This window comes from Andrena cerasifolii, chromosome 11, assembly GCF_050908995.1.
Source record: "Andrena cerasifolii isolate SP2316 chromosome 11, iyAndCera1_principal, whole genome shotgun sequence".
In the NCBI taxonomy this organism is placed as follows: domain Eukaryota; kingdom Metazoa; phylum Arthropoda; class Insecta; order Hymenoptera; family Andrenidae; genus Andrena; species Andrena cerasifolii.
Window position 1 is genome coordinate 8,236,415 of NC_135128.1, and position 121,896 is coordinate 8,358,310.

General features: G+C 46.0%; 10 protein-coding genes and 1 long non-coding RNA gene across 15 annotated transcripts; 7 read left to right on the plus strand and 4 right to left on the minus strand.

The window, feature by feature from the left end:
* Nucleotides 1-37,387: 37,387 nt before the first annotated feature.
* On the plus strand, nt 37,388-48,664 carry LOC143374913 (adenylate kinase 9). Its single transcript, XM_076823464.1, has 10 exons — nt 37,388-43,107; nt 43,276-43,339; nt 44,602-44,729; nt 45,075-45,250; nt 46,054-46,131; nt 46,210-46,307; nt 46,394-46,534; nt 47,645-47,741; nt 47,803-47,925; nt 48,003-48,664. Exons 1-10 carry the CDS (start codon nt 37,494-37,496, stop codon nt 48,111-48,113), a joined length of 6,630 nt encoding a protein of 2,209 aa, XP_076679579.1. The 5' UTR covers nt 37,388-37,493; the 3' UTR covers nt 48,114-48,664.
* Nucleotides 48,665-49,281: 617 nt separating this feature from the next.
* On the minus strand, nt 49,282-52,339 carry LOC143374858 (uronyl 2-sulfotransferase). The gene is made up of 6 exons (XM_076823403.1): nt 52,057-52,339; nt 51,398-51,607; nt 50,620-50,780; nt 50,434-50,508; nt 50,191-50,351; nt 49,282-50,111 (listed from the first exon to the last, which is right to left on the minus strand). Exons 1-6 carry the CDS (start codon nt 52,324-52,326, stop codon nt 49,957-49,959), a joined length of 1,032 nt encoding a protein of 343 aa, XP_076679518.1. The 5' UTR covers nt 52,327-52,339; the 3' UTR covers nt 49,282-49,956.
* Nucleotides 52,340-53,075: 736 nt separating this feature from the next.
* Nucleotides 53,076-56,789, plus strand: Nop17l (PIH1 domain-containing protein Nop17-like). Of its 2 annotated transcripts, none has more exons than XM_076823372.1 (4): nt 53,076-53,687; nt 53,761-54,978; nt 55,042-55,285; nt 55,547-55,766. In XM_076823372.1, exons 1-4 carry the CDS (start codon nt 53,163-53,165, stop codon nt 55,627-55,629), a joined length of 2,070 nt encoding a protein of 689 aa, XP_076679487.1. In that variant the 5' UTR covers nt 53,076-53,162; the 3' UTR covers nt 55,630-55,766. The 2 variants fall into 2 exon arrangements, with proteins under 2 accessions (XP_076679487.1, XP_076679486.1); XM_076823371.1 differs by having other exon boundaries at nt 53,078-53,687; nt 55,042-55,478; nt 55,547-56,789.
* Nucleotides 56,790-62,311: 5,522 nt separating this feature from the next.
* Nucleotides 62,312-87,137, plus strand: Elk (Eag-like K[+] channel). Of its 4 annotated transcripts, none has more exons than XM_076823365.1 (16): nt 62,312-62,537; nt 64,502-64,612; nt 75,031-75,264; nt 76,473-76,604; nt 77,222-77,349; nt 77,547-77,775; nt 78,798-78,961; nt 79,543-79,756; nt 80,498-80,677; nt 80,915-81,114; nt 81,245-81,494; nt 81,574-81,836; nt 81,916-82,064; nt 82,129-82,297; nt 82,373-82,745; nt 82,819-87,137. In XM_076823365.1, exons 2-16 carry the CDS (start codon nt 64,537-64,539, stop codon nt 83,031-83,033), a joined length of 2,976 nt encoding a protein of 991 aa, XP_076679480.1. In that variant the 5' UTR covers nt 62,312-62,537; nt 64,502-64,536; the 3' UTR covers nt 83,034-87,137. The 4 variants fall into 4 exon arrangements, with proteins under 4 accessions (XP_076679480.1, XP_076679481.1, XP_076679483.1 ...); XM_076823366.1 differs by having other exon boundaries at nt 82,141-82,297; XM_076823368.1 differs by having other exon boundaries at nt 81,269-81,494.
* Nucleotides 87,138-88,181: 1,044 nt separating this feature from the next.
* LOC143374862 (mitochondrial 2-oxoglutarate/malate carrier protein) lies at nt 88,182-90,535 on the plus strand. Its single transcript, XM_076823407.1, has 6 exons — nt 88,182-88,474; nt 88,842-89,057; nt 89,140-89,270; nt 89,337-89,507; nt 89,585-89,684; nt 89,754-90,535. Exons 1-6 carry the CDS (start codon nt 88,416-88,418, stop codon nt 89,953-89,955), a joined length of 879 nt encoding a protein of 292 aa, XP_076679522.1. The 5' UTR covers nt 88,182-88,415; the 3' UTR covers nt 89,956-90,535.
* Nucleotides 90,536-90,687: 152 nt separating this feature from the next.
* On the plus strand, nt 90,688-94,881 carry Rev1 (Rev1 DNA directed polymerase). Its single transcript, XM_076823364.1, has 6 exons — nt 90,688-91,034; nt 91,103-92,534; nt 92,613-93,054; nt 93,126-94,305; nt 94,409-94,551; nt 94,686-94,881. The coding sequence occupies exons 1-6, from the start codon at nt 90,981-90,983 to the stop codon at nt 94,837-94,839; spliced, it is 3,405 nt and encodes a 1,134-aa protein (XP_076679479.1). The 5' UTR covers nt 90,688-90,980; the 3' UTR covers nt 94,840-94,881.
* Nucleotides 94,841-98,670, minus strand: Bur (GMP synthase burgundy). The gene is made up of 9 exons (XM_076823383.1): nt 98,512-98,670; nt 97,764-98,017; nt 97,452-97,664; nt 97,078-97,375; nt 96,448-96,925; nt 96,126-96,367; nt 95,884-96,054; nt 95,364-95,795; nt 94,841-95,274 (listed from the first exon to the last, which is right to left on the minus strand). Exons 2-9 carry the CDS (start codon nt 97,979-97,981, stop codon nt 95,173-95,175), a joined length of 2,154 nt encoding a protein of 717 aa, XP_076679498.1. The 5' UTR covers nt 97,982-98,017; nt 98,512-98,670; the 3' UTR covers nt 94,841-95,172.
* A 206-nt stretch (nt 98,671-98,876) lies between these two features.
* Nucleotides 98,877-100,234, plus strand: LOC143374864 (cytochrome b5 domain-containing protein 1). The gene is made up of 2 exons (XM_076823415.1): nt 98,877-99,787; nt 99,859-100,234. The coding sequence occupies exons 1-2, from the start codon at nt 99,323-99,325 to the stop codon at nt 100,075-100,077; spliced, it is 684 nt and encodes a 227-aa protein (XP_076679530.1). The 5' UTR covers nt 98,877-99,322; the 3' UTR covers nt 100,078-100,234.
* On the plus strand, nt 100,168-103,220 carry LOC143374914 (malate dehydrogenase, mitochondrial). The gene is made up of 7 exons (XM_076823465.1): nt 100,168-100,173; nt 101,014-101,092; nt 101,169-101,464; nt 102,309-102,566; nt 102,652-102,784; nt 102,856-103,058; nt 103,131-103,220. The coding sequence occupies exons 1-7, from the start codon at nt 100,168-100,170 to the stop codon at nt 103,218-103,220; spliced, it is 1,065 nt and encodes a 354-aa protein (XP_076679580.1).
* Nucleotides 103,221-106,077: 2,857 nt separating this feature from the next.
* Nucleotides 106,078-116,864, minus strand: LOC143374719 (uncharacterized). Its single transcript, XR_013086734.1, has 3 exons — nt 115,272-116,864; nt 115,062-115,215; nt 106,078-106,196 (listed from the first exon to the last, which is right to left on the minus strand). It is a non-coding gene; the product is annotated as an uncharacterized LOC143374719 (long non-coding RNA).
* A 25-nt stretch (nt 116,865-116,889) lies between these two features.
* LOC143374718 (uncharacterized) lies at nt 116,890-120,850 on the minus strand. Its single transcript, XM_076823088.1, has 5 exons — nt 118,946-120,850; nt 118,634-118,868; nt 117,528-117,684; nt 117,297-117,458; nt 116,890-117,158 (listed from the first exon to the last, which is right to left on the minus strand). Exons 1-5 carry the CDS (start codon nt 119,247-119,249, stop codon nt 117,003-117,005), a joined length of 1,014 nt encoding a protein of 337 aa, XP_076679203.1. The 5' UTR covers nt 119,250-120,850; the 3' UTR covers nt 116,890-117,002.
* Between the last annotated feature and the right edge of the window lie 1,046 nt (nt 120,851-121,896).

A 121,896-nucleotide genomic window follows, 5' to 3' on the forward strand; every position in this document is an offset into this window, starting at 1 on the left:
GACTTGCCGTGAAGCGATCATTTGTCAGATCAGCGAGCGTACGCGTCCCAGCCAGTCGGTTTCGTTCACAAGAACGATTTATGAGACGACGAGTCGACCATGCGAGTCAACCGGAAGTCCATCGGTGCCCTTTGTTCCCTCCGCTCCTTCTTATGTGCGCCGTCGTCCCAGGCTCTCCGTTTATCGCATTTACATTCTCCGCGGCCCGGCTCCTCGCCCACTCGTCGCGTTCAGATTATTGAATTAGATATACCGGCCGGAATTGAATTGATTTCTGACAGTCATCCCACGATCCGGCACGCTCGCAGGTATAACGTTCCTGGCGATATCGGCCGAAGAACAATCGGCCAGGATGAGAGGGTGGATATATCTCGGCTCTCTGGGATCGTTCGTTACTCGCTGAACCCTCGCACTCGCGTCCTCGCGTGTATATAATTTCTCGTCTCTTCCTGTTTCGCTTACTTCGATGCACGTGAATCGAACAGTTCACGTACTGCTCATCCGCTTTTTTTTAGATTCATTTTAAACATATTTTCGACTTTATCCTTTGAGAAGTCACGACCTTCTTATCTTCGCATATACCTACCTAAACCACACAGTTTTCAGAGATCTGTATACGTATACAAGGTATTTGGTGAAGAATGATCTCGGATCTTAGTTACTGGATAAGTAACTGAGACGTTGCACCAATTTCATCCACTAAAGCCAGCTATGGGAGTTATTAGAAGACTGGTCAGCCAATGGAATATAGCACCGTACCCCTCGAACATTCTACAGGATATTGCAGATCCCGCCAAGCCGACATTTATTTCCTCCGTTTTTTAACATGCATGCGCGAGTACACGCAGACGTATCAGTGCATCTGCCAGACGACCCCGGGTGCGACACGGGGCACGACACGAGTGAATATTAGGGCACGCAGATCGGGGCGTGTCCGATGGTGTCGTTTCCTACGTGGCATTGTACGTCCCAGGACGAGACACACCTGGGAGTGAACCTACCACGCCTCTGAACCATGGGCATGTAAGAGGTCCCCGTGGATGTACCCGTGGAAGGTACATGCAGGGACGTATGCCCTGTGCACGGGTGCGTGTACGTGAACCTAGCACGCATTCAGCGTGCACGATTCTCTCTAGACGCGGTTTCGGCGTGAGCGGTCACACATCTGACGAAGCGAGTATGACATACGGGATGGTGGCGAGAGCTGCGCGAGGAGACACAATAAGGGCCGGTCATTACTCGTCTATAGGCATTGTTCGAGGCATATACGCTGGATATGCGAGACCCAGTAAAACTAATGGCGCCTCGAACTGTCTATATGCGTGGTAGATGTAGAAGGTGTCATGGATGGAAAGTATGTCACCCTAAACTTGGAACTGGGATCCAGCTTCGTTGAAGTCGTCTCTATTTTTTTGTATGCGGTGTTACTTGTCCCTTCCATTATATAGCAGCTCGAATAAGATTGTTCATCTTGATGAAATCGCGACCAGTTACCAGGTGATGAGGTATAAAAGAGAATGGTTCGTTTGGGAGGATGGCATCACGATGCATCGTCATGTCTCACTGTTAAGTGAGTCGAACGATATTCTGCGGTAACGTGCAGCATTCGCGCGACCCGAATACGCCCGGGGGCGGCCAGGGCGGAGGCGATTCCGCCCCCAGGTGGGTCAGGGTGGTGCCCGCATATCTCATTCTACGCGTGCATAAATAACGCGCCGGAAAGGATACCGGCCGACGCCTCCTAAATCGTGAAAACAAGGAAATACTAATCTTGATTGTAAAAGGTGTTTCTGGTAATCTCAGACTAGGTAGCCTTAAATTAGAATAGTTGAAGTGTGAGGTGGATTTAATTGTCTGAACAGAAGTACTGACACTCCCTAGACTTGAATTAAGATCATCCGAAGGCTCTCTAAACTCTCTAACATTCTCTGTACCTACTTCACTGAAACCTCTATAAATTTGTTACCCTCCCTGTGTTCTCTTCCTGCAAGTAAAGACAATTTTCTGAATTTTAGGAACGGTTGCGTCTTCAGAAGGGTGAAAACAGAATCCTGGAATTCTCGAATAAAGGAGAGAAGGTTGAAAGGTCTGGGACGATGGCAGATGACGCCAGGAAGAGCTGGAAATAATTTCGCGACAACAATGCGCTCTCGATATCGCGTGTCAGCACGATATATCGCCAGAGCGAGTGTACTCTGGTACGGTCAGCTCGAAGAGGGCATCGTATGCTCTGTCTCGTGCATCTCGCCAGAAGGTTTTTGTCGGCTAACAATAAGGTAACTGTAATTCCTGGAGGCCAATGCGAGCGGTGTAATGGCAACAGATGGAGATCCTCGTCGGCCCGTCAATGTCTTCGGAAGCTTTTCGTTTCAATGGCTGTCCCACATATGCCTGAAGGAATAATAGCGATCGGTCGCAGAGTACACGCATGCAACCGCAGATACGTCCTCTGCGCTCGGGGTGTACCTACTTCTTCCGCTCTCCATCGACGTGTCGCACGAATCCTCGTGGACGAATCAAGAAATCCCTTGACAGGTATAAAGAGTACAATACGCGACCCCAGCGTTTAAGCACTCCTCATATTCAATAATCGTCCGGGGAACATAAAAATCTATAAGTCGATCTGTGATGCCACAGCATTAATGATCAAAGCAAAAGTGGTCGCAGAGTATCCTTGTAATTGAACGGTGTATTTCATTAAGCGATCCGTAAACGCAAATAATTTCTCGGTAGTAAATGTGAAATATGTGGAGCGCGCGCCTAGACGTATAATTTGCTGACGCTAGATATGTGCACATATGTATCGATACGAAGGTAAGCTAGCCACGGAACGAAACGTATTACCAGCACGCCACTCGATCGTTTTTACGCGCAATTAATCGCCGTCGTTTCGTACGGGATTAAAGGATGCTCGCGGACCGAACGATCCACGAGAGCGCGAGCGGATCGTCTCGGCGCGGCTCGTTGCACGTGCTGCAACGCGGCAGCGCGGCGTTTAACAGGCGGATCATAAACTCCTGTTTACAAGAGACACAACACACCGATAATAGATGACAAATATTGGCAGATGCTCGAACGTCGGAGGCGCGCGGACGTGCCCCGTAACGTCTAACCACGCCGGCCTTTTATTGCCGTGCTTTAGGGGCGCGCAAGGGGAGGCAGAGGGAGCTCCGTAACTCCGCGACCCCAAAATAGAGGATGACATTTCTGTGTGGTTTCTTTTTCGGTTGTATTGTCGGGGCGCCTGGCATCTCCCTGGTCGGGCCGAAATGCATAAATCAAGCCAGGATTCGGTGCGAAGCCGGGCAACAACAATGTTCGACGTGGATCGTTCCATCCCTTCGGAGAGGACAGGGATCCTTGGTCGGCGGTGGTATTTTCGTGGCACACAGAGGCGCGACCCATAATGCCGTGCACGATGACAAATGGTGTATCCGCGATCATTCACAGTGAACTAGAAAACCTGCGTGTCGCCCTCGATCGTCCGACGTTTGCGTCCACGCTACGAAGAAGCCGCAACAACCCCGCGATCCCATTGACGATTCGAGAAATCTTTCGAGTAGCCAGACAATACTCTTTTCACGCGGCTAAACCGTATCCCTCGTGCACGCCACTGCGGGGAATGTAGAACACCGGTGAATGCCACCGAAGACGGAATCAAAGGGAGCGGAGCATCGTTCGATGCTTGTGCGTTTTATTGCCCGTTTCATCAGGGGTGTCTCTCAAATCCGAGCTAGCAGAACCGTGCAAAAGTTCCTTCGACGTCCACAATCGCGCGTTTAACGGCACGTAGCTTCACGCAGTGTGCTGGAACTAGGAGCGCGTTGCTGTGTTTCCGAAAATAACCAATCGGGCGTCTCCGAAATCACGTAAAAATGTCCCGAAAGGAGTACCGGAGCCGGGCACAGTGTCAGCCGTGTGAAGAACTGCTCGCAAGAGTTACGAGTTCACCGGGCGATAAAGTTGGCCCTCCGTAACGCCTCGCGCAGACCCAACCAACAGATTTCTCTGTCGACGTTGGATTTGTTTTATGGGACCGTCGCGAGATCGTCAGGAGGAAGTGCGCCCTTTCTTTCTGGCCCATCTGAGCTTTATGGTCCCTTAAGGAATTCGACGTGGAAAAGAATGATGGACAGTTTGGTACACAAAGCGTCTTCTTTCAGAATCCAATCGATCGAACGTTGTATAATCATCGATAATCATACGCAACTCCGAAAAGAGTACGAAGAATGAATAGAAAAACGCAGAGTACAAAGAACTAGCGCGCACGGAACTCGCTTCTGATGATTCGCCAGCCCGTTGCGCTACGAGTGCAAGGCGGAGGTCGAGGCCGCTTTTTAAGGATCGTTCCAGCCGACGGGGATGGGCGTCGTCGCGGAAAGAAACGCACGACGCCCGAGGTCAGGTGTCAAACAGCTCGACAGCGTCGAGAATTCGTCGGACAAGCTTCGAGGCGAGCACGATGGATACGATGGATTTCTGGCGATCCGAGAACGGGGTTTACGGCCTCGCCGTGGACCAAGAAGAAGCTTAAGAAGAGTGCTGCAGGAGAAGAGGGGCCGTAGGTGTCTCCGACAGCATGTGCTCGGGGCGTGGACCAACGCGAAAGAGATATACTGCTTCGCCCGAGTATTTATGGCATATCCGCACTTCGTCCGATATATATACATCGGGGACAGCGCGGAATGCGCGAGCAGCCATCCCGAATAATTGTTTCTGGAAGTGCGAATGGTGTACTTATTAACAGCCCCGATGCTTTTTTCACAGCCGTTCTTGGCCCCGGTCGATGAAACGACGAACTCGGTGTAGGCCTCGAGATAGCCGCGGTCAATTGGCCAGAGACAAACGACGGGATTACAAGCGAGAGAGACTATCCGTGACTCCTTTCACCTCGATCTACGATATAAGGATGCACCTTTCCTCGACGCTGGCGCAAGTGCGCACGTGTTTCGAGCGAGGACAGAATGCAATTAACGGTAGAGGCGGAGTAAAGATAAACGCGTATTATGATTCTTCAAAGTGACTCTGCAGTATATGCTTTCTGCGTTCCACGTTCTCCGTTCGTTCCACCTCCGACGTTCCGTCCAGCTTGTATTTTTTCCCCCATTCCGTCTTTCCCTCGCGCTCTGTCACCTGACTTCTTCATCCGCACGGCGATAAATCATCGGCCTACGTGTGTACACGCTTCTTCACACGCGAGCCCTGTACACATCGTGCACGTAACAAATAACGCTGGGGCATGCATCCAGCGATCGTGTGCTTTCGACTCGGTCGACGTGCACCCGGTCTGTGTGCTTTATCGGCCGCCTTATCTGCGAAATGATCATTAAGTCGCGCCACCGCGACAGAGGAATCGCCGAAGGATGCGTTCCTTCGAGAATTCTTATTCCAAGGTAGTCCATGTACGTAGGAAGCTTGTAGGGGGAAAATAGTGTAGTCTTCGGGCCTTCCATAGTGGAGTAAATGCAGATTTCGTGTTGGATCGATGGGTACAGTACTGGCACAAAGAAAGTTTAATGGTGACTACTTAGTAAGCTGGACTTTGCTTACTGCTTGCACTGGAGAATCGATTTGCGAGTATTATATCCATGAACAGTCAGTACCATGCACCTACGATCACAGCAGAATCTACCGGTGCGACACATTCATTAGCGGGAGTTGAATAGACCCCTTTGGTTCAGCCCTTTCGTGTAACCACGCTTCTTGCTGGAATATGTGTGACACCCATCCGTGCAAACTTCATATGGCAGGTTGCAGCCCTTCATAAAATAATCATGACTCGAGCAATGAACGTTCGTGGAGGAGTTTGAAGTGAACCAGGTTATGCTTCCTATACAAAATCGATCAATTCGAAAGTTCCTGAGAGGGAAAAGTAAGTTTCGGAGGCTTGAAGGGATAAAAGGTTGATATCGAGCAGAGAAGGGCAATTAGTATCGAATGTCGATAGGCCTGTATATAGCAACCTGTACGAATCAGGGCTACGAGCTTCTCAGCAGGGCGCAACCTGTGCGACTCGTAAGGATCGAAAAAGGGCGACCATTCATTCATCTGGCCAAGCAGGACACTAATAGCTCACCTTCGGTTCATTCAGAACGAAACCGTCGGGGATCCGATTCATGGGAAACCAAACGGATTAAGTCCGCGTTCTTGTGGCCGTTCAGAATCATCTTCCACCGGAGACGCAGGATTCCATGGTTGTAAATAAAAATTGGGTAACCTTTCATTTTTTTTCTGTTCAAACCAGCAGAGCTTCAGGGCCGAGCAACTACCCCATGGAAAGTCTTTCCATGGTCATAAAAAAATCATGGGTCATCGCGATACGTTAACAAAAATTCCCCGCGGTTTTCCTCACGGATAAACGTCCGCACTATTTTCACTTTATGACCACTCGATGGGCGTTATTTATCGGGGAGCACGGACGTAAGGACCACCCTTGGGATTTGAGTAGACTTCAGATTTGCCCGGTCAATAAATATCATTCGTTCCGATACTCGAGAACCCCCCCGGGCCACGGTCGAGTTCTGCGTGTAACTAAACAGAAGGGCTGTTTGCCACCATGTGTTTCCCTCCCTCGATTGTGGACGCGTTCGTTACTTTTCCGGGCGAATTCTAAACTCGCATATGGATTGAAAAGATGGGGAACGACTTGGGAATCTGACAACCTACCTAGCAAAAGGAAACATTTGTGAACAATATAAAATCTGAAATCTTATACAAGACTTTTCACGTCTTTACCGACCCCGTGCTCACCCCTTTCCTTTCAGAAGAAAGTATCCTTTAGTCAGGATAAACGTAACGATTGTCGAAGTCGGAGGGTCGAAACCCTCCTGCTTGGTGGACCCTCGGGAACTCGTTTCCATCATTAGGGAGCGGCTAAGTGGCCACTACTGCCCAAGGCCGTAGCAACCGGGTACTTGACGTGGACGCTCCTGAAAATGGCTGACGATAAACTGGACATTCGGAACCAACCCCGATCTCTGCAAGCTCCAAGCTATTTCCTGTTTGCTTCGGGCCCAACCACGGCGTACCTTTCGACCATAAAGCTAATACATCCGCAGGGGTAAGGACTAGTGTGTCGCGCGGACTACGCAATTCTCTTGCCCCCCCTGGCCACCTTTATCCAACGCAGCCCCACGTCGTTTCGTCCATTGTCGAAGCCGTATCGGATATCGTTGAAACTTTCTGACAAATCGGTCACGTGTCGAAGATGCGTGCACGTCCACCCATGAATGATTCTTAAAACGGAAGGAAGCTGTAACCAGGATACAAGTAGAGTCCGGATGAATTGCACGGTGAAAATTCACATGGAACAACGAGATAATTCCTGGAAACGGTCGAGACGAGAGGACGGCTGTTTAACGACCATTTCGACCACGGTGTCCGACGATCCGCGGAAATTTTCAACGAATCCCGTGGCAGGAGCCTGGAGGAGCACTGGGCCCGTTGTTCGGCAGGTCATAAAGATAAATAGTTAGCCAGCAAATTTACACAATTTGTAGCGAACGACGGCCGACGTTGATCGTCGAGAAAAAAAGCTGCATGGCGAGGTAAGATTCTGAGAGAAAGAGAGGGAGGTAGAGGCGGACAGTAATCTACGGAAATTGGCAAGAACGACGAACCAATTTCCGAAAGAGGGCCGCAAACACTGGCCCAGGGGTCAGTCGGGCTGAGGGTTAATCGTCGATAAAACGACCCTCGTTAACGCGCTCGACCGATACGCAACGAGCCAGTAAAATGGTACATCGCCTTTGCCACAATCTCGGATATTTCTCGCTACTGTGCTGATATTGCGACACAGGAGTTCTAGCAGCAAATGAAGTCCATGAATCGTGGATCGAAGGATCAATGGATGGAGGATTTAACGGAACGAGGTGACGGTTGACGAGCAAGGAAGGCATACCCAGTTTTTGCAGAGTAGGAGAAACGAAAAACGGAACAAGTTCAATGGACGGACTTTCACGAATGGGGCGACCTTAATGTGGCTTGCATTCGTCGGGACCGAAAACGTAATTTTAGTCTCGTGGACCACCGACCGGCGGCTCGTCCCAACGATTAACATTCCCAAAGCAATTGCACCCACGGCGACCAGCCCCAGGAGAGCTAATTCCTTCTCTCCGACTCTCCTGGCAGCTCGAACGCGTGGCTTCGAGAGGGCAGCACCGCTCGAAAGACTACACCTGCTCGCCAGATCACCCCTGAAGATACTGTAGGGTTTCGTCGTCGAGAAGCTGAATTGAGAAGCAATGATTGTTTGGAATTCCAACATTGTTTTTTTTTTCTATTTCGACTGAGGTTAGAATAAAACATTTAATTTAAAGTTTCTATCTGCCACTTCTAGTGAAAAACAGGGAAACATAATTGTGCTCGAGGATGGAAGGAACGGGAAGAGTTATCTACGTCGTTTCTGCTCGGGAGGACGCGGTCGTTTGCCAAGCCTTGATCCTTGATTCGCGCAGACAATTTTGTCCTCGAGTGTCGCGATCGGGCGGCCTCATCACGCGGATTACAGGCTTCGCTCGTGGTTCGTGGGTGCCTTCGAGAGTCGCGTGGATAGGCGGAGAAGCCTGAGAGTACAACTGCCTCGGATGAATTGGCAGGCAACCTCTGAGATCCTCCAGTTGGAGTACTTTCCAGTGAGTGTCGTGTTTTACACACGGGCGCGCATTTCAACTATGCGTCTCAGTTCACTTTGACTTCAATTACACTATCTTATCCTGTTCCTGACTTACTGGCCTACTACCTAGCCATGCATTAGCCATTTCTTGCACTACTGTATGCGCATACTTGCTCCCATATCTTTGATAGCCTATCCAGCTGCATGTATTATAAAAAATACGTAATAGTTGCCTCGATTAAAGCGATACGATAGAAGTAAATCGAAGCATGCGGGCCAAAGGATGCTGCCGCCTGTGTCAGGCATCCTGGGCGAACGAGGACGTAGAATCGCGTCGTGTCGGCGGCACGTCGCATGAAATGAGGAGCGGCAATGGCAAATAAATCGCTCCGCTCGCGTCACGTCCCGATCCGAGGCGAGACCGAAGGCTCACGAAAGCTTATGATGGACCCGCACGAATCGTTCCCCGCGGTCTTTGATGTTGCCGCTCCGCTCGATGAGCCACCTCGGGTGACAGAATCCGATCTTTCCACCCACGTCAGGCTGTCCCGCGCACCGAAACGTTCACCCAACATCGAGCAGGGATCGTTTCTTCGGCCTCAGCCGGATGCATTCTGATGAGCGATAAACCGAGGATCCTGCCAGCGATTCGTTTTCCTGTTTTGCATGGATTAGCCGCTCGTTGCACAACTCCTCGTAATCATTTTCCATCACGCAACGTCTCGGGGCATAAAATTCGCGCAACTGCATCATGCGAGGTGCTTCAGAACGAGTTCTCCGGCGACTGACTCGTCGTCACCATCGTGTAATCGCTTTCCCTGTTGCCTTTGCATACGTTTCGACAAGTCCTCGTCGGGCATAGTTTATAGGGGGTTCTCCTCTGGTCTAGGTCCCGCAATTATTTTGCAATTAAGGGACCTTAACGATGCCTCGCCGGTCATTAACCCTACCTTTATCGCGTCTCCAGCGAGCAGGGGTCTGACTAACGGTGTTCCCCTTGCATCTTGACGAACGTTCGCCTGGAAAATCTGGTAAAATCGTGTTACGACATCGTCGCGTGTTGTCGCAGAAGCGCAATTGACTGTGATCCGTTCTTTTCCGCGCACGCCGATTTCCCCTCGCTCTCCTGCATCATCATTACGCCCTCCCGCTGCAAAATTATCGAGTTGTTATTACTCCACAGGCGAATCTAATAAAAGGCCATCCTCGGGTTCTAATTCATGTGATACGCGTATCCGCTGGAACGCTGGGAACGCTTGTCGTTCCGCATCCTCCTGGACGACGTTACTAGTCGCAATAGCGGTTGTGAAAGCAGTGCAGCACACTGAAATTCCTTCAGAAATCGAAGCCCATATCACCCTCTGCTAACTAACTGCAAGTCCATTCTCGGGGTATCAAAGCGCAGAATGCTTTTAAAATCAATTCGCTTTCGATCATCCACTGGATACATGCCCATGATTCACGCTCTGGGACTCGTGACGCCGCGTAACGCCTGCAATTCATGGTGAGAAAGTATCCAAGTTGAACAGACTTCCCAATGTAATGGTAGAGAAGCGTGAGTAGAAACGCAGCGCCTATGCAGGCGGATATAGGTACATTTTTGGCATTTCGCCTCAGCCTGCCTCTCCCAAGGAATTCAACCTTTTTTCCTCTCCTCCGTTCAGTCTTCCGCGGCCTATAATCGTGTATGCAAATCGTCACACGGCGGCGGGGTGAAGCAATCGTCCCGCAATCGTGCCTTATTAAGTCGTTCCGCTGATTTTCTGTATTCGATCGAGGGGAACCCATTGGCGAAGGCCTACCTTGACCCCGAAGCAGCAGGTCGTCGGAGATCATCCGTGATGCGGAGCCACCGATGCATCCAGCCCAACGATACGCGCAAAAATCTCCTATGCAAGGTGGATCGCTCGCTGCATCACTCGAAATCACTGAGAATCGAGTGCCAGCGAGTATCCTCTCGAACTGATTTCGTCTACCTTGCAAACGATGCACCTGTTTCCTCAAATTACTGCTAATGCCTCGAATTGGCTGCGCGGGAAACACTAGTACAACTAGATACGAAAAAAATTCAGTTCCTAGGTGTAGTCTCAAAGCTACTACCTGTTCTTTCACCGTGCGTTGCTGGGGCTTAACGGCCTGGCTCCCACCATGAAACGTTAATTATCCTTAATCACGCGCGGAGCTGCCGCGACTGCTTTCGAGAGGACTAAATCTACGCGCTAATCTAGCAAACGTGACGCTAACGATGTAACATTATTACGTTAACGCGACACATACAGATCACTGTGCTTGCACGCCTCGTCTTTTGCTCCCATTAATAATACTTTGCTTTCGCGACAGGATGGTCCGTCGAGTAGGTCTCCGCGAATGCTGCCTCGCTTTTTCGATAGGGCTAATTTACTTCCACAGAACGTGGAATCAGAGTAGGCGATTTTTTGTTCGGAAATCGAACGCCCGTTTGTTGGATTGGCCCGATGCAACTCAACACCGTCCTTTCTTTCACTCCATAGAAATCACGGAACGGAAAAACCCACGTCGGAAAAGCTCACCTAATAAGCTGTAATCGGAGAAACTCGTAACCACCGTGTCGGAACGGTGTGTCCTTTCTGTACGAGGCTTGGTGAAAAAATTCGTAGCTCCGCGAACTTCAGGAGAATTACAAAGTTATGACAATTTCCTTCGACTTTTTCCCCTGTCGAATTTCCACGCGCGTTTGGCGCAGAGGCAGGGACGTCAGTTTTAGCGACGGATTCGCTCGTGAATTAAAGGAGACGGGGTGTTTATTGTGACGTTGCACCCTTCCGACGTGGGAACCAGGGAAAAGCTGCCAAAAGGGGGCTGGACCCATGAATCGGGCACCCCCGAGCTAATCGCTCGATCGCCTCTCGGCGTTGACAAATTCGTGAGACGATGATGGATGTTATTGACTACTGAGCGTCGTATACACGGCGCTCGGTGGATCATCGAGCGATCGAACGCCACCGATAACTTCCTATTGAAGAACTTCAATCCCTCTGCGATCCCCCACTGTAGATTTCAGATATCACTGTCGAGTCTCTTGATTAGTAAGTACTTGAATCGAAGCGTTTGAAAAGTCACGTGCCTTAAGTGGCACGATTCTGGTCAGGATCAACGGACTCGAACAGGACAGCGATTGTAGTTGAACTCTCAAGGCTCTGACACTAAAAACACTAACGGATCTCGAATACGTGGAAGCAATAATGACGATTCGCGAGTCTGAAACGATTTTCTAGACGAGCCCAGTGTCTACCAGTGGGGATCTCGCTGTAGGGTGCGAGACACCGTCACTTTGATATGTAAATATCACGCACTGCAGGGTGTGTACCACCGAATGTGTACCATCCGTTACACACAGGCAAATGCGTGCACGTAGACACCAGCGAGGCCAAGTATAGAGGCTTACGTATGGACGCGGCAGCCCCGTCGAAAAGCAGCCCGATGTGCATTTGCTTCATCGAACATGCCACAATGGGGCTCTGACTATAAAGGCAAATCTATTGAAAAGGGGGGTAAAAGACGAGGGGCGAAGAGGCTCGTCCCGTTCCTCGAATCCACGAGGAACATCCAATATCTCCGTTATCTCTATTCTGACTGCGACAATATTGACTGCTACGAGTTCCTCCAGACTTGAAACACTTCTATCTTCCAACGAACACTAGAAAAAGGGAGATCATCTTGTAAAACGTCTGGAACGACGTTTGCCCTATCGAGGGAGCTGGAGAGCCACTTAAAGTGCCTGCGATCGCAGGGAAACGCAATCAATGGTGAAAATTCCGTAACACCGATCGGAAATCGAGTGGCACGAGGGAAGGTGGGTGGTCTCTAAGAAAACGATCGCTAAGTAATACGCGAAGCCAGGTCGAGTCTCGCCTCCGCGCTGTATATTAGGCGAAACCACGGTGGCGATGGCGTATAATTGCCGTACGCGGTCTGGCGCACGCACCGTGAAAGGATAAGTGACTTAATGGCGACGTATTGTGCGGTAATCTCAAAGTAACCGGGCTCTCGTTTTCTTTTTTCAAATTACAGCCCGAGTCACACCCTTTTCGAATGGAACAGCTCGAAATGATAGCGCGGCCCGGCGACTTCTATCGTCGCATGCCAAACAGCAATGACGCGGAGTGAGACGACGCGACGTGGTGCTCGCCGCGGAGATGGCGACGTAGCCTACGTGCGTTTCCCTGCTCGCAGCCACCCCTGGGAGTCGTAAGCTGGCTTGTTGCACATGCACGCCGCTGTTGATCCGTGTGTGTGTGTGTGTGTCGTGCATAATGCTGCCCATTTAATGTTAACGACGCCATTTTCTGAATATGGATATCAACCGCCTTTGACTTCAGGCGCTCATGAATTTTCATACACGGGTTAGGGCTCAGCGCGTTCCTCCGCGCCATGGTGTGCCACCGTTGAATCAACACCCACTGCCTTCGTTCCGACTCTGCCCTTCGACTTTCCTCCTCCCTCTGTCAGAAACGAGAACGTTTCTTTTGAGGATGCTCGCGGTACTCCTCGTTGGAAACGTCCAATGCATTACTAAGAACTTAGCCATGCAAAGAGAATATTTGAAGGGGGTCTGTGGCTTTCTAGGTCTGACGACCACTTGTCGTTCAAATTACGTGAAAACGTTGGATAAGATTTAGGGATACATGACGAATAAGTGTCACTAGAGGAGGTAGCCCCTGTTAGTATTTACCTGGCAGCGGCAGGAGTAGCGTGACTTCGGTGACGTCAGCGTCAGGTAAGTCTTATCCCCACCATGGAATGCGTTTAGTTGCAGGTGAGCAGGCGTGGTCTTTCCTCGACCAATGGTGTTCACGGGGCAGGACGATACCTGAACAACCTGATAGCTCACCTGAGACGCGCGCACTTCTCGCGCGTATTGAATCGCGTTCACGATTAACCGCGACATGCGACTCCGCCGTGAATTATATTAATTACCGTAATAGTAACTGGCGGGCGAGTCGCAGCGCCGTAATTGGCCCGCGGGCAAACAGCTCTAAATTCGATTCCTGGCGGCTAGGAATGCGGTCAGTGCTTTGAAAATGTCTCCATAAGGCAGGCCACGCTGCACAGAGGGGAATTTTTGCGATTTTATGGCCAAAACTATAAAAATGAAAATTTTTAATTTTACAAATTTAATACAAATGTCAATTGAAGAACTATATCCATTTTCGTGGTCAGAACCTGAAAATTTATTTTTAATATATAAAATTCGGCACTTTTACGTTCTAATATATGAGAAACTAAATTATCCGAAAAGCAGCACTTACAAAAATTACGAACGATAAAGATTTTTTTATTATTTACATTTATACACTTTTTTCTTTGTTAGAGCATGCCTCTGCTACAGTGCAGCAGGGCATAACAGAAGGGTTATCGCTTCTGACGACAAACAAACATACATAATACAAACAATTAAACAGAGGATCGAAGCTGAATAAAATCGTTTAAAAAGAATAAAAAAGATTGTAATGTATAACATGTGAACCAGTCTCCGTCACAGTTATGTCGTATGTTAGACAAGACACACTGGATCGTGTTTAAAAAAATGCATATAATTACAAGATTAGCAACTATTAGCAATTAATAATTGCATTTACAGAATCAAAATAGTCCAACGTAAAATAGGAATGAAAATCATTGCAGGATATTATGGGATTGATAACTATTTTATGTATTGAAAATTGATTCTTATATGAAAAGGTTATTTCTAAAACACTACTTTAAAAGTTGTATAAATTACGTATTAAAAACTGAAACATAATTTTTTTGAGGACAAAAAGATATCTTACGCACCACCAGAAATTGAATCCATGCCTTGAAATTATTTTCAGATCTTTGAATAACACAACATAAGTGTTTGAAGCAACTTGAAAATCTGAATTAATTCTTTGCGATCGGTCTAACCTCACATGAACATAAACATTTGCAAGTCTATACGAGCTTTGTATTAAAACATTCAACAGTAAAATTGGTGGCATTTAATACTCACATTAGTTCTTCAATTGACATTTGCATTTATTTTGTCCAATTAAAAAATTTATTTTTGTGGTTTTGGCCATAAAATCGCGAAATTTCCCCACTGTGCGCTAGTAGAAATTTATAGACGAGAAGGAAAAATAACGTCAGGGATTCATCGATATTTGGCAGCAGGCATTACGACCGACATATTGTTTCCATGATGGCACAAGTATATATCGTCGCAATGTAAGTGGCCGTAATAGGAAAATGATAAGGTAAAGAGGGTATAGCCAATGTACAATCATTCTGAGGATATCTTCGAGAGTATGCAATCGTACGGTAAACACGTGAAAAACAAGGTAACGTATAAAATGCCATTCGCGTGTAAAGTCGTCATCAATGGATGCGCGGAGTCGGCAAGAAATATTTTCATCGTCCCATATGCGTGACAAGTTTTTATTCCGGCGAATGACAATGATTACGTGTTAGCGGAATGACGTAAACACACCCGGACGTTCGTTTAAGGGATACGAGGCGTGACAACGGCGTCTTCTCCGCGTTCACGACGTAATCTCAATTATAGGCGACTTAAATAATAATACAAATTAGAGGAATGGACCTCCTGAGAAGATAATTCCGCGGTAGCGTCCGATACGGCCGAGGTGAGGAGAGTAGCAGGACCTCCCAGCTGTCCTCCCACTGCGCGGAGATTACAATAATTACCATTCTTATTTGCCTTCTCTACCTCTCTCTGCGGGCCCCCACGGCCTTCCCCGGCATCAATTACACCCGTCAAAGTTTCTCACTTTAATCTCGAGATTAATCGCGGCCCCCAAACTGCGGGCAATTGCAGTTTCGGCGCGTGGATACTCATCGTACCTGTGAAATTGTTTCCGACGCTGCCATTAGCGTGAACGGGACGGGCGCCCTCTCGCGCTCAAGTTATACCAAGTATTCGCCTTTGGGTATAACGGACATCCTGATTCGGGATACACAAAAGCTGTCTTGCAACTGAACAATAGCTAAGTGGGACACTCTGTACTCAAAATTCTATGCGAATAGAAGACAAAATGGATGAAATTATACGAAAGGTAGCAAGGGAGACGAAGTACACATCTCACCGTTCCTTATAGGACGACTCAAGATAAAGTACCACGCGTATGGTCCAGCGAGGCGAGGTGTGAATGGAGTACTAGTAAACCGAGCAAACAACGAAGACAATAAGTTAGCAAATCTCACGGCGGGACGTTAGCAGGCGGTCGCACGTGCTGAGAGGAAACTCGAGACAGCAGCAATCATCGCGGCGTCCATCGGTAAGAGAAGAGAGCCGAGGAGAAACGTCGAGTGGGGACGTAGAAGGCACGGTGCGGCACCTCCTGGGACGATAATTCGATGTAGGGGCACCCTCAAGCACCCGTCGTGCCCCATCGGCAGGAGGCCACCGGTTACGCCCCTGAGATATGCGCAACAACGCATGCACGGCCACCCTTTGCCGGTTTTCGCCGCGTACGCAAGCTTTTTCTCCCAGCTTTCTGCCCGCCACTCTTTTCCCTTTCTCTTTGTGCCATTCCTCTTTATTTTTTTTTTCTTCTCCTCCGCCAAGCTACCATAGTACGCCTGCAACGACGCAGCGGAGGGCTAGCTCGTTGCATTTCGGCCAGTAGTCAAAGAATCGCGAACCCGTTTTCACGTGAACGCCCACCGGAAGCAGCTGAACCGGCGCCTGAATGGTCCGTCGATAGAAGATATAAGAGCACTGGGATCCGATTACGAGGACACGCGGTACGTTGGGTGACCGTTTCTCATTGAACGCACGTCAAATCCTTTTGAGACATTCCTACCCGCCCCGTTCATTAATCGAGCCACGATAGCCGATCGACTGCGCCCTTGGACCCCAGCGATCGGAAGTCGGAAGCCTTCTTTTAAAATAATATTTGCTTTCCATCGTTTCGAGCGCACCGCGAGAATTTAGTGGAAATCAGCCGATTGGTTGCACTGTCTAACGAATGGAAGATTTATGGGACTGCGGAAGGTTCCCTTTTTTGGAGCACATTTCGGCTGCGCCCTGATGCTGGAAGAACAAAAGAAAATCGTTCCTGTTCCACGCGGTTATCCTGGCTGGATGAAACTCCGCCCACTTCACCCTTATTACGACTCCTTTTCCGCCGCTTTTGTCGGCTGAATCGGAATTTCTGAAGAAACCAGCGCGTTTCTGAAAACGATAGATGCTCGGAATCTCTTCATCGGGGACGCCGATGTTCGCGTATAATGGGAGCGATTTTCAAGGAATGACCATAGTCGAGTACTGTGGATATCCAAGTGAAAGCAATGGAAAGGTGCTAGGCTAACGAATGTCTGACCACATGGTGTCTCGATTTCCCGTGTCACGTCGACAGACTGCAAAAGGATCGATCCTCCAGATGTCGGAGATACGCGTTCAACTCGTTACACTTCCACTGGAAGACGTGTCTCGTCATCTGGGCCCGAGCGACACCAGTTGGCCACAAAGGCTGAGAAACTGGATTCCTTACGAAAAGGTCCATAATTTCCAAGTGCATATCGATCGATATCTGGTCGATGCAACGGCAGAGCGACTGGGTATTTCAACGACCTTGTTGCTTCCTAACGATCACGTTAATTCATGCACAAAGAAGGGGTAAAAAATGGGTGGGAGGAAGATGTATCGACCTATATTCGAGCGCATACGTTTTGGAGAATGGTACGGGAGAACGCGTGTCGCAGAGCTTTTTCTCCACGGGACTGCCAGTCCGTTGTATTTCGGGGGGCTGTCCAGGGGCACGCCCTCGCCCCTACGAGCATAATTCCGATTCTGGTACATGTGCTCCGCAGAGCAACGGGCGCAATCTTTATCCATGAGTAAATAACGCGTGCGTTGCTACCAGCTCTGGGGAAGTTCTTGCAGCACGCGCAGGGGCGTATCAAGGACGCCTCGTACCAACGCCCCAGTCGACCCCTAGGTGGTCCAGGGCGTCACTGGGTGGTACACTTTAATTCCAGACCAGTGGGTCCTTCGTTACGACTCGATGCGGGCCTGGAATCTCATCGATTCCAATCGATGCAAATGTCCGCCGCGCTTGTCGTAAATATCATTTCGGCCCAACAGAGATACGAAGCGGTCCCGATAATTATCCGCGGTATTAATCGCAATTCGTTAGCCAACCGTCACGCAGATCAAGCGCGTCCCTTTGATGCGACGTTTCGGGGAATGCGCTTGAATCAAGTGGCATTTAATAAATTCCAATTAACGATGGGGCATGGACCACCGGGACACGGTAGTCGAATCGCAAGTCGCATAAACACACACGGCTCATTAGCCACCGAGGGGCAGGATCGGTCGCCTTTTATAGTCGAAGGTGGCAGGAGCTACCGCCCTCTCCGATGCAGAGAAAGGACGCCGGTTTACGACAGGGTATAAAGTCTATAGATATTGCCAACCTATACCTTCCCTCTGGCCCCTAACCTTCCTTCCTCCCCCTTTTTTTCATCCGCCACGATTTTCACGCCGGCATATCACACGTGGTTTCCTTATCATCCTTTCTGGCTCCAAATTCCCCTTGTCTGTCTTGAGAACTCTGTGTTTTCTTCTAGTTTCTAGGAATAATTAGTGTTTAATTTGTGGAGGGTGCAAACTCATAAGGCTATTCTCCTAAATGAGCTGCTAGGGGTTGAAAGATGAAATGAAGACGCTTCTAGCGATCGTCTTCAGGTTTGTATATTCTACAATTTAGTTGTAATACGAGGATAAGCAAGTATAACATCAGAAGTGGACGGATGTAAAAGGAAATGTGCGTGAAACAGTTGAGAGGGATGACGATATCGACGCTAATGAGGGTAATCGTGGGTTTGGATTTTCTACCCTTCAGACGGCGATAAATTATGACACCGGGATAATTTTAGTTTTCGGTACAGACGAGATTGTGACCGTAGCTCGACGACATCCCTGCGTACGCTTGATAGTCTACAATTCGAAAGGGCTGATTGATGGGAAAACTGAATGTGGCCTGGGCGTACCTTCGCGGCGATAATGATACGCTTACATTTACAACTCCTCGTGGAGGGATGCTACCACTTCCTCCTATATATGATTCGTAAGCCTTCACCCTTAAGTAATGACAGACCAAAGGAGTATCGACAAAATGCGTACGGATACTCAACCGGGACTTCCTCCTTCTACTCGATTGGCCACTTATCAACACGAAAGAAAGATTGTTCTTTTTTTCCACACTCGGTATTACGTAGAAAAAAGGCCGTGAAGTATGCCGTAACGAGCTTTTAATCCCTTGTTTCTTTTTCCCCGTCGAATCAACTTGCAATTTTCCCTGATTTCAGAGCAGATGCATTACACATAGGCGGCAGAGGCAACTGGCGCGTACAGAAAAGCCGCCATGTTTCGACTTATATCGATCCCAAGGCGGTGGGTACCGACAGGCAACACTGTCGGGCATACATTATCCACGATGCATCCAACAAGAGGCAATTGTCTGCCAGGTATTCCGTATAGCATTAGGTAGTGAAACGGTTCAGAGTAAATTGTCACGGAAAATACAGCGCGGGACATTGGGAATGTCATTGCAAAGAAGAAACGAGACAGTAATGCTCTCGACTTCCGTATACACGAAATGCGATGGTGCATCGGTGAAAAATGGCTGGGTATACGATGATCGTTTGCATAACAACGAATGCACCTTGTTACGTCGAATTCAGCAGGTCCATTCGATAACTGGCGGGAGCACGCGAAGGAAATCGGGGATAATGCAACGAGAGCAAACGCGATCTAGATAATTGGCGATGCGCGCAACGCTCGTTTCGTTTTCGACTTGCATCCTCTGCGATTGGCGCACGGTCGAATGCTGGTTCCAGTCTTCGAACACGCGCGTGCAATTTTCTACGGACGGCCAGCGAATCACGAGCGGGGCGCAGGGGTAGCCGGTGGAAAGACAGAAACGGTAACGGCGGTTCAGAAATCGAGGAACGGGTTGTAATTAGGTGGCGCAGAGCGGGAGAGAATCGGAGGGCGAGCCGGGGCTCCAACGCTCTGGCGTAGCGGCGAATGCGCGTTTGTAATTAATTAAATAACGATATAATTGGCCCATAGACCAATTAGTTGATTGATACGCGAGACCCTGATGAACGAAGGAAGAGGGACGATGGGCGAGAGCCGCGGAACAGGGAAAGAGAGAGGGAGCACCGCGATGCGAAGCCAGAGGGAAATCGTTTCACAGAAGTTGCATGCCGCTCGAACCGTGGTTAGGGGTGCAATTTATTTGTAATTTGCATTCGATTTACCAGCGAGAATTTATCGCGATTCAGTCTGCTCCGTGCGATAAATTAATCGGATTAAACGGGCGCCGCAACAAAAAAGGGAAACACTGCCCGTATGCGATTCAACGTTCCAAGAATTCCGTGAGGAACTGAAAGTGATTAGCGATTTAATAATCAGTCATTGTTCCCTGGATAGCAGTAGTCTGTGAAGGAACGATTAAGCGAGATCACCGATAAGCCCGTAAGGCTGTGAGAGGCTTGCACTGTGGTAACATCGCAACGTTCGTACAAGAAGAATCCTATCTAGGCAACCAATTTGTCGCGGATGAGATCGACGCGTCGATACACGACAACAACTGTTTCACAGTTTTTACCGGTTCGTGTCGTGTCTTATCTCGCCGTCGGACGAAATTTCCAGTGTAAAAGAAAGGAACAGCGTCGTGTAAAGTCCGGTGTAAGCGGTGGTGTAAGACGTCGACGTGGTTCTTTGGTGAACGCAGGCGGCGCCAACGAATCCTTTGATGCTTCGCCGCATGGTCGCTTTTTCAGGTAGCCACAGACGCATTAGTCACTCTTCTCGTTCTCTTCGCTTGTCCCTCTTCAACGGCGAGGATGCTGAAGGCGCAGGTATCTAAATGAGCTGCTCAGAATCGTTAATAGGCGCTGCAGCCGCGAACAACGCGTGTCTCGCCGACACGGGTCATCTTCCCTACGTCTTCGACTTCTATGATCGTTCCTTTAATTAAACCTCGCGTCTAATGCTCTTTGAGACCTGGAAATATCGGGTTCTTCGGGTGTCTAGTTGGTTGTCGCCGAGCGGAGTACATCGTGAACGATTTTCGGCGTCAGATTCGCAAGGGTAGAGAAGCGCGACGGCTTGCTTTATTTTCCCTTGAAAAAAGTGGTTCATCCAAGGTCCGCGTCTCTTTGTTCTTTATGAAATCAAGTATAAAGCCATCAAGCTGCCAGCATAAACCGCGTTGCCCCGGCAGCCTCTGTTTTTCTGCGCCTCCAATCTCGGCGCCAGTCGGAGAGGCAAATCATGGCCTCATTATAAAGTAATTAAAACCCATTACTAGTGCTATCCTTTATCGGTGGAGGCAAAGGGCAGAAGCCGACACAATGAAGAGGCAGTCAGACCCTCGTCTTCCCTGGCTCGAATCTAAAACCTCGATTCTAGCTGCATAATCCAATAGTGATACAAGAGATACAAGAGGACACTTCAAAGCTCGGACCCTTCGATCCGTCAATATCCGTCCTGCGATGAGCTGCAAATGGAATTGTCGCATGTTTTAATTGAATTCCCTGTGACGTTGTCAATGGAGGATCGTGTACGCCAAACGGGCAACATCCTCGATGACCATTTTCCTCGTGTGCTTGAGAATATATTCGATTCCCGAGGGGAGAGAAAATAGTGGACAGAGGAACCGAATGCTTTGGTACGGGAGGAACTTTTTGTACCCGCACCGCGGGCGTAATTACAAAAATCTAACAATCAGCCTTCTGAAAGAGACGGCGACAAAAAGCGGCCTTAACGAAATAAGGCTATGACGAAGCCACTGGCGCCAGGACTGCTCCAACTCATTATCCGATTCTCCTCGCTAAACCTGCGTCAGACTTCGGGACTGGGTTTCAAAATTTACTCGACGTAACGTCCGAGTGTTTCTCAACCGTACGCGAAAGGGTACGTTCCTCGTGGTACTTTAATTATAACTTCAAGCGCCGTGGATAGAAGCGACTTGGAACAAGTGAAAAGTGAACGGCGTTACTAATTCGGTCCCGATACGTTGGAGAAAGCCTTCGTTCTGAATCGGTAGAGACCCGCGTTTAACCGTAGAAAAGGGAACGAAAAGAAGGATAAACAAACAGGATAGTTCATCGATCACGTTAATGGCGGGAACGAATCCTTGGCGCCCAAGGGTCGGTCAAGGTTCAAGCAAACGAATTCCAAGCCCTCGGATATTCCACGGGGCTGATAATTCGCAGGCCACGATCGCTCGGCGCGCCTAATTTTTCACCTGTAAAATGGAACGTTGATTCTCCCCTCGTGAAGCCCTCGGTGATTAGAGAGGTGCGACATTTTCGCGATGTTATCGGCGAGTTAAGCATCGCTTTTTCGCATTCCGACAAAGCCGGCTTGCCAAAGGTACCCCGTGATGATGGGGGAAAGATACAAATTGGGGTCGAGAGAGTAAAGGTCCAATCAACCTGCAAGAGATCTTATCCACCTAATGGACAGAAGCCACTGCAGGCAAAATCCAGAGTCACTTATTTCGGGATCTTCTCGCGAGCCTTCTAGAATTTTTATAATGCTACAAAAGTCAATGGCGGAGAGTAAAGACAAGAGGAGGAATGCACAAATGGCGCGATGGATAAAAGAAAAGTAAAAGACGGTTAATCTATTCCCGTCCCTTTTCCTTCTCAAACCCTCGTTAATTCGTAAGAAGAAATAGAATTCGTCGATGAACACAATGGCTCCACGAACGAAACGGTGACTCGTCGAAACTCCTGTCGACGGATATTTCAGCCGTCTAATAGAGGCGTGGAATAATTTAATTAGGTGCCTCGTTGCCCGTGGCGCGATACCTTCTCGAATCTCATCGCCAAACTCAGAGGATCGCTGACCACTTGTATGAAGTACAATTCCATTCGGTGCTACTAATCCTAGTCGAAAGGTTTCCTTTCTACCTGTGGCAGGTGTGAAACGTAATCTTTCTGACTAGCCGATTTTCAGCAGAACGCAAGAGAATCCGGGTCAGTCGGTGGTGTTCATTTTTTAAGAAAAAAAAAATACCACAGGTGAAATCCTCTCGGTCCTTTATAGATTTACTCACGCCCCCGGATCCTTGTTTACGTGGCCGTAACCATCCGTCGCTAAACATTTATCGTCTCCGTGAACAAAACCTCGATAACGTTATTATTACCATTACGCCGTACCCGAGGCGTTCCCTAAGTGCTTTTCGCTCTGAAGTATCGAAAGTGCTTTTTAAGATGAGATCGCGCCTGGATCGAGAAGCATCTCCCGTTGCATCCGGGATCGTCCGAAGCGGTAATGTTGCAACCGTAAATTGATGGACGTTCACCGGGCACAGTAATTGAAACTCTCCAACTTAGCAAATGAAATCTCGGGCCCCGGTGATTGGTATTATTATTATACCCCGGACAAACGTTATCGCGAGATTACAAGTCTGGCGGGTGGGTAACTTTATGGAAACGCGCCGGTGAAATTCTGCCGTCGGTGGACCGCGCATATGTAATTGCGCGAGTATTTGTTCCTCATTATGCATGGCCCCTCTTCCTCTGCGCTCGCGCTTAATAAAGGCGTATTCTATAAGGCGATGGTTGGTCCGAGCGGATCGTAAAGCTGGCACCAGCCGTAATCCCTCGTCGCCGGCTATTGCCGGTCATTCACGAGGTGCTAAGAGAAGTCAACGTCTCGTGGCTATTTCACGTTTGCCCGTGATTTACAGCGTTGCATTCACGGATCCAGTCGAGCCAGATGGTATTGATAGAGAGCGGAAAGTTCGTACCATCTTCGAGTTCCAAAGTCTTTTTCCCTATCCCCCATCGAGCACGACGGAATTCCACTTTCAACTCGCGCGGTCTGATCTTTTATAGGGCGAGAGAGAGAGGATCGATGCCGCTGGACTCTCGTAAATTGTACGCAGGCTGGCGCGTATTGTGTCCGGTGATTTACCGGTGCAAGTCCATTAGTCGTAAAGCAATGCTCCTCTCGCCATTGCTAGATGACGGACGATAAGACAAACTGCGTTTCCAGCGAGTATAATACCAGGGCAGAGCGGAGGCTGCGCGAACCGCGGCGATCTCTGGTCCCAGCAACGTGCTTCCACCAACTTCCCTTTCATCGACAGTCGGAGCTTGCTCTCTTTCTCGTCGGATCTCCGTTCCACTCGCAGACGTAATTTACGATCTTGGCCTCGTCATTACGAGCCGAATGCCCCCGACCTTCGTTACCGCTCCCGGGAGAGGCAAGGGTAAAACAGATGAACTTCCCTGCCTGGTAATGCGCATTATACCCCTCTCTGTAATGAGCCATTGTCGACTACGAACCGCCGAAAGATTCCGATCCTCTGCTCATTTCCGATCGAACTGTCCTTCCATTCCTCGATGAGTTCCATGCCTGAGCAAATATAAAAAATGACTAGTTTGAGCTAATAGCTGGACGTGTGTCTCATTAGGGAATGATATACGAAGCTTCGGAGTTGAAAAGGAACTTGTCCTCGAAGAATGTTCATTGGATGCTGAATGGGTACAGTGGACTTGTAAAAGAAACCTTCGCAATTCCCGCTAATAGAGACAGCGTGGCTAAAAAAAAACACCCTGACATTCTCGAGGGGAGAATTACCAACGTAGAGGATTATATACACTCTTATTCGACAATTTCTTGCGTAAAAGGGGATTTTAATTGAGCCCCGGCCTCTTTCGTCGGCCAGGGGCAGTGCGCAATGAAAATTTACAACGCCCCGTTTGTTTGCCATTTCGAGCCACCGGTGTCTATAATTATCCTCTACAGGAGGAGGGGGTAAGACGTTGATTTTAATGATAGTTCGCGATAGACCATTTCGTCGCGGGATTTAAGCACATTTTACAACATGACGCGGCAAGAAAACGCCCGAGTTCTTTCCACTTGTCCGCCAAACCCTTGTGCACGGCGACCATCCGTACGATGGTGCAGATTCAACCGTGCGTACGCGCCGGTAGACTCGATACAAGATCCTCATTACCCTCGGTAGAACTCTATTTTTGTACGACAAATAATGGTGATTACCCACGGCCTGAGCGATTAAAGACGCAAATGAGGCAGGATCGAGGGCGAGCTTCCCGAGTGTTGCGAGGGCAAGCCGCGGCGAGATCGCGGCCACGGAAAAACTGGACGACAGAGGAGGCCCGTCATGTACGCGTTAATAATTGCCGCCTCAGAAGAAACCTAACGAGTCGGGTATTAACGTACTCGTTGCACGCGCGTACAGAGGATGCCCGCGATTTTATGGGATTCTGCACGCACCGCGAAATCGCGGCCGACGCCGCGATGGAACGGAGCGTGGTCGCGATATCAGCCAACATAACACGAAATACACGAATGCCGGTGATCGTGGGCGGTCCTCTACATAATAAGACTATGATAGACCATGTCCCGGCAAATGAGCGACAGAGATCTATTCGCGGGCGTTATACATCCTTCCTGTGCGCGGCTAATTATACGATTTGCGTCGCGGCCATAGGGAAACAATGACTGCCACGAAACCACGGTTTTATTATTCAGAGAGGATACTCGTTTACGTGTATCTGCTGGCGGAGTATCGCGAACCTCTGATATTAATTGGATACTCTCGGCGCGCACTTGCAGGAAATGCTGTCGAATCGGGCCCGCCATACTTTTTTGCGCCAACAGTCGCGAGTATCTTTATCTTTTTGCGCGAGATCGTTCGCCGCCGCGGTACGTTTGAATGCATTGAAATCGGTGTCTCAGAGATCGCCAGTGGAAATGGTAATAGCAATAGTAGCATTGAATCGAGGCTGGCGAGTACGCTTCGCAGGGACCCTTTGTGATTCTGTATTTCCGTGACAAGAGTACGGTCTTGCCGTCATTGTGGCGGATTTCCTCGGTTTCCTTCTTTGAAAAGAATCGTAACAGGGTCGCAACACAGGGCTCCGACTCGCCGGTATAATGAAATTGTAAGGGTACGTCGGGAAAGCCGTCTTCGTGGGCGTGTTAAATTTTTATCCCGCGGGAAGTATATATCACCTTACGACGCAGCGGGAATTGTCCTAAATCGAACAGATTTCACGGCAAATTTTTAACTGGTTTCCCGATTGTGCCACGAACGCGCAGCCGCCCACATCGAAATCGTCCGGGTTGCAAGAACGAATCGCTTTCTACGACTATTAACGTTACACGTGGCTTCCTCGAGACACCATCTGTCGATTGGAACGATGGCGAGTGCTACGATGGTTTGGAAAACAACGTGCCTATTTCGCGATTCGATCAGATACTATTGTATCGTCCCCGATGATTGTAGTCATTACACTCCCCATTCAACGCATTAGAATTTCTGCTGTTATAAACCGACTATATTTTCTATATCGTATACAAACTTCTATAGGGGCTTAGATGAGGTGTATGTGTAAATGTACTCAGCCCAAAGCGATACAGATATTGGGCTCTATGTAGGTACAGCATGAATTTGTTTTTACTTCAGGGCAATTCATTCACAGAACTATGGAGTGTTCCTCGAATCGAGCGCAAACTTCAAAGACGGCTAGGTGTCCTTACAGGAGCCGGAAGTCTCCTGAAAATCGAGCGCACGCTTTCTCGTTTGGCTCTTCCTGTCACTCGAGACCCTTTTACTAGCACCCTAAAAACCCGCTCCTCCCTCCGTGGCACGCTAATAGGTGATTCTTTATCTAATGGGGTGGCTGCCGTTGGGCATTCGTTATTCTTCTTTCGGGGCTCATTGTTGGATGGGAGCGTTTATTATTTAGCAACAGGACCATCGGCCTCGGTGGGCGTCGTCGGCCATGCCCATCGCACACGTCCCGATATTCTTGCGCAGAAGTTGACGGTCCATGTGTTCTACACTGCACCGTCAACCACGTGCATCCTCGCACATGCACGCGTATGCGTGTCACTGCCAGAGGAACATCGATCGTAGCGCAAATGCAATTAGTGAAAACTGAATAGTTTCATGGCAAACTATCAGTGCGTCGTGGATCCACGCGAAGCTTCATTCGCCCGGGGACAAATTAATAGATATTTCTATGCGCACACTTCTGTCCCACACACCGACACGCGTGTACAAACGATTCCACGAGCGACACACAAGACGCGTGCAGACCGCGAGTGCAGCTGCAACTCTCACGCCCCCGACACACCCCTAAGGATGCAGGGGGTAGCACGCGTTTTTGAGTAACGGTGCATTCACGTCAACGCGTGCACTTCTGTCACTGCCTCGATTTCAATACAGACGGGACACGTACGCATCACTTTTGAATTCCAAGCACAGACTGATCGAAAATTTCATAAACACGAGTATGCCCGAGGCGAGAACTGGAAACTCGAGATCCCTGATTCGGCTATGGCGAAAACGGAAACAAAGTCACTTATCGGTGAAATAGCCTGGGTGTTCGAATGTACAGATAGCAAACAATTTAGTCGATTCTGTTTACCTGAGCATCTTTCAACCCCTACCACCTCGTGTCCCCGTATGTTATTGTTTTTATCAATGGAGGATACACCGAACGGTTTACATATTCATCTCGACTATTTACCTACATTAGACCCTCTAAAACAAACTCCGCTTTGCTTCAGTGACAAGGGAAACAGTCAGGGTTGATCAATTTCGTGGTTTTCTACTAAGAATCAGTGTCCGGCCAACGCATGACTTCTGTGGTACCATAAGATGGTTAATTAGCGAACCATAGGGAGTGCTGCATCGGTAAGGATTGCTGGAAGACAATCCTATCGCCATTGACAATGGTAATGGTTTTCTAGGCGATGACGTCAGTCTGTTCTATCCACCACTCTGTTAGATTATGAATGGGAGGGGAGCCCTAAGGGTCCGCCTTTCGAGTAAACTGCTACAACTACCAATATCGGAACAAGCACTACCACCTCCACCGGTGCCGTCGCTGCCACCCCCGGGGGCAGTAATCTCGCATGGAGATCCGGCTTAAACGATAGGCCCTGTTTCCAGCGCCGCCCTCGTACGCGAGACTCTTAATTTCCAAGCAAAACGAGTATACCGCAGCCACCACCCGGTCGCTTGGTTTCCACGAAAATACTTTGCGTCCAGTTCCTTCGTCGCCGTTTACCAAAAGAACCGCTCGATGCCATGTTATTATACGTGGCTTGGATATTTCCATATCGCGCGACTAGGCGAGGTTAATGCTACCATCAGAGCCGAGCCAACCCCTTTCGCGAAGATGGCGCGCTATTAAAGAGATTCCCTTCTTCTTCCTCCCTTTTTCAGAGAACGATCTCCTCTGGTCTTAGGACCATCCTCCTCGAGTACACCCATCGTGTGCTTTGCTTCTTAATGTACTGCTTAATCGTCGATCTCGCGAGCATACATTCCAGATGCTTAATCCCTGGGCACGCGGTATGCGATACAACCGCGCACCCCTCTTCTTCGGTAATTACTTGGGCACAGGGGTGTAGAAAGTATGCGCAGAAGTGGGAATGGGTCGGAATGTGTCGCAAGCGAGGAATGAAACGGGGCATCTGTTTTGCCGAGGTGAAGCACGAAACTAAGACTAAGATCGGGCGAAGGAAAGGCAGAAAGGGAGGCAGAAAAGTAGACGGTCTCGATGGGTTGATGTAGCCTGGAGGAATATAAAACGAGGAGAGATATCATCGCGCCGGTGAGTCGGAATAAAACTATAAACCGGAGGAAACAATTACCCTGACTGCTCGGTAGAAGATGCGGCTAATGATAAGTGGTTGGCTGCTCTCGAAGCCTTCCACAGTCCCCGCGTTGCCTTCGGTCGTCTCAGCGCCATTTTCGCCGCGCGGATAGAAACCTTTTTCATCCTTCATTCCTTCCTCCTCTCTCTTTTTTTTTTTTTTTGATTCTCGTAATCGTTGCGCAAGATCACTGAAACTACGCGACCAATTATGGCCCCAGTACGTCCGGATGACTATTCCGCCGAAAGCCACCGACGATTTTTCCGCCCTGTACGCGTCGATCGCGGACCGATGCCAGTTATAGTCATTTTCCAGATTATACCGGTCGGTGACACGTACCTGGCCACGGGAAAAGTAAGTACAAGGCGGCTGCATGAAAAATTCATGCCCACATCCGAGATGGAAAGTAATTTTCGAACCGCGACTAAGTTGTAAAACGGCATTATCCGCAATTATATCGATCACGATACGCTGCAGGGTTTACGATTAGATAGTCAACTGCCGCGGAGGTGATCCACTTCATCCACACGATTTTGCAATTCATGCAACGATTCACTCGGAGGTGGATCATTTACGTGGAAACTTGTTTAGTCGCATTGCTGTGCCTTAGTCTCTCGATTGATCGCGCCAACTGCCCAAAGGAAGGAAGTTGACGCGAGAAACGGGAGAAGCACGGTGGTTAGGGAACACGAGCAAAGCGAATTTCGTATTTCAATTTCCTCGGCTGGACGAGTAAGAGTGCATCCTCTAAAGAGACTCTCGGCCAAGCTTTGCACACGGTCGTTTTCTTTCGCGTGGCGAAGATCACAGTGTTCACAGAAGGCATCTAATTGCCAACCTCTCGCATCTCGCGCTCCCCCATAAACTTAACGACCGCCTTAACGGTTGGCCCTGCCGGTATGCTAAAGAGCGTTTCTTCGGCTATTTCGCGAAGTACCCTGTTAAAGACTCCGATGGGCCGTGGCAACGTTTAAACGGCGCAAAAGACCGCGTTTCTACGCGAAGACGCTCGTTCATTTCGACTATCTGCGAGCGTAAAATTGTCAAATTGATACGTAACGCACTCGTTTGCGAAGCGACTTCTCGTTTAACTCGAGGATCACCAAAAACGATCTCTCTTCAATTCTGATTTCGAGGCGTAAAGTGTGTAGGGGTAGCAAACACAAGGGTCGAGATATTATAGAGTGTCAAAGGTAGAGCAGATTCTATCCCAGTTCTGGTTGCTTTATACACCCTAAAAGTTCATTCGCTAAAACCGGAAGGCACCCTGTACATGCCGACAGTCTGCTGCGTGTCCCGACGATGCTGACGTTACCCGATTTTTGCATCGGTTTGCATGATTCTGATTGGAGTGATTGAGAAAAAGTGTAGGGTTTGGCGGGGTGCAGACGGCGGAGGGTCCGTGATTGGTGGGACATTAGTGTAATGAGAGTCTTGAGTTAAGGGGTAAAACGTGGTAGCAGCTACCGCGCGGCGTGTATCCGCCATGATTAGAGCCTCGGCTGCATTTTCGCCGATATCGTGAGTTCGCGAAATCGCTCCTGCAATTTTAATCCGGTCCCGAGACTCTTCCTTCCAAGGGAAAAGGGAATGCCGGTGGAACGATCGATTGGCTAGAAATCGACCCACAGTAAGGAGGATGCCTGACAGAGCCGTGTGTCGAATGGAACCAACTTGCCGATCGACAGGTATACATCTGTGGGATATTCGTACAGCCTCCTATCAGTCCGCGCTGATCACAGACACAATCGGGCGACGCAACGTGCGTGAAACGATGAAAACGTTGTAGGACGCTATCGATATGATTTATGACTGGACGTAACGATGCACTTCTGGCCGTCGCAACACGTGCAACGCATTCGCTGCCGTGTCACGTTGACGGAGAGCTTGCAATTTCTGTCCCAATGTGTCCTTTCATGCCTGTTTCGCCGTAAATATTCTACAACGTCCCAACGACGGGACGTTTTCGAGTTCTGATGCATCGCGATCCTGCGACCGCCGAGCGATTCACGCTTGCCGCCGAGGCTCAATACGGCGATCTCTATACACCGGTGCCTCTTGGGTTGCCTGCATTCAGGTGCACATGGGACTAATAAGGTCCTTATCTGACTGCCGCGACTATGTACTTGAACGGTATCGTGTTTCTGTGTGTAAATTATGTGATGGGCTAATGAAACGTTCCAGAAATTTCAACTCGTTATCGTTTTTAATCGCTGTATTAATGAAGGCGAGGGCGATAATACGTTGCAAGTTTCGCAACAATGTTCCTTACTACAAGAAGGCTGCACCTAGGTACAAGAGTGGATGTAAGCTGCAGAGTTACCCTCTAATCATAACTGCGAGTCTGACTGCAGTCCGGATGCGAGGAAGCACGTGTTGTGCCGGTTCCGCCAGCAGGTCGGCCAGTCTCGTCCATGGACATTACGTATTCAGTGGCCAGCGCCATTTTGCCTCGACCATTTTTGCCGATCAAATCTTAATTGTTGGCTGGCGGCTGTCTAAGGAGGCGTGGCCACCGGTTGGTTCAGTTTCTGCCACGCGATGCACGAACGCATTGGTTTTCTTCTTCGTCTTCTTCTTCTTCTTCTTCTGCTTCTACTACTACTACCACGGCTTCTCCTTTCTCGTCTTTTTCTTACAGCTCTGCAAGGAGCACGATACATCGCGACTTTCGAGTCGTTTTTGATTCGCTGCTCGATCGCCGGTTAAGCTATGCAACGTGCACTCCAATCATGCCGCGCCATCGAAGCTACATACAAGATCAAAGATCGGTGCTTCATCTACCTTCTCGCGCAACCTCCGCGAAAGGTATGATCGCGTGTAAAAACGGCAAGATTGCAAACGGGTAGGATGCCTATCAATGCTGATGGAGGCATACATGAAACAAAGATGTCCAAGCCCTGACGCGAGACAAGAAGCTTCGGATAAATATCGTCGCTGCAATTAATTCAAACGGTGCAAAACGGCAATTATCGATTATCCAGCGAATGATCTCTGCTGCAGCTTGCCGCACTTTGTAATAAAACTACCCTCATGGGTGGCTGGCGAATGTAATCCTAGTGATACGCCGGTAGGATGAAAGGCGGGAGCTAAGTCCACCGGATTTCTGGACTGTAAAGTTACGCCATTAGACGCGGCGTGTTAATTTCAATCAAATCACTTTGTTGCGCAGCGACAGTTAAAGGCGTGTCGAAAATCGAATTCCCTCTGTTTGTCTCAGTAATTAATCTGCGCCCATGTCCGCAGATAATCGTAGATTTACGCGGCGTTACATTTGGAAATTACAATGGCGTGGCGCTATTAATACGCATTAATTAACAACGGATAATCTTGACAAACTATTAACGTTCAAACGATCACGAAGGTGTGGGACGTAATTAATGTTTCGTGTGTTACGTTAATACGCCCCGTGAATTGAAACGTCCGCGGAAAGTGGTTGCCCGCAGCGAGCTGTTACTGAAAAACCAGCCGGCCAAATTATAAAATATATTAATCTGAAGTGGCGCGCGTGTCCACCGTACACCGGGCAATTATCGTGAAATTAATATTATTGCGCGAGGTGTAATCAGATCGGCATACGGCGGAGCTGTGCGCACTGCTGCTAACCTTCACGTCGTAATGACACGTATTACTCTGATTGGTAACAATTGGTAACAATTGACGGGCGGAACCGAGCCACGGAGGTTCCGCTACTTTGCCCGCGTTGTTTACGACCAGAACTTCGAAACGTTACACCTTAATTGCGCGGCTACATGCTCGAGGAATTATCAAGGCTTCTTTACGTCCCTACGCAATTAGTCATTAGAGACGTACCGCGGTCTATCCCGACACGCTGCTACAATCTGGTTCATCCTGAATGCATGCAATTTCAAGCTTTCAAAGAATAGGGGAGCTGCGACTCTCGTATTAACATCCTCGAGCTGATCTCCACTCACTGCGCTTCGCAGTTCCTTCTTCTTCGAAAATATGAAGGAACAGCTTCTTTCCAATCGAAATAACGACGAAGAGATGTCAATCATTGAAGAAGATCAAGAGCACTGATATTTCATCCAACTCCCACGCTAACTATTCTCAGTTGCTTCAAGATTTTGAAGACAGAGGGAGGCCAAGGAGCCCTGGCACCCTCCAAAGAAAAAGGAAAAAGGAGATTAATGTAACCACAACTGAAGTAATTTAGGAGCTTTGTAAAAATCTGGATTTTATTCTTTAAATACATTTTTATAATCACCTAACATTTTTTTTTTAATTTGCATTAAAAATATTTTTGTCCGTTCAACTCGGCTCCTCCAAAATTAAATCCTGAGTGCGCCACTGCTCAACATGCTCCCTTATATGGATATACAGGAGAGGAAAGGAAGTACAAAGGTATAATGTTTCTAAACGATGGACCAACAGCTGAGGAAAGAGAACGGTCATCCTATAATCCTTCATTTGCCTCGTAAACGCACGAAACAGCGGATGTAACGTAGAAACAGCATCAGATTTTATGAGCGCGTAATGCAGACAATGGACCATTTCTAGCCGTGTATCCAACTCGTCGGGAAGTCATTACAAGGTCGTTATGTCCTAACGATTCCACCAGTTCCTTCTTCAATTCCTTAACTCGCCCTAGCAGGCACTAAACTTGCACCTTCATACCGGCTTATTGATTCCATCGATACACGTAACTGTACTGGTTAACAATCCCTGCTCCATTATCCGCGTTAGTCCCAAGATCCGTAATAAAATTTTCACCGTTGCTTTCCCTCGCTTCTAGATCGAACAGAAGGTACCTATATTGAAGTCCATGTTAATTGCCAGCCTGGTGGAGAACTTTTCTAATTCCAAACGGGCTGAATATAGGGTTATCAATTAGCGCCGATTAAGTCATCTCCAACGATGATTGCAGTGCGTGCATCTCGGCAAAAACACAAATAAACATTTCATGCGCCGTCTAATTGGCCCACACTCGATAGTCCAGATGTTAGTTGCTCGTAAAGCCGAGTCCCGCGAGTTTGCTCATTAAACAATCGTTTCTACATTGATTATCCGCGGATGCCAGCTCCGGTCTTATTTCTTCTACCCTGTTATTCGGCGCTCCATTTACGATCCGTCTTCTATTTCTTTTTCGTAGCTACAAAACCACACGGCGGATTCGAAAACACCGCTTGCAATTGCCTTCTAAGCAAACGAGAGCCCCCGAGGAGGTGTGTAATATCTAGGCAAAAAGTTAATGCGCTTTCTTTGTTGGCTCAGCTTTCTACCTTGATCGTTACGACAAATGGAAGGTTACTTTTTGTTCGGTAACTAACACGTTCTAGCAATTATTTTCCTTAGATTTACATATCTGGAGGCACGAATCGATGTGAAATAAATTCGAACATAAGTTTGTTACGCAAGGATTAGAGAATGTAGAGAAACCCACGTTGCTGCATGGACGAGGCCCGTCAATGGCGCCGTACACAAATAAATCTCGATGTAACGAACGGCGCGTCGGCGTTTCGCTGGAATTAGTAACGCAATCCTTCAATTCAGCGCATATCTAATCTGCCGAAATTCCTATAATTCGTCGGCCGTTAATATGCTTTTCATCGAAATTGTCGGGCAATAAGAAGACGACAAGGGGAATCGACCGTGCACGCCGCGCTGGCAAGATGCTCCAGTGCACCAGTGACGTCAGCGAGTTTGCGGTCTCCAAATTACAATATCACGAAAACGACCGACTTGAGATGGACCTATGGACCGAGGGGGTGCAGAGGAAAGGTCCTTTCCGCCGGCCGTGCGCTCGTCGAATAATAGCCTTTTGATTATATGCATTATATGGGCCGAGATTGATACGGTTCGTAATAAAATAATTGAAATAATCACACGCCACAACGACGACTTCACGTTAGAAATCTGTTGACTGAAATGCAGTTAACGCAATACCTTAGCAAATGCTTCCTGAGAGTTGCAAGCCTAATGCAAATTTCTTTGCAACTTCTGCGATCGATCATAAGAATACACTTCCTCGAATAAGTCGAGAATATGACGTTGCAGTTGGAAGACCATGAATGCTGACAAGAAAAGGTGCAACTTTTCTCCAGCGCGGTGATTCGATTTTCCTTAGGAACGAAATTAAATAAATTTCCCATTTAGACGAGAAATAGCCGCTCCCTTTCCTGTTCAGATCTCACGGCGCCACCAGGGCAGACATTAGGGCACACACACACGCGCGGACGTGTTCGATTCTTTTTTTTTGTTTCATTCTACGGCAATTTTAATATTATCCTTCGAATTACGGGCCCTCCGGTGATCCACGACGTGCGTTCCCATCACATGCGCACACCATCGAACAGGACTGGAATAATCGCATACAGATTTCGGGGTGGACCACTTTTCTTCGCAAAGATTCGCATTATCAATACGAATCTTCGGTTGCATCGCGAATTACGTGGAGCGAAGAGGTCGTACATCTGTTCCGTTCGAATTGAAGTACAATTTTCACAGCGATAGGGGCGCAATTTGAATTACGAGTGCTTTTCTTGCGACCTCGGAAGGGTTTTAAGTTTGTTTCAAGGCAATGTGCGTATTTACGGTTTCTGCGAAAGCATCGCAATCAGCGCTGCGTGATGGCCCCTTTTTCTACGAGATATTAGCGTTAGTGTTTCATTTTGTAGAGCTATTCCTAGAATTTCAATGAACTCGCTCGTAAATAGACGCTTCTAGGAGATAGAATGATTAGGATTAACTAAAGGCTCATTTTACGCAGATTACAGACTGATGAATACCGAAATGTCAATGTGCATAATTAGTTCACAAATAAATGTCACAGAATTGGTCACTGGTGTAACGAAACATTACAGGTCAAAAGTGGTAAAGACGAATAAAATACACCTAGTGGTAAAACTTATGTCTGACCTCTAGTAAGGTCATCAAAAGCTACATTTCATGAACATGTCTAATCTTCTGACATCAGAAGTTCTGGTTCAATAATTTGAGTGGCCCTAACTGAAAAATTTAATACCACCAAATGCTGTGGTTTCTACTACTTCGACTGTGTGATGGCTTAAGAAAAGCTTCGTTCGTTGAACAACATCATAATCGAATCTTTCCTGAGTATTTTTTATCGAATTTGAAGAGATTCTCTGTCGGTAATGCTGTTGCCTGTTTCCAGCCAGAAGGCCGGTTGAACGTGTGACCTCACAGTGGTGCTGTGTTCCTTTCTGTGCCACGCGTTGTGCAGTGATATTTACTTGGTGAAAGTAGCGAGAATCTACAAGGTATTTGACCAAAATTTACCCGCTGATCACACTGTACAGTGAGTGAAAATGATCTGATTTTCATACATGTTACCGTAACTTTCGTGGAAGTCAGGTAACGTACGTGCATGCAAAACTGACTCGATGCTAGTCCCTCCTGTAGGATGGTACACGCTAGGTTTGCGTACGAGCGAAAAACTCATGCCCCTCACGATAACGTCGGGAGAAATGAAATTCAAAATGATTAAAGATGACTATAAAACTGTTCCATTCCCTGATAAAAGTAAGGTTAAGTTCCAGTGTGCATCTTGCTCGTGGTTCCAGAACCAAGTGCTACGTGGCAGCACCGCGCAAGGCCGCACGAGCGTGCAAGCTCCCCCAATAACCATACGCCAGTACTACAAATGCGCGGTCCATTCAAAAGCTTGAAGCCCGTATTCGGTGCTACGTGCAAATAATCGCAAACCTTTGAACTAATTACTCTCCATTTCACGTTAATTGTATCGCATTCCATCGATCAATGGTTCGCGGAGCTTGTTCACTCACAGCAATGGAGGATCTCAAAAGGGGGGAGCGACGGTGATACCGCGGCGCCAAAGAGGCTCTGGAGTAGCATCGCGGGTGGATACTTTCCTCTCCTCCATTATCGTAATTTGCAAATTTCCAGGGGACCGCGATGAAGGCCGACGAGAGGTGCCGCGCTTACGGTTTCGCGTTAAACCGTGCTGGGGAACTCGATAGTTTCGGGGATAGACGGTGAGGGTGAAAGGGAGGAAGGTCGACGATGGTTAGAAGACGGAACAGGGAAAAGGGAAAAAGGGGAAGGGCGACGGAGAGTTGAAAGAGGAGAAAGGGGGGAAGAAGAACCGCGAAGTCGGTGGCGGATTGGCGGCCTGAGGCACGGTTGCAGATTCCCGGCGTGATGCCGGTGATTCGCGGCTTTGGTGCCCAGTAATCGTCGGTCCCCTTGGCCAGCGTATTCCTCCTCCCTCGCATCTTTGCTCGGTGAATCCACCTCGTCCCTTCTTCCTTCTCGAATTCGCTTCTCCGCGCTTTCCTTCACCTCCCGTAGGCGTCTGGTACCTGTTTCGTCCTTTGATATGGCGCGGGCCGTTGTACACCGGAGGACGGGGGGAAGAACGGGGGGCAATCTCGCGGTAAATACAGCAATCGCTTGATGTGCCGTCCGCATTAATATAATTAGTCACCCGGAGCGCTCGAAAGCGTCCCGATGCTCGAGAAGCCGACTCGACTGGACTCCACTCCACTCCACCCCGACTCGACTTGATTCCATTCGAAGCATCGCGAGGCCGGGGGCATTACACGTACACGTGAAACATGGTGGACTCTTAAAGATTCCGAGGGTTGGCGAAACAGGGGCGTGGCTGATCCATGTTGGATCATTTTCATTTCTATCCATGCAAACCGATATCCCTCCTCCGGTGTATCCATACTGGCTTCATTTTTGCATGCCGGTACGTTAGTCCGTGGGCTGTAGACAAAGAGATATCGGTGTCTATGGTCATCCTGGACCAATGACGGTGTGAACACGTGCTGGGTAGTTATCGGATAACAGTGAACCCGTGTTGCAGGATTCGTTTCTACTTGGTATTGAGTTTGTTGGCGTAGATGGAATAACACTGCATCCATATTCTGTCCTAGAATGGCGCCAAAAAAAATCGAGGAGCCCGAACGGAAACCACTTATCGGCCGTGTGGGTACCAATTTAAAAGTTGGCATAGTAGGCATACCGAATGTAGGGAAATCGACGTTCTTCAATGTTCTCACCAAAAGCCAGGCGGCTGCCGAGAACTTCCCCTTCTGCACCATCGATCCCAATGAAAATAAGTATCTCAATTCACTATGCATGCTTACTTTTTCATCCTAGTAGTTGTTAGTTACTTGAGCTTCGATTTACCTCGCATCTCCTTGAAAAACCCTTTTGTAAATTGCTAACCTCCTGCTAACCTGTATGTCATTTGTCTGCGATGTATTACGGCGTAACCTCCAAAGGAATCATTCAAGGAAAGGCTTTGTTAAGCGATGTAATATATATTCAACAATGTGTGACAAAGTATCCATTCGCGAAAAGCGCGATGCAGATCGTGGCGACGACGAAGAGTTTTACGCAGATGCATCGTTTATCGTGAAAAAGAGTTTCTTTCGCTACATTAAGGGATACCCTCGCGAAAAGTATGTTCATGCATGGCCTGAACCTCATACATGCGTGTATCCAAAAGCTAACGCTTACTATGCTTTCCTCGAGGATACGAATCCATTTACCAGATTCTCCGTGGAGTGTGAATCGAGAAAATATGGAACCGTCAAACCACACTTCAAACCACCGGAACATCCTTACGAAACTCGGGATCCCTATCGCGAGGCCGAAGCAAGAGAGAAATATCTCAAAAGAAAGCCAATCTGCTTCGCTATCTTCAGTAAACCTGGTCTCAACACCACCGATCTTGCAAGCATGATTGCCGACACGTGGAACTGCGTTCTTATCTGTCCAATATACCTCTTAAATGAAGAAATCGACAAGGGAACAGAAAAGGGTAAAGCCATTAGAAATATTTTAAAGATGGGCGAATGTTTAAGGCCTGATGTTATCATGAATCTAATAGAAGCCAGAATTAATAAAAGGGACGTTTTTTACAAGGGGTACATCGTGGTTGATTTACCACTGATTTCAAATGAGACGCTCGATTATTCCTCTTATCCGTGTTATCCGAAACAGCAGTCGGATGTTCAGAATCTTTCCAACAATTTCATGAAAATTTTCGACTCGTCATTTCATAGAATATGCGGCACAATGGCTGTTCTCGAAGAAAGTCACGTACTTTCGAGCGACGCCCAGGAGCTTCAAATTTCTTCTGATGAAAAATTCAAGAACGAAGCGTGTGCGATTACGCCTAATTACGAGAATTTTATTGCCAGTCAAATAGAAAATATCTTCACAACGTGGCCTATAAAACCATCCATAATTATCCAAGTCATGTGTCCCGATACAGACGTCGTGAGAAAGCGTGAACATTTTCGCATAGATTCAGCAACAGGTCGCATCGTGGACTCCGGTTTCAGTGGGATCATTGAAAATATCGAAATGCTGTTTTCTGAGAATAAAACGGACAACGAAACGAACGTTGCCTTCGAGTCGTATGAAGAACTGCTGACGGAGGAGCAAATTTTAGACCGGTACCTGAGGAAGTACCTACTAAAACGTCCTTCTGACAGAAAATCGAACGTGGAGACGCAGTGCGAACTGTACAAATGTTTTGCAATACCAGTCATCGACAAATGGCTTCGGCTACATAAAACAGAAAACGTGATACGCGTGGACGGTCGGCCGTCAGTGTCTCGAATGCTTCAAATCGTGATAGCGCGTCTACGTACACTGCCTGCTCCACGAGTGATTCTCGCGAAAAGATTCATAGATCTTGCTGCAGTAACCGTCGGAGACGAATCGCCAACGGCACCACCCGTGGACGCGTTCGCGGGCGAATCGCAAGAAGAAGTATTTCAAAATCTGACCAACAGGGAAACCGTGTCACCTTTATATCCATGGAGGCTATCGTCTTGGAACTTCCTTTGCCCAGTTGAACTAACCAAAGGAAGAACCACGGAAGGATTGTCGAAGTATGCTGTCGGATTCATGAACAAACTGTTCTTCCTCTCGTCACTCGAGGCAGCTGACATATTCATAGAGAATCCAAGAACGTTCCTAGTCCCTTTTTACCCCAGGCCAACGTGTAAAATGGTTGTGTTCGGCCCTAAATATTCTGGGAAGTCTGATCTGTGCAAAAAGTTGGCACATACGTTTGGGGGTACGATAATAAACGTGAACGAAGCTGTGAAATCTCTCGTGGACGGTGATTCTGATATGTTCTTCGACTCACCCACTCGTACAAGCCTTGAAGACAGGGCTAACATCATTGTAAAAAAGGTACAAGACATACCGACAGAAGAAATAGATATCAACGTGTGGAGAGATGGAGGTTACATCGTGGATGGCATGTGTCCTGATATCGATACTTGGAAAACGGTTGTCGAAGACTCAAAGATCATCTTTGAAGATGTGATCCTCTTATTTGACGAGGAGCCATATGAATATTTGTTATCCAAGTGGCACAGCATTCATAACGCTAAGGAGGATTCTCGAGCGAATCTTGAGGGAGGGATGGAATACTTGGAAGGTATGAATACGTACGAAGACAATGGAGAAGAAGAAGAGGAATCTCGAGGATTGATAGAATACCTCGAGCACATTCAACAGTTCCAACTAGATTGGGAAGAAATAATGGGGAAAGTGGAAGATGCTTGCAAAAATCTGGTCACCTGTGACATTAGCAAAGTCAAAGACGTCTCCAAGTACGTAATCGAGAGCATCAAAGATCGTTACACGGATAAAGCGAAGGTTATGAGCGACGATGAGAAGGAAAGGGAAAAGGATATTGCGGAATACATCGCCATGACCGACGATACGGAAAATTTCGCAGAAGAGGAAGAAGAGGATGAAAAGCAAACTCTGGAATTGGATGATAAAGAGGACAATCGTCGCTTGGGTGACACTAATCACTACTGTCCAGTGGCGAAATTAAAATATAATGTTCTCTGGAAAGGTAAAGAGGATTTCAGCGCAATTTTTATGGATAAAATTTATCTTCTCTCCAGCGAAGCTGCTCTTGAAGAATTCATACGTGGTCCGCAAAAGATGTCTCTTCCACTTCGGAAACCACTATCTTTAATTCCGCCCCCTCGTATTAGTGTCATTGGCCCACTGGGCTGTGGAAAAAGTGCGCTGGCTGATGCGATATCCCGAGAATACGGTCTCGCGCATATCGATTACTTTGAAGGTTTCACTAGGTTCATGAAACATCGAGGGATGCTACCAGTTTCACGTAGAGATGTCCTGACTTCGCCAGAGGATCTCCTAGAGGAAGTAGAATTGCCGGAAGATCTACACGACGAAAAGTATACCAGCAACGAAGCCACGGTGCAAACTTTTGTCCGACGCTACTGGGGCACTGGTGGTGATCTTCCTGAGAGGATGCTTCGCGAATGTTTGTTAGACTTTTTCGATGGGCTTTATAATTTTCACGGTGTCGTGCTCGATCATTTTCCAAGTTGCCCAGAGGACGTGGAAATTGCACGGGAGTATTACACAGTGCCTGAGGTGATAATAGAACTTCATTGCGGTAGAGACACATCCTACGAAAGGATAATGCCTGAACTACTACAGTCCTGGAAGAAGAATTTGGAAGAGAAGAAACACGCTGAAGAGGTGCGGTACATGGACGAACTTAACGAGTACGAAAGAAATCGAGAAGCATGGATCGATAAGATGTTGTGTGAAGCATTCGATCCACGAACTATGTTGAAGGGCGAGGAAACTTCTTTTCATTCAGTCAGTACTCTTGAAAATGATACACTTACCGACGACTATTCATTTCTCGATTATGTTGATTCAGAAATCCTGGAACTGAAGCGGTTTGAATTGGTGGAGACTTGGCACCAAGAGAATCCTGAACCTGTACTTTTCACCGACTGGGAAGAATTCGAGACAGCGCGAGAAAAAATCGAGCAACAGTTCGGAAAAACTTACGAGAGCGATTCTCAGAAGTTAGATGCTACGCGAAGCGCTCTGGAAAATGAATCGATACCGTACATACACGTGGACGCAGAAAAAAGTTCGAGGGATGTCCTCTTCCAAGTTATGAGGCTCCTCGATCCTTTCACCAGTCGAGACATTTCCACTCTCGAGAAAGTGTACACGATGGATCTCGAAACAGCCGAGCTACTCCTCGATTATGGTTACTATCTTCTAAGTTCCTTCGGTCGCTGGTGCCCTGTACAGTTGTACAAAAATAGAACACCCCTGCAAATGTTTCTGCCACTGGAGGCTCAGCAGGAAATTTATCCAGTGGTGCATCGACAATTCATGTACTTTGTCGGTGGTAAAGATGCTCATTCCGCATTTTCCAAGAATCCATTGAAGTACCTCGAGCAAGATTGTCGTGCACCTATTATCCCTTTCCGATTCTCCATTATAGGCCCACCTAAATGTGGAAAAACGACACTCGCTCGTCGATTCGCGGCGAAGTACGGTCTGAAGGTAGTAACTCGAGGCACTGCTCTGCGTCACGTCCTGAAGTATTTTCCTTGGACGGAGTCGGCACAATCCGCGGAACCTCGTCTTCGAGAGGGCCACGTGGTCCCTGAGAAGTCTTTGTATCGCGCCATCGAAATGTACTCCATCGATCCTCGTTCGACTTCCCAGGGTTTTGTGCTGGATGGTTTCCCCTCGAACCTCCGCGAGTACGAGGAGCTGACGTTTCTTGGTATTCAACCGATGGTCATACTCGATTTGAAAGCGAGTCTGACGTTTTGTACGGAGTGTTTGTTAAATGAAGCTGACGAAACGAGGAAACCAGTGAATTTTTCTGAGAAATTCTTGGCACATCGCTACTCGAATTGGGCAGTAGACCAGGAGGCTTTTCGCGACTGGCTGAAAAGATTCACTCAGAACGTGATCGAACTCGATGCAACTAGGAGCATGTGGCATGTGTGGCTTCGAGCTGATAAAGAAGCGTGTCTCAGATACACCAACATCAGACAGTATTTCCGTGAATGTGATTATGATAAAGTCCACAGCTTAAAATTTATGAGTGTCTCGCCTTACGAATTCAGGAGGCGACAGAGTCTATTCGAAGCGTATTGCCCTTTGTGCTTATTTTACGAGAACACTATGAACACTTCTGGACCTCCGCCTGACCATCGAGGAATGGTTCAGTTCCGGAGGCACTTCTACTGGATCTGTACGCGACATATGAATGATTTCATTAAAAATCCAGAGAAACACCTTCCACCTACGAACACGGCACGTCTACCAGAAGATCGTCCTCGTGTTCTGACCGAAGTAGTTGATAAAGAACACTCTTGTTGGGCTAAACGTCTACAAGCCGGAGGTTTTTGCTTGGTGACATACGTGGAGGGCTTACCACTTCGCAACTTAGTACCCGGAAAGTCGAGTATAGGGGTTTTGTACAAGGACAACGTGTACCTGTTTTGTACAGAAGACTGTCGCGATAAATTTCTGGCGCAGTGTGATAAATACGCGAGCGTGGACGTGAACTTTTTACGGACAATACCACCCATTGACGTGAAGAATCTACCAGACCTTGGTTTCTTAGAGCAGACTGTGGCGAAGGTGATAATCGAAGCTATAGATCAGATCAGCATAATTCGACCAAAGTTTCCTGGCTTATCACCTTCTGCTACAGCTGCGATTTTCATCGGCGTGTACCTGAAGACACATAACGTCTCGTGCGCTATGAAAGAGACGGAGATCTACGATGCAGTTAGCAGGCGAATTATTGGTCGCGACAGGATCCTCAAGGTGGCAACACGTGCGATCAAGAAGAAGTTGAACCCTTTCGTGAACCTCCGTGCTTATAAAGATAGCAGGTACAGTCAGTATAGTGTGGGTGGAGAACTGTCTCTGATGTCACATCTATTCGCAAGACCGTCACATTTTATCACATTCCGTCGGACATCACCGACGCAGATTATGGTTGATCCAGACTCGGGCGATTGAATCCATACTTTTTCTGCAGGATCTATATTGTAGAAACCTTGTAATCTCAGTATAATAAACGAGTTTTGAATAAGCAAGAAGCCTTGAATTATTGCATACTCTGTGGTTAGACGTAAAGTACGTTCTTCGTTCGAAGCCTAACAATCCTATTTCCTTTCAGCACGTCGCGTACCTGTACCCGACACGAGGTTCGATTATTTGTGCGAGTATTTCAAGCCTGCTAGGTAAGTAGCATCGCAAATATTGTTCGATCGTGACGCGACAAATACCCAGTACGCGTTGCCGTTGTGTTATCGAAGGGAAGCAGCTAGAGCTCTATCTGGAAATGCACCCTCGCGATGGGAAACGAGTCGGAATAACCATCGACATTTCCATACTTCTTCGCTTTTATTTCCGCGAGCCGGGGACGGGACAGGAGTAGGGAAAACGGCACGTGATCTGCAATGCAGATTGAACTAAATTCGTCTACGCGACACGGAGTCCATGTTGAACGTCTGCCGACTTTACACGTACCCTTTCTCTGCTTGCTTTCGCGATGTGCGTTCGAGACTTCATTCATCGGGTAGAATCGTTCCTGTTCAACTACATTTCGAACAGGCGTGACCATCCTTCAATTAGAGTGTACATACACACAGCGACGAAAAGATCGATCCAAGAGGAGTTAATGAAAATCCTCCACGCATATTCGAAGTTGGTCAGCCGTGATAATGGCTGTTTCGCTGGAACACGTGGAAACCGCTATACGTGCTGCGGTATGCATCAGCCCGGTAACCATCGATGAAAGCCGTGTTTACCGTGCCGCGCGTCATCACGCTGGCTCGTTGACACGATGAGATTGAATGTACAAAGAGGAGGAGTCACGGGAGAGACGGGGGTTGCAAAGCGTACGTTCGATTAACGGTTAAAAAATATTCCTCGGCGGTGTAGCGACAAGTAAACAGCCGGTGACTAATAAAAGAAAAACAGGGGGGGGGAATCGATAAAGTGTAAACCGTGCATAGAGGGAGTAATGGTAAATAATTATCAAATGGAAGGCCGATAGGAACGGAGAGTTTGCTTTGCAGGACACGTGCTCGTTCACAATTGCGTTAATTCAGAGAGATTAAAATGCGAAACGGCGGTAGATCAAAGAGGCGCCCGTTCAGCCTGGCCTCCCACGATCTAACGCTAGAATGCTTCTTGCCAACGACATCGCGTGGTCCGACTACTGGCACGTGTCGGATGATTCAACGATCCCTAATGAAAGCCACCTAACACGGCATCATCCCTGTGCTTCTTGTTCATTTCACCGACGCCTCTCTTCAAAGGCTAATTGTTTAATGAGGCTACTCCCATTAGCATTTAAATGCGGCTCGTTGTCACTGCGACACCCTCGTCTCGATTCCAGACACGCGCCTGTCACTAAGCGCCGTAATCCTTCCATCACTTTTCTATAACACACGGATCAAACCACTAGACTGCGAATATTTTTACGCCGTGATTTCAGCAAGGTTCCAGCTTTCCTGAACGTAGTGGACATCGCCGGGTTGGTGAAAGGAGCTGCCGAGGGGCAGGGTTTGGGGAACAGTTTCCTCTCACACATCAACGCATGCGATGGCATTTTTCATCTCTGTCGTAAGTTTCTTTGATACACACGTATTGTTCGTTTATCTGTCGCTCGCATAAACGAGTATGTTATTGTCCTGGACAAACGAAGTCTGATAAAATCATTTACGTTAAGGGGGAGGGTAATGCACCGCCGATGAGATCGCCAGATTAGTTTGTCACTGTGTTTACCTCTTCCGTGTGCTGGACATGCAATCGTGGATTCTAACTTATCTCCGGCATGCACGCGTGGTTTACGAGTATGGAGGGTGCGCGTTAAAACTTTCGTTAACTAGCTTCGCGGAAGAAAGATAGTCATTAAACGAATCCTTAAAAAAGGGTGTTGATCCTGTATTCTCGACGATCTGAATGCAGGAGCGTTCGACGACGACGATGTTACTCACATAGAAGGAGACGTGAATCCCGTGAGGGATCTGGAGATTATTAGCGAGGAATTACGGCTGAAGGACATCGAGTTCCTCAACGGACACCTCGAGAAGCTGGAAAAACTCGTTGTCCGAGGAAACGATAAGAAACTCAAGCCTGAATATGTAAGTAACAACCCCGTTGAATATTTTATACATCGTGTGGACACCTGAATGCAATGTCACGATTCACGATAGCGGAGCACAGTAGACCCATAAAGCGATCCTGATCTGTTGTTGCGCTGGATCTTTCGATCTACCCTCTATTACCGTGCACGTACGTGTAATTGAGGCTCGATTATCAAGTGCAATGCGTCGATACTGGCGGTTGCAGAAAACACATCGAAATGTTCGCAGGATGGGCTGAAAGAAGGCACTGTTTATTTCAACAGAAAATCGTATTAATAATTGTAGGATCGGTCTAAGTGGTTCCCTTTGTTCTGGCATTCGCGTCGAGGAGCGAAGGAAAGTAGTAAATGCAAGCTTATTGAGGAGACCGAACGAAATCACCGAGGAAATTAAGAGAGCGTGGTCGGTACGCTGCTTCCTAGAACGAATCAATCGAATTACCCTCTTTCCGTGGATTGACCCACGGCAATTTCCGATCTCTCCCTCGTTCTAGACTTTGCAATTTACTAAAACTTTTCGAGAGCTCGAAGCTACCTCTTCGTCCTCTCGGCCAAACTAATGGAGCGACGTTTCGCGAGCGTACAGTCCTCTAATCACGGCTCGATCACGGAATCATTCCACCCAATGGCGCGTACTCGTGCTGCTAAATACCAAGTGGAACGTTAGTTTCTTCCAATTGGTAGCGAAGGAAATTTGCATAGCGGGGAAGTTTGAAAAAGAACGAAAGTCGGCGGGCAGCACGACAGACACAAACGCGTAAAAGTTTCTTAACCAATCTCTCAAATGTCTTTTCATCGTAGGACACGCTGCTGAAAGTGAAAGGCGTGATGGTGGACGAAAAGAGGCATATTAGGTTCGCCGATTGGAACGCTACTGACGTAAGTAGATCATCGCTAATTTCATCGGCCTTGCAAATTTGCATATCGAACCAGAATCTTATTGTGCGTCTGTTACAGATCGAAGTTCTCAATAAATATTTATTCCTCACGTCGAAGCCCGTTATTTATTTAGTTAATCTTTCTGAGAAGGATTATATACGTAAGAAGAACAAATGGTATGTATATGTGGACTATACTAATGCACTACACAAAAATGTGTCGTGGGAGACGTTCACTGAACTCTGTGTCTTATGATGCACAGGTTAGTCAAAATAAAGGAATGGGTTGACAAGAACGATCCTGGGGCTGTTCTGATCCCTTTCAGCGGAGCCTTCGAGAACAAGCTTGTCGACATGAACGAGGCAGAGCGTGAGAAGTATCTCGAAGAAAGCAAAGTTACTAGGTGCGTAACTTGAAAATAGCAAACTTCGAGAAGTTGGAATCGTATCCACAGCCAGTTACGGAATGTTAGCCGCAGAAATGGGGCGATCGTTCCTAAAGTTCGTGAAGGCATCCCTGAAGAAGCTGGGTTCCCACATTTAGCTATGCATCGAGTTATCTTCTAACGGTGATAATAATGGTGGGCTCGGTCCAAGCGTCTAGACTTGGCCCACTCTCATGTAGGGGGACCAATAAAAACTGTGGCATCTTTGCCGCGGCGCACTATATTTTTACGAACGGCTATTCAAATTCTTGCAAAATTGCATGAAAACCGCTCCTGCCCTCGCGGGCACGCCAGCATAACAGGGGGATGAGCGGAACGAGGATCAACCGGTTCAGTTGGCTAGTAGGTCATTCTCCAACAAATGCGTTTATGATGCTTGTAATAAAATTAAAAAAATGTTTCACGTGGTAGACAAGGGGAAACTCTGAATGTTACTATTCGAACAAAGAGTTTCGATTAAGTAAAGTTGAAAAACAAAGATTATTTCGATGTAAAAGCACGATTCCAATAGTCTTGAGACTATCGTTCGATGGCAGTAGAAAATATTAAATCGTGCCCGCCAATGATGCCCAATAATCTCATGTCGGTGATTAGAGATCGAAATTCTTGGGCAAATTCTGTCGATCCCTCGAAATGATTGTCCGAAATAGGTTCACTCGGTAATGACAGGGGACAAACGGAAGATTTCTAGATACCGCGATTTTATTTCGAGACCGCAGATAACCGAGGCGCCGAAGTAGGTCCCGAGACAGAGTCAGAGTGATAAAATTGCGGTATTAAGTCGTTTGGCTTTATGTGTATTCTCTGAAGTCTCGAACTCCGTTGGGGCCCATAGAATGGGATGGCTTCCCTTCGTGTACCCTGTCATTAGACGGTATTCGGCTCGAGACAATCATATTCCACACAGTCCTGCTCTTGACTACCCCTTCTTTCGACCGGGAATCCATTTTCTTCTGATACATCGTGGATTCACTATGGTCCATTTTATTCGTGCATTATACGAATTTTAATAGCTTCTCAATTAAGGACTTTAATAACATACTGTTTAACTTTACGAATTGTTTTCAGCGCACTTGATAAGATCATTGTGCAAGGATACAAAGCATTGCAGCTGCAATACTTCTTCACGGCTGGGCACGATGAAGTCAAAGCATGGACGATTCAGGTAAGTTAAAGAAGTTTTTGAAAAGTCTTGCAGTTCCTTATTTGTCGTGTGTTTCTTACAGAAAGGTACGAAAGCACCCCAGGCTGCAGGAAAGATTCACACAGACTTCGAAAAAGGGTTCATCATGGCTGAAGTTATGAAGTACGAGGATTTTAAGAATGAAGGCTCAGAAGCGGCAGTAAAGGTCAGGATTATGAGGGTGCCTCGTAGGCTGACTTTTCGTACATGCGTACTACTTTTTCTTTCCTTTCTTTGTGACAGGCTGCTGGAAAATACAGGCAACAGGGACGGAATTACGTCGTGGAGGACGGAGACGTCATTTTCTTTAAGTTCAATGCTGGTGCTGGGCTGAAAGACCCAAAGAAAAAGTGATGGCAGGTGTTGCTCGTGTTGTTGCTCGTCCATTTGTACATCAACATGATCGTTATGTTCTGTTGCATACGTGACACACGTGTGAAATAACCAAAATCGCTTACAAATACCCCTTGACTTTTTTTACATTAGCTCCAAACGATATGCGCCACTGTTGATGACGATAGTAACGTTTTTATAGTAACGTTTGATACTCGAGTAAATATTTTTACATGTTTTATTGTACGATGAGAATAAAATGTTTTTTGTTCAGGCGACACGATTAGTTTATCATAGTCTTCTATCGTATCAACGTTGGTAACTACTATTGGAGTAATCACAGCATTTTTTTATGTTACAACGATAGAGAGTACGGAGAAGTTATGCTGCAACGTTATTGAGTGTAAATAAACGATAGTGGCTTCATATAATCTAACATACTGCTTTTGTTACCCTGGGCAATCAGTGAAATGAAAAGGGAACGCGAAGGAAGAGAAAGCGACTTGTTGTCTTGAATTTGTACTTTGTATGTTCCCATATTTATTCTATAAATACATTTACTTAAAGATGTATATTAAGTGCAATTACTTCCCACTTCTAGAAAGTGCATCTTGTAGAAAAACATAGAACAAGAATTAGCTGGTGATAGACATTCTCTGAAGATGTCGCCACTTACGCGATTCGCATCATACGATGAGATTCAAATGCTGTGATTACAAAAGCAAGCGATCTCTGGTCATACACTATCGACAAGAAGTTTGGTAGTTGATTTTTAGGAATTTTGAAGGTTCACGGAGAAAGTAGTGGAAGTAATATCTTGAATATATAGTAATTTCACAAATTAACACTTTATTTATCACATTACATGTCAAATACAACGATCTTCCTCTTCGTCTGCAAACTTTGGAGCCCTCAGGATCGTCATCTAGTAGTTCCATGAAGTTTTCTTGTACTTACGACATTATATTAATCTTTTAATCTTTGTTCCGCCTACATATTTACGAGTAGGAATTAAGCATACTTCATAAATGGTCGTTCTCCACAACGTCGATGAGTACTTGTTTGATCTTTCGGATTGGGAATCTCAAAGAAGGGTTCGTCATCCATTTTTCCGACTTACAGACATTTTCTATTTAAAATTATTGTATATGTATTGTATTGTTTGAATGTCTTAATTTAGGGTGTCATCTTGTAACAATTTTGCCCTTGTTTTGGTATAATCAACACGTCTACCATTCTTTGTTCAAGTTTTCTATGGTATTTAATACATAAATACCCCCATATGCTTTGACACTTCTAGAGATGACTACTCAAACATATTATTTAGATATCTTCGGTATTCTTACGGACGTAACATTCAAGCTTGACTGCTACTACAGAACTGATATGCAATCTACCTTATTTTAGAATTACATACAGCCATTCCTTTCGAAGGACATGCTAAGTACCTAGATAATAAGGAAAAGGGTCGTACATGGATCGTACACCTTAATGATTTTTACTCAGAAAAGTTTATTGCTCTTAATATACACACATGAAAATAGCAGAAAATTCGGTTCTGCGGACGTAATAATGTAGTTTACTCTCCTAATGGACCTAAATGTTATCGCATTTCACACATTCTTAGACGCTTTTTGTGTGAACAGGGTCTCTACATACCAAACTTCTGTGGATAGTGTACATATTCCTCTATTGAAAAATATTTTTTATTCAGGTTCATTTAATGACACTGCCAATAATACACAGCAGCCTGTCACTTCTCTTCAAAAAGTCTTACCACAATACACTTAATATAAGCATACATCTTTGGTGCAATTGCAAACTAGATAACAATAGAGCATGGCAATCGTGTGCTTTATGGCTGTTAATTTTCCTCAACGTCATTCCACGTTCCATTAAAAAGTCGAAACTTTAACCACCGGTACAACTCTATTTCATCCTCAAAGAGTTTCAACAAAATATCTTTCTCCCGAGGCAGCAATGCATTCGTGGTATCGGAAAAGTATTTCTTTCTAGGCCCTGAATGAAATGGATCATAGTAATTGAAACTGGGACCTCAGAGACTCTGTGCAAGCATCTTTATCTCCTATTTACTTACGAATCTTTCTGTAAATTTGCCTAGCACCACGGAAATAGTACGGAAATCTGTGTTCCAGCATATTTATGGATTGCTCCATGCAGTCTAAAATGCCAACAACGGGATACCATTCCACAATATTTGCCTTAGCCCGTTGCAATGCCCATTTGTTATTTACCTCTCTATAAATTACACATGCAATAATATAGAGAGCTAAAAGGATGAAGATACTGAAAAGTCTTATTTCGCTATGTATGTACTCACGTGCACCGACGATCCTGCCCGCAGAACGTAGGTATGGCTCTACTTTCGAGTACCGTTTCTCGTCTTTCGCGATATCTGAAAAGAGAAAAGCGCGCGATTAAACGGGGTCGACCTGATATTTGCACAATTCTTGCTCTATTTGCAGCGCGCCGTACCAAAGTTATTCCTCTTAGCGAAATATTTTACCTCTGCAAGCTCTGAGCACCTACAGGATTTCTCACTAGGGAGATAAACGTTGGAGCTTGCCGTCCGAAATTTGAAAAGTTTAAAAATCTGACATCACCGTCGAAGCTCAGAGGAATCGCTTCCTGCCTTATGATATTCGTGATTTCCTCTACCAGCAGCTCCTACGAAATAATACGAGTACATCCTGCCTAAAATTCCAACGGAACAGTAATCCCGCACGCACCGATTGGATTCGAAATTAATTTCATCGATCACGCAGGAGCGGTTAACAACCACCGCACGGGAGTGACCTACGAAATTGCGAACTGACGAAATATCCGAGAATCGCGGAGGGTACCGTCAGGATGATTGATCACCGTACCAAATATATCGAATCTTTTAATATTTATTGGAACCCTCGTAATAATTCGCGCGAGCATGTTCGATTTCCGACATCGTCTAGATATGCTGCCCCAAATAGGAATTCTAGACTTCTCTTTAATCGGAGAGACGAGAGTGGCGTGACTTTGATTGCAACACCGAAAACCGACACGAATGTGAACGTAAAGTGCAACGACCAGACTCTGATTAAATTCTCCGTGGATTTATACGACCAATGAATCAGATGCTGATTCATGTTTCTCGTGTTATATTGTTCGGTGGAACGATAACGCGGAACCGCGATTATTGCGTGCTGTTCGAGTATTACTATCGAAGATAAAGATTCAATAAATTCCACAATGAATCGTGCAACTGTGATGTAAAGATCCACGCACACTGTTTGAAATTCTTTTTTTACCTCTTGCAAAGTTGATAAAGGCCCATGATCACCAGGTGGCAAACGTATGTGCTTAAAAGCATTGTAACCTTGCAAACGCTGCAAGATGAGGACCAAAAGTTCAGCCCCCGCGTCTGGTACGCGTGTCAGCATCAGGATGTGCTTGTTCATTTTTGACAGACTCCTACGAGCGCCCAATTCCGCAAGAGAGGGTGTAACGTATCGATACGTCTGCGTGGTAAATCAGATTAACGATAATCATGACGTTACAATGGTTGCGGATGATTGATTCGTCTAATTTAACGCGAGTAATGGGACGGGCCAGGCGATACAAAAGTACGTAATTATCGATAGTAACATCACGCGTCAACCGAAAGGTCCCTGACTCTATACGTTACGCGCACCTTCCGGTGAACTCGTGTATAAATCACAAAAGGGAAAGATCACTTTCCAGCAATTACATCCTTCGCTGACGCACTTTCACTGCATCGAGCGCGCTTTGAACTCGACCACAACACTGACCGAGAAAAAAAAGAATCCGTCCAATGTACGGCGCATTTAGAAATAACGAAATCATGGGAAATGTGCGCGATGAGGGCTTGGACATTTGTTAAAACAGACGGGCGTACTCTAATCCTGATTCATTATTATTCTATGTAAATTTATCGGGTGCAATTCACCTGGGCATTATTGATTTCCTGTTCCCCCGCGTAATGCTTTTCTGTATCGCCTCGCGAATCATTCGTGTATTCAAGCGCTGATTTCGAATTCAGGGCAATGAAAAGGAGTGTCGAGCAGATAGCGGCACTGGTTAGATAGCCGCGATTTAGACGCATGTCAAAATCAGGTTCGATGGAGCTTGAGGCACTGTGGCTACGTTCCTTTTTCAAAGAGTACTCGACCACCAGTGATCCTGATTGCAGACATCGAGACCTCCGCTCGCAGATCATCGACGTTAGTGTCTACCAAGAAACTGAGGAGAATGTCAGTGGGTCAGAGACTTGGTACCGCTTGATCCCCACATCTTCACCTTAACTCCCACCAACCGTGGGTCTCGCGAAAAGCGAGGCTCCGCTTTTCCACGTGCATTTGCTTAATCATGAATGAAAAATAGCTTCGAGGTAATAAACCGAATAATTAAACCTGCTCGAATAGCCAATACATTACTCTCGCTCGATGTCTGAATTGTAGACTCATTACTCTGAGAGTACCAAGCCAGAGATCAAGTTACCTATATCTCTGACTTTCGTTACGCAACTCCTTCTATAAATCTGTCAGTTTTTTATTTAATCATCCCATGCACGAAATCGTTCTTTGTGCTGTACGGAATCAAGTACGGTGAAAGGAAGCTGGTAAGCGATGATTCCATTATGGAATCAATGTTTCCATCGACCTTCGTAGCTCTGACGATGTTAGCTCGATACCAGTGCATCTGAGTAAATGGCAAACCTGCAAAGTATGACCGAGTGGACCTTAAAAATGCTTTGAGGTTGAGCGTCAAGGGTATCGTTGAGGATTGAAGCAAGTTTCTCTGGTGAATGGGAAGCCTAATGGTGCTTGAAACACCTAGGAGGAACTTGATTACAGGCTCTTTTACGGCCTTCTAGAAAAATGGAACGAAGGAGTAGAAGAAAAGTGCCGCGCGCGCCATTATACCCTTTGAAGTTCCCTGCTCGACCGCTATTCAACCGGCCGGCGTAGTTGCGCATCCATCCACGTGGTATAGGAGTTTCGCGATCCTTCTACCTACAAGTTTATTTGTAAACACGCGACATCATTTCATAAGATGGACGCGTACGAGACACGTAGGAAAAGTTGGGAAGATTTGGAGGTGACCAAGGAAGAGCTGAATAACCTGACCGAGTGTCTGAAGAAGGAAGAGTTCCGCAAACTGCTGATCGAGTACGCAGAGGAGGTGACCGATCCGGAAAATAGGAAGACCTACGAGAAGGAGATCACACAGCTAGAGAAGGAACGGGGCGTCGACGTTACGTTCGTTAACCCAGAGCCTGGTTACGTCATAAAAACCAGCGTGAACGGTGACAGGAAGTGTTTCCTGAACATCAGCAAAAGCGACATTGTGGCACGGCCGAGTAGCCAGCCTTCTTCCGAGGAAGGTCATCGAGGTTTGCAATGGTCTATTCCGTATACGCTTATACCACCTCGCGATGACCTTGACAAGAAGAATGTCCGTTGCATGGTGTTCGACGTGGTCTTCCATCCGGACATCATTTATCTGTCATCGAAGAACGCGCGATTTCGCGAGATTGTCAACAACACGGCCATGGATGGCGTGGAAAATAACTTCAAGGTAGGTGTCACGACGCGTACGTGTATTTAGCTGTTCCTCGACCACTGTCATTCATCGTTTCTCGATGTATTAGGTCCAGCTGGACAGGAAGAATCTGAAGTTCCCGAAGATGGGCTACAAAGGTGTGTCCTATCCTACAGTGATCAGAAAGCAATCGAAGGAACCACCAAAGGAGCCACTGGACATGGATCCAGAGATCTACCAAAAGCTCATGTCCAGCTATGACGAGAGTAGGGAACAACACTTCAAGCGGGTTGAGAAGAAGCCGAAGCGTTCCTCACCTCCCACCACTTACTATAAAGAGAAGTCGGATGCAGACACGGACACAAACAGCAGATATGTTGTACCTAAGTTCTCCATAAAGCATCAATCCGACGTGGAGCTGGAAGACTTTAGCAACAGCAGAAACGCAAAGATGAATGCCACGGTACCTAAAAAGTTAATCATCTCTGTTGACCTGCCACTACTAAAAACTGCCACCGATGCATCCTTGGATGTGCAAGAACGTTTCCTTAGCATAATAAGTGAAAAGCCAGCAAAGTATTTATTGGAACTTCCACTGCCTTACTGCGTGGACGCAGACAGTGGAAATGCCAAGTTCGATCCGAAACACAAGAAACTTGTTATTACTCTACCAGTCATTCCGCCAGTGGTACCGGTGTCAAACACCAGAGAGGACAGTGGGGTTGACAGTGATCATGGGAGCCCCGTACCTCTGCTATCCGAATATTCTATGGAAGATTCCCTTAGTAAAAGTCGCTCGAGCGACTTCGTGCCCAATTTAGTTGCGGAGTGTGGAACGGTGCTCGCTGTCACAGAAGTGGAGAATGACAGTGAAAGTCTAGAGGAGTACAGTGATACAGCATTACGGACTAGTTGCATGGAGAACACAGACACATTTATAGATCCTAGCATTAAGTATTCACTGCCACCGTTTATTTGTAATATATATGATAATCAATTAGCGATCACTGTAAATGTAAAAAACGTGGATCCGAATTCCATTCGCCATAGGATTTTGCGAAATAATCTAGGTATACACGTATTATTAACATCTGTAGGCGCAGGATTTTTTCCACAGCACTTTTCGTTATGCATAAAAATACAAGAGGATTCGGTGGATCCTGATTCCCTCACGATCGAACCTTGGGACAATAACACTGTATTCACAGTCACGTTAAAGAACGCCGAAAGCTTGATACGATATTACGTCGGTGTGACGGATGATTTCATGGAAGAGAAAGAGTTCCCCACGGCGGCAGCTTTCAAGAATCAGCTGAAGGAATTAACGGTAAGTTTCTTGCACGACTACGGCCGTTAAGGGTTGCTTTATGTTTAACTGCGTTCACTGCAGGCCATGGAAAACACGGAATCGGACAGGGATCTGACAGTCGATGTAGAGGCGGAGGATGACGGTGTCGTTATTAATATCAGCTCGAATCAATTGGACTCCGACGACGAAGTGGACCAGCAAAGTAGAAAGCCGTCGCGACGACGGCAAGGCCGACGACACGCCTTGACAAAAGCTAGATCTGTTTCAGAAAGCAGTGGGGACGAATTGACGAGTACCAGTACCGTTACAGGTACATTCTCGAAAGGTATATTGAAATCACGCCATACTCACGAATATTCGCGTTCAGTATTCGAATCGAGCGCAGACGAAAATGGGATGCCCACATCGTCCATAGATTACCACTACGGTTCGGCGCAAGATATCACTTCTGAATCGGATTGTTCGAGTTTGAAGAAGACAGTACGATTCAACGATGTGGTGTCGCGACAGCTATTTAGGTATTCTTGCGATTGCAACGTTAGGAGACACTGCCATGCGTATTGTTTTAACCTGCTTGATCTTTCAGGTCTAATTCCAGCATCCTCGGCCAGCGCAAGAAGAATCAACGTAAATTGCGAAACAAGAAGCGCGCTATTGAACGTAGGCTGAGCGAGAGCGAGAACTCCGAAACAGAGGAGCGGGATAAATACAAAGTAGATCAGAAGAATACAGAAGTGTCCGAGACGGTGAAGCCTATACTTAACCGAGAGAAGCAATCAGCTCACCAGACAACTGCCAATATTGAAATCAAGAAGGGAAGAAGCGACGATAATTGTTCCTTGCCTAAACGAAAATCGAGTATCGAGGAAGAGATCGTTGACGGGAATCGCATGGATAGCTCGATTGATGCTGCGAAAGAGGCGGTTAAAGCAGAATTTAAGAACGATTTGATATTCGACCTCGATATGTAGATTTTGGCGTTACGCCAAGGCACACGTATGTGATAATTTTTACAGCCGAGCGAGTAACTGCGATTTGTCGAACATCTTTGGAAAGTTATTATCGCGAGGCTGGGTATTAAAAAGAGACAGCGAATCATAGAATTTCCTTAAAATTATGTGATAATTTTTTTAGCAATTAGCCAGTGCGAGCGCTGAATGGTTGGCTATACGATAGACATCACGGTCGCACAAATTCCTCGCGAATTAATGAAATTGTACATTTGTGTTGTTTTAATGAGCTCACGACTATGAGAAAAATATAGTCCCAGGCAACACTTTTAGTAGTAACCTTCTTAGTTGATCAATTCTGAAGTGCTGATCTTGCTTTACCAGGTACTTCTTCTATATTTATAAATCAACGTGGGTAATCGATTGGCATAACGATTGAAAAACGTGAGTCAGAATCTCTCTCAAAGATTTCGCGCGCAATCTATTTAAAATTTTAAATGTTTCTTAACGAAAATGGAAACCTCCATTTTTATTAAAAAATTTCCTGGAAATTTCCAGTGGTGCATCACGGTGTATAATGAACGCGGTGTGAACAGATACGGAGGCACGTGCCCTATTTTATAGAATAATGTTCTTAAAAGACGAATTTTTACGAACGTTTTATAGACTGTCGGGCGATTATTTATATTCTATGCATTTAATACACGCGTTCTTATATAGCGAACGCACTCTGGTAGTAGGACAATTTCCGGGGACAAAATGTCACGTCCCCATTCTGAAGTAGCGGGGTGTTTGCCATATCAATGTGCACGCAACACGAAACTAGCCTGTTCCATGCAAAAGAGAGAAAAGAAAATAAAAGAATCGTTAAAAATCATAGTCACGATCGATTTTTCATTATTCATCGCTATCGAACCCTGGTCCTGAGTTCGCGCTACGATTAGAATGCACGGGGTATCACTTGAGCCGTCGTTTAGCTCGATCCAATTGCCCTAAATTAGACATAGAGCTGTTCTGAAGCTTGCTGTGTCAATCGAACATTTCGATGGCCTTTTACTTCGGCTTGCCACTGCCTGCCGCATCGGAACGCTTCGAACGGAGCCATTGTGCTTAAGAAACACCCAGAGGTGGCTCATCGACGGGGAACAGAGTGGTTGTAAGGTGCGAATCCCGAAGCACGGCTACATCATCGTAGTAGTAAAACGCGATAGAAAAGTGGGACAAGCGGGCATGTCGGAGGCAGCCAGCCCGCGGTAGTAGGAGCTATGGATGAGAGGTTACTCTGAGTTGGAGCCCATCGATCCCGCTACCTGCGGGGGTGTAAGGTCGTTACACTCTCGTCTACCTATGCACGAGCTGCATTGCATAGTTCCTCGTATTATTCCTATTGATGCCCCGCCGCAGGGCCGAGACAGCGACGACCCTCACGAATGCAATGTTCTAATTTCGCCGCGCAGCCCCTCGTAGCCACTACCACAGTGCCGGTTCACGTCGTCGACAACCACGACGACGGGGTCGCGGCCTGATTCGCAAACACTCTAAGAGACGACCTAGAAGGACAAGGGCCTCTCGTCGGAGACTACGAAGGTACTCCCTCCCACTCTCTGGGGGGGGGAGGGGGGAGGTGCAGACTAAAGAGTAGAATATACACCGCGAACCTTTCGATACACCCTGGCGGCGTTCGCTCGCAGATCCCCGTGCTCCTTACATCGATAGATCCATCGCGATAAAGTGCAAGTCCGATCTATCTGTGGTCTAGAAAGTTTCAATCTTCTAGGAAGAGGTCTGAAGCAATATCGTCGTGATATCGTGTCGGGCGAGATTCGCCAGGTTACTCCCTGGTTCGAAATCGATCTAGGCGACGTGCTCGGGGGAAAATGGCGCGATCGAGTAGTCGCGTAACAGATTTCGCGATTCGAGTACCGATGAGATAAAGGTGGTAGGCCTGACTAGCACCAGGTCGATAAGTCGTCCACCCCTTGAGAGAGTCAGAGGTCGGCGTGGGTGCACGAGGGTACACGTACCCCGCGTACCGTAGTTACGGCAGGCACGACATCGGCAATGCGGCAGCCATTTACGTCGTTATACAGTCGGGCCGTCGCACCTGGCACCACTGGGGAGCACAGACCGGTATCAAATGCGGGGTTACAGATGTTAGACGCCAGCAGAGCATTCGCCGCAGCAACGATCTCAGCTGTCCCCGTTCGTCGATGCCGAGAGCAGCTTGATCGGCTCCAACCGGAGGAGCGGCTAATATATATTTACCAGCTTAATCCTTCCAGTTTCTGTTGTCGGTGAACCATTCCCCGATATATTAGATGCCACACAGTTGCGAGCTTTATTGGCTCGATGGTATTATTAGAAATTTTTAATGTCACAGTTATCTCCGTAATAGGAAATTCTTGTCTAGAAAGATCGTGCTGTTTGCACAGAGATGTAATAAGTTCTTTGGTCTGCGAAGAGCTTTAACCTGAAAGCAATTTCTCCACGACCCAGAAGTGCAGCCAAAAGGCTGACGCGGTGCATTGAATGCTGGAGCTAAAATAAGTGTTTCGAACACACGGCGATGAGAAAGCCGGGATGTTTATGCACTCGGGCCCGCGCGTTAATTTCGGATAACGATGACGATATCGATCGCGGGTGTACTAAATTAATAGACACGTGGTAAAATTATATTAATGAAGCGGCGGTGAACGCACTTAACTGCCGCCAAGTAAAATAAAATTCTCCTCTTGTAATCCTTATCTCCCGACTTCTATTTTCCACCGGCCACAGGCTATTAAATCCCTTTTCTCTTCCAATCTAAATTCACGCATTTTGCATACAGCTGAATAATGTATAAGGTTTTAACAAATCATCGTCTACTATTTCTGTTCTACCCCCGGGCAAAAGTAGGAAACACGCGTTAGGAGGCGAGCAAACAGAACCCCCCCGTTAGGGAATTTTAACGAACAACTCGTTAAAAAGAATCTCCGTCCCTCACCGCATGTATTATTATTACGTTAATCGGGAACAATGCGTAGCGCGACACGTACAATTTTTAGCCCGAGTATTTAAGCGTCATTTGGAAACTTTAATTAAACAGGCCTGCAACGCTCGTCGCCACGCGACTAGCGGCGAATAAAAACGCAAAGGGAACGGGCGAGGAAATACGTCCAAGAAACATACTAGCTAACTGCAGTTTCATTACAGTTTTTACGTCCCGCCCTTCGCCCGGGGAAAAAAATTATGTTTTACGCATCGTAAAGGTATGTTTATGTGAAACGTAGCGTGTATAGTCTAACAATGCACACCGTGAAAAAGAATCGCAGTGAAGCAGAGTCCGTCTAACGAGAACAGAGGGAAATCGAATAAAGCAGGGGCAAGGGCAGCCGAAGAAACGGACTCGTTAATTTTTCCGTCGCTGGTGCGAACGGTTTTTTATTATTCCGACATTCCTTGGGGATGAAGGGACGAAGTTCCAAGGAAACGGGAGGGAAAAGTGCCGCGGCGGAAGGTACCCTTCGCGTCTTCCTGCCTCTTTTTTATCTCAATCCGTCTCCTTTTCTTCATCCCTCCCTACGGGTACTCGAAGTAGTGGAGTATCGATTATATGGACCCTGCTTCGTGACCACGCGCCGCCTGTACGCCGTGCTGCCCGGATAACCCACTGACACTGACAATTTTCGTGCAACACAGACATTTTTTTTATCGATTATTTCCATCCCAGCCCCCGGAAGCGTCATGCTCCTCCGCCACGCGTATCTCCCTGACGCTTTACCATTTTTCATTACTTCAAATGCACGAGGCCTTTCTTCGACCGCTACTATTAAAATTTGATACTGTTCCTCGGTGCCCGCGGATTTCATATTTGCTTCCAGCGAGCCATGAAGCGGGTGGAATAAGTACACTTTACAGGTCACCGGGTGTCTTGATCTCGCGTGAATTAGAAAGCCCTGTTTTGTCGCGGGAACGTGTCGAGCACAATCGAGGGGGTGGAGTGCGCGCGACAGCGTAGATCAGAGTCGTTTGGAAAAATAGATTGCGAATACGCCGCTTTAAGGGGAGAAGGGAAAAAGGGCGAATAGATCGAGATAGACTTTGACCCGGAGAGTCGATCGATGCGTTCAAATCTGATCTGGAAAATGGGAGGCCGCTAACAAAAGCATTCTGATATTACGTCTAAGCGCCTTCCGAGCATACTGCCATGGCAACTTGATTCGTGCTTGAAAAATAGGCCGGCGAGTCGGATTTGCCTTTTACACGCGTCGCGTTCAAAGGTGGCTAGGTACATTTCGCTCTGACAGAAAGTACCAATTACGAGGAGAGAGGCTATCCAGATATCGTGGGACGATATTCCTGTTGCATCTGTTCGATCATCGCAGATTTCACAAAATTCCACCCGACTGTACAAGTCGTTCCCTTTTAGCGTTTCACCCACGCGTACCTAATTCTCTTCAGGACGGTAAGGTCCGAGAGTGTTCTCGGGGATACCACCCACTATGATCGTAACAGACCCTGAGGAAAGCTTCGCGTCCAGGAAGATAACACGTACACGCAATGCGCATCCAATGGACAGTGTTGAACAGTAAACATCCATTTCGAGGGTATGCCAAGGCACCCATCGTTCTTCATTAACCCGAATCCCCCGATTCCTCGTTGCGACTGCGGTGATTTCGCGTGTCGCCTTTGGCTGTTTCCCTCTTCGTATCGTTAAATACGCAATCTTCGAGGCGAGCACGAGTCCCGAAGATTTTTCCACGGCGATCTATATCTGGAACGGGTGCAGATTGCATGCCCCTGTTCACGAGGGACCAGCACGCGAATACAGTCATCGACCCTCTTCGGCGCGGCCACCATTGTACAATACCACCAAACTGACCTGCCTTAACGTTTCATTCAATACGTATATATATGTTTATACGCGCGGCCGCGAATGTATATCCAGCCATGAAAAAGTCGATGAAACGGTGCACGAAATCGCCTCGATGGTAATTTCGTACGCTCCCCGTCCACCAGTCGTAATAAATAGCACGGCCCTTAACTGCCGATGGGATATTTTTTCGCCGGCTGGTCGATTAACCGGGACAGAATTTAATCCCCCGAATTGTGTTCCCACATTTTACGGCTTTGAAAGAATTAACGTACTTATATTTTGATACGTATTTCCAATGGTAGCCACCGTCTGTTATTGTGGTCTTACGATTGAAGCTTTTCAAGCAAAAACTGAGTCCTCGAGTTGCGGAAAATCGTTGGGACATTCTCGGCATTGTAAGAGAAAGGAAAATCGCGTTCTCCCACCAGGAGCGCGGTTTCCAAAGGAACAATGAATTCCTTTATACAAGCAATATACGACGGTATATCTTTGCAAGCCTGTTCGGCGGTCGGGGATATCAAATATCCTCGAATATCATCACTTTCATAACGCTCGGGGACGTTACGTGTACAGCCTGTCCTGTATTTGATTCCTTCCTGGATTTTCAAACATCCTTAAAGAGTGCGTGCTAACGAAATGACACACGGGTCCCCTCGTATCCTTTCCAGCCGTCGTATTTCCAGACTATCTTGAACCGCTCTTCGTATAAATGAAAATAGACGCTCGTAGAAATAAACGGAACGGTTTTAGAAGCGTTATGGATCGTTCGAGTGTCTCTAAAGTGGCTCGCCGAGGATCTTGTATCGTCCTGTCCATAAAGCGGCGCAGAGTTGACGTCTGCGATAATCTTTTATGGAAGCTTGCCTTATCTCGAAAATCCTCCGTTACGTGACGTTAGAACAGAGATGAATTATTTATAAACACTCGAATTCCTTTAGGTCTGGAACGCTGCAGGGACTTGGCAGGGAATTCTACTCCTTCGACAATGCATCTATCTGCAGCAGTCTGACCTTTGCTCGAGCTATTTCACTTTCACTCTCTATTAGTCGCAAGGGGCAGCGGCAAAGAGCCCGTCGTTTACTTCCTGCGATCGAAGGATCGTAAACAGTAGATCGCGGAGTCTGGGAGGCCGATGTGCAGGGGGTTGATGTGTCGATAAGCTTCGACGGGGCGGGTGCGTATCTCTCCCGCGAAGACAACTGGTCGTGTTATCAATCGTAATCCTCGAAGTAATCATCGAAGACTATGCACACCGACACGTTTGATCCTCGCTCGCGGAGTCTTGACCCTGTTTCACGGCTCGCGGTACACACGCTTTCGGGAACGATCAACGCGCGTGCGTCTGTGGGTTACACGGTTTTGCATCGGTGTACTTATCATCGTACACCCACGTATGTGCGTGCACGTACACGCCCGCGTGGGTGTGCTCGTGTATACCTTCAACGGTTTACCACATGTTGCGCCTTGGTGCGCGGAGCGCAAGTCAGCCAGGAGCCCGGGCCATCAGGATAGAGAGAATCTCTCCCCTCGACTCGGTCAGTTACGCGAGTACCAGCGAACGTTCCGCGTGTCTCCCTCGTTTTCCACGGTAATGCCACGATAAAAGCCTCGATTCTGTCGGGACCGTACGAAAACACGGGAATTCCCTTTTGCTAACGTGCTCAGTGCGAGACTGTGAGACATCGAACCTCGAGGATACGAAAATAGGTGTAGTGCACCCCTACAATGCCTAAGATGCTCGGCCAGTGAGGTGGAACTTTTCTCCCGATAAGGTCTGTATCAGTGACTGGCTTTAAAAATCACTTTTAGTGCTTCAGTCATTGTGCGAGAAATAGTACAGCCACTTGTCATCCGCAGACCGCTACAATGCCCCATGTTCTTTTACCATGCTATTGTGCGACACGTAACGCGCTCCTTATCTCAGCTGAACCGCTTTATCTGAACTTCAGACTGGTCTCCACTTTGAAAAAGGGGACGTTGATTGTTTCATTTTCAACGTTCAGTTGGTGGATAGTGGTGTTGCGGTTAATACTATGGTGTGATTAATTTCATGAAAAATTCACCCCTGTGTATCGATCATTGAGGAGAAAATTGTTTAATGTAGCACGAACAATTGGTATTAAACATTATATATGATTTTCCTCGTTTAAGTGGTTAAAAAGAAGTAGTATGAAAGAAATTTTCGTAGAAAGAATGGACTTAATGAATGTATCCTGCACTCCATCATCTCCTCACACCTGTTACATTGCCAGAATCGCTATACGGTGGTACAGATTTATCACGCAGTCGAAACAGAAGACGACACGTTGGGACCGAAAGGAATATACGAAATCACGAGAGCTTTGCCATTGCACAGGATCTAATTCACTGCTGCCACAGTTTTCGTGCAGAAATAAGCGATAATTGAAAAATTGCACTTCAGTGCTTCAACGAGCTTTTCATAAAAACCCAGTAGTTAATTGCATTAGCCGATACCCCAGTTAAAATGAAAGTCTCGACAGTGGATAATGCTGAAAACGTGAAAGTGAACAGAAATACCTAATTGCTTTATTTTTCACTTCACGTGTTAACACTTTTTCTTCTCGATGTTGCGCGCTCGTGGAGAACATTCTTCTTTTAATTTTAGCATGTTTCCTATTTATAAATGGCAATATTTTCTATTTATAAATTGATGAGTTGTCATTACAGTTTAACCTCGTCCCATATTTCTTTTAGTCGAACCAGTTGGATGCCACTTTTTACCTCCAAAAATAGTCGAACTTTCATTGATATCGTAACGAAATTTGAACCATTTCCGTTAAATTTGTTTCTCCCCGAAATAGTATTTCGCTCGTGCTTGAATACAGAATATTGTAGCGCGCAATATGACGAATGGGGGCAATAATGTAAATAAGTAATTTTGCCGTGCAATTATTATTACCGATGCGCGTAAAATTAAACCGTAGAATACTAAAGCGCATTGAAAGGTGCGCCGTATGAAAGAAAAGTGTAACTTCAGTTGGATTAATTCCAGAAATCGCGAATACCATTGAGCAGGCAGAGTAACAATAGAACTGTCCAATAATGAAAAGCTGCGTATATCACCGACTTCCAAGCATCTCAACGAGACTTCTGTTTGTATAAAATGCATTTCCGTGCCTACTCGGGAAATTGCACCACAGACAGAAAGAGAAATAGAAGAATACCTATGTGAATTTATTGTAACGTTATTGCATCGTTGTAATACAATGCGTTTAAAAATAAAAAAAGAAAGAAACTATAATAGCAAAGGGATGGATGAAAAGAAACTTGAAGAATCATTCAGCGTGTCGTAGCATAAACGTGTTTGCAAGATCATTAAAAGTACCACAATAAAAGCAGAATAAATTCCGTCGAAATCGACGACCGTTTTACGAGCGTGTTATATTAAAACTCCAGTCCAAGAATAGTTCCATTCGACTTTGCTTAGTCTGCAATCATCTATCACTGCAACCGCTGCACCTAGTGCACGCAATCCTTTATTTTCATTGGACCACTGACCTACCTATCGAACCATCGAACCTTTTTTTCTCATGCATAATTTTTCAAGCTTAAAGCACGCCTCGTGCACAGGGCCGCCCGAATGACAAACGACCTCAGCACACTTACGCCTGCGATATACATATGCATTCGCAATCGAAAGTTGCGCGAGATGCATAGCTAGTGCATGGGCTTCGCGTGTGTTCGATTTAAACGAGATTCCATTTGATTTTTGCAGATTCGAGCGCCTGACAGCGCGGCGGGGCGGCCCCAATGCCGGTCAGGAAGGGCCTCCTCGCCCCACAGAATACTTTCTTAGATACTATCGCCACTCGTTTCGATGGAACCCGTAAGTATAATTAATTCCCCTTCTATTTCTGAACACGTCGGATTGAATATAAATATCGATCGCGGCGCGACGTGAAACGCTCCGATCGCGCAGCTCGAAAGACGCCCGCAGTTAATTCTCATCTGAAATTCAAAGGCGAGCTAATCGGGGCTAAACTTTCCTATTCCGCGCGCTCGTGTCGGGCATAAATAAAACAAAGTATAACCAATAAAATTCCGATCACGCCGCGGCAGCGACGAAGCTGCCCACGCAAAGTTTCCAGGGATGTAAAGGGAGCGAAAGGAATCGTGGCATCCTTCGATTAGCCTGGATCTCAACATCCGACGACGACCCTCGTTTGCGCGTCGTCACGGCAGAACGATACGATTTGTCAATATAAGAAGTCTCCAGCGTATCCTGGTAGTCCGAGAGAAACACGATATCCTGATCGATTGCTTCCCTATCCTTCGTACAATTAAACTTCGACGATGTCTCTCTCATCCCTTTATCGCCGAGACAATCGCAAAGCAATTCCATTCGTTGCACCGTTAATAAAACGTTTAAAAAAAAAGTCCCCCCAGATGTTACATCGAACTTCATCAAATTAGGGCTTGTTTCGGCGCGGCGTTGCACCTCCGCGATACAACGTCTAATATGATTCAGGCCCTCGCACGTGTCCCGCTATGTTTACCAATCGCTCGATCAAGCTGCAAATTAATACCGAAGTGTCTCCCGATACTTGCCGCGCCCGCTTGACGTTGCCCCGCTAATTCGTATACCGATATATTACGGGGTCGTGGCATCAACAGCCCGCGAAACCGAATTGTCTCAGGACCAATCGAGCCCCGGCGAATGTTCACGTTCAAACAATTCCGTCGTATGATTACACGCTGCTGCGCGATATATCATATCTCGCAACGCGGAGGAAAGAACGACCAAACGAGACCATTCTGCTAATAATAACGCGCCAGCTATCTCCCCGTTTCTTCCCTCGGGACGTCGACTTAATTACCCTCAACCTTCCCCTTTACGGTGGAAACGTAGTTTCGGATCTAACAGAGAAAATAGGTAATCTGAACTGAAAGTGTTGGATAACGGTTTAACACATTCCCCTGTTCCTTGAGTCCGCGATAAAAATGATAACGGGAAACGACGAGCCGGAGGAACTGCGCGGGAACGTTGGCCATTCCCGTAGAACGTGAACGTTTAACGAACCGAAACTACCCTTCCTCTCTGTATTGAATTCAACCCGCGTCCACCTATTTGGACAATCGTTTTGGACAGCCTTCGCGCTTAACCTTATCCGCTTAGATCCCCTCCCGAAGAGGCTTCGTTTTTAAGTAAAGCCGCTGTGACGTCCGGCGAGGTTAGGTCGTGCCAGTGACATAAACTTCGAGCCTACAAACCAAGTAATACTAATTACAGAGAAAGAGGAGGACGAGGGATCGTCCTCATCATCGTCGTAAGAGAATTACAGAAAAGTTACGTCCTTGGAAAGTAATGGAATCGCATCTTTTTTCTGCCCGCTCTCTCCCATGTTTCTCAGACGCTCGCGAAATTGCATTTCTGCTCCGTCCAACTAATCTCCGGCGGTGCATTTCGATTTAATTGCAGGATTTTAAATCGGGGATATCTACTTTTAACCACCTCTAATTTGTCTTATACATTTAGACACGCCGCCCTGTCGCGTCGTTAACACCTGACTTATGTAAACGGAAGAAGCCGGCGACACTTGCGCAACGATGGATTATTATCATTCGCGTAAGAATTAATTTCGTAGGAACATCTGGCCCGCGGTGTTAAGACAGTTAAGCCTCAGCTATATTAATATGTACGTCAGGATGGAAAGTTTAATTCTAATTTATACGCTACATGTTCCCCTCCCCTATTGAATTCGAGATCGAGGAGGCACGCTAACGATTGCAGAACGATCCTCCACGACTTCCTACTCTCTGCCACTCGTGTTATCAGAACATCCTTTCAAACTCGATTTGCCTGATCGCATGCAAAACCGTGTTTGCGTTAGTTCGAGTAACTTAGAGTAGTGATCGAGTACTTGCTTGTTCACCACACTTCCGAGGAGGTGATCGTGCCGTTATAGCACGATGTCTCACCGCCTCCGAGAGGATACGAGTATACGACGACCCTAGAATTATGCCATTACCGCTCGATCTTGCCCGTTCCATCAAATACTCCAGTTACACTTCAAACTCCATCGCTCTCCAGGAAACAGAAATATCGCCTGCTCCTGGGAGCTGTCATAAAATAATCAGTAAGAGGGTATCAACGACGGGGTGACATTATTTACCGATACAGGCAACGCCAAGGAAACCGGTGCAATTACGCGGACAGTATAATTGACGTCTCGCCCCCTCGGCTCGCTGTTTTTTTCTCTCACGCGATGCGTGTATCGATTCGCTTGATTCCGTGGGGGAAATAAAAACCGAGTGCCTAGCCGCGCATCGATGCAAGTTCGCGACCTTTCCCCCATTGTGAGCACTCCGATTTCGGCGGTGGAAAAGGGAAATAATTGCTCGTTAACGAAGCCCCCGAGTACCTATCCGTGGATATTTTTGGCGCTCTCTTTCTTTCTCCGAGCGTGTTTGGCGGATCGCCAACTGGGGTAAAGGATGGTTGACGACTGTTCAAACACTCGTTTGTCTTTGCTGACCAAGACTCATGGAGGGCCAATTGGAATATTCGTTTTAGCGCGCTCTTACGCGTCTATCTGCGGTTTTTTTTATCGATTCCAAAGTGCGCCGCCAGAGGCAGGAGTTTGGTGGAAATAAAAGTCCGCGATAAAGCCTACGGACCGACAAACACTCGGCGGCAAATATTTTCCGTTCAACCGCGAGCAATAAATCTGGCTAGTTTTATAATTATAGTGAATTATAAATCGCGAGCGATAGGTTTGAAAATTTCTAGTTCCCCGCGAGTTAAACCTCGCGGGATTTTGCGCCGTCATTTCAGCCCAACCGAGAGCGCAGAAATTTTTGATGGAAAATTTAACTTTGATTTCTCGCGTTCGAATCCCTTGATTGTAACGCTGGAGAAAGCGGGGAAAGTCGAAGCGAAGGAGCTTTACTTAATTCAGTGTTACCGCGGCGAAGTTTTCGAATCGAAGGAAGCCGCGGGAGTTCCGTGCAACTTGAAATTAAAGCAACGTTAGTCGTATTCCAATACCCGACTTGAAGGGATGCACGAACCCCTCGATCGCGGCGTATGAATTCTCAGTAATATGACCCTCTAGTTTTATCACCGCCGAGTCCGTCGACCCCAGGCGGAGCATGGAATATTAATCTAACATCGGCGCCGCGAAAATCGACCTTATTCTAACTGCATACATATTTGCGAACTGGTCGCGGCACGTTCAATCGCGATCCCCATTCAAATATAGTTATATATGCATTTCGACGCAAAATACATACAGGACACCGCATGGACTATCGATAATTTATTAAATCGTGTTCGACCGTGCTTAATTAATAGAAAAGTTGTACATTAAACTGTACAAATTTGCTCGCTGCTATTCAAACAGTTTATACCCGTCGCAGATATTTACTCTCTCGACTACCCTTTCGATGGGGTCCCATTTATTAAACGAGATATTGCGATCGTGCGGGGATGTATCCCTTGGTAACGTCTGTGAAACGCAGAGAAACGTCTCGTTTCGTGACCTTAATTCAGGATCATTAATTTCTTCTTAACGATCGATCGAGCCACTCTTCTTTAATTGTTCTCCTTTGGCGTCAGGTCTAAGTGTATTGATATCCGTGTTCCCCCTATTTCGCGTGGGGATTGTGCGTAATTCGAGGGAATGGCGAAGGGTAGATATATATCGGTGGATATTATCTCGAACGGGAAATACAGTACCGTATAAACTGCGTTCGTCAAACGTTCGCGCGGCCCGCGAAGAAATTTCGCGCAAACAATGATAGAGATCCTATCGCGTAACGTGATTAATTTCCCATTCGCCTGTCGATTAAGCTCGGTAATCCGAGATTTACGATGTTTCCTTGTTACCGGGGAGCGTAGCCCGCAGTTCGCAAAGTGTTCTACAATTTAGCGGAGAGTTTCGCGCAACTTCTACTGTAAAGGCAGTTCCTAATAAAATAGCCTACCGAGCATGGCCGAGTCACAATGGACGTCGAGTGGCAACAAAGAGAGTGAGGGAGGTCAAGAAATCTCTTTGCACACGTAGAACGACCTATTTATTCGTCGCGGTTATGCTCTGCCCTTTGTTTGCCTCTATTTCCCTGGAAGAAATTGACAATTGCGATGTACGAAGCTGGGAGGGCTGAGCAATTTCACGAGGGGCGGACAAGAGATTTAGAACAAAAAAAGAATGCTCTTGCCGAGGAATATCTGATTTATTCGCCGCTGCCTCGGGGGAGCTATCTCCTCCAAAAGAGCAGAAAAGCCTTTACCGAAAACCTCCTTACAAAGTCCCCGCAGAACATAAAGCGGGCGAATACACCACACGAATATAGTCCTCGCTGAAAAGGAGAATTAATGAAATTAACTAAAGTAATTGGTAGCGACGCAAGCAGTGGGTGTCCAGTTCAAGAAACTTCACTCGCCAATCCAACGAATTCTTTCCTCAGCCCGAGAGAGGCGAATTTGTCTGCAAGTAGTAACGGTCAACCATATGTCAGCCGAGAAATGAAAACGTACGGTGCGCTACACGTACCACTGCTGAATGTGTCTCCCCGAGCTTATCTGCCAAGATACATTACGGAGTGGCAGATTAAATGTAAATACGGAAGGGGGTGGCATCATTCCACGCCAGATATTGCGAGCATACCATAAGAAAAACCGACTGAAATATGGAGGAATTGAAAGCATAGCACGACTCGATATCCCTGACAGTTTGAAAGTTACAATTGAACGTCGGGTCTGTGATCGCGTATATTCCGAATCGCTATACCTGTCACGACGTCTGCGTGTATATTTAACCCGCCGGTAGAAGCTCCATGCACTTCCTAGCGAATTCAATGCTGCATATCACCGTGCCGACCTCAAAACTTCTGTTAATAGCTAGCATTCGCTACAAATAAATGCCTCGAGGGCAGGGTCGCTACAGGGTGTTTCTATCATCCGCGATACTCGCGGAAAGGGAGCCGATAATGCGGCAAGTGTTGATAACTTTAATTCCGCGCGCTTCTGTAGATTTTCCTCTACGTCGCTTTGAATTTTAAGACTGGCGCGAGAGGGAAACACGAAGCCTCCAACTCCGGGGGAAAACTTGCACAGAACGCGCCGGTATCTGTGTAATTTCGCCACGTGCTGCGAATTAATTGCACCGCAGCCTTACGCGACAGTAAATTTCATAAGCCTCGCGAGCGAATGGATCCCCAAGCCTTATCTAGGAGCTGAGCCCCGAGTTTCGAATGATACGCGGCATCGAGCAAGGACAGATCCGCGGCAGTGCACGAATCTTAATACGGATCGATCGCTTGGAAACGAAACAACCTAGATCCCCGAGCAAATAACGCGTAATCGGGATTTATCCTCGGCGATATCGCGAGCGACATGTGAACAAACATCACGGGCTCCTTAGCTTCCCGTTACGATAATTGCGCGATATTCCCGCCACCCTGGAAATTGACAACGATTACGCGACACGGCCCGACACATAGAACACCGTGAATCCCTTCTGACTGGCGGAACCGCCCGGGCGATCTAAAAACGGAATGCAGGGGAACTTTGACGACGAGAATTGCTCGGGTCATGGCGATTATATGGAACATTGAATTTCATAGTGCCCCATTAACGTGCTCTAAATCCAAGTAACACGGCTCGCGGAGAATTTCCATTCGGCTGCGACCATCTCTAAATGCGCGGCGGAAAATTTGCGCTCGATCGGCGGACAGAATTTTCAGAAATACTCGCCGCGATAGCGCCGAGGAAAAATGCATTCAACCTGTCGGGGTTTCGAGTATTGATCGGTATGGGGGAGCTAATGATTGCTCGATATCGATGGCACTTATCTTATCGCGCAACAATCGACGATTGTGACGAAAGATAATGACGCAGTTCCTTCCCCGGGACAGATACGTGCGCTCATCGATTAAAGTCGTAGACTCGATTGCTTTCCAGCGTAATGAAAATATGGATACGCCCGTTACCGCGTGGCTGCTCTCGACGGGGACAAATCGTTTACGGTTTACTGTGATCCTTCGATATTGCATGGGAAATGAAACTACTGAAAGGCAATTGCGAGACATTGTCACACCGAAATGCGAAAAATATTGCGGACCGCGAAGAAGTAGTCGATAACCGTTCAATTTCCCCGGCGAAACGCGCTCGTTGGTCGACGAATGAAAGTCCATTCGCGGTGGCCCTAAATCGGACGGCCGAGGAGGTTTTTCGAAAGGGAACGAGCAAGTTACTCGATATCCGGTAGGAGAGCTGGTATGGGCTCCCTTAGGTAGAGGACTCGATACTTCCAGGCTTAATCTCTTCATATTCCGGTCTAAGGAAGGCATTCTAAAGCAAAGGGAGAGCTAACTGGTAGGGTAAAAGAGGAGACACCGGACTCCGATGAGGAAACAGGAACCGTCTTTTATTTCAGTCATCCTTTTGAAATAAAAATCCACGGTTTCCACCCTTCGTTGTAACTGCGCATGATAGAAAAAGGAAGATACTTAATACGTAATATGTCTGAGGTGAAACGAAGACGCTTCGCTCAATTCCCAGGTAAACGTGTTTCGGTCTCCATTCAATTGCTATTCTTACGGTAGACGTATGAAACAGGTATTGGAAAAGATAGGTTCGGTAAGTGGAGCCATTCTTGGCGCCATCCTGGCAACGATCGGCTCGCAAAATATCGACGGTAGGCTTTCGAGTTTTCCGCCCCGTGGGGAAAACTCGCCGGAAGGAGAAACTTTTGTGAAATGAAGCAATTTAAAGAGCGAAACGAGAAGCAGGCCGTTCCATTTGCCCCTGCAATTCCACGTACTCGAAATTTCGTAGAGATCTGATTAGGAGGAGCGGTACACCGCGACCTCACTGGAAATTGCTGAATTATCATCGTCACCGACCTCAATCATGGGTGATAAACTTCTGCTAATGAGTCTCTCCCCTACTCTGCCTCTTTAAATTGCGTCGAAGAAGGAAAATTATAAATACGAAATGTTCATCTCTATCGTCGACGGGAAGCTCGATGTTAAATATGGATTAATTAATGATTCCTTGATGAAACAAGAAGAAAACGCGCGTAATCCGGAAAATAAGCTTAGCCCTCCGAGAGGCGGAGAAACGTGACACGAAAGATTTTCATTAACTGTTCTTCGGCCGTGACAAAAGTTTTCTTGAGCGACGGGAATATTTTCGGTTGCGGAGTGCAAAAGAAACTGTGACTCTGCTCGCAATGGAGGTCAACCTTTACGAGGGCCTCGCAATCCTTTCAAGAATATTACGTTCGCGACAATACGCGGCACAAAGAGATTACAGCTTCCAGATACCATTAATGTTATGAGCAGAATCTTTTCCAAGTAACCGATACGACTTCTGAACGGAACTGTATCAGCGTTTCCCGATTCGTTCAATAGAATTAATCGAACATTCTCGAGCGGACCAAGATGTTCTCCCAGATAGTGCAACATAGTGCAACAGCATCCTGACATATGGAGCCGAGAGGAGAGACAGCTCGGTGTATCGAGAACAGGCTGATACAATTAGCTCCGTGGGGTTTTCTCTTCCTTATCCGATCTGCGCGGTAATTTCGAGTTCAATTAAGCCACTTTCCTGTATTTCCTACGATTAACGTTCCGCTGCAATTATATCGGATTTATCCGTTAAGCGTTCAACCGAGGTCTCGCTGCCCTCGATGCCGAAGAAGCCACTTTTTTTCCGGGATAACCTACACACGCGTGAATTGTAATCCGCGGAACGATAGATTAAGAATAGAGCGGGTGAAAAAGCGCGGCGCAGGGGCGCTTCCCTTTATTTACAGGGACTTTATCGAAGTCCACGATACGTGATGAATAGCGCAAGGTCGGCGTGTGTGTACCGGTAATGCCGACTTTTAATCCGCAATGGCCACGATATATCGGCATTGTTAAACATGAACGCATGGTTTTCATTACCACGTGAACATAACACTTTCGACACGTTCGTAAATATTCAAGCAAGCAGCACGTTTTCTTAATCCCTCCGGCGCATCGTCGCAACAACGGCGGCTATCAAATCCTACGTTCCTCCCGGGCCCGCTGGATCGATTTTCGTTGATTCCGCCGAAACGGCCGCGATAAAATTCAATTTATCCGTCTTAAACGTCGACGGTGAACAGCGCGATGATATAAGGCCTGCGCACTCTACACAAATCACCGTTGCAAACACGTAAAACAATCGAGCGTATTTAGCGCGGCGCAAATTTAGCCGCATTAACCACAATAGTTACGGCACCGCGCCGTCATATCCACTTAATTATTTTGCGGTTACCGGGAACTATGGCCAGGAACTTGTGACGTAGTTATCGCTTTTCAATTAACGGCCGGAAAACACGAAAATGTGTTTGCCCACTTTGAAATACGGTTACAGTGCCGAAAATATTCGCTAACTGCGCGCGGCCGGATTACTGATCGAATTTTAGCGAATTATTTCCAAGCCGGATTTGCACGCTCCTGACGAGCGAGGGAAATGAAATTTATAGATAAAATGAGCTGTTTAAATCATGATACAGTGTTCTACTTTGCTTCCAGCGAAATACTTGTATCAATATCTTCTTCTAAGCTCTCCGCGTGAAAAATTAACAATTCAGGCATTCAAGAACCCGCGGCGTCAGGAAATGGAACGTGTGATTTTAGTAGAACAGGCCAAGAACGTGGAAAGCTTCCGTGTTTGTTTTCCCTAGAGTAAGTTTTCTCTTTGATGCATAGCTACCATTATAAAGCCCCATATTTGTTTAAGATGCGCTTTCCATGGACTACATCCATCTTTACTGGGCCGCTTAATTATTTACGATCTTCCCTTCGCGTATCGGTTTATGAATTTTCATCGCATAAATCCAGTAGATAGCGTCCAGGGAGATTGTGCGAGCAGCGAGGTGCGCGTTTCCCGCGCGACTTTTAAAATTAGAATTCTTGAAAGAACTTTCAATTGCATCTTTGTCGGTAAGCAGATTTTCTGGCAGTTGCCGTTGAACGCGCGCACGCTTGATATACACGACACAATCGGCTCCATTAGTCTTTGCTTCGACTCGACTGAAACTGTAGCGTTTACACCGCTTTTAGAGGCTGATGCGATGATCGTAAACGCTGTCGTTGTCGTGACCACGAGTTTATGCATGCTACTATGCCTGCGTGTAACAGGACTGGATATTCAAACGATGATTTCACGTACTTACTGGGAACGGATTAACACGCACAAAGACAGCTGTGCGAGACCTCGCTTTAATTAAAGATTAGCCGCGAATTTGTTATCCTCAAATTGTATTTTTATCCCGCAACCCTTTGTGGCCGAACTAACTATTTTCCGCGCCGCGTAAAGGGCGGCATAATCGCCAGTCACCATCGCACATTCTACCAACTATGAAAAAAAAAAGTTACTCCGACATTGTTTGGCCGTGCCCGTCCACCGGGAAAGCGAAACTTTCATTTAGCGCGAAGCAATTTTCTTTCCTCGAACCGCAAATGAAGCATTCGCGGAATTAAAGGGACTTAGGGGAAGTCGCCGTTCGGTGAAATCTCTTTGGTAACCATCGTAGTCATCGAGGTTCTTCTCAAGAACAGGAAGCGTGGGAAGTTGGGATCGCTGGAGGCTGAGAAACGATGAAAGTGTTTCAGGGGTGACCGTAGAATTAAAAATAGTATACCCGTCGCTACCCCGAGAGAGATTATGCGTGACGTCAGTGACGTTGACAAAGCTGTCAACCAATGAACTGTGCCACACGATGCAGTCATGCATCAACTTCTTGCGTCATGCGTTTCACGCAAGTGATTATCAAAATGTTGTTTACCTGTCTCGCTCTTTACTCCGTCCCTCACCACGCGACGTGCTTCTTATTGTTAGACGAAGAAGCCGGCGGATATGGTAGGGAAAAAAGTGGGAATGGTGTTGAATACGATTCACCTAAAGCGACTGCCGAGGGTTAAAAGTTTAATCAAAGCCGCGGTGTTTCGTTCGCTTTCAGCCCCTCTTCTTTACACCGCCCTCGTTCGTTGGATTGAATCGCCACGTGAAAATTGCTACGCTAGAGAATAATTGAAAGCAATCCCGATCCACGCGGAATTAATTTGTAAAATTTGTGGCTACCGCCACTATAGGCAACGAAAGCACGATTCGATCGAAAGCCAGCGGAACCATGACGAGCTTACATTGCGCGGGCTTTTTTCTTCAAAGGAAACTAGCACACGGCCGACGGAATGTAAACAATTGGCCTTGTTACGCGCGTGAGTCCCTTTAACTGGATACATCCCCTATTGTTTTGTTGGCAGACAGCAACTTTGTGCTGGGAAATGCGCAGGTTCCGTCGCTCTACCCGATCGTTTATTGCTCGGACGGTTTCTGCGAGCTGACAGGATTCACGCGGGCGCAAATCATGCAGAAAGGTTGCGCTTGCAAGTTCCTTTATGGCCCAGAGACGAAGGAGGAGGACAGAGCGATGATCGACAAGAGCCTCGAGAGCAAGACGGAGCTGAAGATGGAGGTCGTGTTTTACAAGCAGAACGGTAAGATTCGCGCGGTACATCGATTCGGTGTTACGAGGAGCAAGACGGAACCAGAACTTTCCAATTCTTCTGTGCTCAATCGGTTAAAAAGATACTTGCATAGAATCCGTATCCTCGATGCAGCTTTACGAGGCAGAAGGCGGGCAATTACAGGCAGTGGTATACGCCAGTGCTTAATCAGCCTTCCGGTAGTAACTTCAAGTTTGCCTGCGAGCGCGCTTCGTTTTAGTAGTTCGACCTGCTTTTCTTTCCCGTTCGATCTTCCCTACTTCTTATTATTTCCAATCGACCGTGCGAGAAAAAAAATTGGAAATGGTCGGAATAGGTTTAATTTATGATTTACGGTACGGTGACGTTAGAATTCACGATTCAACGTGATTAGTCGAAACGATACGGTGGCAACGGGTGCACGAAGAACACAGGTGCAACAGAGTAGCAGTTTAATCCAGCTAATCGATTCCATCAAGTTCTATCGCATTTGTACTATTACAACTGCAGATATTTACAGAAGGAACTTTGCCTGTTCATCGAGGATCGGGATTTCAGAGTCATATTTAATTAGAATGAATTTAAGGATGTATCGAATTTATCTTCAAAATGATACCAAGTTGATGAAAATTTGTGAGATTGTTCATTTTAATCTACCTGATGTGCTCCAACAATTTTAAACGAATTCACTAAACGGTTGCTGAGGTATGAAGATTTTAATTTTCACTGATTTCACACGCACACTTGTGCAAAGAGACGATCTTGACAGATAAAACAGCTGGAAAAATGTTGAAGAAATAGTACCAAAGTTTTTAATTTTTTTGTACATGTAGTATATGGATAGATGAAAATATCTGCCGAGTTTCAATTGTTTTCACTACACCGTTTTAAGGAAATAAATTATAACTTGAGAAACTTGTGAATTCAGGGCATTTTACTGCCAAAAGTTTAGCAAATAATGCTTGAAAAAACATTTGTAAGGTGAAAAATACCTTTCTAGGAGTAAAAATAAGATTCCAACTGTCGTTCGAGATCCTTACAGTTACATTTACTATGCGTAAGACGTAGATATTCAAGTATTTCAAACTTCGTATACTTTTGTCTAATACTGTACATCCGACACATCCTTAAGCACACACGTCGCGCATGAGAACTGCGAGAGTCTTCTACTTTCCGGAATTAGACCATCGCGAGACTTAGTGTGTGATTTCAATTCGCAGGAAGTCCATTCGATTGCTTGCTAGACATTGTCCCGATCAAAAACGAAAAGGGTGACGTCGTTCTGTTCCTGGCGTCCCACAAGGATATCACCCACACGAAGAACCTTCAGCTGTGTGAGTTGCACGATAGTGGTGAGTTCTAGCCATGCTTCGCCGCTGAAACCCCGGCCCTGACGAAACGATTTTCTCTGGAATGCATTTCGATCGACGTGACTGATGAATTGCATTCCAAAGTACCCGAGCACGGGCCCATACGTCGGGTATGGATTAAACGTTACCAACGTACAATGATACCTTTTTTCTGTGCGTGTACTTAAACGTTTCGTGCCTCCTCCACCGCGACCACGCAACACACGCTGCACGTAAATGCAAGGCTGTTATCCGAGGTAAAACACCGAAGAGCACAAATCACGAGCCAGCCAACAACGAGTGTCGAATAGTTTGCTTTTCTAGTAGAATTTACGCGTCACGCGGTTGCACGTGCTAGTAGTTCCTTACAAAATCAGCTTAGACAAGCCACCGTACATATTTCGCACACAGATCAAAGATATTTTTACTGCTCCTGCTTATTCTCCCGAGATACATTTTGAATAAGTAGGACGAAAATGAAGGAGACCGTAATGCCGTCGACTTCTCCGACTGTTCGTTATAAAATTATACTATACCTGAACTTCGCGACTGCACGCCGAGTAATTTGCCAACTATAAGTGGCAAGAAATGTGTATGGCAACGGTGCGATTGCATTTCAGATGCAAATGGCAGCCTCGATCCAGAGGCACCGGCGGCTAATTATGGCAGGAGAAGAAGCCGCGCCGTCCTTTATCAACTATCAGGCCATTACAAACAGGACAATAAGCACAAAATTAAGTTGAACAATGTAAGTGATCCGCCCTTATTCAGAACACCAGCGTTCCCACCTTTCTCTCTTGGAAGGGCCTAAATTCTTTTCGTGTAGGTACATCGCAAACAGTTTTTAGAGTAAAATTGAAGGAGAAATGTCTCTCACTGTATACTCTACACTCTGGATGCATCCATTGACAAAATCACAAGACTATCGTGTAACTATTATTCTAGAATCTCCTGCATTCCACTGCAGCACCCTTGCCAGAGTATAAAACGACAGGAATCAAAAAGTCTCAGTTCATCTTGAGCCACTACGGCGGCTTTAAGTCCTGCTGGGACTGGTTAATACTAATAGCGACCTTTTACGTGGCAGTGGTCGTACCTTTTAACGCGAGCTTCATTAATACCGACAGGCCTACGATGGTCAGTGACGTTGTCGTCGAAGCTCTATTTATAATCGGTGGGTACCACTTCGCAATTTACTTTTACCATGCTAATCAAGCGAACACCTCTGAGAGCTGGAGATCTCATGGCAGAGGATTTGCAGCGCGATAGGCCTAAAATAATGGAATCCAGAATTCTCGACATATCGATTGGCATGCTTTCAAAACAATTCAGCTGAGAAGAAACGAGAAGGGTGCCTCTTTTTATCCCATCGGTGATTCGAGGAGCTCGTTAAGTCCGAAGCCAACGAATTCCCCCCCTCCCTGTCGACGTCCTAGTCGTTGGGGTTAGGGGCTACTGCCACTCAAAGCAGTTTTTCACCAACACAGCGAGATTCACTTTACTTTTTACGCGTTTATTTATTTCTTCACACGGAATAGCTACGAGAAGACGGGGATCGATTCTCTCCCCTCTGTCCCTTCCCTCGCCGCGAATCAGACTCCTCGAATCACCTCTTAGCGAGTGACGGATCTGCTCTACAAACATCGGGGATTAACTTGTCGCGTTGAATATCGAGTACGAGGATCGCTCGCGGGAGAACTCTCGACGGGTGTTCGACGAGGCCGCGCGCCTCCCTTTTGAGAATGACAATTGAAATCGGATCTGCCAGCGTGCCGGAAGGAACTTTCCGTCGTTTAAAGGTCTCTTCGCGACCCGCTCGCTAAATTCGTTCCCGCGAGGGAGCCAGACATTCGTAACCATAACTTCCTATGAAACTACTCCGACTGTCCAGTGCGTAAGCGAGCGTGACGGGAGAATTTAGAGGATGCAGAAATCCGCTTTGCAAATGGGATTAAAAGCAGTCCGTCCCTCGAAGACAAAGTTCCTTAACGCGGCGCATTCCCGTGTAGCGAAGTACGAAAGGACGAATACCGTAAGAGCACTTTATCTCTTTGAGCTACAGACCCGGCGTCTGCTCTAGCATTGATGTTTCTACTTGCCTGCGCTAGGCGCTCCGTCCCGCGCTCGATAACCCTAATTATCAAGATCGCGGGGAACGGTAGAATAATCCGTGCGATGTATTCTGCCCTTCCACAGATATCGTTCTGAACTTTAGAACGACGTACGTAAGCAGAAAGGGTGAGGTCGTCAGCAATAGCAAAAGCATTGCCATCAACTATCTAAAGAGCTGGTTCGTCGTCGATCTAGTCGCAGCTTTGCCCTTTGATTTCCTTTATGCCTCTGACGTTTACAGCGGCGAGGTGAGTGCTCATTAATTATTTCGAAATGTCTTCCAATTAACATCGTACCGGGGATCTAACTAGTCAATCAAATTGATTCACGCGTTGCAAGCAGTGGAAATTAACGCCGTTGCGCATTATTAAGTTCTGCACCTCGATTACGACTATCAAAGGTATCTCCCGCGTCGCCGAGGAACGTAAGAAATCTAAGCGAGCAAAATACTGCCCGCGCGGTATCCAGAAGCGTATCGTGAATAGAGTTCGTTTACCGAAGGTCGATATATTATTAAGTCGAACGCGTATTTTCACTGGACCACTGATACTTTTCAACGTAAGTCGAGCACCGTACCTCGGCGATGAATGGGTACAATCATCCAACCGTCGTAAGTTTGCAGTCCTCGAGGACTCGTAATTACATCGATTGCCATTACGTCGGATATTCAGAATATGAACACTCGCCGTAGAAATCTCTTTCCTTCCAGTGACTTGCAATATTCCTCCTCGAATCCAATCAATAGCTAATACCGTGGAAAATCACCATTCACGTTGTAGCGATGGGGTTCTATCTTTAAAATGTCCGTAATAGCGTGTTCTTGCCGTAGGAATCGGGGCACGGTAACATCCATTTAGTAAAATTGACGAGGCTACTGAGGCTCGCGAGATTACTGCAAAAGATGGACAGATACTCGCAATACAGCGCCGTGATTCTGACTATGTTGATGCTATTTTTCATCCTGGTGGCGCATTGGTTGGCCTGCATTTGGTTCGTTATCGCGGAGAAAGAGAGGCTGAGGAACGACAGCGATTGGGACCTCGGTAAGGCCACTTTTCCTTCAACAGTATTTAAATCCACGTAACGACTGTGGAATCGACAGAATTCCCGTTGAAGTTCGCTTACTTCGTCGGTCGACCGTTCGAGCACGGTCGGACCTCTGAAACAAAGAGCTCTTCTAGTCGTTCTGGGTCGTGCCACGTGTAGCCTATCCCGTATGTACATACATGCTTAGATATACAGATTGGTCTCCCGTGCCTCATTTCAAAGAACTTGCCTTCGGAGAGCTTTTGGATCCTATGTGGAAACCGCCACTCGAGAAAGTTGGAGGTGTCCTCGCGCCGGTCCCGTAAATCTTTCCCTCTCTTAGGAGAAACTGTAGCGCGTGATTTTACACTGTGAAGGTTTTCCAGCAGGTGTGCGCCCGTAATGCCATTGCTCTTTAATCTGCTCGCGTAAATTAATAGCAGGATATTGAAAGGCACGAAGAGAGGGCAGAAGCGGGATTATATCTAAGCACGTAGACCTCGATTGCTTCGCAGACCTCTTACTCCAGCCACTAGGCGCTATAAAGCCTCAATCTGTTATCCACCTTGAGTGCGCACGTCCGTGCATCTTACTTCGGTGCGATTGAACAGATTTTATCGGCTCCGGGACACTTGTGACCGACATTTCCGATGACGCGTTAGATTTTAAAATTGTGTTAATATTTAAGGATCGATGAACTGGAAGATAGCCGGCGCAAACGAAGGCGCTCGATGCTAATCGAGTGAATTCGGTTTCAGGCTGGATACACACGCTGGCGGAGAGATTAAAGATCTCCGTGCAGAACGTAACGCACGCGGAGAGTTACATCACGGCGTTGTATTTCACCTGCAGCAGTTTAACGTCCGTGGGATTCGGCAACGTCTCGGCCAACACGTTCTCCGAGAAGTTCTTCTCGATCTGCACGATGCTCATTGGCGGTTAGTAATCACACGATTAATCGATATGGTGCACGTTAATCCGCGGGGGGGGGGATCGTCAATTGATTGTTGGGTAATCAATTATTGGCGCGCGCGCAAGCTTTGTACGCTCGCCAAGGATTTGCCATTGCACGCCCGTTAGATGCAGGGGGCGATGTTAATTAGTATGGAATAAAGTTGACGTACATTTACAGTAGGGAATATTTCCACACACTGTACGTATCGTGTATGCTACAGCTCTGATGCATGCCGTGGTGTTCGGTAACGTGACGGCGATTATTCAAAGAATTTACTCTAGAAGATCATTGTATCAAACAAAATTGCGGGATCTCAAGGATTTTTTCGTGTTGCATCAGATCCCCGAAGAACTGAAACAGCGAATGCAAGACTATTTTCAGACCATGTGGTCCCTGAATCACGGTATCGACATAGAGGAGGTAAGTTTTGCAGAGTGCTACGGGATTAATTAGGATGCGCGAGGATGCTAATCGTGTTTGTAACGTGATCGCCCATTGCGCCTGATTAATAATAGATGGGTAACGAGACGAGACATACTAATCCTTTTAGACCCTTAAACAATTTCCCGAGGAGCTCAGGGGAGACGTTTCGATGCATCTACATCGTGAGATCTTAAATTTACCAATATTCAAAGCCGCCTCGCAAGGCTGCCTGAAACTGCTCTCCCTCCGCATTGGGAACAATTTCTGCGCGCCCGGCGAATTTCTCATTCACAAAGGGGATGCGCTTTCTTACATCTACTACTTGTGCAACGGTTCCATGGAGGTCGTGCAAAACAATATGGTCGTTGCGATCCTAGGTACCTACGTTTCGAATTAATTCTACAGCTACTCCGCACAAAGGCCGATGCCATAACCGTTGTTTAATTTCTGTCGCAGGGAAAGGCGACTTAGTGGGCTGTGATATAAACGTGCACCTGCACCATGGCACTAACGGGGGTGGATCTGGTGGCGCAGGGCCCACGGACGTCGTAGTCAAGTCGAGCTGCGACGTGAAAGCGTTGACCTATTGCGATCTAAAGTGCATAAATATGCAGGGTCTGGTCGAAGTGCTTCGATTGTATCCGGAGTATCAGCAAGAATTCGCGGACGTTATACAACACGATCTTACGTACAACATAAGGGAAGGATACGAAGCGGAGGTAATCATCTCTCTTCCAATACCGCCGCGGAGTACTAAGAAGCTGTCAGAACTGCTGAAGCAACTTTTTCAACTTTCAGCAAGAGTCAGATATGAACGGACCATCCGTAACCCTACCATCGATCAGCGAGGACGACGAGAATGCCCCCGAAGAAGGAGAAACGTCGCCTCTATCGCCGCCAAATAAGTCACCCCTGCACTCGTCCAGTCCGCGACACACCAAGTTCAGGTGAGTTACTTGAAGCGCCAGTTTTTTATACAACTTGTAAGCGTATCCTGATATCGTGCGATAGGGATGAATACAGAGAAGGAAGGAGGCCAGGAAGGGGTGTCCTAGTCAGAGGCAGAGCGGCGCAGATAATTGCTCAAGAGTCTATGGAGGAACACATTCGAGGATCGGTGGAAAGACTCGACACACAATTCTCTGCCCTGCATCAAGACGTGATTGCCCTCAGTTGCCAGGTAAATTCACATTGCCGTGAGAAGATGTACAGGGTCCTAAGAAGAAGACACTCACTCTCTGTCATCCGGAAACAGATCAGGGACGCCATTCAACCTCTCCAAATGCTGACATGCTCGCCGCGAAGTAACCCGAATTTACCAACTCCTGCCAACCGTGGGAGCGGCGTTTTAGCGAGAAGTTCGTCTCATCCGCCTGACGCTATCTGCTGGAACCCGCCTGCGAGATTGTGCGACGTGTCCACGCAAACGGAATGGCCCGCAGACTTGTTCGAGTCCTGGGTTAAAGCGAATCCTCATCGAGTCCTCAGGATCCTCGAAATCGATCCAGATGTTCTTCTGAGGCAAGCAACCTCGCCGACACCGTCGCCATCTTCTCCTCCACCGCCACCCTACGAACCCCTATCACCTGTTGTGGGTACACCACCGCAATCGCCGTGTCCACCCCAAGGTAATTGTTTAAAATGAAACACTATTCTTCCTATTACGACTGTGCAACTAATGTTCAGGAATTACTGTTCCAGGAAACGAGAATTTCGTTTTTAAAAGTAACCACGGAGAACGACACATTCCTCTCTTATATAAATCACCGAAAACCACCGCCTGGGATCCGGAGAATAAAGTGCCGCATCGATTCAGCGCCGGCGATGCGGATAACGCCTCTTTGTATCAAGCATTCACTACACTGCGTCGGCTACCGGAATCGCGATCGTTGAAATTCGACCCATTCGAACATTGAACATGTCTAGAAACATATCAGGGATGCGAGCCGCATATCGCAGCCCATGTAAAGAGAACACGCGAATGAAAGCGATGATTAAAGTCGACGGCTGAGAGAGGGAAAGAAGCAGAACCGTGAAATACTTTAAGTGTTCGGATTCATTCACTTTTCGTAAACCGGTATCATGGAATTCGAATGGTCTGTGCATTTTTTACACAACACGAAATAGAGGTACCGATACTTACATTCGGTAGATGCAAACTGTCCTAGTTACTCTAACAATCTTACTGCAATAGTTACTTCTTAGGTAAACTATCTTATCTCCGGAAATTCGACGATTTCTGTTTGTGGGCATTCGATCCCTCGTAATCCGATTGGAATCCTTACACCGAGGCACGTGTACAATCATAGAAATGAATTTAGCAACGAACCCGATAATGCTTGTACATTTTTTTCGAAAGTGAAACTTCATTCAAGCTGACCGATCAAGATACGTATTTTTCAGTCGACTCTTCTAATGTGAATACTTGGAAGTCGGGTATCGATGTAAATATGTATTGGAAACCTATTGTTCTCCGAGAATGAATTTCGCTCGTATCATTCCATACACGTACGTGTTGCTGTGATTTATTAAATCTAGTTAGCGAAACTATTTCGTTTAAGTCGCCGCGAAGTATCCCCGAAAGTATATTAAAAAGAGACGAAGAAGAAATAACGGGGACGTTCTTTCGCGACGATTTTGCTGTTAGTAAATCAGTGAAACATGTTCAAAGACGTAATAATTTTCGGCTATAGGAAATGTTCAGCGTTTAATAACATCGCGGAGTCCTTTCTAGAACGAGGGGACTTTAAAACCACCGGGGAGAAGGGGACATTACAAACTTTAGCGTAGCAATAACATGCACAAGAAATTTTTCGATGTACCGCCGACGTCCAAATTAGATGGTAGTTACTGTAAAGTAGCCGTAATTCGAGAGCATTTATAATACTATCGCATTAGAAACGATGTTGGTTTCAAGGTAGGTAACATCTCCAAGGTAGGTACACACATCGTAGATAGAGATCAACCGATTCGAAAATGAATGTATCATATGAAACTGTAACCGCGCGAGTGTATATCCGATTGTAAGTAATTCTTAAACGGATTCAATGTAAATAGTATATCGCTATCGAAAATATGTGATAAGGCACGGCTTTGGCCATGCACGACAATTGTATTCGTTCACCCATCATTGCCATTTGTGAACGTCCTTCGGTAAGGAAGATTGCTCGCGAAAACGTAGCATTTATAGTCCGAGCAAAGTCAACTGGCTGCCCAAGACCGCTGAGAAGTCATCCCCTCCACAATATTGATCGCCCGGACTCACTACATCATCTCTGGTTCCTTCCTAACGCTGCAGTTCAAACGGGGAAGGAAGGTAACACAGTGTAAAAGGGAAATGGTCTTTCGTAGCCAGTTGATTTTGTTCTTACAGATCCTACATCTCAAAGAATATAGAAAATGGAACTAAATAATCCTGAGCAAGTACCATGGGATACTTTAGACAAATTTTGGTCCCGAAATTTAGTACTACCAGAGTTTTGCCAGAGTTTTTCTTTACGTAGATACAATTATTACAAAAGAATAAAAAATTTTAAGTGAGGATTACAGACTCCGCGGCACAGAAAAGTTAATAAAATTCAAGACACCTGCTGCGGTTTAATCTAGCTTCGAAAATACAAAAGATCGTGTAATAGGAGTTCTTTCTGAATAATCATTGAGTTAATTTTATATTGTTACTATTAAACGGAGACCAATAATCATAGAATCCCGTGCTATCGTAGGAATGGATTTAGATGACAAGAAACGAAAGCATGTATAGTCATAATAACAATCGCTGTTTCACAAATGTCAATGAAAGCGGCTGTTTTATAAATATTTCATATATTTTGTTATACTATTTCTATGCTCCTCACTTTATAATTCAAGCTAAAACATATTGTAACGTTGTCTAACCCTACTTCACGTATTATACTACTTTTTACACTCTTCGAACGACTATAAAAAGGAAATGTTCGTCATTTAAGCGTGTACGAGAATGTCGGTGAGCACAAAATACAGTTATTTCTTAAACGCGCGCACTCGAGTGCGCCCGAAATTGACGAATTTTCGAGCAACGTTCAAAACGTGTACGATTATAACAATCGGTATACTAATTCGGCATTGTATTTACAATTAAACCAGGTGAAAAAGAGACGAATTGTTATTCGTATTAGATATGATAAAGTGTAAATCATCGATGTATGTATATACAATATTATATACATATATATACACCTGTACGTATCTAACGTTCCCCTATACGAATCTAGTCGATAAGTTTAACGTCAAAACGAATGTGCAGAGATATATCAAATTGTTGAGGACACTTAGCTAAACTTAATTAAATTTTTTATCGTAAGTTTTTTAACCGAACTAGTTAGAGAACTTCGAATCAACGGCCTTAAAAATAAAGATTTATTTTTTTCACTACTCTTAAATAACAAATGGATAACGATCGGGAAAGTGTGATTTCTACGCGACTTACGCCCATGGCTTATCGTTTCAGCCTGGTATCAAATTACAAAACACTCCGAAGCCTCACTCCACTCGAACGCAACGGGAACGTATCAACCGAATAAACAAACGCGTACGAATAATCACGGATGTCTAAATGCAATACTTTTTCAGCGTATCATTGGATAGAATCGTAAAGAAGAATAGATATTCTCAAGGGTGTCGAATATCCAATTGATTCTGCATCGTGTGAAAATATCAATGTTGTACAAACGCGAGAGAAACGGAATATATTTATAATTATACTGTCCGAGAGTAACGAGATCTTGAAAGTAACTGTAGTTAACGAACATATTTAGCTTAAAACAAGCGAAACTCTTTTCAGCAATGCTTTCACCGTCGAAATTTCAGTTTTCATCTTGTGCCTATTGTAGAAAACTTTCTGTTGCCATTATTTCCAACAAATGCCGTTGCACTAATGTGCATATTATACTTTTTAGCGAAACAAAGAACAAAGTAGCAGACACGATCGATAAGGAAAGCCAAATGACTCTTCTGAAATCTTTCAGGCGTTTGTAAATATTCTTAAATGCTTATTGTACAGTGTGCATCGTATAATTGGAATCCTTTGTTCATTCGTCACATTATAAAAAAGAAAATGACAAATAAAAATAATCACTGAAGTAATCGCTTCGTCGAATTTTTGTTGAAAAACGATTGATCTTGATCTTATCGTAATGAATTCGCAGAAAGGTTGCTTTGAAAAAATGTACGAACCCATGTTTTCCTTTCTATTAATTTCGAACTCTTTGATAGAATATAGCTACAAATATTCAGATTTATTCTGTACACCTGTTATACACACATTTCGAAAATGCGACATAACGCTTTTAATGTATTTATGTGAAAATCAGTGTCACTGATACATCGCCATGATGTTAAAAAAAGTTAAAAAAAGTTCCGCACGATCAAACCGCACATTCACGATATTTCGGCACGAATAGATTGCCATGACTATTGAAATGTGTAATAAAACATCAAGAATCCACTCACAGCACAGTTTATGAGAATTTTTGTACAAAATCAATCATTATTCGTAATACAGATCGCGTTGCTTTTCATCAGTACAAATATATCGGAATTTAAACTTCAACGGACCATTGCTACACTTCAGAAAGACGCTTCGACACTTAGACTATCCTCGCGATGCAAAACTATATCGAATAAACTACATTTTAAGTGAAACAACCGGTGAACAGAATTGCATAGCATTGTCTTCGCGGCCGACGATGATGACGTTATGTCGCATTTTCTTATGAATATATCGTGATTTCCTTTGCAAATCTATCTCTTAGACGCGTATTGAGTATCATGTGATTGTATTTGACTTACATTTTAACGAAGAGAGGCCTGTTTCCCGGCATTTCCCTCAAATCCACCTGTAGCCTCTCAGAACACGTTCACCATAGTAGCATGCACCGAACACGACTAATGAAGACAATGGGTCGGTAACTGCGATCGTTAAAAACGCCATTACCACCTCGGGCGGCAAACTTGGTAAACTATACGACGAACACTTCCGATTATTAAACTTATTGTAAAAAATATAAGAAATGTAAAGCAAATCTTCTTATACTTTTATCTCACCTCCTTCTACCTTTTCCTTTGAATCTGTACTTCATTTCTCTCCTTGCAATTTTATTTATGAAAACATTTTTAACCCCAAAACCGTTCAAATTGTAGTTGATACCTGATACAAAAATACTATTTTTAACTGTTCTGAATTACGAGAGCGAATAAACGCATGTATTTGTTTTTTATCAAAACTTTTTTACCGACACTGTTCCCTCCCGCCAGACGCCACGTTCAAATTTCGTGCCCACGGGTCACGTGACTACTTGGAAGTTTCAGTCCTCCGAAAGTTCTTCCACCGTGAGTGTGTCTCGCGCTTTTTTACGAAAATTACTTTGGAAATATCGCGAAGTAATGGCTCGTAGTGTTTTAAAACATAAAAGCGATGGTCGATGAGTTGAAGAAAGTGTTTGTTTTAAGTTCTCTACAGTATTAACTTTCATACTACGAAATATATACGAACGCCTTTTTCGCGCGAGCATTAGACGGGTGGCGTCCATTAATAACCGTTTTGCCGGTATATGAAACATTCTTTTCTAATTGGATTTATCGGTTTCTCGTCCCTTCTACTCATTTGAAATATAACAAATGCTCAATATCACGTTGATATGTAAAGGATGATATTCTAAATAATATCTTTTTACTGTGAGAGATTCTCAGTGCCGATGAAATATTTTTCGGTGGTTGGAGCGAGAGCGGCTTGGTGAGGAATGGAGGGGATAGACGCAAACGGCTCCTATCGAGGTGAGTAAATAGTCAACGAATGGGGAATCGAAGTCGATTCTCATCATTATGGTACTTTGATTGTTCGGAAGAAGCAACAACAATTTCAATTTTAATTTTCGATTATAAAATCTATATTTTGTAATGCAAAGGAATTCTGTATTATCGGCATTATTAACTCTCTTTCAACGTTCTTTATCTGCTGCGGTATTACGAGTATTCACATACTACAAGATGTCGCTGAACGTATAAATATTAGCAACATACAAGTGTGTGTTCGCGGGTGAGGGAGGGATGGAACGATAAGTTGATAATCTTTCATTCCGCTTTTTTTCACCTCGTGACTAGCTACCTCGCGTTCGAGTTCCTCCGCCGTTTACTTGAAAGTTTTGCGAACCTCGTGTTAATTAGATAAAAAGTCATAGATTTCCGAATCGTTTTAATCTGGCCACAGTTGGAGAAGTCTGATTATTGGCTTGACAGTCCGAGTGTCATACAAAATTGTCGAAATGAGCAACCAAAAGACAGTGCCAAATGCAGTAAAGTTCCTTATTGGAGGAACCTCAGGGTTTGTTTTACTGTTTCTTTATTGTTTTGCGAATAATTTCATGACAAGCAACATACGAAACAGTCAAGTGAAGTACATTCACTGGTCGTTCATTTTAATCAGTATTTAGTTCTCATTCATTAGACCTGGGCATTTGAAACATTGCAAGTTCAATAAATACGTAAATTCTTAATACTCGTAAAATATTTCGAATTTTTGCAACAGATAGGAATAATATACCCGAGTTATATAAAAGTATGCAAAGTTTCGCTATATTTTCGAAGATAAAAATAACTTTGCACACTTTGCACTTTATTCCTGGCTGTATTTTTAATCATTCACTGTTATTTAAAAATTAAAAAATAACATACAATTCGTTCTATTGTAGAATGGCTGCAACATGCTTTGTGCAACCATTAGACTTAATAAAAAATAGAATGCAATTAAGTGGCACTAGAACATCAACGCTGACCGTCGTATCTTCCATATTAAAAAATGAGGGTGTCCTAGCTTTTTATTCCGGTTTATCTGCTGGTTTGTTGCGCCAGGGTACATATACAACCACGAGACTCGGTATATATACGTGGCTGTTTGAACTTGCCTCGTAAGTACGCCTTTGCCGTTAAATATTAATGAATCAGCCGCAAAGAACATTGTATGCATTATCCATTCTTGGTTGGTTGAAGAAAAGACAGCCAACCGAGCTTTCTTATGAAAGCATTGATAGGTAGTGCTGCTGGTTCTGTAGGAGCGTTTGTAGGTACTCCTGCTGAAGTTGCTTTGATTAGAATGACTGCCGACGGCAGATTACCTCTCGGTATGTCCTGAGTTCGTTGGTAATTCAGTAGGATATTCACGATTCTGAATGCTGTTATACTTTTAGCTGAGAGGCGTAATTATAAAAATGTATTTAACGCGCTGGTCCGCATAGTCAGAGAGGAAGGTGTTTTAGCATTATGGAGGGGTACTCTTCCAACTATGGGAAGAGCTATGGTTGTAAATGCAGCTCAACTGGCATCGTATTCTCAAACTAAAGAAGTTTTACTCAATACTGGTTCGTACATGCACCATCGAATGACACACGAATGGCAATCCGTTTGCTACAGTATTCTCTTTTCTCTGTCTGAATAGGCTATTTTCAAGAGAATATTACTTTACACTTTGTAAGTTCCATGATTTCCGGTTTAGTCACGACTATCGCTTCTATGCCAGTTGACATTGCTAAGACAAGGTAAATATCGTACGAGACTAAGCTATCGGCGTAAATGCAGAAGCGCATTCACAAATTAATTTCTTGCAGAATACAGAACATGAAAATTGTGGACGGTAAGCCTGAGTTTAAAGGTGCGATAGATGTCATAATTCGGGTTTGTCGAAATGAGGGACTGTTTTCATTGTGGAAAGGCTTCTTTCCTTATTACGCTCGTTTAGGCCCGCATACTGTGCTGACGTTTATCTTCTTAGAACAAATGAACACAATGTATAAAACGTACATTGCCTAATCGCAAGCGAGACTTGAAGTTGATGTACATGCCATATACTCATTGAAGTAGCTAAATCTGTTAAAATATTCCAAATACTTAGTTGACGTTCTGCCCCATGCTTAATTCTTCCAAACCATATATTTGTAAAAAATAACATTCACTGTCCAGTACAGTGTTCGACTAGATTTGCTAGTCACCATTTGCTCCATATATGTAATATGTACAAAATGCATGTAGAGATAAAGATATAGTTGCTTTACCAACATCACTTTATTTTCTGTAAATCCAACTTTTACGAACAAAAAAACGGTACATTCTGTTAACATTCTCCTGAGATAACAAATCGTTTGATACGATTTCTATTTTGTTATTACTGCGAAGTTTATTGTTTTGTAATGTTTGTATGTAAATGATATGATATCGTGAAGCTGTTGACTGCCAAAATATCGGCAGTGTATGTTTTTTATAAAACCCGTACGAATGAGAATCGATGAAATGTATGAGCTATAGTGCTTACTAATATCTATAGTTACTACCATTATAGTAGTACACGAATTGTATACATACTGTTGAATAAATGAACAAAGTTATTTTTGGACGTTAATGCGTTTTCATTGACAAATTTTAGATATTCTCCGGAATGGAGCCACTTGGTTTAATGTGTTTAAACGTTTTGTATAGTGCATACTGCATCATAAGGCTACTAAAGCAGGATGAACTTTCGTCACATGGCCTACATCGGCCGTGATAATTTGTGCATGGCATTGAAAGTCGTTTAACAAGTATAATGGAATGTACCATGTTTTAAACTTGTTTGTCCGTTTTATTCGCGCTTTCAAATAATGCATCGAACCAAATAGGAACTCTACGAAGCTTACAATTTTTCTCTAGTAAGGTTATACGAAGCCGAGCTAATTTATTTTATTCATAATGTTTAATAAGTACAGATATTATGTGCATAAATCAATACGATAGTTGCGTTTTAATGTCATATTCTTGAAAATTATTATGCGGTGTTCCTATCTCATTGAGAATTATTTACAATGTCAAAAAAGAAGAAAGGTGAAGCTTGGGGGGAAAATGGATTTGAAGAATGGGTATGTAAAGAATAGTTAGTTCTCTATCTTAAAATTAAGGAAAATGGATCTAGGTACAATGGTTTTAGGGTGGGTATATGGCTGCTAAACAAGCAAAATTGGAAGAGCAATTTTTAACTGAAGCAAGCAAAGAATTTGAAAATGCGTCAAGCATATTTCAAGGGATCGCAATTTTTGTAAATGGCTACACAGACCCAAATGCAGATGAATTGCGTCGTTTGATGATGGTACATGGTGGTATATACCATCACTATATGAGACGACAGGCTACGACTCATATTATTGCATCCAATTTGCCATATTCTAAAATAATATTATATAGAAAAAGCCAACATCCAATTCCTATATGTAAACCTCAATGGATTGTAGATAGCATAAAAGCTGGCAGAGTTTTAAATTTTCAAAAGTATCTACTGTACTCAAATCACACAGGCATTCAGCCGCAATTGAAATACAGAATACAAGATAAAGAAAATGAAACCGATTCGGTTACTTTAAATACACACACGATAGAAAGAGATAAAGAAATGACCGTTTCAAAGAACAAGGGTGATAACGGAAATGGAATAACAAGCACAGCTACAAAACAAGGAATTTCAAGCTCTGCAGGAGCTCACAGTTCAAAAGATGCCCGTTCAACGAAAGATTCAGGATTCATCTCAGAATTTTATAATCATTCCCGTTTACATCACATTGCAACAATGGGAGCCACGTTTAAAGATTATGTTAATGAATTGAGAGATAAAAGCAATGGGAAATTACCTGGCCTCGCAAGATTAAGCGAGTTAAAAGACACAAAATTATTTAGAGCATCGTGTGGCTCTAATTCCAGCTTTAATAATGAAATACTTGATTTACAAGAGGGGAATAAGACAGGAGTTAATTCACAATCTATTATAATGCATATAGACATGGATTGTTTTTTTGTGTCAGTGGGTCTTAGAGAAAGGCCAGAGTTGAAAGGTCAACCTGTTGCAGTAACACATGCAAAGGGTAATAAACACCCTACTAAAAATAGGAAAGAAGCTTCAGATGACAATGGGGATGATGAACTAGGATCACTGTCAGAAGTTGCTTGTTGTTCTTATGAGGCAAGAAAAGCTGGGGTGAAAAATGGGATGTTTCTAGGGGAGGCATTAAAAATATGTCCTAATTTGAAGACAATGTCTTATCATTTTGAAGGCTACAAAGACGTTTCCTACATGTTATATGATACTGTAGCATCATACACATTGAACATTGAGGCAGTCAGTTGTGATGAGATGTATGCAGATTGTACAAAAATAGTTGAGGAATCTTGTTTAATGCCAATGGAATTTGCATCTATAATTAGGCAGGAAATAAGGGACAAAACAGGTTGCCCTGTATCAACAGGATTTGGAAGTAATAAATTGTTGGCAAGGCTAGCAACAAGGAAAGCCAAGCCTGATGGTCAATTTTACATGACACAGGAACATATCGAAACATGCATTGGTACCTTGAACGTCCAAGATTTGCCAGGTACAGGTTGCGTTTCTCTTGATTTCATTATTTTTGTAGGATCATTAATTATCAGGTGATTGATTTGATGCACACTAGGGGTTGGCTGGACGACAACGAACAAGTTAAACGATATTAATGTACGCACGTGTGCAGAATTGCGAGCCATTTCGTTATCGGCGTTACAAAAAGAATTTGGGAAAAAAACGGGGGAAGTTTTGCACAATATGTGTCGGGGCATAGATAATTCGAAGCTTAATTTAGAGCATATTAGAAAATCGGTCTCCGCCGAAGTTAATTATGGGATAAGGTTCGAGTGTAACCAGGATGCGATAGATTTTTTGACAAAGTTATCTGAGGAAGTGTGTAATCGATTGAAAAAAGCCAACGCGAGGGGTAGATGCATCACATTGAAACTTATGGTCAGGGCCAAAGAAGCGTCTAAAGAAACTGCAAAGTTTATGGGTCACGGGTTGTGCGATAACACCACCAAATCAAAGAATCTCATCGCTCCTATCGACGATGTTGATATTGTAACGAAGTAAGTCATTTCTTTTGGACTTCTATCCGAGGTATGTGAATGAAAGAATAATATGTTCGTGTGCACTCCAGGGAAGTCATCTCTCTTTGGAATCAAATGCAAACAGTGCCCGAGGACGCAAGAGGCATCGGTATACAGATAACCAGATTAGAAATATTGAAAAGCAAATCGCGCGATATAACTTTAACGAGTTTCATTAATAAGAATAAGCAAACTAGTACGATCTGTCGATCAATCGAAGTAAATAAGCCTAATGAAATTCAGTCATCAACAGTCATCGAAAAAGCAAGTCTCGATAATCAACTCAATCAGCAGATGCCAGCTAATATCAATGAGTCGATTCTTTCTGAACTTCCAGAGGAAATTCGGAATGAAATTTTACACTTGCAAAAAAATCAGAATTTGGTTACTGTAGGGAATCCGAAAAAAACAAATGCTAATGTATCAAAAGTAAATGAGAAGACGTCACAAAAGCAGGTGCAAATGCGTCCTGAGAATTTTTTCAAGCAAACGAAGTCTGGCATTCCGAGATCGACAAAGGTGGAAATGCCACCAATACAAGAAATCGATATGTCCGTTTTGATAGAGTTACCCGAAGATATACGAAATGAAATACTGAACGAATACAGTACCAAAAAGAATCAGAGTAAGTCGGATGGCACCGTAGATCAAGACGGTGGTTCATCTTCTACTAGCAAAACAGTAACTGCAAGAGTTACTCACGATGACCAAAATATATCCTTTTCACAAGTGGATCCAGAATTTCTGGCTGCTTTATCGGAAGATTTGAAACGCGATGTTCAATTGTACTGTAAGGCTAAAAAAACGGAATCTTCAAAAACAGACAAGGATGAAGTAGTTCGTACTGGTGGACCGACGAGAATTCAGAATGGTAGAAAAGAGAGCAAAAAAGTTGAACGTAATTCGAAAGCGAAGAACGTCGGAAAAAATTCTAAAACAGCTGCGCCGAAAAATAGCAAAAAGAAGGGTATACAGGCTGCGTTCAACACTTTAGGGGCTAAAAATGAGGCTGAGAGTGCATCGAGTAAGAGGAATAGTAACTCAATTATCAAATCTATAATAGCTCGTACGGAAATAAGTGAAATTGCTACTGATCGAGTTACTACGGACGATACCGAGGCCATTCTTTCTCACAATCGTACTATATCGGAAGATAATGAAAGTGCCACTCAACATCAAGACATTTTAATCGATCTTGTAAATAGACTACTTAATCTACCTCTAAAACAGGTAGCGTTTAATGATTATTTTATAATGATTATTTATTTATACCTATAGATAGCATTATACCATTCCGTTGGGTTCGATGCAAATATAAAATGCACGGTTACAGGTGAAGATGCAGATCCAAGTATGGATAACTAACTCTAAGATCGTGAACGAAGTAGACTTTTTATCACTTGCAACATTTCTTAGTATGCTTCCGGAGAAGAAACGCATCGAAGATTTGCACGTTCTGTTGAAAACCATGCATAGGTAATTTATATTTGTATATGCTATGCGCACTTTTATAGCGGGTGGTTATTACAAGTCGTATAAACACACAGGTTTGTCAGAGATAGAGATCGTTTTAGTCAATCACGATTGATGAATAATGTTCATATTTTTAGATATATGACAAAAACCGGAGACTGCGTTTGGCATAGGACATATAGGAAAACAGTAAAATATGTTCAACATTATATGCAGATCGAGTACAACAGCAATCTAATGGCACCATCAATTGAATGCAATCATTTGCAGTGTAATAATCATGTGGTGTAAATTCGTTTTTCTTCGGCATTTAATAAATTGATACTTTTTTTTTTACAATAAGGTTAATAAGAAATCTACAAGCAAACGCTCGATACTTACCTTCAATTTGATTGAACACAGTATCAGTTTTCGTTTCTTTTTTCATTTCTAGACAACATATTAATTTACAATTCGGAACATATATGTTTCCAATGAATTTTGCTCAGACTCCTTATAAGTCGATAAGAATTCGTAAAAACCTCGAATTCGTAACGTATTTTTGTAATATATATCTATATATTTGTAGTTACACACAGGGATGGTGAGAAAATAGTAAGGGGGTGAGTTAGGGATGATCATTTACTACTCCCATTCAATAGTTCCCGGTGGCTTAGATGTTAAGTCATACAAAACACGCGAGATACCAGGTAGCGCGGATATTTTCGTTGCCATACTCTTCACGAACTGCGAAAGAGAAAACGGTATTCATTACTATCATTAAAATATCACTTTCGAAATGTTTAGCGATACTTACGAGTACTGTAAGTACTTACGTTTAGCGATAGCTTATCGCCTGGAATAGCCGGAGTGCCAGTCATAAAATCGTTTGTACAAAATGGCCTAAGAACGACTGAACGTTGACACGAAGGTATCCGAGAAGCAGCATCACGATCGAAATGTATGGGAATTAAAATTACTGGCATCTGGCTGATCACTGACATATAGCCACGAGTAGTCAACATTTGGTGTGCTACATGATCCGCTTGCCGGATCATGGCTATCACAGTTGACGTAAGGTGTGTCGGTGTGATATCCGCTACAGGATGTTGCAATTGGCGGCCGAAAATGTAGCACACACGGTTCACGTTGTGACATACACGTGGAATTAATTTCGCAAGGAACAACAGATCCTGCCAGTTTGATGTTTTCGACATGATATCTTCATTAGATAAGCCTACCACGTAGCTATAACTCCTTCGGTCTCCCTGATAACGTCGTTCAATATGACAGGCATTAAATATCGATCGAGATCTATCGTATGCTGAAAACGTTTGAGAATCAAAAAAATCATACTTGTACTCCTACGCTGCGTATAGGCAGCAACGTTGCAGCGATGTGATGACGACTCGAAATTTGACGCAATTGCTGGCGTTCGGCTTCGCTAGTCGCGCTTTCCACGCGATTTAACAGTCCGTGTTTCTTTTGAAGCATTTGCTCGTACTCTGCCATTATTTTAACTATCACCTGGAATGAAAATTCCTTGAATTAGATTGAAAAAGATATAATATTACGAATGGCATTGAGAAGGAGCATGCCTGTGTTTCCGAAAAATCTTTGTCCATGTAAGGTTCGACTGCGCAAAGAATGCGCACAGCAAGGCCAGGTCCAGGGAATGGATGGCGAGTGATCAGGTCTGCTGGTAATCCAAGATCGGATCCTAAATATCTGACTTCGTCTTTATGAAAGTCCTTTAAAGGTTCTACTACTTGACCCTGTGCTCTTAACGCTCGGATGAGTTCGCTATCGTTGTGATGTGTCTTTATCGCCTCTGCTTTACCTGCCAGAAACGTTTGCATCTTGTGTGACTGTACGTTATTTCTTAAGATCTAACGAATTTATTCACGAATATCGATTTACCACTGGCTAATGAACTCGCGCTTTCTATGAGATCAGGCCTGAGGGTGCCTTGCCCGAGGAATACTTCCTCCGGCTTCAAACCCATCTCTGCCATTGCATCATCCGCTACTCTTACGAAAACGTCTCCTATAATTTTCCGTTTTTCTTCGGGACTAATAGTTGCGCACAACATTTTGGTTAATCTAGTTCTCGGGCTGGTTCCTGTCTCGCATATTCCTTTATTGTTCATAGCGTTTGCGTTGGCTACTGGAGGAACATTATCTAAGGGGACAGATGTAGTTCCTTCCATGAAGTAATGCGTGGCATTGACTACTTTCAATTGAATCCCTATTGCCGCCAAGCTTTCCTCCACAAGTTCCGTCTCGTGTTTACGCATGAAGCCGTTATTGATATGCAAAGCTATCACTTGGTCCTTGTTTAAAGCTTTATGTAACAGTGCCGCACATACCGTGGAATCCACACCGCCGCTCACTAACATCTGCGATCGTGTTTTTCTATTTTAATTAACAATCACATTTTCTCCGAAATAATTTATGCGCTGGGTTACGTAATTAAATATTATACACAGCTTACTAAATGCAAATATGATTACACTGGAAATTTCAATTATCGAGTATCTATGCCTCTTACCAGAACTTTCTTGTTGCCAACAGTATCTCTGATATATTGAATGCACTGTGCCTCCCGGTTACGAAGCGTATAGTTGCCGGTAAGACCGGCTATATTAAACAAAAAGTTGTGCAACACGTTACGCCCATTAAGTGTCAGATCTACTTCTGGGTGGAACTGTACACCATATAATGGAATATTTTCACACTCTATCCCTGCTATAAAGTTTGACGATCTGGCAATTGCATTGAAATCATTAGCGATCCTATCTATACTGTCTCCATGAGTTAACAGTACCATTTGTTCTCTCTTCATTCCCCTAAAATAGTTCGCATTTTTTAAAAAATTCATAGATCAGAATGCGGAACAAAAGAAATGTTTTTCAATTCGCTCACATAAACAACCGGCTCTGGGTATCCACTTCAACCACAATCTGGCCATCTTCTCTACCGTCCTTCCTCGCTACTGTACCGCCGAATTCCTTATTCATCATTTGCATGCCGTAACAAATACCTAGTACTGGAATTTTTATTCTAAAGATATCTGGATCGTATCTAGGCGCATCCTCTGCATATACCGAATTTGGCCCTCCAGAGATGATAATAGCTCTATAATTTTTCGTTAAAATAACCGTTAATATATAGATATATGTATATATATTGGATATAATGACAGTATAACATGGTAGGTAATTATGGGGCTCTTACTTATAACCCTTCTCTTGAAGAGTGAATGCAGGAGTGTCAAGAGGCAGAATTTCACTGTAAATATGTAGTTCACGAACCTTTCGATCTATCACTTTACCATATTGTGCACCAGCATCTAAAATAGCCACTTTTTCATCTGTACATGCCATATCCACGGTTTCTTCATCAGCCCTATTATTTCTCTGTGCACGAAACAATCCGTCCGTGCTCTTCTCCATTTCGAAATATCCTGTATTGCTATTGCTAGGAGAACCCTATAAGGATTTAATGGATATAATAAGAAACAAAATAATAATCTGCAACCAGGCAGCTAATATAGACACACTATTATACATTAGGAGTGATATGAGAAAGATTTAATCATATCGAAACTAATTGACTAGCGAATGGTGCAGGTAAAAATGGAACCGAAAGACATAAATATTAACGAAAAATATGACTGAGAGTAAGTGGAAAAGGCTGTTATAACGTGCCACAGCCCAGCATAAGTTCTGACAACTACTGTACATTATGGATATTAGGTCAAATTTCTAAATCTATTGGAAGGAACGCACAAATTTGTTTCAGATGTTTTAACCCATCTACCGGCCGATGTTGAAAAGAAAGAAGATTACTGAACACAGTGTCTCGAAAAAAATAAATAACCGGTCATAAATTCTAAGAGCATGTTTTGTGGAAACTGTTATAATAATACACTCACTACGCGAATCGTTGTCCAAAGGTGCTCGAAGTGTATCGAAAAACTTACCAGATTATATGATGAATTGAATATTTCACGCGTAGTAAGTAACGTAAGCACCAAGTAACGTAAAACTAATTACAGCAAAACAGGATGTGCATTCTCTGGACGAGGCAGCCATTCAATCGCCTGCAATACTCACAATATAGCCGCTATGTTCAGCTTGGAAGAATATTCAAGCCCAACATGACAGTGCGAAAGTTCCTAGCGTGAATTGTTCTTTATTCAACGAATCGTTGGGTTTACAGAGAAATACTGCTTCGAGTGTAAACCTTGGGCCATGTTTCTGTAAAAATTCCATATCATGACATTGAAAATCTTATTGAATATTAAGGAAACCGTCTTCATCAAACGGCCCTCCAACCCACCTCTAGGTTTTTTCTCGAATAGGAACAACGTGAAGCTAGCAAAATACGGCATTTATTGAGCAGCATTTTTGGTCATGTTAAGAATTTACATTTCTCGTTCTTTCTGTATTTATATAACATAACGAAGGTGTAGAAATATTTAAAAAAAAGACAGACCTTGTGACGTTTATATAATAGAACTTAATTTCAATATTCTAGCCTAAGTCAACGATATTAAATAAGTGACACTTATTACTAACACCATGATGTCAGGTATTTCCGTAAAATAGATGAATTAATATCAATCTGGAACCAATTAATGTATCCATCAGTGCTAATGGAATATGCAACATCTGTAGAAGTGTAGAGCGCTGTAAGTTCAAACGAAAATCGATCGGAACCAATTCCGGAAGAAGGAAAAGGATATCGTGGATCCCATAGAATGTCAGTCGTGACGCAATTTCCTGTTTTTGATGGAGAACACTATTGCGTGTTCTACAAGTGCTTCAAATGATACTCCCAAGAGGGCCAAATACTTTTTACCGTCGGAAGTTGCGATTCATAACACACCAATTGATTGTTGGGTCTCCTTCAACGATAAAGTATACGATTTAACCGATCTTTGTAAAGATTGGGCTGGCAAAAGAGAAATCAAACCCTTACTGGCTTATGCTGGAAAAGACATAAGCCACTGGTTTGATCACGAGAGAAATGATATTAGATATCACGTGCATCCTCTTACCGGGGTTCTGGTGCCATATTGTCCTCATGGGCCCGTACCGGATGTAATTCCGTGCGAGGTACCTGCATCTACATGGCGACCTCTCGACAAATGCCCTTGGTGGCTCGACGAAAAGTACAGAAAGGGACATTTAACCAAAAACCCAAGGCCATGTAGAATCCTGAACGTGCTCACCGGAACGCAAGTCGTTATAATGGTAGACTTTTTGCTTTCGTAACGAAATGAATCGGGGATAAGAGACAGGGTTAATGAAATAATTTAATGAAGGTCTGCGAGGAGGATTCCATCAAACGCATACAAGAGCGCGCCCTAATTTATAATGCAAATGGAATGTCTTACTCGTGGAAATTCGAGGGGAAGGATTTGGATATCGAATTGACATTAACAGAAAATGGTATTCCCGATGAACGCGACCGTTTCGTCAATTGTGGACTTCCTGACCATTATTACATTCCGTGTCTTATGTGTTACTACGAAGAAGAATGATCTCACTTGAGATTGTATTCAAAACTAGCTTGGAAAAAAAAGGAGTAGATATTTTGGAAATGATAAATTGTCAAACAAGTTTCCTACGATATGGCTGTAAGATTTGAATGCATCTCGAAAGATGGCGCCATGGATCCTCGTCGCGATACTTGCTAGACTCTTGATTAAAAGAACACAAATTATACTTTGTTCACTATATCTTTGCGATATATATGTTATCGCCGAACATTACGATAACAGTTTAAATATCTGCTGTATTCTCATTAAAAATGTTTACGATTGTTCCTTACATTCTCATTTTCACTCTTTTTCGTTAGACAGCTTTTTTAGTCGGTCAAGGATTTATAACAGAATTTCAACACGACGACGTTGCCTTATCGCCAAATGAAAACGTCACTACTCCTTCATTTATTATACTAAACGATTCCTTATTTTGAACACGTTCAAGCAGTTTATTACCTTGTATGGACACACCCTGTTACAAGGACATAAATTCATGTTTTATCCTGCTCTTGATACTTGTTTCTGGAATGTCGTCCAGTTATTTAACTTTGGTTCGCGTTCCGCGTCGTTCCTGAAATTTCTCCAGTACTTTCGTTACATAGAAACGTACTTTAATCTGTTGCATAGAAAACTCGCTATCGTTTGCATACACAGATTTGCGCGCGATAATCATACGCGACGAGTTAATCATTTGTTCGAGCTGTCAAGTAAGTTAGTTCTTCGAAACCGATAGACATCTATTGGTTAAAAAATGTTCAGTATATTGGAGAGATATTTGTAACAATCGTAAGAAGAAAATTTGCCAATATGTGCCCATTTCTGCTCCATGCGTCTCGAAACTTGATGTCGCGTATTTCATATGGAAATGGCCTATATTCTACGATTGGGAGAAACAATTTTCCACACTCTAAAACCGCGCGGAACGCTTCGAAGATATGGCTCTTCGCCATATCCACTTCATTTTCTTCCAAATCCATGAAAGTGGCCGTCCTCGGCGCTGCCAGCAAAACGGGTAATTAGGCAGTTTACGTTTCATTCGCTTGATTTTCCATTCCCCCTCTTATTACGTCATATCCACTGTGCCGCAGGAAGTTGCCTCTCGTTATTTTTAAAACAATCATCCTTGATCGACGAACTGGCAATTTACGATTGCAAATGTACCTACGGTCTCGCGCTGGACTTGAATTACATCGATACGAGATGCAAGGTTAGCACGTGTAATGCCTCCGCGAGATGTCTGAAACAGACGCTCGAAGGGGCAAAAATAGTAATGATCGTTGGGGATCGGGCGATCAAGAAGAAATCGAGCCCGGATGAGATATTGAAACGTAACGCAGATACTTTATCGGACTTGCTACCGACTATCATTAAATACTGCCCTGGGGTAAGCGAGAAGAACTTTTAACAATTATAATTGCACCCGACAATGTTAGAAAATTGTTATGCAAACGGCGACTGATGATCGTTTCTTACGTTCCATCCGGATGATACTGTGCGAAATGTTTTAAACGCGATTCTGCTTATCTGCCTAGATGTACCCTCGAGCGAGTATAACTAATAGACTTCGAAAAAGGCTAATGCGGTAGAAAATACCAGTTTCCTCTTATTATCGCCAAAACAAGGAATCTTTCGTATCGGCAGCTTCAATTAATCGGGGCTACCGTTACCCTAATGTATACGAATTAAGCCATTTGCTTCGAGCTTCCTAGAACGGGACGTTCATGTTCTTTGTCGGTGGATTGGCGATACTGTTAACTACCCCCTTGTCCCTTTATCCTTCAAATTTTATTCGACGCTAGAATTATTCGATCGTATATCCGTATGCCGAGAATAGTACTCATAAAACTGTACATATATGCGACAACGAAAATGTGTTGTGGGGCCGAATAATGGCCCAACGCGTGGCTTTGTACACGGCCGGCCGTAGTTTCATCTGCGTAGCAGCTGACCTCGGCTTTTAACGCCCTCGCAGCTTCATTAATTACGAGCTGGCTGTTTTCGACATTCCTCGCGACAATCCCGACAAGGACAAGGATGTTTGTCGTTGATCGTCTTCCATTATCTTTATAGCGATGACGCGTTTCATTTCGCGGCTCGTCCGTTTCATTCGGCGTGTCTTGACCCGTTAATCTTCCCAATACCGGTACCATCAGTACGTCACAGAATTTTCAATTACACACCTCGCCGCGTCAAGCGCCTTTTCTCCATTTCGCGCTTTATCTCTTCAGGCTATGGTCGCGGTCGTAATGAGTCCGATAAACAGCTTAATACCCCTGGCAGTGGAGATGTACAAAAAGGCCGGAGTTCACGAGTACAATCGGCTTTTCGGCGTAATCAGTCTCGAATGTGTCAGAGCGAACTCTTTCTTCGCCGAGATGGTAGGAATCGAGCCGGAGTGCGTGACAGTGCCCGTGATTGGCGGGAGTTGCCCGGAGACGTGCGTCCCAATCTTTTCTCAGGCGAGGCCTTGCAATAGACTATCACAGGTTAACTATGCCCAGTATCCATTCGGTAGTATGTTACCCCGATCTCTTAATCGCGTGGTTTATTTGTTAATGAATCTGTTAAAAGCAAGAAGCTCTAAGACTGACGAATGCGTTGAGAGTGACCGATGAAGAAATATCGAGGATGAACGAGGGCAACGAGGCGAGCTCTTTCGCTATGGCTTTTGGGGCAGCCAGATTTTGCGTGTCCCTTTGTAAAGGTACCGCCAGAACGCTGCTAACCTGGAATCTAAACGCGATACTCTTCGTAATTGAACGTTATTCAATTTAGCTTTGGGGCACCAACGCGGTGTTGTCGAAAGCGCCTATGTTCGCTCCTGCGTGATACCAGAGATAACGTATTTCGCTGCTCCATTAGAGTTAGGCCCGGACGGGGTTCAGAAACATTTGGGCATTCCACCTCTGAACGATTACGAGTGCAAGCTTCTTAAAGCAGCCGTGCCTGTTCTGAAAAGAGCTATCGCGCTCGGGGAGGTAATAAGAACTTCTACCGTGTCTCCTGCACATTTCAGAGCAAGATAGACATCTTTCTTTGCCGTTTCGCAGGCTCTTGCACTTGGTCACGAGAACATTTCTTCTGAAGTATGCGCGCAGCGTGCTGGTTCGCGTCGACACATGAATTCACCTCGCGTATGACAGTTCCCTTTGTAATTGTATACGATGGACGTGCGATTAAAGCCACACAAAAATTCACCAACCTTCCTGCATTCAGATTACTTATTTAGTGTATATTACTAGATTAACTGTTACCCTTTCGCGGCACTTTTTCACTCCACCCGACGTAAGTATCTCAAAGACGGTTTAGGAATCTCGAGGCTCAGTCTTTAGTCGTTCCATTCATACTGATCGTTATTGACGACAGTTACTGTAAGAGACGCGGTAGGTATCCTTCGAATGATTTACGATCTCATTCAGTCGTGCCTGCTATTAAAATTAACCTGGTTTCATTATGGCTGAAAAGATGACGAGCTCCCCATTCACGTCCAACCACTGTATTTGCCCATTCGAAGCTCGCAACGTTTTAATTGCACGCTCCAGCTTCGGAAGAAAGATTGCTGGATAAGCGTCTCTCCTGCGAAAGTCACGAATTACTCGCGCGCTGGTCGTCGAATTATTTCGCGCACCGAAAGTCTCATTGCTGGCGCTGACAGGTAGCGGAGAAAAATGGAAACAATGGCTCGCAAAGCACAGGAGACTATGAAGCGCCTTGTCGAAGGGAAACACAGTGCTCGAGATCAAGCCACGATAAACCTGCAAAATAGTTCGTGGCGATCGTAATACTCGTCATAGAACAGTAATAAGTTCAATGCGCCATTCCTTTACGAGCAGGTCGGCTGCGTTTGCATGGGACTCTGAACGCATTTATTTCCACGTGAATCAACGAATCCCTGCGCATAAAATTTCGTCCGAATTTTCGTAGAAACTACGAACACAGCGAGCACGGGTTTTGGCTGGGGTAAATGCAAGCCAAGGAGATATTAGAAATCATGAACGTTACGAGTAGAAGGTCCCCTTTGACGTGGCCATTTAAATAGGTATTATATCGAAATCCTTGGCTTGTTATAACGGCATTCCGCTAATTATAAGAAAGCCACTGGTTTCATCGCGCTAGCACGAGTCAGCCCGTTTATTATATGTTTAGTACAGTGGCGAACGGCTTAACTAGAGTCGCCTGACCAAGGAAGTCTTTGGATCTGATAAGAACAAATACAATCTGGCCTCAAAGATTCTAGAGGCGGACGCGGTTTTCGAAGAGCCACCGCATCACCGTGTCTCAGGTTACCCAGGTAGATACGCGCAACAAAAGTAGAAGAAACTCGTCCTTTCCGCATTCCCGACACGCCACGGTGTTCCCGAGTGTGCACCGCGACTGCAGCCGAGGTATACACGTACACGTGTACGTGTATGTACGGACAACTGCAGCTGGCACCTCTTTGGCAGAAGGGATTATTGCGCGAAGTCGCGAACGGGGAGGAGGCGCGGGTGTTGCCTATCGCAAATCCTCTCCGAGGGAGTCTTAAACTCTCTACATTCCAACGCGATTCAACCTCAACCACCGCGAGTGGTATAATAATACCACAGATGAAGTAAAGGAAACATCTAATGGTGGCTTTTGATTTCAAAGCCTGGACCCCTGGAGCCCTTTAAACATTTTCCTCTAATGCATGTATATCGATTCAGAATAGAACACGTTCAAAACGATACCATTGATTAGAATTAAAATGAATTAAAACGAGATTTGCAGTATTTTCAATTTCTTTATTTCTGCATTATTCTTAGATTACATTTCAAGCATTAATGTTCACACATTAGAACTAAAAACTGATTTGATATTCAACATTATGAACTGTCTAGATCGAACGGAAGTTACTTACAATTAGCACGCACTGGATGAATTGTACTCGTGTGTGAATTTGTTTGGTCCACATGGTTAATCGCCGTGCGTGCAATTATCGAGCTCGGTTGCGAAGCAAATGCCTGATCTTTTTGTCGCGTTTCGTCACGTTTATGCGTCGACGCGAAACGTAACTCGACGCTTTTAATGAGACATCGATCGTGACTAATGCACGGCTTAAATAGTTTCGAGCGACGATCCATCTTTTTGCCGTGAACGCACTGGTCGGCCTTGATAATATGAACGATCGAGGATCGCCCCGACGGTTACGATAAATTTCAATGCGACATCGACGCGTGTACAGTAATAAACCTGACGAACAAAGTTGCTGAATACCCGCTCGCTTCGGTTTACCCTGCATTTGTTTTTCGCAATTGCGTCTCCGCGCAAGACTCTCTGCAATGTGTGTTAAGGCGATCAAGAAATTGTGCACTGTCGAATGCTAATGCCATTTGATCCTGCGGCATGCGTTTGACGGAAGATCGCAGACCGGATGCTGCTTTTGACTGGTCTTCTGTAGAACATCGTCCTTAGAGCCTGGACGTTCTTGCCACTGCAACTTATACGTTGGTAGCGCCGGTAACTCGCGGGGCAGGAAATTAATCGCATAGTTTCTCACGACATAACAGTGGCGATGCGATACCAACCCGCGCGTCCTCTTGCCTTGGCGAGATCTCCGTTCGTCTGAGGCCAGAAGCGTGGCGTCCATCGATAATTGCTTTAATTACGCCGGCGTTAACGGCTTTTCGAACGTTAAAAATATAATCGCCCCGGTAATGACAGCGAATCGACGTTAAATGGTTTCATAGAAACTGCTGACCGCGAGCGCGACGGCGATCAGGTTGTTGTTCCTTAAACCAGCGTTCTTCAACCTTTTTACACCCGCGGGCCGGCGAAAATAGGAGAAATATCGTAGATAGTTTTTTATTTATTAAATCTAATAGTATAAAATTACAATTTAATTTAATCTTTTCGCGGACCGGTACCGGTTGGAGAGCACTGCTTTAAAGCGACCCGTAGACGTTCGTTTGCAAATCCTGGCTAGCCTCCGATCGCCATCCCAGCATACACATTTTCCACGTCCATATTCCCGTGACGAAGATCGACGATTTTTACGTCTCACTACGCGGCGGCGAACCCTTTTCATCGCCTCGGCGATCCAGCGCGCGTACGCCTTCGTCTAACTGTCAACATCGATCGACGAACGGTTCTACCGTCTAGAAATACATAAGGTGGCTCGGTATTCGAGCATTAGAACGCCTCACACGACCGCTTTTTCTTAACCGCGGCTGGCGCCGTCTGGCTCTTTCTTGTTGAATTCTTCTAATCAAAGAGGTTATCATGGATTGCGCAGTATCGAACGCGCGCGTTCCTTAGCCCAAGGACGAGTACTGGAGGACACGCGGTCGCGATTAAGAAGAGAAATCGCTCCGCGATGTACTAGAACGTCAAGGAGGAACTCGCCTCGCTACCGCGGCAGTCCCGTGAGAAAATCTACTAAACGGATTCCTCTGGCCGGTACGCTCTCGTCATTAGCCTCGTGTTTCCATGTCGTTTATTTCGCCATCGATACCCCTCTCACGGATAATGGGGAATAGGGACGCAGTAGGCCGTTTAACGTCGCGGGGACACGAATTCATTAGCGGCGACGATTAACTTCTCATCTCCGTGAATTCGTCATCCTAGACGCTCTCCTGGATGGCGAGCGCGTTCCGAGGACCGGTTATGAGGATGCGTTAGGATGATACGGGGGATGCAGGAGGACAAATGGACGGGAGGTGAACGGCCGAGCTAAGTCCATTTGCTGATATACCGAGTATGAAAGCGTTAAGACGCTAATCGTATCAGCTGACAGCTATTGTAAATGTACCTATCTTGCCCCCACGTATACGTTGCGTTCGAATCGTCTATGAGATAGTTCCCTATCGCGGTGTGTCCCTTGCACCTTTCCTTTATCATCGCCGTATATGTTCCCTATTCTACTGGCTTTTGCATCCAACGCGATCCTATTGGGTCGGGCGAAGGGCGGCGGCGCAGGATGTGCTCCGCGCGCGATAGTTTCGGCGCAAGCTCGCCCGAGCGGACTGTGCTTGGAGGGGACGTTTGTTACGTAGTAAGAATGGCGGGTATCGGCTATACCTGGGACAGGTAGGAAAAAGAAGACAGGGAAGAAGGGAAAAAGAAAGGGATGACGGGTGAACGGCCGCTGAATGGCACGACCTTCCGAGGAGGCCGAGCGGTCGACCGGCCTTACGACGCGATCCTGCATGTGCACTCCCCCGCAACGAGCTTCCGCGTTCGAAGAAGCACTCGAGGCTAGATACACGGGAATATCGTGGCGAGAGAGAGGGAGATAGAGAGAGAGAGAGAAAGAGCTTACGGTGTTTCGATCCACAGGATAGGGTGCAGAGCAACGTACTTTCGCCTGGCATCGGGAAACTTGTTCCTCCATAACGTATTATACCGATTTCTGCCAGCTGAAAGTAAATATTTCCCAACGCTCGAGATTCTCCCTACTTCGTTCCAACGCTGCATCAGCCGAACCACTATGCCATCCCGCCATTCAAATTCCAGTTACACTTCCCTCATCTTTGCACTGCACACTTTTCCTCGTTATCACTCAAAAGTTGTTATCAGTTGAATGAAAACAAGGAGAGACACCATAAGCTAGGGCTTTTTCCTCTGTTATACTCGCGACATCGAATCCGAATCGTGCATCGACGGAGAAATCGATGGACCGCGCGCGGGCCGGTTATTGGCGTGGTTTGAGGCGATATTAAGGCGATTCGTTACGGCGTTACTCGTAGAGTTATCTGCCGAGCGGTTGCATAGCACGGCGGAGGATAGCCCGCCGTCAGCGCGCATACCTGTCCCTACAATCCACGTAATCTTATTTAAGTACGCTTCTAATAATAGTTCGAGCGAACTTTTTACCCCTCCCGCCGGTATTAGCGGAGCTGGGTGGATCCTATTTTCTCTCATTGTCAATGAAAAATACCTCGAGAGCCGGCAAACCGGCTGCAATACGGCTGCTCGCTCGCCTGCCCGCGCGGGCAGCTCGCAGCGGCGCGCAACGGGGCACAGGAGTGCAGTGACTTTGCGCGCCTAGCCTCTCGCTGATCCTCCGCTAGTTTCCTCTCTTTTCCCCTTTCACTATTTACCTCCCTCTTCCTATGGCGCATTCAGATCCACCTACATCATTGCCATTGGCGCCTGTGCGATCCTCCGCGGAGATCCTGTTCAGGCAAAGGCGAGAGCATTGTTGCCGGGAGCCCTTAAGGGCAAAGGCGTAGTTCATGCGTCGGGATTGCAACGAGGTCGAGTTGTTTACGGCGCCGTGGTAACGAGATACCATTCCTCCGAGATTAACATCCGCGAGCGTTTCCCGTTGCTTGGAAAATCATGCCTCCCTTTGCATCGTCCGGCGCGTCGATCTCGTTCTGTCCTAGAGCGAGAATGACGGGAATGAGAAGTCACTGCATGCGAGCAACTCGCGCGAATAAATAGCCATCATCCCGATAAAAATTCCAGTGTCGCGTGGCTGGTGACCGCGCGTGTGGTTTCGTTATTCCCCTCGGGTGTACGTTGCGGATTCGACGCTCGTCTCTGCGGACAGGCAATCTTTCGTCTATCAGGGATTCGCGTTGTCAGGTGTGACATTCTTCGGACAGGTGCAATGAACCCTTCCCCCTCGGTGCGATTTGTTGCACGTACAATTTCCTGGTTGCAATCACTGGGACGGTTAACAGGATTCTGCTATACGCACAGACTATCCTGGTCTTGTTCTGCCTCTAATAATACCGCGGAATGCGTCTAAATTTGGAGTTTCGCGTTCCTTGGTGGTTTGCCAAGCGATGTTTGCTCGCTTGTACGGGTACACCCTGTTCTTCCTCTAATGGTGAAGAATGCACCTTCACAATTGAAATCGCGTATCGGTAGCTTCGCGCTCGGATGCCTGGCATAGCCGGCGCGATTCCAGCCCGCATACGATCGCGCAATAATCTTGGTAATCGTAATTACGCGCGTAATCAACAGAAATCGTTCAGCATCGGTACCGAGGTTCCGTCATTAACGCGCGGCCACGCCTCGCGGGAACCGACGCTGAAGATTAGCTCCGGTGGATGGAATTGAACGTGTCCCTTCGATTGACCCCGTGCCTACCGAGGCTCGTTCAAGGGAACGATAGAAAGGGAATTAGTTCTTCCTAATTCGAGCACTCTTCGCTCCCGCATAGGTACCTACTTTGCGTTTAATTCGAAGCAACAGCAATCACGGAGGCAATCTTTCGCGAGCGATCAGCGGCAGGTGTTAGACTGTTTCTCAACAGTCGATGGATTGGCAACCACTCTCGAGTCTCGTTCTCCCGAACAATTTACAGCCGCTTTACGTCAAGGAATGCACGAGTTCTCGTTTTTGCCAAGTATTTCGTGCTATCTCGGTCGAACCTTGTTGAAGTCTACCCGTAATTGTACGTATACGTACCGGCACGCTGATGCTACCATAAATTTGCGTTTCCCTTCGTGAAAGGTAATGCTCTGGTAATGGCATGTCAGCCAGATAGAGCAGCAGCCTGTTCAAAACCGACCAGATAAATATTATCGGGTCCTAACGCCGGTATCTTTGGTACCACTATTCTGGAGAGGAATAGGAGAATCGTACGAAAGTTTAATTCTCGTAGATTCGATAATGTTGCTGTACACACAACCGTAGGGCCGCTGAGTTTGCAAGAAAGATGCTTGAGACGTAGAAGAATGAAAGAGAAGTGTAACGTTCCAGGTATAGAAAGTCCCAGGGCTTTCACAGCGACGTGGAAGATATAATTAAAGTGATCGGTACATCCTCGCATCACTTACGCCCGAGCTCAGTAATTATCTTCCACTTCACGTTGAATTTTGCGCACGGTGGTCGATGAAAAGGGAAAAGAGAACCACCTTCCCTTACAGCTCGCGCATCCGCGGCACGGCTCAATGATGCGCTAGTCTCCCAAGGCATCCTTGAACTTGACGACCGCCAGGGGTGAGAGGACGAGCGTCGTACGTTGCCAATATAATGCCAGGATCGTAGAAAAGTCCCGGCAACATCCAGGCAAAGGATTCCTACCACGGCCTTGCCTTCGCTGAAACGCATCTCATCGCTTCGCCGTGTGCTCGTAGCGGGGCGATGTACACTACGCACTTTTGAAACAATGTTCGTATCTGCTCGAGGCATCGCTGCTCGAATCCTCTCAGATACGCGAGCGCAGCTGAAAGAGGAGAATCTCTGCACGGCTCTCGTTCGTGCAGCTGTGCGGTAGGCTGTCTCTGGTGAACCTAGACCTCCGAGGCATCCTTGAACTTCGCGATACCCGAGAGGGCTGAGGGGGTGAGCTATGCGTGCCGTTCGAGCCGCTCGTATCCAGTTATACATATTCCTGTCCTGCCATCGCCTCGCAGAGTCCATCGTCCTAGAACACCTACTCGTAAATAAACGGGTCCGTTTCGCGGCATTAAACTGCGCTCCAAAGTCGGGCAGCGCAGTCCCGTCTCGAGCAGTAGGGTGGAAAAAAGCAACGAGTCCAGTTATTGGTTCCAGAGCGAACGTTTCCACCAGTTAGAATTTTCATAGCCTTCCGTGGACCACGACGTTCGAGAATATCTAAGCGATCCGGTGTCGCGAGAATGGCTTCTGAAACGTTTATAGATGCGCTTAACAAATGATTTATGCAAGAATCTTCTGTTTCGTCTTCGGCTTTCGATATTCTATTACCGTGTCCAAGACCGGTTGTTCCACCTTGTATATAACTCTATTAGACGTTCGACGAGCGAGCGATTAAGACGTGCACGATCCTCGATATTATATCGCGGCGGATATTTATTTTCAATAAGCTTATGCAAACGTCGGGGACGCATCGACTGAATTATTGTCAGCGAGGGACGCCGGTTTTTAACGGTTTTCGTCCTCCTCTTGCAAGCCTCACTTGGGAAACCGACGAACGTTAATTAAATTATTCGCTGGAGAGGATAATCGATCTCTACTTAAGCAATACAAGGCGCCCGATAGGAGCGTACATCGGTTTCGCGTTTATCTGCGACGCCATGAATCTTTAAACGGAACGCGTACCATCGCCCCGTGATTAATTTAAATGTATCGCTCGCCGTTCACCGTGCTCTTATAATCGCCGGCGCGAGATGAATTTCTCGCGAAACGAGAAAATCGAATGTTACACGATAGAAGCCACCGCGACTATGCCCGTATAAAGCACTCCGCTGTGGAATGCATTCTGCATTTGCAATGCTGATATTGTAAACAAGCGTTGGACGCTAAAGATGAAATAATAAGCGCATTGCGATCCCAAGGATCCATTGTGTAACATTCGTTCTAGGAACGATTAACGTCTTTTAATAGGCTCCTTGCTCGGTACGATAAAAATATTGGAGAATAATTATAAACTGCGACAGTCGCGGGTGTTCTTACGCGAGGGTCTCGCGTAATTTAATATCAACACACGGAACCCCACCGCGAATACCAATTTTGCATAATCGCGTATTCCTTCGGACTGTTCCTTATATCGCGGCAGGGATTCACACGCGCTTATCTTAGGAAGATCGAGCAAGATCTCTGCATAATGTGCAAGATATGTGGGCAACTGTAAATGTGCGGTTTCGAATGTTAAATACGAACAATACCGCGATCATTCTATAGTTCTGTCGAAGAAAGACTCTTGAGTGACTTGAGACCTCCCATCAAGGTAAAGCTTGTGGATTCTGGTTCGCAGAAGTTCCACCACTAAACAAATCAGTTTGTTATTTTATTTGGCTATCGCTGAGAGGTTTGAGAGCTGCAGAATGTTCTATGAATCTATGAAACTCCTACTTAACATCTAATTGGGCCTGGTTCCCTCGGTATCGACGGAAGCTGGCGCGCTTCGCTTTCGTCAAAATCGAACGGAATCCGAGCAACTTTCCTTTCCTTGCTTAATACACGAGAAGCATAGGTTTGTCGGTGATTTTCCGCGGCGCACAAATTACCCCCTTGCGATTCTCGGTCAGTAGAGGGCCCCCCTTAGAGAATCAGGAAGCGGATTTTGCAGGACGAATATAAAAGTGATCGCGTGACCGCGAGATAGCTCGGTTTTCTACGAACATTTAGCGAAATGTACACCTGCGGTTGCGCAACACGTTCCCCCGGTAACGTGGAAAGTGTTGCGTTTCACGACGCGGACGTTTTCCACCGTTATCCTTCCACGGCTATAGATCAGCCACGCTAATGAGGTCTCTGTAACGGTATGTATAATCCCTGCGTCGATACGCCGCGGTGTTGTATTACCGAGGACAACAATTACTGTCAATCGAGCGATTTGTTGGGCAACGCGGCGGATAAAATACGACGGATATTTTCAGGCGCAACCAATGATATCCGCGCGGCACTAATCGAATCGGTACGTTCAGGTATCCGTGCCCGGGTAAACTAATTTTCGCCGGCCGGTACCCGACAAAAGTGCACGGTCCGAAAGATTTTCTGCGATTAGAGTTGCGACACGTCGCTCCGGTGACTTCGGATTGCATCGCATCGCGTTACGACTACCGATACACGTTGTCAATGAGTCCGAGTGCACGGTACTCTGCGGCTTACCGCACGGCTACCTTCATCAACTTTTTGATAGCCTCCGAGGCCCGCTGTAATGACAGAGATAATAATAATCACGGCGATAGTAATGTCTAATCGTGATAGAAGCAACGCTCGCGGAGCGATAAGCATTCCGCTCGTTGGTTATTAACCGCGCCGCTCGCAGCATGATTTACATGTTATTTGTACGGCCGCTTGTTAAACGGCCGTTGACTTTATGGCTGCGATACATTTTTACGCGCGAGTAACGAGGAAAAGTCGAGGGAACCCACGCGCCCAGGAAACACGCGGATCGCACCTCGGAGCAGAGGCACGTGTCTGAACGTGAGCAGAAGACAGTAAATATCCAGGATTTCGTATTCATTTCCTCGTTATCGCGTGTTAGATCTACTTCGGGAGAGATATACTATAATGCTGATGGTAGATGAAACAAAAATATTGGAAAAGATCAAGCACGTACGAGAGTGTATTTATCTGAGAAGACCACCACGACACGAGTCCATACAGGATGCATTAAGACCGCCAGGGATCGTTCGATCCGGGGGATAAGATCCTGTTACGGTTCGCGGCGATAACGCGGAGCTTCCAGGTCGGAGGATCTTATGCCGGCAGTGATAACGATACTTACGCTGGGGAAATTAATTGCACAATAAAAGTGTGTTACGTAAGCAGACGCGTCGTCGGTTCGTCGATCGTTGCCTCTCCGATTCATATTTTCGCGGATCGGATTGGAGCGCTGTATGCGCGCCGAGGACAACGCATACGGATCTCTGGGTGACCGCTCTTGCGTAGAGCGCGGCAGATGAAGACACGCGAGTGCGGTTAGACGTGCAGCTGAAACTCGAGATCCATCCGCGCTTCGTGTTTTCCTGGATTATAAATTATTCCGCGGGGAAAGAAGCTCGGGTCCCCGTAAACGTGCACCGCCTTATTAGAAAGTGCGTCGCCGGGAAGAGTTTCCTTTTGCCACGTCCCATTGTCTGGCGTGGAAATTCGGTAGGCCCGGGATCGTCGCTCGGCGCCGCGAAAAGTTCGATTGCTCGGAAAGATTCGAGGGGGTCACCGGGTTAGGTGAAACGTAACAGTACACGGCGAGCGTTCCTCGACGACAATGCTCTCAGTCATTTACCATAATGTCACATTGTTCCCGTGCAACGTGCCCGCAGAACACACCCACGACTCTGCTTCGCTATACGGGTAGAAGACGGATACAGCGCGCCTCGATGATTATTATAAAATCATTTTCCTTTCTACCGTGCCTGAGCCACGATGTAAGGGAGCATTGTTGGCCTCCAGTTACGCCTGCCATTCGCGAAACGACAGCACGCTGTGCGCACGGGACCGTGCACGTATGCACGGGGGCTCCTTCGCTGTATTCGCGGATGCAAAACGTAAAACGAGGTCGACCTGCATTTTATCCTGTCCGTTAATCGACGAACGGTTCGATTCGGTACCCCGGTGATCCAAATGCGGTTGTAACTGTTCCAATCTGCGGTTGATTTCGATTATCACGGTACACCAGCCCCCGATTGCCTTTCAGAGTTACCTGCGCGCGTGATAATGCACATTCGCGAAAACGTCGTCGTTTTGCGAACGATGAACAGCAGAAGGAAGGCTTGATTTTCGAGAACAACGAGGGCTCCGTGCTTTCATCGCACGGGCGTGCCTGGGGGGTGTGAAATCCCGCCGAGATTTATCTCCGACTCTACAATTTGCCGTTTCCGAACGAACCACATCGCGATCGTCGGCTTTTATTTTTCCCCAGGTTTATCGCGCACTCCTTTCCACCTCGTGTGTCGTAAATCTTAAAAGGGAATATGTACGTCGGCGTTGGAAGTTCGCGTTATAACGAAGGGAACGATCGCTGGTAGCTTTTCCCCGTAGATTTTCTGCCGCTGATAGGGGCTTACAACGCTTCGAGTGCTCGGCGTGATTTTTCGCGGGCGAGAGGAAACTGTGCTGGATTTTACCGGGCGCTGCGAAATCCAGAACGAATTATACGATCATGTTCTCTCTGTTGTTGTCTTCCGCGCGGATCGTTCGTCTTGTTAACCGCCTCCACGCGCTACCGTTGTATACCGCGGTCGTACCCACTCGGTGGAATTGCGAGGCGTAAAGATCGCGAGGAGGTAGGAAAGCGAACTCATCGTTAACTCTAACGGTTCCCCCTGGATCTCGGCAGTCTCGTCTATGATCTTACGACCACGATCTCCGCTCCTCCTTGAACTTAGGAACGCTCCAGGCTACCTAGGATTTAAGTCTGTGAATTCATCAAATTCGTTACGTTTGCAACTTCTCTCTATATTCTTCGTGTTTAAAGTATCACAATTTCTGATTTATCCAGCGTAAGATTTCGAGACCCAGAATTCACCAAGCGTCGTTTTCATCCGTTGCCTGTTATTCGAGTGAAACCTTGCCGATCCCTGGTCCCCCGTGGTATCGAGTTTTCTCGTTCCCTGGCTGGCCCTCCCTCTTACCTGTGCCTATTTTTCCCCCTCCTGGTTGCGGTTCCCCGGTGTTTTACATGGCCCGTAATCAGAGTCGTGACTACCGTTCGTTCGCACGACGGAGCCACGCGGGGGATTTCGTTCGAGGCTGTTATGGATGGAGCAGGGCTTAACTCGCGATCAACTATCAACCAAGATCATAGGTTAGTTGGGGTCGGTATACTCGTTTAACGCTTTTACCTATGGCTAGATGTGCTGGCGGATAGCAAGAGGAAAAGCGTTTCCGCCTTGTGTCCACCGGTTTTCCAGTATATTGCTCGTCGAACAGCCACAAGTCCGTTCAGTTCCTGGAATCACCCTTTCCGGATACTGTACGACATCATGAGGATGAAGCTCCATTTTTTTCCGTCTCCCTGTCAAGCGCAGAAAATCTGCACGATTTCCAGCGGACAGCCTTATTTATCGCCGTTGCAAAATCGCTTCAAGTTGATCTCCCTTGCCGATCGCTCGTTGCGAGGCCGATCGTGTCGATTCAGCTATCCCATTCGTCATCCATTCTTGTCGCAATCGAAACACCGCGCGGCCGATCGATATTTCTGATATACATACCTCTAATTACAGGCGATTTAAAAACAAGCCCAATGGATCTGCTCTGAAAAACATTTATCGCCGCGAGCTCGATCGCGGGGAAGAATAATTAGTCGCCTGAACATTGCGGGGTATCCCGGTTCAGCGAAATCTAAAGGCAGCGCTCGCTGGCTCTTTGGTGGTATCGTTCTGTAACTGTACGATCACGCCGGTCGCCCAAGATGCTTGCCGGCACTCCCCCGAGCCGGAGAAAGATCCTTGCATTTATTGTGGGAATGGAAGACTAGACTCGCCCGCAACGAAGGAAACGCTCGGGACTCTCGTTACGGCCACTGGAAATACATATATTAGCTAACGGTTCGAGCGTTGTCAACGGAATCTGGCAGAAAGTGTTGTGTATAGCTAGCAGAAGTTTCCCACAGAGGGCTTTCGATGAACCAACACCTTGGCCGCGTTCTCTCGATTAACTGTGGATCGCGCGGAAGATGAGCTCTTTAATGGGGTATCGACCTTAGCCGTGTACATATGACATGTGCTGCTCACGTTCACGATGAATCACGGACGATCTCTGAGAACGCTGAAACTCAAATGCACGCGTCGAGCATACGTACCGTTCGTAGATGGTTAATAATACTATCGTGTCCAGTGTGTTGTTCCTAGTATCGCCCACTGGAACGGTCGTAACACGTCGACCATTTGCGTTTTTAGTCAAAGAAACGCGAGGTATCAGAGGACGTGTACTAATCTCGGATCAAGCTTGCCACGACATTGCGGAGAACGTCGGAATATCCTTTTCCTCCCGTTTCGCGCGTGACCTTTATCTTCTCGGCGAACAGTTGGAAAAATTAGTTATTGAACGCGCCGCGATTGAAATTCGTACATTTCGAGTCGAGGGATATTGCCCCGGCAGCATATCGGGCAATCGTAGATATTATTGTCCGATAGCATTGCTCTACCGTAAAAAGGGTTTGACGTTTTATCCGGCTAAGTAGGTCACTCGCTATTACCCCGGTGGAAAAAAAAAATGGCGATGGAGCGAATGGTGACTGCGGGTCGGGTGGTGCAATCTCGCCGATGCAAAAATCCCCCTGTAGCCTGTCCGCGTTCCCTTCCTCGGCACGAAGTTTAAATGTTAGCCACAATAGCGTGCCGTGTCAGCTCTCGATCGTGTCGAAACAAACGGGCGAGAGGCTCGATAGACGGGCCTTCTACTCGAGTTAAACCTGCTGTACAGCTTGCATTAATGTTCCCTGGAAAAGTACACCGCGGCAGCGACGTCTAAATCCTTCGCCCCGATTCGAATTAACTCCGGGAGACTCTGGGGGCAATGTCTTTTTAGTTTGTTCCACGGCTTAAACTGTATGTACACCAGCGGCTCGGACGTTACTCTTGGGGCTTCTCCGATTCCAGATCCTGAATCCTGTCGTAATTCTGCAGCGTTTCGTAGAGTATGATGTAATTGTCGCGGAGCTGGACTAAACGGTGCCACAAGTTGGCGTGGATCACGTCGCTGGGCTTCGATTCCACGTCGGCTATCATCTGGTGTAATCGAAAGTTTCGTTAACAGGATCGAATGCGGGGTAGGGAATCGTCGTCGCGGCTGCGTTGGCTCGAAAGGGAGATTAACGCGTTCACCGTTAACGACACGCGAGAGCCACGATTGCCGTGAAGAATTACTTTGTCGGTGGTCCGTCGTGCGCGATTCACTTGAAGGTACTTGAGATGAAAGAACAGCTCGTAGACCCAACAGTCGATGGTCTCTGTGCTCCGAGTCGCGTCAGCCAGTTCGACCGATGGCGATGCCGTGGTTAAGGCTGCCGCCAGCAGCCAGCGTTTCAGCTAAACGGAGCGAGCGTTCTTTATTTTCGATATCAGTTTTGAAGATTGCAGCGGGCAGGGAAATCTTACGATCGTGGTGTCAGTGATGAGATTCACCGTGGCCGGCCTCATGATATCGATAAGATTTCCAATGATCGTGGTGTCCTTCTTCAGCGTGGTCACGTAAGTCGAGAGAGAGCTGTTCCAATTCGGCGACGGACCGCACTGTGCGTTCTTCAACTCGCGACTTTGTACAAAGAACAACACCATCGACAATTACACAGTTGGATAAAATTGGACTTTTTTCGGACTTGTAACATTCAATAGCCCTTTTTTATAGGGTTTTCTGCGTTGAAAACGAATCCGCAAGCCGTTTGTCGCCATCATCCTCAGTTTTCGAGAAATTCGGTTTTGAAAAAAAAAAATGCAAATACAACGATATAAGTTATTAGTGCGTTAAGAACATTTAAATTGTTTAAAGAATGATCAAAGGGAAAAGAACACCCGAAATGCACCCATTTTTTCAGATATCTTTCAATTTATTTCCAAAACTAAGGGTCTAGGAGAAAATCTGACTGCTCCACGCGATGCAGCAGACATTTTTCCTTCGGAAAGCATGAACAGAAGTGGTAAGTCACGTTTCGTTTTCAATACAGAAGCGAAATAGTTTGGCAAAACGTGCGCCGTCGACAGTGGTAGTCAACGGCGGCGCGCGATCCACTGCCGCTCACAGAATCGCATAACGCGCGTGACTACCACTGTCGACGGCGCACGTTTTGCCAAACTATTTCGCTTCTGTATTGAAAACAAAACGTGACTTACCACTTCTGTTGATGCTTTCCGAAGGAAAAATGTCTGCTGCATCGCGTGGAGTAGTCAGATTTTCTCCTAGACCCTTAGTTTTGGAAATAAATTGAAAGATATCTGCAAAAATGGGTGCATTTCGGGTGTTCTTTTCCCTTTGATCATTCTTTAAACAATTTAAATGTTCTTAACGCACTAATAACTTATATCGTTGTATTTGCATTATTTTTCAAAGTCGAATTTCTCAAAAACTGAGGGTGTTGGCGACAAACAGCTTGCGGATTCGTTTTCAGCGCCTATAAGAACCCTATAAGAAAGGGTTATTGCATGTGACAAGTCCAGATGGCTGTCGAACTGTGTTATATACCCTCGGGGATGGCGATGGGTCTTACCGTTGCAGGAACGAGGAGATGATGTTGTCGATGATGTATTTCGAGGGAGCAATAACGATCTTCTTCGTGCAAGTGGCTAGACTGCTGACTATAAACGCTAAAAGTTGTCCAAGGGGTCCAGGCCTCCGACGTATGTTGCACCCAGTTATGCCTCGCGATCGGTAGTACCGTCTCTTGCAGACTCCGTGTCGCGATTGACTGCGATCACACATCGACAGAGAGTAGTAACTAGAAACTGGAGGGATCGAACCGATTGCGGAAACTCCAGATAATTGACGCACCCTGGCGATGTCCATATTCCTTATTAATTACCGCCATAGTCCGAGACGCTGGCCAGGTCGCAATTTCTGGCGGTCGAGAGCGTCGACTGACACCTAGCCTTCCTTCCAACAGGGCTCTCATTGTACTTGCTGTTTCTCACGGACTCCGGCATGTACTCGTTGACGAAGTCATTCAGCTCGATGATTTTTCTCGGGAACGTTTCTAAACAATTAATGGCCTGCGCGAGAATATAGCTGGCGGCGTAAAGGTTAAGCGCGATGATAAACGTATGCCGCCGTACTTCGCGATGAAGACGCTCCAGACACGGTGCCTCGCCGTTTGTCTCAGAAGTCATCGCTAAATTTCACGTGCAGCCGGCGTTAAGAAGCGTAACCGGATATCCCACGTAAATTTGGACCAACGTTCATCTTGGCATCCCCGCGGGGTGAAAACCAGCGGCCACGATTCTCGAGCAGTCACCCACGGAACTCGGCGAAATTTCGACAACGAACGATCGTCGCGGCCCGTCGCGCTCATAAACGTGAATTTATCGCCGGTACGAGTGACAGGGGTTTATTAGGTCTCGTGGCTTTGGCGCACGCGAGCCTCTCTAAGGTGCGCAAATTGAAGACAGAGGCTCACGCGACGCGAGCACCTTGCTCCCCTCGAAATTCTATTTCTTTCGCCCCCTGTTAGAGCTGCCCCGCGGTCGCGTGTAGCTGCGAAAAAGGGAACGGCGAAAGTCGCGAGCATTTCCAGCGCGAGACACAATCGATGGATCTGGATTGCAAGGCCGAACGATCCACGCTTGCCTCCGCTGGTGGTGTTTGTTCAATCATGCGTCTTATATCACACGTCGATAGAATCTCGCTCGAATCCGAGCGTGCGGAGAGCATTCGGTGTATCCGTTCTTAAATGTCGCTCCCATTAATTACAGACGATTAACTCGTACGCGGCAGAGGTGGAGGGATGTTCGAGCGAGGTGGACGTCTGGCCGTTTAGCCATCGACGGCTGCCCCGTAAAATGTAATCTACATAACTTGGTTTCCCACGTCGATTTCGCGATAACGCCGTAGCGGGATGAAGGTCTCTCGGCTGTAACGGTGTTTTAATTATTAATAAAACGCGCATCTTTCCCGCGCTCGCCTGGCCGTGCATGGTAAAAAGCCCGGCGTCAGGTGAATAGCGTTTAATAGCGTATTTATAAGGCACGCATATTGAAAAGCTGCCCGATAGATCCGTGCACGGATAGGGGAGGCCGCGCGGCCGTATTATCACGAACACAAGCCCGCTTTCCGCGAAACAGAGGCCCAAGATAAATAGTGTAACGAGCGACTCGCCGTGCGGTGTATAGGCTGCATTCAAAAGCGGGACGGTTAATGAGAATGCAATGGCCGCCTTAACTCCACCTAGGATCGCCGAGCTGGAAACGGATGTGCTTCCAGATTTTTCCTAATTAAGATGTGGCCGGTGCAACTCCATTACGTAAAGCAACCATCTTGATTTACCGTTCGACTCGGCTCGGCGATCCGGCTTGCAACAAAACCTTTATGGCCACGAGAGAATTGGAAGGACTCGAAAAGGGAGACGGGACGAAGGGCTGCTGGTCTTCTTATTCTTCTCCTTTTGCATCTGCCTTCTCCCCCTCTCGTGCCTTCGTGGCCCTCTTCCACGCCGTCCGGCCCCTGCCTCGCCTCTCCTCTACTCTTCTTTACGTTCGTGTCCGCGAGTTTCGCGAAGGTGCCGAGCTGAAATCTTCTCAAAGATCTGCCTACGATGCACGACCGCTATTACTGGCCAGTGCCAAGGGCTGCCTGGAATGCGATGCAAATTTTATACGAATCGGTTACACCGCCGCCCGTCCACCGCCACTTCGAATTCGAACCCCTGATAGGCTCGCGGAGATCGTTGAATGCCAAGTGGCGACCTTCGGCGTGCAAGAGTAACGCACCTCCAGTCCCTTTATGCGCTTCTCAAACGTTATCGAGCGGAGCATGAAATACGAGCGCTGCGAGGCTGTCCCGGCTACTTTTCATGCGACAGATTTACGCGGAACATCATCGACACCTCGGTATGCGCGTACCTGGCTTAGGAACCGGTCGATACGCGAGATCGGCACTCCGGGTCCATTCGCACTGTGCCACATTCTTCTGCGACACATGCGCCAGCCTGATGCACTGGAATTCCTTACGAAGTATCACGGTAACGGGCCGCTGGTGCCTTCGAAGTACGCGGCACAATAGAGATGGTGGGAAACGCGGAGTTTATTAATAATTTAACGTTTAACAATGCGACGCGCAACGAGGTCGTCGAAAGGGGCTGAGTACTTTGATTCTAGAGACTGATACTGGCGCTGGCGCGGCTGACAGTGCGCCCAAAGACGGCCCCGAGCAGAACGTGAAGGAGGATGTAGCAAAGGAAAAACAAGGAGAGCCAGGAGAAGAAGAAGGAGGAGGAGGAGGAGGAGGAGAAGAAGTCAGGAGGTATCACGGCCGAAGACATTTCTATGCGCGCCCACTGTCAGCGAAGATAACTTACGACTTGGCGGAATGGTAATGGCCGTGGCAGACATTCCGTCCTGTTGCAGATTTAATAGACTCGTCCTGATAGGGGGCTACGGAACATGTCACCGGTCGTGGCCAACCGAGTAGAGGCAATGATTTACCGATGGACAAGCCTTGTCAACGCCAAGACGATTTTGAACCACTTTCGGAACGCGTAAAATCGATAGATAAGAAACGCTCGGCTCGTGTCGCGGATCTACTCCGGATCACCGTGTAGTACCGTATTTGTTTTACGATTTTGGATAAAATCAAGCAGAAGCTTCTCGATTATTTTGTAGCAGGCCGGCTTGTTCGCTTCGGACACAATCCTGCTCGAGTGTCGTTCAAGGTACTAGGTAGCAACGGGGGATATCGCTCGCCCGTGCAGGTTCGAATTTGTCTGACGAGTCCCGGTTTCATCTACTTGACGGAGATTCGAGGACGGACACGAGCGCCGAG

Bases quoted from the DNA above. Each gene is read 5' to 3' on its own strand.
- LOC143374718 (XM_076823088.1), bottom strand. From the start codon at position 119,249: ATGACTTCTGAGACAAACGGCGAGGCACCGTGTCTGGAGCGTCTTCAT. The intron at 118,869-118,945 runs GTAATTAATAAG...CGATCCCTCCAG, and splicing joins CAGCGTCTCGGACTATGGCG to TTTCTAGTTACTACTCTCTG. The intron at 117,159-117,296 runs GTAATTCTTCAC...CGATTACACCAG, and splicing joins CACGACGGACCACCGACAAA to ATGATAGCCGACGTGGAATC.
- LOC143374864 (XM_076823415.1), top strand. From the start codon at position 99,323: ATGGAGAACACTATTGCGTGTTCTACAAGTGCTTCAAATGATACTCCC. The intron at 99,788-99,858 runs GTAGACTTTTTG...AATTTAATGAAG, and splicing joins GAACGCAAGTCGTTATAATG to GTCTGCGAGGAGGATTCCAT.
- Rev1 (XM_076823364.1), top strand. From the start codon at position 90,981: ATGTCAAAAAAGAAGAAAGGTGAAGCTTGGGGGGAAAATGGATTTGAA. The intron at 91,035-91,102 runs GTATGTAAAGAA...CAATGGTTTTAG, and splicing joins AAAATGGATTTGAAGAATGG to GGTGGGTATATGGCTGCTAA. The intron at 92,535-92,612 runs GTACAGGTTGCG...GATGCACACTAG, and splicing joins GAACGTCCAAGATTTGCCAG to GGGTTGGCTGGACGACAACG.
- LOC143374914 (XM_076823465.1), top strand. The intron at 102,567-102,651 runs GTTAACTATGCC...ATCTGTTAAAAG, and splicing joins CTTGCAATAGACTATCACAG to CAAGAAGCTCTAAGACTGAC. The intron at 102,785-102,855 runs GTACCGCCAGAA...TATTCAATTTAG, and splicing joins TTGCGTGTCCCTTTGTAAAG to CTTTGGGGCACCAACGCGGT.
- LOC143374862 (XM_076823407.1), top strand. From the start codon at position 88,416: ATGAGCAACCAAAAGACAGTGCCAAATGCAGTAAAGTTCCTTATTGGA. The intron at 89,271-89,336 runs GTATGTCCTGAG...TTATACTTTTAG, and splicing joins CGACGGCAGATTACCTCTCG to CTGAGAGGCGTAATTATAAA. The intron at 89,685-89,753 runs GTAAATATCGTA...AATTTCTTGCAG, and splicing joins GTTGACATTGCTAAGACAAG to AATACAGAACATGAAAATTG.
- Bur (XM_076823383.1), bottom strand. From the start codon at position 97,981: ATGGAGAAGAGCACGGACGGATTGTTTCGTGCACAGAGAAATAATAGG. The intron at 96,368-96,447 runs GTAAATCGATAT...CGTTTCTGGCAG, and splicing joins CGCGAGTTCATTAGCCAGTG to GTAAAGCAGAGGCGATAAAG. The intron at 95,796-95,883 runs GTATGATTTTTT...CGACGTTATCAG, and splicing joins TACGCAGCGTAGGAGTACAA to GGAGACCGAAGGAGTTATAG.
- LOC143374858 (XM_076823403.1), bottom strand. From the start codon at position 52,326: ATGATCTGCGAGCGGAGGTCTCGATGTCTGCAATCAGGATCACTGGTG. The intron at 51,608-52,056 runs GTGAATTGCACC...TTTACCACGCAG, and splicing joins AGGAAATCAATAATGCCCAG to ACGTATCGATACGTTACACC. The intron at 50,352-50,433 runs GTGAGTACATAC...TGTAATTTATAG, and splicing joins GGGCAGGATCGTCGGTGCAC to AGAGGTAAATAACAAATGGG.
- LOC143374913 (XM_076823464.1), top strand. From the start codon at position 37,494: ATGTCATTTGTCTGCGATGTATTACGGCGTAACCTCCAAAGGAATCAT. The intron at 46,132-46,209 runs GTAAGTAGATCA...CGTCTGTTACAG, and splicing joins CCGATTGGAACGCTACTGAC to ATCGAAGTTCTCAATAAATA. The intron at 46,308-46,393 runs GTATGTATATGT...TATGATGCACAG, and splicing joins ATACGTAAGAAGAACAAATG to GTTAGTCAAAATAAAGGAAT.
- Elk (XM_076823365.1), top strand. From the start codon at position 64,537: ATGCCGGTCAGGAAGGGCCTCCTCGCCCCACAGAATACTTTCTTAGAT. The intron at 81,495-81,573 runs GTACCTACGTTT...TTTCTGTCGCAG, and splicing joins TATGGTCGTTGCGATCCTAG to GGAAAGGCGACTTAGTGGGC. The intron at 81,837-81,915 runs GTAATCATCTCT...TTCAACTTTCAG, and splicing joins GGGAAGGATACGAAGCGGAG to CAAGAGTCAGATATGAACGG.
- Nop17l (XM_076823371.1), top strand. From the start codon at position 53,163: ATGGACGCGTACGAGACACGTAGGAAAAGTTGGGAAGATTTGGAGGTG. The intron at 53,688-53,760 runs GTAGGTGTCACG...TCGATGTATTAG, and splicing joins GCGTGGAAAATAACTTCAAG to GTCCAGCTGGACAGGAAGAA. The intron at 54,979-55,041 runs GTAAGTTTCTTG...CGTTCACTGCAG, and splicing joins ATCAGCTGAAGGAATTAACG to GCCATGGAAAACACGGAATC.